This window comes from Ostrea edulis, chromosome 3, assembly GCF_947568905.1.
Source record: "Ostrea edulis chromosome 3, xbOstEdul1.1, whole genome shotgun sequence".
NCBI lineage: Eukaryota > Metazoa > Mollusca > Bivalvia > Ostreida > Ostreidae > Ostrea > Ostrea edulis.
The window spans coordinates 76,174,929-76,319,107 of NC_079166.1; the positions used below are offsets into that span (position 1 = coordinate 76,174,929).

General features: G+C 35.7%; 7 protein-coding genes and 3 long non-coding RNA genes across 12 annotated transcripts in view; 2 read left to right on the forward strand and 8 right to left on the reverse strand.

The window, feature by feature from the left end:
- Positions 1–622: 622 nt before the first annotated feature.
- LOC125675027 (uncharacterized) lies at positions 623–48,781 on the forward strand. Its single transcript, XM_056159034.1, has 13 exons — positions 623–863; positions 9,336–9,626; positions 12,011–12,139; positions 15,520–15,618; positions 23,932–24,036; positions 25,245–25,465; positions 36,428–36,677; positions 36,847–36,918; positions 37,482–37,649; positions 39,644–39,805; positions 47,454–47,612; positions 47,763–47,924; positions 48,127–48,781. Exons 1-13 carry the CDS (start codon positions 806–808, stop codon positions 48,381–48,383), a joined length of 2,133 nt encoding a protein of 710 aa, XP_056015009.1. The 5' UTR covers positions 623–805; the 3' UTR covers positions 48,384–48,781.
- A 905-nt stretch (positions 48,782–49,686) lies between these two features.
- On the reverse strand, positions 49,687–62,161 carry LOC125675030 (perlucin-like protein). Its single transcript, XM_048912499.2, has 5 exons — positions 62,057–62,161; positions 60,670–60,770; positions 54,769–54,859; positions 50,335–50,563; positions 49,687–49,792 (listed from the first exon to the last, which is right to left on the reverse strand). The coding sequence occupies exons 1-5, from the start codon at positions 62,091–62,093 to the stop codon at positions 49,738–49,740; spliced, it is 513 nt and encodes a 170-aa protein (XP_048768456.2). The 5' UTR covers positions 62,094–62,161; the 3' UTR covers positions 49,687–49,737.
- Positions 62,162–65,281: 3,120 nt separating this feature from the next.
- Positions 65,282–70,889, reverse strand: LOC125676225 (perlucin-like protein). The gene is made up of 5 exons (XM_048914118.2): positions 70,758–70,889; positions 69,725–69,825; positions 68,062–68,152; positions 67,073–67,304; positions 65,282–65,351 (listed from the first exon to the last, which is right to left on the reverse strand). Exons 1-5 carry the CDS (start codon positions 70,786–70,788, stop codon positions 65,339–65,341), a joined length of 468 nt encoding a protein of 155 aa, XP_048770075.2. The 5' UTR covers positions 70,789–70,889; the 3' UTR covers positions 65,282–65,338.
- A 2,908-nt stretch (positions 70,890–73,797) lies between these two features.
- On the reverse strand, positions 73,798–76,389 carry LOC130052882 (perlucin-like protein). 2 transcript variants are annotated; one of them, XM_056159038.1, is made up of 5 exons: positions 76,282–76,389; positions 76,010–76,110; positions 75,806–75,896; positions 73,969–74,221; positions 73,798–73,879 (listed from the first exon to the last, which is right to left on the reverse strand). In XM_056159038.1, exons 1-5 carry the CDS (start codon positions 76,319–76,321, stop codon positions 73,846–73,848), a joined length of 519 nt encoding a protein of 172 aa, XP_056015013.1. In that variant the 5' UTR covers positions 76,322–76,389; the 3' UTR covers positions 73,798–73,845. The 2 variants fall into 2 exon arrangements, with proteins under 2 accessions (XP_056015013.1, XP_056015012.1); XM_056159037.1 differs by having other exon boundaries at positions 73,798–74,221; positions 76,282–76,386.
- Positions 76,390–85,855: 9,466 nt separating this feature from the next.
- LOC125675652 (uncharacterized) lies at positions 85,856–87,089 on the reverse strand. The gene is made up of 2 exons (XR_007370591.2): positions 86,796–87,089; positions 85,856–86,213 (listed from the first exon to the last, which is right to left on the reverse strand). It is a non-coding gene; the product is annotated as an uncharacterized LOC125675652 (long non-coding RNA).
- Positions 87,090–97,479: 10,390 nt separating this feature from the next.
- On the reverse strand, positions 97,480–101,802 carry LOC125677089 (uncharacterized). Its single transcript, XM_048915062.2, has 3 exons — positions 101,503–101,802; positions 100,321–100,690; positions 97,480–97,948 (listed from the first exon to the last, which is right to left on the reverse strand). The coding sequence occupies exons 1-3, from the start codon at positions 101,582–101,584 to the stop codon at positions 97,498–97,500; spliced, it is 903 nt and encodes a 300-aa protein (XP_048771019.1). The 5' UTR covers positions 101,585–101,802; the 3' UTR covers positions 97,480–97,497.
- A 3,716-nt stretch (positions 101,803–105,518) lies between these two features.
- On the reverse strand, positions 105,519–106,746 carry LOC130052883 (uncharacterized). Its single transcript, XR_008801259.1, has 2 exons — positions 106,453–106,746; positions 105,519–105,876 (listed from the first exon to the last, which is right to left on the reverse strand). It is a non-coding gene; the product is annotated as an uncharacterized LOC130052883 (long non-coding RNA).
- A 10,319-nt stretch (positions 106,747–117,065) lies between these two features.
- Positions 117,066–121,185, reverse strand: LOC130052884 (uncharacterized). The gene is made up of 3 exons (XM_056159039.1): positions 120,886–121,185; positions 119,704–120,073; positions 117,066–117,534 (listed from the first exon to the last, which is right to left on the reverse strand). The coding sequence occupies exons 1-3, from the start codon at positions 120,965–120,967 to the stop codon at positions 117,084–117,086; spliced, it is 903 nt and encodes a 300-aa protein (XP_056015014.1). The 5' UTR covers positions 120,968–121,185; the 3' UTR covers positions 117,066–117,083.
- An 18,277-nt stretch (positions 121,186–139,462) lies between these two features.
- LOC125683391 (uncharacterized) lies at positions 139,463–141,287 on the reverse strand. The gene is made up of 3 exons (XR_008801260.1): positions 141,189–141,287; positions 140,318–140,458; positions 139,463–139,655 (listed from the first exon to the last, which is right to left on the reverse strand). It is a non-coding gene; the product is annotated as an uncharacterized LOC125683391 (long non-coding RNA).
- A 2,830-nt stretch (positions 141,288–144,117) lies between these two features.
- LOC125674023 (baculoviral IAP repeat-containing protein 7-A-like) overlaps positions 144,118–144,179 on the forward strand; it is a 9,901-nt gene continuing 9,839 nt past the window's right edge. The window contains exon 1 of one of the 2 annotated variants that reach the window (XM_048911000.2): positions 144,118–144,179. This exon is cut by the window's right edge and continues 74 nt beyond it. The gene's annotated coding sequence lies outside the window, so the exon portion shown is untranslated. The other variant, XM_048911001.2, reaches the window with a different exon arrangement.

Sequence of the window (144,179 nt, forward strand, 5' to 3'; positions counted from 1 at the left end):
TTGCATAATTTTTAATTTCTTTTTTCTTCTAAATAAGTTATACAAATGCTTGACCTCTGGTGACTGATTTCTTACACGCCGATTTGTTACACGTTTCCTCTGACCAAAATTAATTTAACCCTCATGATCTTGTAAACAAGCTATAAACAACATACTAATAATCTCATTCGCCTCACCTCACGGTGAAAAGTTCAGACATTTTTGTTCAGCATCTTACTGTTGTTTTTGTTTCCCATAATATTGCCAATGTCCATTCATTCATTATCCTTTTCCCATAATTCAGAATTCTATCATCTGTTTTCTACATTGCAAATTTCGTTATGATAGTACAATGCAGTTAAATGTTTTGTTTTGGAGTAAGAATGTAACTACCGCTAGTACACATTATTTAATTTAGTGTTTCATTGTTGTCATAATTAATGTGCAAAAGTATTTCTTCGATTAGAAATGTTCAACTTATTCTCCTGAGCTTGATTCTCAGCTGGACCAGTGCTTAACTTATACTTGAAATTCTAAGCAACATCGTGCACGCTGAATTTAAAATGAAAAACAAATAATATACCGTCCTCATAAAATATTTCGCGTTTTAGTCCCCGGTCGCAAGTAAAATATTGCTAATTACAAAGCCAATAGAAAGTAACTCAATATGAAATGTACATGTACTTAAAACAAATTAAAACTAAACAAAAATCAATGGTGGTCAACAGAATCCTGTATGACAGTTCTATGGGCTGATGAATCGTGAGCTGTTTTCTTCCATAGTCTTGTTTTGTCAGTAGAGTAGTAAAACACACTGCATGTAGTGATGTTCACGTCCACGATGAAAGCGATTTCTGTCCACGGATTACTCTTCTCTCTGATAGGTAAGCCAGATCCACGCATTGAAACTCTTAAATGTGATGTATCATTAAATATTAATCATCAGATGAACGAAACTTGCAATACATCTATCGCGTAATTATGTTTAGTTTTACTTTTTCAGTTCTTTCTTCATGTTTTATCAATTTATTTCTAGAAATGTTGTTTTAAATACTTTGATATTACAATTAGCAGTCAGTTTCAGCAACACGATGCTGGACGAAAAACAGTGTTTCCCCACAGTTATCAAATAAGGGTTACTAGCAGATTGATTTCCTAATGAGTTCAAAACTTGTATATTTATCGCATTACACTGTATGAAATAATACATGTTGCTATGCTAAATATAGAGTCTGTATGATCCCGAAATCGGAGACTTAAAGGCATACAGTTGATGACATGCCCGCCTCGCTGTTTGTCCGCAAAAACATAACTTGTGAGTGATAGGAACTTTATATTTCATCTGTGTATTCCTTGCAACAAGGCATTTCTTTCCGTACCATTTTTGAGCTGATGACCTGATGACATTGACCTTCAGTTTGACCATAACATATTGTTTCATAAACACATTTTGCTTCCATGCTCAAAATGACACGAATTGCATCCAATTTAATGAAAATCACGATCGAATAGTGTAAGTCGCGGATCCAAGAAGTCTGGTCGTTGGGGGTTGATTTTATCTACTCCTCTATGCAATAACTTGGCTCAGGGTAGTGGGGACCTTAGCACTTCTTTAAAAAAAAAAACAATCTCACAAGTTTGAAAATCAAACCACACGCAATAGAATTTCCGATATGTTTTAGCTCAGGTAAGCTGAAAGCTTAAATGAGCTTTTCTGATCGCCTGTTGTACGTCTTCTGTCCATCTCTAAAGTTTGGTGTTTTTTGTTTTTTTTTTACATTTGCGACTTCTTCTCCAGAACCACTGGACCAATCATAACCAAACTTGGAATCCTTGGCTGAGGGGCTTCCAAATTTGTTCAAATTAAGACTCATGCCCCTTCAAAGGGGAGATAATCACAAAAATGCAAAAATAGGGTGGGGTTATTTAAAGATCTTCTTCTCAAGAACCACTGGACCAGAAGAGCTGAAATTTACAGCTTCCTCAAATAGTGCAAATTCAATGTTATTAAATTCGTGGGCCCCGGGGGGTTCGATGGGGACACACTAGGGGATCAGAGTTTTACATACAAATATATAGGAAAATCTTTTAAAATCTTCTTCTCAAGAACCACTGGGCTAGAAGAGCTGAATCTTACATGAAATCTTTCTGACATAGTGCAGATTCACGTTTGTTAAAATTATTGCCCCGGGGTACGATGGGGGCCACAATAGGGGATCAGAGATTTGCATATAAATATATCGGGAAAATATTTTAAAAACTTCTCAAAAACTACTGGGCCAGGAAAGTGGAAATTTACATGAAAGCTTTCTAACGGTGCAGATTTAAGTTTATTACAATCGTGACCTCCGGAAGTAATAGGAGATGAAAGTTTTAGGTACAAATACATAGGGAAAATCTTGAAAAATCTTATTTGTTAAAGCCATGACCCCTGGGGTTATAATGAGGCCACAATAGAAAGTTTTACATAACTAATAAATAGAAAAAAAATATTTACAAATGTTCTCCTTTAAAACCATTGGGCTAAAGAAGTTTACATTTGCACAAAAGCTTCCTAACATAGTGCAGATTGAAGTTTGTAAAAATCATGGTCCCCGGGGGTAAGATGTGGTCACAGTAGGGGATCAAAAGTTTAAAATTTTACCTACAAATATATAGGAACAATCATTAAAAATCTTCTGAAAAATCACTGGCCAGAAAAGTTTACATTTACATGAAAGCTTCATGACATAGTGCAGATTCAATTTTGTAAAAACCATGCCCCCCCCCCCCCCCCCCCCCCCCCTTTGGAGTAGGTTGGGGCCACAATAGGGATCAAAGTTTTACGTACGAATATATAGGAAATATCTTTGAATATGAGCCAAGGTGACTCAGGTGATTGATGGGGTCCAGCAATACAAAACAGAGAGCTGGGGAAACATGGATCCATGGATATACCAGAGGTTGTATCAGGTGCTTAGGATGAGTAAGCATCCCATGTCGTCCGGTCACACCCGCCTGAGCCCTAAATCATGATCTTGCTCAATGAAAAAGACGGAATAAAATATGGATTTCTTGATATTCTGTTCATTATGTCCAGTTGAATGATGCTTTTTCATGTAAGGTGGAGATAACGAACTGTGATTAATCTCATAACTCCTATAAGCATTACAAAATAGAAAGTTGCATAAACACGGACCCCTGGACACATCCGAAGTGGGATCGGGTGCCTAGGAGGAGTAAGTATGAATATTTAATAGTTTGGTGAATGCATAGCATTTACCTGTCGTTTTGTCAAATGCTAAATGACATGTTTCATCAGTCCGTTCTTTATATACTGCTTATGACTACGGATTACTCCGTTTACCTCATCAAGATATAGGACTCACGGCAGGTGTGACCGGTCGATTTGTATTGCTTATAAGATTATAAGATTGACCACTGTTCGTTATCTTCACTTTTTATGCTGATTTATTATAAGGCCACATACTGGTTGACTAGAATATGTACTGGTTTCCAAACGTTTCAGATACACATTTCGTGACACAATTATCCACAATGTGATATTGACCATTATCTGAAACGAGAAATTGGCTATATGCACAACTCATTTATCGGTTTTTGTGGCTTTAAAATAGGTTTTGGTGAGTTCATTTTATCAACTCCTCTATGGAATCATTCCACTCAAAGTAATGCAGACTCTATCACATCTTACCATCTTTACAAACAGATTCAATAGTCAGCTCTAGTAGCAAATACTTTGCTGAACGTATTTTATTATATACGATTTTATGACATTATTTGTCGAAATGTGCATCTGGCGCATCAAAATTGGTACCGTATAGGTTTTATATTACAACCCCTGGGTCGAGGCCTCTGCTGATGGAATGTTAGTCCCTTAGGGTCTCTACAGCCCAGAAGTTAAGTACTTCGTTACTAGCTTCAAAATACGGATATAGATCTATATTAAATTGCTGTGATAAGATTTAGAAATTCATTTGAAAATTAAGGATTATCTCCCTCATACATAGCTCTGATACTCAGACGAATTTGGATCCAGTCTTTGGCATACTGGTTTTCCTTTCAGCTCCTACAAGATTATTTTTTTTCGGATTTCCAAAATATTGGCTTGAGCATCACTGAAGAGACATTATTTGTCGAAATACGCATCCGGTGCATCTAAATTGGTGCCGTATAAGTTTCATATATATGCAAAATGAAGCAAGTTCGTAAAACTCGCATGTACGAGTTCGTAACACGTGTACATATTCGACGTTTCAATGCAAAATTTCTGTAAAACTTACTTTTCTACTGTCAATCAAGTGAATATGTAAATAGAAAACAACCAGAATATCACTAGAAATACAATTTAATGTCAACAGTGATATTTCACAGAATTCTATTAAAAAATTCCTACATGCAGAAAAGGATTAGTAATAGTAATTTCAGCGACCATATTGCAGTATTGGTTAAAAACACGGAGTCCCGCTGACTGAAAGTCCACGCTTCAGCGGTACCTTTGAATTTACGGTTTCTACAACAACCTTCAATCTGAAAAAAAAAATGCATGTAACATGGTGTGTTCACAGAGCGTGAAGGTGATTGCTGGAATGCGATGATTTCATGATTCCAATTATCATTTTTGTTAATTGATCATTCGCAATTTGTGTAGTAAGTCTTATTGACATTATTGCAATAACGTCTTTGTTATGTGTTCGTTTATTTATTTGTTGGGTTAATTGAAGGCATCAATAATGAATTTTCTAAGAAGTACATCGGCTTCAAGACTATTTGTCATATTTTTATAACACATGTGTTTCCATGCATAGACTCATCTCCAAAAAAATATAGAGACCACTAGTCATATGTAAATTTTATATAACGATAACAGTTCTGTGGACCTTTCAATTCCAGAGATATGCATGTATGTACATACGTGACAACAATCTAGAAATCATTCCATCGGCAAAAATAGCGTCAACTGATTTCTGTTAGCGTGAAATTGAAGCAAACTGAAGATACTGTGCATAGCCACATTCAATGTTAGAGTTGGTGCATCCATTGTCCACTTTAACAATAAAACCAAGACATGCTCGGCAGTTAATTCTTTTATTTTAATGTGGAAACAACCAGTTTAAATTACAGATGTAAATTGAATAAAATATTGATAAAAGAAATTTTCTGTTTTCAAGAGAATTTCTTTGAATTTTCAAATTGAGCCATACGCCCTAGAATTCCATTTTAAATCTATATTTCTCGTGGGCTGCGACCAAGTTCTCATGCAACAAGTGTCAACTGATTTACAGATAGAACACGTGTACCTCGAGTGTAACAAATCGTTAGTGACTAATAAATTGAATAGTTTTATTGCCTTTTAAATTCATAATGGTGAAATAACTTTCCATAATATTTGATTGATTGATATTCCATTAGACTTTTGCAGCACTCATTGTGTAGAATTAATCACGCTCATATTACATATGTACTTTTCTGTTGATTCACGTAATCCTCATTATTTGTATACAAAACTGAAGCTATTATAATTTTGCCAAAAAAAAGGGTCAAAATTGCTCATTAAAAAGAAGGTAATGTAAAAACTGCGATTTTTTTATATTCTGTTCATCATGTTGAATTATGCCACAAAGCTTGACAGCTGTATTTACAATTGTACCATTTACTGAAACTTTAGTTTTACATAGTTGTCATTAAATCACATCTTAAACCAGAAATTGAATTATTTCTACCATTTGAATGAGAGGTGAAGATAACGAACAGTGATCAATCTCATAACTTCTACAAGCAATACAAAATAGATAGCTGGGAAAACACGGACCCCTGGACACACCAGAGGTGGGATCAGTTGCCTAGGAGGAGTTAGCATCCCCTGTCGATCGCTCACACCCGCCGTGAGCCGTATATCCTGATCAGTAGATAGAACCAGGCATAACCAACAAATTTTAGAACGAGAATATCTTCCATATATATGCAAAAACCATTAGCTATACGAAACGTCGAAAGAGTAAGTACTAAGAGAATACTGTTAATTATAAACATGGATACAAACCCAGTGAAGGCGTCGAACCCGGTCAGAGATGCCACACTTTCATTATAACTGGCCAAGCTGGTTGTGGAATGACTTACATATGCACGGATAAAAATAATAGAAACCTGTAGTATTTTGTAGATAAGTCTTCATGGATTCCGAAAAAAGACCATGAAAGCACAGTTGACAATGCTCCACGTGTTAACAATATGACCAGGTAAACGGAGTTACCCGTAGTCAAAACCAGTGTACCAAGAACGGCCTATCAATCGGTATGAAAGACATCAGACAGAATTTGACCCAATGATATGTTGTATTGGCAAACTAGATCATTATAACGACCATATAATTTACGCGATGTTGATTTTAAAATTAAGACCATATGGCTATTTTTGTAGATTGGATATATAAAACTTTCATCGCCAATTATTGATGCTTACGAAATTTTCATAAAAGGCCCAAATCAGTGCTGCGATGTTAATTTAGAGAGGAAAAAAATTGTTCCGGCAACTGATTGTCAAGAGAGTGTGTCCCCATACCAAACCAGGTTATACAAAAATAGCCTGCGTTCCTCAATTTGACTTCAATCAATCAGAGACTAGAATACAATAAGGATTAAGTTATTTAATAATATTCATATATTATTTTTATTTAGTCTCAGTGCACAGTAACAGTGGAATATTACGGGTAGGAGTTGACTATTGCAATGATTAACATAATACGCTATTTCTGAGTTGCCCAATAATTTTTCCCTTCGTGAACTCTTACGCACAGTGAGACGCAAAACATACTTTCGTCAATATGCGGTGGGTACAAATGGTTATCGCTGCCTTCATATATTGCTTAAAGGCCGTACATAAGACATTATGCATCCACCCAATCTACAAGGACACACGATATTAGTATATTTATAAGTATTCATAATAAAATATCTCAAACAAAAATCGATAATCACTACCATTCTTTGATTAAAGTATCGCTCATGCAGAAGAGGAAAAAAAAAAAAATTTCAAGCATTTCGCAATATCATAAATTCTAAAGAGAATACAAATCTAAGAGTAGGACAACACTGATTTCTGTACACACCACAAGTGGGACCAAGTGCCTAGCAAGAGTAAGCATTCCCTGTTCACCAGTCATACTCGCCGTGAGCCTTGATCAGTCATCTGTATTCAAAAGCAGTTCATGTAACTATGTAAAATCAAAACCATCAGACATCATTCGATTTGTTGACAGAGGGTATTAGCAAATTAGACCATCATAACGAACATAGAATTTTCGAAATGCTGGCTTCAAACATGACTGTTGTAATATCTGTAACATCAGCTTATTTGTCAGTAAACTACCTCAATTTAGAAAAAATTAATCATACGCAGAATATGTAGATGAATATCTTATGTAGATGACAGTGGAATGTTGTTACATAAATATGGAAGTTTTTTTTATTTCATTAGCATAAAACAACAATATGAAATAATATACATTTGATATACATGTATATGCTCAACATATTATCTGTCATATAAAAAATTAAATTCGAAGTACCATGCATATATTGTAAACTACACGACAGATTCTGAACAAAAATGCATACATGTGATGAATATGAAACATTTTATAAAATGAACTAAATAAATCTGGGAAGTTGAAATTGGAGAAGTCTAAGCCATCCGGATTTTGTTTTATAAAGTTGAGTTGTTAGTTTGCTGTTTAATATCTTTGTTCAATAAAAATTTTAAATATGACATAGATATGGAAGATTCTGTGGTGTCCTTTATTTCGAGGTCATTGTGATGAATCGAATCGACATATGGATGGAAATGGGTATTGTTAGAAATAAAACGTCGATGTAGCCAATATCTACTTGAAGGCAGGCAAACGGATCAGCTATTAAAGAAGCACAAGTTATGCCCATGGAAATCCCAAAAGATCGTTATTGATTTTCGTCTATAGGACATGTCGGTTCTCTTGCAGAGGAACAAGAGCAGTACACCACTGTTGATTGCGGAAATCAAACGCGGCTTAAAGATGTATAGGTACACGTAAAAATACTATAACAATCATCTATGACTAGGATTAAACTTGGGTCAGGCTAATGTGTAGTAAGAGCGCCGCACTCACTGTTCATTACGAGGATTTAAAGTGATATCACAATAATCACTCCTCATCAATTGGTAATGAGAGCACTTTCATTACTGCACTAACTGAACAGCCTGATTTAAGTTTGATGAGTAATGTCTCTAATGACAACATAATCATCGCTATGGGTGTTTCATGTAATCCTCGCTAGGGAAGAACATCTCAAACCTCGCTAGGGAAGGACCAGACAATTCTGGCTAGGAGAAATCAGAGAATCCTCGCTAGGGGGACCAGTCATTCCTCACTAGAGAGAATCCAGAAAATCCTCGGTCGGGAGAAATAATATGATCCTCGCTTGAGAGGGATCAGATAATGCTCTATAGATCGGGACTCTGTAACCCTTGCTAACGAGGTACCAGAGAATCCTCACTAGGGAGAATACAGAGAACCCCCGTGAAGTAGGTACCAGACAATCCTCGCTTGAAAGGGATAAGAACGTCCTCTCTAGGGAGAGCCTAGACAATCCTCGCTTGAAAGGGATAAGAACGTCCTCTCTAGGGAGAGCCTAGACAATCCTCGCTTGAAAGGGATAAGAACGTCCTCTCTAGGGAGAGCCTAGACAATCCTCGCTTGAAAGGGATAAGAACGTCCTCTCTAGGGAGAGCCTAGACAATCCTCGCTTGAAAGGGATAAGAACGTCCTCTCTAGGCAGAACCTAGACAATCCTCGGTAGGTAGGGACTAAACATCCTAACTAGGAAAGGCTTCCAAACTCCTATTTTATTGTTAAAATGTCTGAAATTTGGAAAATCTTTGAATTTCTTTCTGAATGACTTTCAATAGCATTATCATGGACAGGAAGTTGTCGACATAGTACACAGTATAAATATATAATGAATGTATCTCAAATCATTGCGAGCCAAAATAACGCTTCCAATCAAAGGGGGTACAACCAAGAGGGGCATTACTTCATAGCATTATTTCATATTTGATACCATCTTTAATTCAATGTCTTTTGAAATTGTATGTACACATTACATTATATATGCGAGTACACTGTATACTGTTAGTAGTCAGCATGTGTTGTGACCACGAGCTGAACATCTAAAAAAAAGTGTATCAATGACAAATCCGGCGGGAAAGTTTATAAAGGAAGAAAGAAATTATATAAGGGCAATTAAGGACAGTGTTTTATCTTATTTCCAGAATCTGCTGCATTTTTGACGATTTTGAATGCTGGTTATATTTTTTCACAGTACACGTGCAATCCATATATATCAGCAGTTGGTTCCCAATTGAAGCTCAGGTATCGAGTCCAGTTGTAATTCCACATCCTATAGGGCAGATCCCCGCGAAAGTTGAAGTGCAAGTGAAGGTTCAAGAGGGCGGAAATGATGTCATTTTCCCCGCATCAGGATCGGCACAAAGAGATGATGATAGTGACAATGTGTATGGTGGAGTGGTCTATTTGTATAACGAGCTTCATGTTAAAGTGTTTGTCCCTTATCGAGACGAGAACTCATATAAAGGGGTCATGATTTATACAGGTATGTTGAAATTGTAAATGTATATGTAATGTAGTTTGGAAACATGTTTTATGAATGTTTTGACTTGTGATTCCTTTAACATGTACAGTTTTCGTTTCTTTTGTCTAAGACGTTTCTTCCCAAGATAATTAGTATAACTCACATTTAGACCAGAATTTGTCAGTCGTCCACCATTTTTGTTATAGCTGTTCACATTCATACTGCCGACTTTTCCCCGAAGAACCACCGGTACAAGATTAATCAAATTTGGTATAAAAATATTTCGTTGAAGAACAATTTCGTTTATTGCAATTAATCCGGTCTTGTGGTGTACCGTTCTCATGATTAGCATTGTTTATTGTTACCAATTGTCGTGTTATCCCAAAGAAATGTTCATTTCATCTCAGATTAAAGCAGTTATCAGTGACATAATGCACATTAATGACCAACGACATGAATAAATTTTAAATTTGGGGACTTCTTCGGGACAAAGGAACATATTTTAAATAAGATGACTAAAGGTAGAAAAATCTTAATTAAACGAATAGCACAGAAACTAGACTAAAACTGCAACAAATTACAGGTAGTTATTTTTGACCTGCTATTCAATATGCCACATGTAACTCGGGAATGAATTAGAGCAAATCATATCCGTTCAATGAGCTGATCCACGATGTGCAATATAATAATTATTAGTTAATCAATCTAATGGAGGACAAGTTAATCATTGATGATGATCGATGCAAAAATCAATTCATACCCGGTGAAATTTCCTATCATGCAATGTATGTGAATGAATTTGAAAATTTGGCATAGAGTCCAAATACGGAGGAGCGTAGATGTGGACCAAATTAACGAACAGTGGATTAGCAGTCTAGAAATTCGGATAATCATCAAGACTTCTAGGTTTACCCTTATCGACCATATCTAAGACAGAAGGATGATGTACGAGACCAGTATAGAATCGCAAAGAACTGATGACAGGATTTTGATTTTACCTATAGTGGCCAAAGTCATCGGGTTGATCACTTTATCATAGAGGGCGCTTGCAAGATGTTCAAAATCTAGACTAGCACACATACCTGTAACTAGCATGTTATATAATAAGCTAACATGTAAAGCTAGAAAACGTGGTTTTAAGTTAGAATTAGAATGAGAAATACGGCTATAGTATTGTAGATATGATCAAACAATTAGCTGGAGTTCAGGGTGTGGTAAAGGTTTATATTCATCTTAGTGAGGTCAGTAGATTTGTTGATACTTTGAAGGTGGAATGCTGTCATTCTAAGGTTCCATGTTTCCCTTTGCATTCTGTCGATATGATGTTGATAAGCCTTGTTGAAGAAGTTGGATGAGTGATGAAGTTGGATGAGTGATGTGAAGAAGTTCGATGAGTGATGTGAAGAAGTTGGATGAGTGATGTGATGAAGTTGCATAAGTGATATGAAGAAGTTGGATGAGTGATGTGATGAAGTTGGATGAGTGATGTGATGAAGCATTGTCCGGCAGACCCAAAGAAGAGGTTTACTTAAGTAATCAGGAGTGTCTGGTATGAAGGTAAATCCTCTACATGCCGACAGAAATATCAATCAAGGAATTCGGAGATTTTCTTCGCAGGATGTCCGATGGCACTGACTATTGAACAGCCTGGTATGTCTTCTTTGTGGATTTTTGGCAGTAAATAGAATTGTCCTGGTCTACAGTTGTTAAGATAAATCTCTTTAATTACCGATCTTTCCCCTGTACATTTTCTGAGAGTTTTCGTGATCTTGATAGCAAACTCATCGGTGGTGTCAGATCGTAACTTTTCGCAAAAACTTGGTACCGTATACGTTTTACATTATGACCCCTGGGTCGAGGCCTCTGCTGGTGGACTGTTAGTCCCCGAGGGTATCTACAGCCTAGTAGCTAAGTACTTCGTTACTAGCTTGAAAATACGGATGTATATTTAATTGATGTTATAAAATTTAGAAACTCATTTCAAAATTAAGGATTATCTCCCTCATTCATAGCTCTTATCCTTAGACGAATTTGGCTCCAATTTTTTGGCATGCGGTTTTTGGCTATATTTAACTCTAAAACTTCATAGTTATTTTGGATTTCAAACATTTCGGTTGAGCATCACTGAAGAGACATTATTTGTCGAAATGCGCACCTGGTGCATCAAAATCGTACCGTACAAGTTTTACATCCAAGAACCGGTGAAGTTCTTTTCTTTTTTCATGACAACAATAATAGATATAGGGTTCGATTACATGAACGAACGGGATGAATTCTAACCTATTTCCTAGATGATATATTGAATTGGAAGCTAAACAATAAAAATACAATTTGTAAATCATGCAAATCATTTTCCTATTAATGTGGTCCTTATTTTCATTGTCAATTTAATACATGTATTTTAGGTGGTACTGCTTTTGCTGGTCCTTTTCAAGCCAACTATGTGCGAGGTTTCGTTAGGATTAAAGTTTGGGGGTTATGTGATTTACCACCGGCGAATTTTACCATATCCGGAAGTCATAGCATTTCAAGAGGTGAGTTCATTAACTCTGTAGAGTATCGCACATACATGTATTTAGTATGATTAATAACCGACATCAAACAATCCACTTAGTTTGATTAATTCCACTTCCTTCGTAAAATTCTCATTATTGATATAGTACATGAAGCCCGGAAGCCCATTTAGGACTTATCAAAAACGTATATAACGAATTCCTGAATTCGTTATTAAGAATTTCATCTGTTATTCAAAATTCTGAAATTTGTTTTGAAGAATTTGTAGAATTTATTGATCAAATTTAAAAGTCTTTTTACCCAAACAAATTCGAATTTAAAACACGAATTTTAGAATTTGTGATTTCAAATCATGAAATTCGGTAATACAGTTTCTAAAATATCTAATATCAAAATAGTACATAACATTAGGTTTATGATTGCTGTTTTTTAGGGAGTATGGTTAGAGTTTAGGTTGTGTCTAGGTTTATAGTTATTGTTTTGGGTTAGTTTTTTTTTTGGGGGGGGGGGGGGGGGGGTCTAGAGTTAGAATTATGGTTGTGTCTAGGTTTATAGTTGTTGGGTGTTTGTTTTTTTTTTTTGGGGGGGGGGGGGCGATCTAGTGTTAGAGTTAGGATTTTTGTCTAGGTTTATAGTCAATATTAGGACTAATGTTAGAGTTAGAATTGTGTTTAGGTTTATAGTCAATATTAGGGCTAGTGTTAGAATTAGGATTGTTTCTAGGTTTATAGTCATTATTAGGGCTAGGGGTTAAAGTTAGGATTGTGTCTAGGTTTATAGTCAATATTAGGACTAGTGTTAGAATTAGGGTTGTATCTAGGTTTATAGTCATTATTAGGACTAGTGTTAGAATTAGGAATGTGTCTAGGTTTATAGTCATTATTAGGACTAGTGTTAGAATTAGGAGTGTGTCTAGGTTTATAGTCATTATTAGGACTAGTGTTAGAATTAGGAGTGTGTCTAGGTTTATAGTCATTATTAGGACTAGTGTTAGAATTAGGAGTGTTTCTAGGTTTATAGTCATTATTAGGACTAGTGTTAGAATTAGGAGTGTGTCTAGGTTTATAGTCATTATTAGGACTAGTGTTAGAATTAGGGTTGTGTCTAGGTTTATAGTCATTATTAGGACTAGTGTTAGAATTAGGAGTGTGTCTAGGTTTATAGTCATTATTAGGACTAGTGTTAGAATTAGGAGTGTGTCTAGGTTTATAGTCATTATTAGGACTAGTGTTAGAATTAAGATTGTGTCTAGGTTTATAGTCATTATTAGGACTAGTGTTAGAATTAGGAGTGTGTCTAGGTTTATAGTCATTATTAGGACTAGTGTTAGAATAAGGATTGTGTCTAGGTTTATAGTCATTATTAGGACTAGTGTTAGAATTAAGATTGTGTCTAGGTTTATAGTCATTATTAGGACTAGTGTTAGAATTAAGATTGTGTCTAGGTTTATAGTCATTATTAGGACTAGTGTTAGAATTAGGAGTGTTTCTAGGTTTATAGTCATTATTAGGACTAGTGTTAGAATTAGGGTTGTGTCTAGGTTTATAGTCATTATTAGGACTAGTGTTAGAATTAGGAGTGTGTCTAGGTTTATAGTCATTATTAGGACTAGTGTTAGAATTAGGAGTGTGTCTAGGTTTATAGTCATTATTAGGACTAGTGTTAGAATTAAGATTGTGTCTAGGTTTATAGTCATTATTAGGACTAGTGTTAGAATTAGGAGTGTGTCTAGGTTTATAGTCATTATTAGGACTAGTGTTAGAATTAGGGTTGTGTTCATAGTCATTATTAGGACTAGTAGTAGAGTTAGGTTTGTATCTAGGTTTATTGTTATTATTCGGAATAGGTTTAGAGTTATGTTTGTGCCTAGGGGTTAATGGTGTTTTGTTAGGGGGTGGGGAGCTACAGCTGAGTTAATATGACAAGGACTATTGCTTTCTCTGGTCTAGAGATGTCCTCATTTCAGTGCTGTTGAAGTGAATTTAGAAAGCGTTCTATGGAATAAACAAATAATAGATTCGGTCACAGATGAACACGCCTCCTATTCCCTTAGATCTCACGTGATTTTGTAAAACGTTTGTTTGGAAAATCCGAAATACGTAATGCTGATGGCAGAATGACTTTAAGTTATAGTTCTTTGAAAAAATAGATCGTTCTTGTAAAATGAAATAAGAAACACATTCATATCATATTCATATCATGTCTTCCCGGTTCGTTAAGTGCTACTCCATAGGGGAAAAAAGCTAGAGTGTACCAAATCTTCAGATTAGACCGGACATTGTCCCAAAAAGTTAATTATTAAAAAAATAATTATGGATAGAGATCCAACGGAGTCTGTTCTTCTTGTTGATAGGAAACACATGGGTTTGATGTGGGTTTTTTTTTTTATACACACGGGAAATCATTCTTTCCCTTGTTTACTGTGATGATTAAGCAAAAATCGAGTCCATAACAGAAATTAAATATGCGTATTAGTACAAACAAAATTGGATAAGTTCAAAAACAAAATTTTACATTCATAGATTTAGATGAATGCAAACAGGCATGCAGGTCGATGATTAGATAAACAAAAACTTAAATCCATGCAGTTGTCATTATTCCAAAATAACACCAGTGACCTTCTCTGTATGATGCATTGATTTTTCTGAAGGAGAAAAAAACCATGGCATGAAGCTGGGAAATTATTCACTTGATGATGTATACGTATTTGTTTATCATCATACTAATGGACATCCGTCAAATACTTCAATTTTAATAATCAGAAATTTTAAATTCTAATAAAATCTCATAGCCCAAAGAATGTTTGTTGGTGGGTTTTTTTTTTTCAGTTCGATGTATTCAAATTGCAGTATTGTTGCAATGAAACACCATATCTTAAGAATTAGCGTTATTACCTTATCATACCACTACAGTACGGTGAACATAGATTCCAGATTGTCTTATCATTTCATAAGAAGTCCATAATAATAAAGACGTCGCTGTTTGGGACACACATTCGATGCGGCAGAATGCCAATAACCTCATGATAACACGAGTAATTTTATTTTCATCACCTGCACTTCCATTGTACATGTATATCAAATTTTCATTAAAAATTATCAATAAATTGATAGCGATGCGAATTACCGCTTGAAAGAAAATACACTCCTTATCTTGGAAAACTCAAGTTCATTACTACTATAAGGTGTTAAAACTAAAAGTCAGATTGCATTTATAGACCATTTAAAAACCATGCCATGCGTTAATTAAACGAATGCCTCCCCCTCCCTCACGAGGGTTTTTGTCCACTTATCGTATTGCCCGTGTAAATATTTTTGATTTATGAGTGTGAAATGTGTATTGAACGTTAGATGCAATGCGACAATTCGTGTTTTATTGAAATTATTTTCTTTTTATTTAGCGGACAATCACAAGTCTATTACACATGGACTCGGTAGATATCCAGATTTTGTAGTTGTCCAGCTAAAATTATCCAATGGCTATATTTCTGAGGCAGGAGGTAAGACTGAACAATTGTTTGCAATGATATCACGAATGTGTTTGTTTTTACTACTGCAATACGACCTTGAACAATGATATTACGAATGTGTTTGTTTTTACTACTGCAACACGACCTTGAACAATGGTATCACGAATGTGTTTATTTTTACTACTGCAATATGACCATGAACAATGATATTAAAATGACACCATATAATGCATATTGGAACTAAAACATCCCGATGATCACTTCATCGATCTGTGGACATTGGATACTAACCAGGGGCGGATCCTGGAATTTCAGTTACGAGAGGCGCCACTTTATGAAGCAGGGGGTTTGAGGGCCCCAGTGGATCCAGGGCGAAGCCCTGATGGGGACCAAGGGGGGAGCCCCCGGAAGCTCCTAGATTTTTCAAGTTTATAGGGCTTGAACTATGTATCCTATTCAGTCATTTGTACAATTTTCTATCATTTTTAATAAAGTGAAAGTAATAAAATGACGCGAATTTTAAGGGGTTTGGGAAAAAAATTAAGTTTTCCCAATAAAGAAATTTAATGAATAAAAAAAAATGTTGTCATTTATTTCTCCTGGAGTGGAAGAAATTGTTCCTTCTTTTATCGTTTAGTACATTTTTCTAAACAAGATACCACGATTTACCTTAACTTTGAACATTTTAGGGGTCGCAGCCGGTCCCCCCCCCCTTCCCCTTAAATCCGCCACTGCTTACTTTCAAATACTAGTAAACAACAATGTATTCAACATATAAAAGGAGGCTTTGTTTCACTGGACATCCCCAATCAAATCTAACTGATCATGTCATCAATCGGTGAATACCACAGATTGGCAACAATGTAAAACATGCATCAACAAAGGGTATGAAAGCGATTATAAGTGAGTTATGAAACGTAAAACCACGGTCTGTTTGGCAACCAAAACATCTCGGTGACAAACCGAGGGTTTACCTTTCATAAATGACATTATCTATTTCTTCTTGGTGATACAAAATAAATACCCCCCCCCCCCCCATTTATTGAACATCTGTATACAAAATGAATATCACCCCATTTAGAGAATATCTGTATACAAAATAAATCCCCCCCCCATTTAGTGAACATCTGTATGCAAAATAAATACCCCCCCCCCCCACCCCCCGTCATTTAGTGAACATCTGTATACAGAATGACTATCCCCCATTTAGTGAATATATGTATACAAAATAAATACCCCCCCCCCACCCCCATTTAGTGAATATCTGTATACAAAATAAATCCCCCCCCCCCATTTAGTGAACATCTGTATACGAAATAAATACCCCCCCCCCCCCCTTGTCATTTAGTGAACATCTGTATACATGCAGAATGACTATCCCCCCATTTAGTGAATATCTGTATACAAAATAAATATCCCCCATTTAGCGAATATCTGTATACAAAATAAATATCCCCTCATTTATTGAACATCTGTACACAAAATAAATATCCCCCCATTTAGTGAACATTTGTATACAAAATAAATAGCCCCCATTTAGTGAGCATCTGTATACAAAATAAATAGCCCCCATTTAGTGAACATCTGTATACAAAATAAATAGCCCCCATTTAGTGAACATCTGTATATAAAATAAATACCCCCTCCGCCATTTAGTGAACACAGAACAGGTGTGTATCTATGAAATATGTCCAAGATACATTGACTAGAATCGTATCCATTATATTTGGAACCTTCAACCAAATAAGACTAAACAGGAACTGTACAATTATAATCAACATTTTGTATCAATACTTGTATAAATTACTTTTAGATAATCCACCGAGCGGCCATGACACAATACCTTCGACTTTTGAGGTTACGGATACTTTGGTATTAGTCACGATTGCTAGATTGTATGGAGCAAAGGTCATTGTCCAAATGCGTGAATAAGTTGCTTCTCAAAACGTTCTCGGTTTTGAGTTTTGAGCTCTGGACATACAATAGAATTACCCCAACAGATGATGTGAGTTTGATAAAAATAACTTTATAGAGGACTCGGACTATTACGTAACAACACATGTCTAGATGCTTATTAATGCAAGACGTTTTGACCAAAAAACCCAAAGAATTCAAATCGTGAAAATTGTTAGTTTGGTCCAGGTTTTGAAAACGGCGAGTGATAAGTGTATATGCTAGTAAAACAACCAAAATTCGTGTTCAACGTTAGCAAATGAAATACAAGGTTATCCTCCATCTATAAGCAAAATTGCATATCGTTATCAAGGCAACCAAAGCCAAGTGACCCTCTAGCTCCCGAACGGATTGTGTGCATCACCGTATAAGCAGAATTTTAGCGATGGTTTAATTTCGGCATTATCGCTAACATTTTATTTGATATTGGATGCAATAAAGCTCTATCTCCCTTGAAAATTACGAAGTCGCTAAGATTAGCTCTCGCTAAATATATATATACTCATATTTATGGAAAAATTGCCAAATTTGTGTCTCGCCAAGAATACCACTTACACGGTATCGAATATAGCGGCGAGGTACACTGTATATTCTGCGCGTGCGGTGGTATCAATTAGATATATGGATTCATAAGAAATACTTGAATATGTAACATATTCTAACTTAACCCTTTCTCTACCGGCACATTTTAGAGGTTTTTAAAGACTAAATGACAGTATTTTTAAATCGATTTAAATCTGCATGGATCACGATTTGGGGTAGGCATATGACATGTAATTTTGTTAGGAATTGGACAGGGAACAATTTCTTATAAAATTTGTCAATGTATCCCATGACCTCAAATAGGTCTACGGGGTCAAAGGTCATATAAGTGCACATTTTTGCAATCTGTTTTCTCTGAAATATATATATTACGACCCCTCTCACTAGATTAGAATCAAAAATAGGAAATTCTAAATGTATGAGCTAATGTGCCTTTTAATATACTACAAAAAGAACAAAATCAAACTAATCAATTTTATTGACAAACAAAATATTTTTGGTTGCTAAGTAACAACACTCATAGTACAATTTTGACCATAATTTGCCTTTCTGCATCCATTCGACACAATTTAAACGTAATTACAATCCATGATGATTAGTAAATGTCACATTATTTTAAAAATATAATCTTTAAATAGATCTTAATCATTTTAAAAGGTTTTTAACAAAAAATATAATCAAGAGAATTAAGGTCAAAGGTCATCAAATGGAAACTTCGTACTTTATATACTTGTCCATCATTTTCTAATAATATGACGTTTTGCCATTATGTTCCATTAAATAGAATAAGTATTGCAACATTAAAACAAAGATCTTTCAATTATTGTTAATCTAAAATAATCTATTTTTTTTATTCAATTATATTTGGTTGCTAAGCAACAACACCTTATCAAATGTTATCAAAAAGTACTAACCATTTTTCCTCTCCAAGTTCAACATAAACGAATGTTCAAGTACTTACTTTCAATCACTAGATTTAAATGTACTTGCATCATATTTAACAAAAATGTTCTTATATTCAACCTCTTGAAACCTATTTCTAGACATAATTCTTGATAACGAGTTGTTCCGACAGGGGCATGCGTTGACCAATATCTGTCTATCGACTGGAACTTCACAGCAGGCGTGTATAAGATAATGCACAAAATTCTGGAAAAAAAGTATTTCTTAATACTTAGTCCTAAATACTAATGTATTGTCAAAGCTTTTGAATACTCAAATTGGCTCTGTAAATGTTTTCGATAATCAAGGTCCTCTGAAAAGTATGCATTTAATTACTTATGAAATTTTATCAGAGGTAATTGTAGTACACATTTAATAAATGAGTTACATGTACATTCACAGCCAGATTAATTTTGGTAAAGGTAATATTTTTACTATGCATTTTATTATTCTTTTGAAACTGGAAATCACTGCCACAATATCGGTTTTTAAAACTAGTAATACCTGTACAGTTCCTCTTCAGTGAGAGGCTGCAAACTTCCTTGGGAAGTTAACGGCAACCCTTCCCCCTAGATATGACTATCTCAGCATAATGGTTGGTGGCAACACAGATGGAGAAAACCAAATCTTCTGTAAAAGACAGCTTCAACAAAAAGCCCTACCCCGGGGGTAGGGATGAGGGGAGAAAATCGGACCCCCCCCCCTTCGAGTGCGGACGAAGGTCCTCTAATGATATATACCCATAACAATACCAACCCCCCTCCATAAAGGCCTCCCAGGGGCGATGTGGCAGATCTGCCACAAAAATGTGGCAGATCTGCCACATTTTTCCTAAAGACGGCCTCATATCATAAAATCTGCAGTTCTCCGAATAATAGAGTCCCATATCTGAAAGAAAATTGCAAATAAAATCAGTATTGGCCACCATACCTTAAAACGTGTCATACCTTATAATTAGAAACTAATTAGAAATTGTCTCATTTTGTATGTATACGATCCCTAGTTATGCAGCAAAAAAAAAAAAAAAAAAAAACCAACAAAAAAACCCCCCCAGTAAAATGGTACACACATATCAGTGTACCATAATGCCATGATTCCAATTGTGAATGTATTATCTGGATTTATTTGAATGTTAATCAAATTTATACTGATTAAACCCTATATTCAACCTCAAAGAGTCATACCAACTGAAAGCCAGGTTGTCACCCCGAATGAAATGCCACAGTTCTGGGATCAGGTGTTCCTGTGTCCTCCACATTAGCATCCTTCCAATGCATGTCTGGATTTGTCAGTAGACTGTCGCTAGCGGATGATACCTGGGAACTTCCCACTAAATATTGGGATGTTAATACCCTTTTTAAAGAAGAAAAGAAATTACAATTAAGAATTGTTGGTTTATGTTTAAAAAGCAAAATCTAAGTTTCACGGTAGCATGGAACAGTTTCGCACTTAAATTTATTTACTCAAATTTATTTAAAGATAAGGTAAGGGATTGCATACATGTGTTAGAAATGAATCGAATATTTTATTATACATTGCGAGAGTAGCAGAGTGGGTAATGGAAAAAAATATGTATCATGTAGGTATCTGCATTATGCCTAGCATATATTATACACGAGGGCAAATACTGAAGAAATTCAGGTTAAAACCTACAGAGTCCAGCGAAAATACTGAAACTCTGAGGGAAAGTGAATGACCCCAGATATAAAAGTTGAATTGAATTGCTTCTTAATGGTACCCAGTGTCTAAATTCCCTTCTATGGTACTCTGATGGGCTGTGGATTTAGTCGAAATTAGAGAAAATCTAGGCAAGAAGGGGATTGATTGATTGATGTTTTCTGCCAAACTCAACAATTTTTCAGTTATCTGGTGGCACCCAGTTTTTTTATTGGTGGAAGAGAGAACCCAGATACGTGGGGAGAGACCACCGATCTTTCGAAAGTAAACTGGGAAAACTTTCTCACTTACCGGCGCGAACGGGATTCGAACCCGCGCCGACAGAGGTGAGAGGCCGTGTGATTTTGAGCGCAATGCTCTAACCACTCAGCCACGGAGGAGGCCGGCAAGAAGGGGACACGTGCCCATCAGGTCATAGCATACAAGTACCAGCATGTATGGATCACATGTAATTTATGGTCATAAGCTACTAAGTGTATATAAAATACATGCATTTGGATAAAAGAGAAATCAATATGATTTTTCATTAGCCTGTCATAATCAGACTTTGATTTATGTTAACCCACCCCCATTTTGGCCCAAACACACATTTTGTTTTTATTTCTGTTACAGAATAAAGAAAATAATTCAAATTATGATAATAATTTCTATCATTACAATAATGCAAATTGTGTTTTCCTAACAGATTGTGTTTTCTTTTCATAGAAAGATAATTTCTTTTATAAACATGGAAAAAACTTGGAAAATAGCCTTCTCACCAGCGGTCGTGAATGCCCAGTCTGATTAAAACCACCCCATCCTATTATACACTAAATACAACCCCTTCTTACACTCGCGCGTCAGGTAAGGAGATAATTCTGGGGAAAGGGGGGGGGAGTGTTAATCAAACTGCCGGACCCGGACAGGGTGTTATTCACTTGTTTTAGATATCATAAAATATAAATATTTTCTTTCATGAAACGACAAAGCATGGCATCAAATCGCGGTTAATTAATCGTGAATTTTTCATAACAAAACCGCATTTTCCCCCCTTTTTAGTCGGCCTGTGTGGCTACATCAACTTACATGTACGTATTTATACTGAATGCATGATCATTTGGGTCATCCTGCAACAGAGGATCCAGGGCGTCTTCTTCTTCTGACATCAGGTCGTTTTAAAGATGTAAAATACAAACGTTCGCTGTGACAGTCACGGTGAAGCTGTGTTTGTTCGTTTTCGTTGATGTTCTCCGTGCACCCTTTCAGAAAACCCCGCGAGGCCCGGGATCCGGATCACGGAAAAATAAAAGTATACAGGCTATATATAGGCGAACTTCTTTTTTGTTTTCTTTCTTTGGCAGAGAAAAAAATTATTACTATTCCGAACAAATATAACGTTTATATCTGAATTTGAAGTACTTTATTAATCTTTTTAAAATTCAATCTGCCGATGTAACATTCTCAATAGGTGTTTTATGAAGTTACATGAAGGTTGTGTAACTGTTATAAACCAATATTGGTTTTATGCTTTTTAAAAAAAAAAAAAAAAAAAAGCAGAGATACCAGGCTGATTATTTCATACATATATGTATGTTGTTTTAGTGTATCAACAGGTACCGAATTTACTAAAAAAGGACAATACAAATAGTTTTCACCACTTTATTGTGCGACGCGCGTCGATTGCTGTTAGCGACGTCGATTTGTCGCTAATTTTTAAGAAAACCGCGCAGCATGTCCCAATTTCATTTTATCGTAATATAAAAACTACAGAGAATTATGATATGAATAAGGGTCCATTAAAAAGAACATTTCCTCTACTTTTACAGGATGTATTTACTTTTTCCTATTTCCATATATAAATATAGATAAAACGCCGATCTGTTTAAACATTGAGAAATAAAATCGTAAAACAACGTATATGTGCAAAAAATTGCTATTTTCTTATAACTTTGCCAGGCATTAAAAATAATTTTTATATGTACTGAAAGCAGGGAATATATGCTTCTCAAAAATATAAAAAATATTGCATCCATAGGGAAAATAAAAAAAATCATAGCGAGGGGGGAAATGGCCTTGCGACAAAGAGTTGCGTCATATTTAGACGAAGTCATCTTTCATTTTAAATGCTTTTTTTAATTTAATGGCTTTATTTATTCAATTGATTTTTGCATAGTTAAAACATATAGAAAATTTCCAAAAATATAATATATAAAACGTATATATTACGTTCGTAGTTTCAAAGATTTATAGACACCCCTTTTGCGTAGCCCTGTTTTTACGCGCTATCGGTCATATTGACCGATACGGTAGAGAGAGGGTTAAAGTTTTGGGCCATTGTTGCTGGGTTACCATCTCTAACAGATAAATCATCATCGGAGCATGAGACATCATTCATCACTTTGACTTCAATAGTTTGCCCACTGGGAACATAAACCATAATTTCAATGGACATATCATACACCAGCTAAAGGCAGTAACTGGTCACTTGTTCGGATGGACATGTACATGTATCACTATCTCTGTCACTGAATGTACAGTACAAGTCTAGATTACCCGGAGGACCCATTACAGACCAAACCTGGAACCGTTATTCGGACTAACCCACCCACTCCCACTTTTTCACAACGAACGTTCAATTTCCCTACCTTTTACATGTTAAGTTAGTTATTTCCCCTTTACTTTAGGGTACTCCTATCGTTTGTGTAGTACTGAAGGAATGTAAGCTTGCATTTCTTCAACAAAGTGAAGAACCCACCCCACACGATCGCCACCATAATCACGAATTAGGATTTTGTAATTTCGAGAAAATTAGTTTTCGTGTTATGAATTTTAGAAATTTATGAATTTATCTTCTCCTACGACCCCCCCCCCCCCCCCCCCAACACCACCACCAAACGTTGCAAAATGAAATTATATGTCCATGACCATCAGGATCGGCAGTGTTTGTATGTGAGGGAGTATTGTGATCCGGCACCCAGACATGTGGGTGTATGTGAGGGGGTATTGTGATCCGCCACCCAGACATGTGGGTCTCCTTAATTGTCGTAAAATATATAAAGTTCTTGTAAACATTCGATACCCGAAATAGAAATGCCTGATAGCCGGAAATCCAGATGATGCACCTTGATATTATTTTAGCAATATTTAGCTTCGATGACCAATATAACTTCAATAAATCAAATCCTATTAGAGAAAAAGATGAAATTTAGACCTGTTGATAATGATTTCTGTCATCATTTTGTGTTGAAGGTGTTACATTCAACTCAATCTCTGAGACCTACCAGTCTATTTGCGGAACCGTGTTCGCCTACAACGACCAGGAAATCCGTCTGTGGACACTGTCCGCACCAACAGGTATTGCCAGTCGTTTGTCTAAATCCTCAAGTTCTGGACATTTGTGATCAGATTTGACAAAATAAATAAATAACGAATATCCGATATCTTTAAAAAATGATCATGCATGAAGAAAATGGTAATTGGAAATGTTACAGATGCGTGCTAGATAGGATAAACGAACTATCTTAATTACTCGATGGGTGACTGATTGATTCACAAACTGTAATATAATGAGTTTGAAGAAAAACTGTGTACGTTGTATTGGTTACAACAAGAACGAAAAATCACGCACTTTTAAAAGAAAGCTTTTCCTTGGAACGTCTTTCTCTCATTTTAAGGCTTCCCGACAGCAGGTGAAAACCCGCAATGTTGACCTATGACCCACACTGCAGCCCGCTACTGTGGTTTTTTTTTTATCGTGTTACGCATACAGTGTAATACTCACTGTGACACAATACCTCGATTTTCACTGTCTCGTCCAAAAGACCTGTGACTGTCACCTCTTATGGCGGCTTTCTGAAGGCGAAAAAACAGACACTATCTATTCTTCAGAACATGTTCAGTGGGATGCATTTTTCACATCAGTTTTTGTCATGATAAGTGCGGTTTTTTGTTGTTGTTTTTTTCATGGACAAATTGTATGAAATTTGTTTATTGTTGGAAAATTAGTGGAAAAGAAAGCAGCATCGGAAATTATTTCATTTATTGCTTTTTTCCCCAGCAATTTAATACCAGTACCTGGGTTATTATTTAATGCTCATATGAAATGTTAGAAATGTATTTTAGCCCGTCTGTGCGCGCGCGTATATGTGTATGGCATTTGTACATGTAATTCTCTCTGCATTTTTTCCTTTTCAATATGATTGCAAGCTCTCTTTTCGTAAATGATATATAATGAGATATTTTATTACAAAGTCCATATATCGCTTGTGTATGAATCGCACTTACATTTCTTGACTATTAATGGTAACATAAACTTAGTCCACAATATAGTCGGGATTAAATTCTCCCACAATGTGTTTCAGATTATATTACACAGTTATCCCCCTTGACATTATATCATATACATTATGCATCTCAGCCTTGGAAAGGTATAACATCGTATTCTTATATCCCCCAATGACTTTGAATAGCGTCATCAACCACATGATAATATGGGTATGATCGTTTATTACATTTCTACAGTGAAGTTGGAAATGAAACTTAGTATAATTATGTCTTTTCAGACAACTACGTGGCTTGTGCCAGAGACGGATGGGGCACGGAGGAGTTGCAGAGCTCTTCTGCCACTCTCTACATTCAGGCCTGGATTCTAGACCCCTGCAATAAGTTTTTCTCGACTTCGTTCCTCGTGAACAAAAACAATGTAGATCCATCCTCTCCTACAATAGAGCGTGTAAAATTAGATTCAATCTATCCTTTGGATTCAACATTAATTTCTGTACAGGTAAGTTTAATCACGTGATTGCATCATGATAATATTCTGTCCGGGTAGGTTTAAGCACGTAATTGCATCATGATAATATTCTGTCCGGGTAGGTTTAAGCACGTAATTGCATCATAATAATTTCTGTCCGGGTAGGTTTAAGCACGTAATTGCATCATGATAATTTCTGTCAGGGTAGGTTTAAGCACGTAATTGCATCATGATAATTTTTGTACAGGTAAGTTTAATCATGTAATTACATCATGCGGACTCTCTTTTTGACAAGGTTGTTCTAATTTAATACGTACATTGTACAAGTATAGATACGAATTTGGCGCCAGACACTGAAACTGCATTACAACGTTGATGTGGCGTCTACACAAATTTCATTTTTTTTTTAATATCATGGAAACCCAAGTTTGAACCTCCGGAATTTTTTTAACAAAAGCATTTGATATCTTTATACTATACAAGAATTGCAGGCAGCTTCGTATAGCCTTGTATACATAATGGACCCAACCGACTACATGTGTTTAAGTTGTCCGATGAATTTTCATCAAATTGTGTCGGCCTTCACAGCATTTAATACAACACAATAAAACTCTATATTTAGAGGTGCGTGTATCTACATGTACATATATAATAGCGGGAAAAAGAAACTGTTCATTATTTGATATATGAAAAAATAATAAAAAATAACAATGAACAAATTTTATTTTTTGTAAAACTGTTAAAAAATGTATTCGTTACAACATTTCATAATCCATTAATGTTAACGTCGAATAACGTCAATTTCAGCACACTTGAAAGACACATGTATTCGAACTTGAATTAACAAATTTAATAACGCGTATGACCAGCATTTGCATTCAGGCATGTTTGATAACGGCGCCTCATTGATGCCACTAAAGTGTTCAGAAATGCTTGAGGGATGTTGTTCCAGATGTTTATTAAAGCCTGGCCTAAATCACCCAATGACACTGACTGGTTTGGTAAACGGCGTAGACGTCGTTCCATTTCATCCCAGACGTGCTCGATCTGCGCTAAATCGGGAGAAACAGCTGGCCAAGGCAAGACATCGACATTCTGTTGAACAAAACATTCCCTGACTACACGTGCAACATGTGATATTGCGTTGTCTTGCTGCGGAGTGATGTGATTTTGCTGTCTCTGTATAAAGGGTATCACATGACGCTCAATAATTTCATCTCGATAGCGTACGCCGGTGAGATGTCCATTGACAATTTGTAGAGGGGTCGTTCCACGTGCTGTTTTTCCACCCCACATCATAACGTTACCTCCACTGAATTGTCGACGTTGCACAACATAAGCGTCCTGGCACCGCTCCCCATGGAGACGATACACTCTACAACGGTTGTGACGATGCTATCCAAATGAAATCTGGATTCCTCAGTGAACATGATCATGAAAAAGTCCGTGCATCTGAGTCGGGTACTATCCGATATTGTTCAAAATCATCACCTTTATACATTGTTTAGATTTTATAAATATAAACAATAAATATAGAAAATTTATTAATGCTAAATTCTTTAATGTACAGTTTTTTTTCCCGCTAGTATATTTAAATGTACATGTTGATTCATTCGATATAGATTTGTTCAGTGATAATTGGACAATTCGATGCGATTTTTCATTCGCTACGTTCTAAATATGATTCGCTAATTAACTACACTGCAGCATTAAACTATTGATGTAGAGAAAGCTGTTTATTCAACATGAAAGAATAATAAATTATCCTAAGAAAATAATAAGGTCAAAGATTTTTTTCGAAAGTCCAGACTACTTAAACGTGCCGAGGATAAAAGAAGAAATAACAAAAGAAAACTGGTTTTCCTTCTTTGTCATTCACCTAACATGAAAAGACATATCGATGCAAATGCAGAATCAATGTTGTTTTAATGTACAATGTCAATTTCCCTTTAAATTTAAAGTTTAAAAAGTAAACATCTTAAAATATTTAGACCAAGAGCGATGCCTATTTCAACCAAGTTTTAATTTCTTCCCTACTTTTGTAATCTAAAAACCAATCTATGAAATAACAAACAATGCGTTTCGGTGCTTCAAAATAAATTTAATGCATAACGATGAATATCGTAAATTACCTTACATTGAAACTTACCGAGTTTTGTTTTTATTGAATCTTTTTTGTTTTTGTTGTATTGAAAGCGATGAAATGTAGACGATCGATTACAAAGCATGTCATAAATTTCTCCGACTTCGATCGATTTTCACATGCTATAGAATAACACAAATGGCATTGTATACAAATCAACCTGTTTTCTCTCAAAATCCATCTTTGTAATACGATGACTAATTAAGAAATTTGTTTTGATGAAATTAATGTTTATTCTGACTCTTATTCTACAGGTATGTATCGATTGCAATTAATTCAAATCATAACTATCCTTAATCCTAAATCAGTCATCCAAGAATGAAATTGGATTTTTCATTTCATTGATAGAAACTTTATGGGCTCCTGGCCTGCTCTCCAATCCTTTTCTATATTGAATGAGACATTTGTGAAACAAAACAATGAAAATTGACAAATAAAATTAATGACTAAAGTGCTCTAAAATATCCATTGCTTCCTGTGATACATCCTCTTCTTTCTCTATACACCCCCCCCCCCCAAAAAAAAAACCTCCAATTTAAATGCACGTGGATGAACACATAACTATAGACTAAATGTATATGTAACTATAAGATAGAAAACAAAAACATTAAATGTGAGTTTAACTATATAATAGAAAACAAAAACACTAAATGGTTGTGTAACTATAAGATAGAAAACAAAAACACTGAATATGTGTGTAACTATATGATAGAAAACAAAGCACTAAATGTGTGTAACTATGTAATGGAAAACCAAAACACTAAATGTGTGTGTAACTATAGGATAAAAAACAAAAACACTAGATGTGTGTGTGTAAAGGGCAGAAAACAAAGACATTAAATGTGAGTGTAACTATATAGTACAAAACAAAAACATTAAATGTGTGTGTAACTATAGGATAAAATACAAAAACACTAAATGTGTGTGTAACTAAAGGGCAGAAAACAAAAACATTAAATGTGTGTGTAGCTATATGATAGAAAACAAAGGACTAAATGTGTGTGTAACTATTGGACAGGATATAAAAACACTAAATGTGTGTGTAACTATAGGATACAAAACAAAAACACTACATATGTGTAAGACTAAGATTGGATTATCAAAACACTAAGTGCACGTGTAGACATTGAGCTGAATATGAAATCGCTAACCATGCATCTAATTAGTTCTCATTAACTATTTATGTATATAACTAATTCTCATTAGCTGTTTATGTATGTAACTAATTCTGAGTAACTGTTTATGTATATACATGTAACTAATTCTCAATAACTGTTTATGTATATAACTAATTTTCATGAACTGTTTATGTATATAGCAAATTCTCATTAACTGTTTATGTATATAGCAAATCCTCATTAACTGTTTATGTATATAACTAATTCTCATTACCTGTTTATGTATATAATTAATTCTCATTAACTGTTTATGTATATAACTAATTCTCATTAACTGTTTATGTATATAACTAATTCTCATTAACTGTTTATGTATTTAACTAATTCTCATTAACTGTTTATGTATATAACTAATTCTCATTAACTGTTTATGTATTTAACTAATTCTCATTAACTGTTTATGTATATAATTAATTCTCATTAACTGTTTATATAATTAATTCTCAATAACTGTTTATGTATATAACTAATTCTCATTAACTGTTTATGTATATAACTAATTCTCATTAACTGTTTATGTATATAACTAATTCTCATTAACTGTTTATATAATTAATTCTCATTAACTGTTTATGTATATAACTAATTCTCATTAGCTGTTTATGTATATAACTAATTCTCATTAACTTTTTATGTATATAACTAATTCTCATTAACTGTTTATATAACTAATTCTCATTAACTGTTTATGTATATAACTAATTCTCATTAACTGTTTATATAACTAATTCTCATTAACTGTTTATGTATATAACTAATTCTCATTAACTGTTTATATAACTAATTCTCATTAACTGTTTATGTATTTAATAATTCTCATTAACTGTTTATGTATCTAACTAATTCTCATTAACTGTTTATGTATATAACTAATTTTCAGTAACTGTTTATGTATTTAACTAATTCTCATTAACTGTTTATGTATTTAATAATTCTCATTAACTGTTTATGTATTTAACTAATTCTCATTAACTGTTTATGTATTTAACTAATTCTCATTAACTGTTTATGTATTTAACTAATTCTCATTAACTGTTTATGTATTTAACTAATTCTCATTAACTGTTTATGTATATAACTAATTCTCATTAACTGTTTATGTATATAACTAATTCTCATTAACTGTTTATATAATTAATTCTCATTAACTGTTTATGTATATAACTAATTCTCATTAACTGTTTATGTATTTAACTAATTCTCATTAACTGTTTATGTATTTAACTAATTCTCATTAACTGTTTATGTATTTAACTAATTCTCATTAACTGTTTATGTATTTAACTAATTCTCATTAACTGTTTATGTATATAACTAATTCTCATTAACTGTTTATGTATTTAACTAATTCTCATTAACTGTTTATGTATCTAACTAATTCTCATTAACTGTTTATGTATATAACTAATTCTCATTAACTGTTTATGTATATAACTAATTCTCATTAACTGTTTATGTATATAACTAATTCTCATTAACTGTTTATGTATTTAACTAATTCTCATTAACTGTTTATGTATATAACTAATTCTCATTAACTGTTTATGTATTTAACTAATTCTCATTAACTGTTTATGTATTTAACTAATTCTCATTAACTGTTTATGTATATAACTAATTCTCATTAACTGTTTATGTATATAACTAATTCTCATTAACTGTTTATGTATATAACTAATTTTCAGTAACTGTTTATGTATTTAACTAATTCTCATTAACTGTTTATGTATTTAATAATTCTCATTAACTGTTTATGTATATAACTAATTCTCATTAACTGTTTATGTATTTAACTAATTCTCATTAACTGTTTATGTATTTAACTAATTCTCATTAACTGTTTATGTATTTAACTAATTCTCATTAACTGTTTATGTATATAACTAATTCTCATTAACTGTTTATGTATATAACTAATTCTCATTAACTGTTTATATAATTAATTCTCATTAACTGTTTATGTATATAACTAATTCTCATTAACTGTTTATGTATTTAACTAATTCTCATTAACTGTTTATGTATATAACTAATTCTCATTAACTGTTTATGTATTTAACTAATTCTCATTAACTGTTTATGTATTTAACTAATTCTCATTAACTGTTTATGTATATAACTAATTCTCATTAACTGTTTATGTATATAACTAATTCTCATTAACTGTTTATGTATATAACTAATTCTCATTAACTGTTTATATATATAACTAATTCTCATTAACTGTTTATGTATTTAACTAATTCTCATTAACTGTTTATGTATATAACTAATTCTCATTAACTGTTTATGTATTTAACTAATTCTCATTAACTGTTTATGTATATAACTAATTCTCATTAACTGTTTATGTATATAACTAATTCTCATTAACTGTTTATGTATATAACTAATTCTCATTAACTGTTTATGTATATAACTAATTCTCATTAACTGTTTATGTATTTAACTAATTCTCATTAACTGTTTATGTATTTAACTAATTCTCATTAACTGTTTATGTATTTAACTAATTCTCATTAACTGTTTATATAACTAATTCTCATTAACTGTTTATGTATTTAACTAATTCTCATTAACTGTTTATGTATTTAACTAATTCTCATTAACTGTTTATGTATATAACTAATTCTCATTAACTGTTTATGTATATAACTAATTCTCATTAACTGTTTATGTATTTAACTAATTCTCATTAACTGTTTATGTATTTAACTAATTCTCATTAACTGTTTATGTATATAACTAATTCTCATTAACTGTTTATGTATATAACTAATTCTCATTAACTTTTTTATGTATATAACTAATTCTCATTAACTGTTTATATAACTAATTCTCATTAACTGTTTATGTATTTAACTAATTCTCATTAACTGTTTATGTATATAACTAATTCTCATTAACTGTTTATGTATATAACTAATTCTCATTAACTTTTTTATGTATATAACTAATTCTCATTAACTGTTTATGTATATAACTAATTCTCATTAACTGTTTATTTAACTAATTCTCATTAACTGTTTATGTATATAACTAATTCTCATTAACTGTTTATGTATATAACTAATTCTCATTAACTGTTTATGTATATAACTAATTCTCATTAACTGTTTATGTATATAACTAATTCTCATTAACTGTTTATATAATTAATTCTCATTAACTGTTTATGTATTTAACTAATTCTCATTAACTGTTTATGTATTTAACTAATTCTCATTAACTGTTTATGTATATAATTAATTCTCATTAACAGTTTATGTATTTAACTAATTCTCATTAACTGTTTATGTATATAATTAATTCTCATTAACTGTTTATGTATATAACTAATTCTCATTAACTATTTATGTATATAATTAATTCTCATTAACTGTTTATATAATTAATTCTCATTAACTGTTTATGTATATAACTAATTCTCATTAACTGTTTATGTATATAACTAATTCTCATTAACTGTTTATATAATTAATTCTCATTAACTGTTTATGTATATAACTAATTCTCATTAACTGTTTATGTATTTAACTAATTCTCATTAACTGTTTATGTATATAACTAATTCTCATTAACTGTTTATGTATTTAACTAATTCTCATTAACTGTTTATGTATATAATTAATTCTCATTAACTGTTTATATAATTAATTCTCAATAACTGTTTATGTATATAACTAATTCTCATTAACTGTTTATGTATATAACTAATTCTCATTAACTGTTTATGTATATAATTAATTCTCATTAACTGTTTATATAATTAATTCTCAATAACTGTTTATGTATATAACTAATTCTCATTAACTGTTTATGTATATAACTAATTCTCATTAACTTTTTATGTATATAACTAATTCTCATTAACTGTTTATATAACTAATTCTCATTAACTGTTTATGTATATAACTAATTCTCATTAACTGTTTATATAACTAATTCTCATTAACTGTTTATGTATATAACTAATTCTCATTAACTGTTTATATAACTAATTCTCATTAACTGTTTATGTATTTAATAATTCTCATTAACTGTTTATGTATATAACTAATTCTCATTAACTGTTTATGTATATAACTAATTTTCAGTAACTGTTTATGTATTTAACTAATTCTCATTAACTGTTTATGTATTTAATAATTCTCATTAACTGTTTATGTATTTAACTAATTCTCATTAACTGTTTATGTATTTAACTAATTCTCATTAACTGTTTATGTATATAACTAATTCTCATTAACTGTTTATATAACTAATTCTCATTAACTGTTTATGTATATAACTAATTCTCATTAACTGTTTATATAACTAATTCTCATTAACTGTTTATGTATTTAATAATTCTCATTAACTGTTTATGTATATAACTAATTCTCATTAACTGTTTATGTATATAACTAATTTTCAGTAACTGTTTATGTATTTAACTAATTCTCATTAACTGTTTATGTATTTAATAATTCTCATTAACTGTTTATGTATTTAACTAATTCTCATTAACTGTTTATGTATTTAACTAATTCTCATTAACTGTTTATGTATTTAACTAATTCTCATTAACTGTTTATGTATATAACTAATTCTCATTAACTGTTTATGTATATAACTAATTCTCATTAACTGTTTATATAATTAATTCTCATTAACTGTTTATGTATATAACTAATTCTCATTAACTGTTTATGTATTTAACTAATTCTCATTAACTGTTTATGTATATAACTAATTCTCATTAACTGTTTATGTATTTAACTAATTCTCATTAACTGTTTATGTATTTAACTAATTCTCATTAACTGTTTATGTATATAACTAATTCTCATTAACTGTTTATGTATATAACTAATTCTCATTAACTGTTTATGTATATAACTAATTCTCATTAACTGTTTATGTATATAATTAATTCTCATTAACTGTTTATGTATATAACTAATTCTCATTAACTATTTATGTATATAATTAATTCTCATTAACTGTTTATATAATTAATTCTCATTAACTGTTTATGTATATAACTAATTCTCATTAACTGTTTATGTATATAACTAATTCTCATTAACTGTTTATATAATTAATTCTCATTAACTGTTTATGTATATAACTAATTCTCATTAACTGTTTATGTATATAATTAATTCTCATTAACTGTTTATTTATATAACTAATTCTCATTAACTATTTATATAATTAATTCTCATTAACTGTTTATGTATATAATTAATTCTCATTAACTGTTTATGTATATAACTAATTCTCATTAACTGTTTATATAATTAATTCTCATTAACTGTTTATGTATATAATTAATTCTCATTAACTGTTTATGTATATAACTAATTCTCATTAACTGTTTATGTATATAATTAATTCTCATTAACTGTTTATGTATATAACTAATTCTCATTAACTGTTTATGTATATAATTAATTCTCATTAACTGTTTATGTATATAATTAATTCTCATTAACTGTTTATTTATATAACTAATTCTCATTAACTGTTTATGTATATAATTAATTCTCATTAACTGTTTATGTATATAACTAATTCTCATTAACTGTTTATGTATATAATTAATTCTCATTAACTGTTTATGAAATCAATACACAGTACTTGAGAAGACATTGGCTTCCATGCATATACTACGTGTATCTCATATGGCTTTTGTTGTCTGCCATAGCAAAAACAGCCAATACATCCATCTTCATCAACAATTCCACATGGAGGTGATCCTCTCTGTCCGTGTGTTTATCTGTATATTGCTATCATCTCTGTTACCTGTGTGTGTTATCGGAAATGCAAATGGGTGGTAGATCAATGAAACATGAATTAAATAATCACGAAGAAACTGCTGTCATCAATGGTTTTAAATTCAAAGGATTTACATCACGGGTAGAGAGATTTATATCACTGGCGACAGATCCAACAGAATTCAAGCCTAAAGGAACTTCACACGGAAATAGACGTGACTTCAATTTGAACATCGTTATTTGAACTTTTAGTAAAGAGAATTTAGATGAAAAGTATGCACGACTGTTTGATTACTATTATTATTTCATTAGCAGAAATGAAGATAAAGAATTGAAAACCGTAATCAATCTCACATGTCTTATAAAGAATACAGAAAATGACGATCGCGAACAGTGGTCAATCTCACATGTCTTATAAAGAATACAGAAAATGACGATCGCGAACAGTGGTCAATCTCACAGGTCTTATAAAGAATACAGAAAATGACGATCGCGAACAGTGATCAATCTCACAGGTCTTATAAAGAATACAGAAAATGACGATCGCGAACAGTGGTCAATCTCACAAATCTTATAAAGAATACAGAAAATGACGATCGCGAACAGTGATCAATCTCACAGGTCTTATAAAGAATACAGAAAATGACGATCGCGAACAGTGGTCAATCTCACAAATCTTATAAAGAATACAGAAAATGACGATCGCGAACAGTGGTCAATCTCACAAATCTTATAAAGAATACAGAAAATGACGATCGCGAACAGTGATCAATCTCACAAATCTTATAAATACAGAAAATGACGATCGCGAACAGTGATCAATCTCACAGGTCTTATAAAGAATGAAAAAAATGAAGAGCATGGTGAACATAGCAGGGTACAAGCAGCAAATGATTTTTGGATTTACAACTGTTCAAGAATACAATCTATGTGTTTCTCTTTTAAAGGAATGTGGAACCAATCTAATGAATATGGCCTTGTACAAAGACGCATGCGTTTCTTTTAAATTCTCTGTTTAGCAGGTGATTGATTTGCGTCAGCAAGGAAAAAACAATGGTTCCCGATAGCCCATGGTATATAGGATTACTTAGCAGTACATTGCTTCATAGAATATATCCGAAATCGTGTTTAATTAAATCTGAATGGTCCGATGTTGATTTGTTTTTTGTTTTATTTTTCAAGTGTACATAAATACTTTAATGCAGCTGAATTAGATTATGAAATTATTAACTTTCTCTTAATTGCATGCTTGAAAACATTCATATTTTCATGCTAAAGAAAACAGTGAGAAGATTATTCGAACAGTAATTATAGTGGGAACCCATAAATGCATTTGCCGCTCGTGGAGTGAACTCCTGCGCATGCGTAGAGCATATTCGATTCAAATAGTGAAGCAAGGAGTCCAGCATATATGTGAATTACATCAAGTTAATTCTGCTTTCTCAACTTTTTTCGTCCTTCGTTGTTCAAACACATGATCTGTTCAATTAAGACTGGTGTCATTTTTCGACGATTCAAAGCCAAGTCTGGCTATGTGTCTCTTAATACCCCATGCGTATGTGGGGAATCTCAACATGACGTACATACATGTACCTCTGACGCAACTGTCTATATTTAGGTTTGAAAGAGCGTAAAGCAACAAATCTATTTATCAATTACTAAGAGATATTCCATATTCTTATTTCTCTTAAGGGAATGTGATGCTGAATTGAAAGCAATTGCATTCTTTTAAAAATAATTTTATGATAGAAAAGGTCTTTCCTGTTTTGAAAAATGACAATTTTTATATATGTTAATGAGTTCGTTTTACATGGTGGAAAATCTAGACCATAGAGATTTAAGATACATTGTCATTATAATAATCCTTTTGAAAACAAGAATGACAGTTTTATCTTTGAATATTATGCAGATGAAAGTGTTAACATCAAACAATGATGGGTTTATATTCTATGCTGGAGGAAGCGCTATGATAGACAACTCAGCAGACTCATATGGTGCAATAATATACGGGTACACTGAAACGGAAGTGCTTTTATGGAGACCGGATCCAACGACGACCAATGGCTACTTGGTTTACGTGGATGGACAATGGGGTGCTGGGAATAACAATCAGCAGAGCACTCTGGTGGAGGTTACAGTACAAGTTATATCATTGTCTGGTGTGTTCTGATGTTCACCCCCTCCCTCCTGGTGAAAGTAGAAATTTATAGGTTTAAGCAAGAAAAAAGTTAAAATCTACTTAAAGAAATGACCGTGTATCAATATATATCCGAGCACTACAGTCTCGTATAACCGCTATATCAGTTTATATTACTATTTATATTGCAGGGTCACCATGCACAGGAACAAACGATTGTTCTCCTCAGTGGACGTCATTAACAACCACGTGTACACCTACCGGTAACAAACTCAATCTAAACTTATATTTCATGAATTACATATCAATTCTCTCTCTTTCTTTCTTTCTTTCTCTCTTTCTCCCTCTGTCTTTCTCTGACCTGTTAGTTACAGCGTTCATTTCTTGATACTACAAAATGTAGGTCTTAAAGCACACATTCTAGCTCCAGTCTTGTGATAGGTCTAAGAGGTAGACATAGGCAGCTATTGCATAAATGAAGTATTTAGAAGTGTCAGTCACAGGTCTTTCAGATATGATCTTTAAAACCGTGGTTCTGTCTCGCGACAGACGATGGTACATTAAAGTACTACGATCTTGATCTCTAAGCAACTACAATTCTAAATTTGTAATATATCATCTGCGGTTAGTGATCATACCTCAATGTGAGCGAACAATTTTGGAAGGGATGTAAAATCTATCTCTCTCTCTCTCTCTCTCTCTCTCTCTCTCTCTCTCTCTCTCTCTCTCTCTCACATTCTCCATTTTGTCTGCATTTGTTTATGTTATAATAGATGTACTTCGAGTGATCGTTGTACGTTTATCGATATTTTTTTTCTCCTCGTAGACTGTCCCATCCCGGGAGATATCGCCAACGCCTACAAAGTTTACGATGGAGTAACTAATGGAAGCACCACAGTGTATGCCTGCATGCCTGGATACACCGAGAGCTCTTATGACGTGGTGATAAGCTGTGTACAAGGAACATGGTCAATAACTACAATGTTCTGCAAAGGTACATCACACTGGCACCTCCGTGGTCATCACTCGTAGATAGAATGTTAAAATTCCTTTGCAAAATGTACAATAGTCAGACATACACTGTAGTTATATAATGAAGAAAGTGGAATTGTAATCTTACCCCAACGCACAACATGCAGAGGATATTTAACTCATTTGGGAAGTTGCATGTCAAGGAAACTCTAATGAAAACATTCTTCTCAAGAACTAGTGACTAAATGTGTTCAAACTGCATTTAACATGTAAACATCTTTGTGTTGTGTAAATTTGATTTGTGGAGCTATAAAATTCAACGGGATTGGAAGCCATGCCGCAATCATAGAGTTAAAGGGGCGCGGGCATGATTTGAACGGAAATTTTTCAAATTGTATTTTTCCATTTTTATAGTTTACAATGCTTCACTAAAGTATTTCTAATGATCAACCAAAATTGGGATATAAATATTTTGAGTTATAAGTGAGATATAGCACTCGGAATTATTTGTTATGTAAACAAGGCTAGTGCCTTGTTTTTGTTTACTTTAGACTGTTTAATAGAAAATATCGTGTTTAAAACAAAATCAGATGTGCCAAACGCGAGCACATATTTAATTGTGTTAGGAATTATCTTATTAATTGAAAAAAATCTGCTTTTAATGAAACTTTTACTAGTTTATTTAACCTACCTTATGCAAACAAAAACATCACAGGGCCTTGTTTACATAACAAGGACTTGTTACCTCTGTATCGCTCTAGTACCTTGACTACTGGCATTCAAAGTTTTGCTAATTATTAGTAAGACATTAGTTAAGCATTTCAAACATTAAAAATAAAAAAAAATTAAGATTTGTTTTGCTCAAATCGTGTACATGTCCCTCTAAAGGGATTCTCATATGTTACGTCACTTCTTAGATTTGACCCAATGCACCAGCTTCTGTAATCAGATTTCGTGCACCTCCAGAAACTTTGATATTACATGTAATATCAGAGCTTTGTTCTGGCCTTACCATTCCAAGAATTTTGTCTCCATGTTTCTAGGTAACTGTCAGCCCAGAACGAGGAGGTGTAGCAAAATCATCCTGAAAAATTCGTCTGGACACAACTGACCAAACATATTCATCTACAATATTTCAATATGTGTGAATTAAAGCATTTCATAATTTATATAATACACACCTCTATAATAACATTATTCTGCATACAGTTATCGTAATTTCAATTCCTCGATCGATTGATTGATTGAGATTTTACGCCGTTTTAGGCAATAGTTCAGCCATTTTACGGCAGACGATTCATGGTAGTGATAACATGACTCAACTGGCATATATGGTAACTTATTATACCTACGCTGTTTACAATTAGATAGATTTGAAAAGAGCTCTTTTAAGTCCAGATTGTACAACTTTATTGATAATTCCAAGTTTATGATATTTTCTTGAAAAAGAATTGGTATATTATTGGTATACTATTTTTTTTTTTTTTTTGTTATTGTTCAACATTGTGCACTCTTTTCTTTCATGTTATGACATCACATTTTGCTGTTCCATGGCTGCTCTGTTAATCGTTACGTACTTTAGGCGGGAAATTTGAAATATAAATAAAAATTGCACATATTAAAATATTTTTACAATGTGAATATAAGCAGAGAATTTTTATGTTTTGAAAGATCTACAATTGTAGTCTCATAACTGCAACGGGATACCTGTGTGCAAACGCACGTTATTCAGTTTTTATGCACACATCGTTGCAGTTACGACACTTCACCTTTCAAAACATGATAATTCATTGCTTGAATAACATCCCTTCAACAGTGCAATGTACATCTCTATAACATTTTCTCTGCAATACAATATACACTTGTGTAATATTTCTTCAACAATGCAACACACCCACCATTGTTCTTTTACAGTGTAATTCACGTCTTTATATTACATTCCTTTTACGGTAAAACATGTCTCCGTAAGATTAGTTTTATAATACAATGTACACATATTCACCTATTTTTTCACAGTTGTATGTCATCAACCTCCCGCCATTGCCAACGCCGACGTGTCTGTCCAGAATAATGTCGCCAAATACTACTGTTTAGCAGGGTTCTTCGCCAAGGAGAACACAAACGATATCATTACCTGCATCAGCAATGTGTGGCCAGCCACTGACTTTGAATGCATTCGTAAGTATGAAGGACTGGATATAACGAACAGTGTGTTCTTTAACAGTATGGGTGATCTTTGTTCCGATAACATCATTATCTTGTGTTTTATTCAGCATATTGTACGTGGTCCCGTCACATATATTCATCACTATCTTGAAATATCTGTACATGTATAACATTTTTTCTTTGTGCTAAACAATCTACCAAACAATGTCTTTAATTATGAATCTAATTGAATTGCCAATTATCTTACTGATGGTAGATCTTAATCTGGGCCCTGTCAGTACCTGTCCGAAACACTTTCGGGTGTCTCCTGCACTACTGTGCAATCATGTTAACAACGTTATGATAGAAAGCTTGTCTATTATGTTAACATAATTATAATAGATAGCTCGCATATTATGTTAACAGAATTATAATAGATAGCTCGCATATTATGTTAACAGAATTATAATAGATAGCTTGTCTATCATATTAACAGAATTATAATAGATAGCTCGCATATTATGTTAACAGAATTATAATAGATAGCTTGTCTATCATATTAACAGAATTATAATAGATAGCTTGCCTTTCAGTTTTGGAGACCTGCAGTTAGCTGCAGAACTGTAGCTCTCTGAAAATATATTGTGACGAAACAGGAGCTACAGATCTATCCCTTCTAAAAACCCTTCTCGTGTATATCATTATGTGGACTTTACCTTGCACCTTAAAGGAGAAGGCTTATATACTAAACAAAATTTCTAACTCCCCACCTAAGTTTTGTCGTCCACTGGTTTTATTTTCTATTATTTTGACATAGGTTTTGATTGGTATGAAATAATAACATCTTCAAAAGAAGTCAATTTTTTTTTCAATGTTCATTTATTGAAATATTCAATTAAAAACATGAAAACTTAACAGTACCCTAAATTTTGAAATTCTCAACAAGCAATACCGGATGTGTCCCCCATTCGCTCGAATAACTGCCTTGCACCTGTTTCGCATTGAGGTCACGTAATTGTGTAAAAACCTTTGTGGAATGTTATTCCAAGTGTTAGTAAGGTTTCTCTCAAGCTCTGCCAGATTCTGCGGCTGGGGAAGCTGTCTTACTCGCCTGTCTACTGCCTGGCACCTGTTTCGCATTGAGGTCACGTAAATGTGTAAAAACCTTTGTGGAATGTTATTCCAAGTGTTAGTAAGGTTACTCGCCTGTCTACCTCGTCCCATGCATGTTCAATGGGATTGAGGTCTGGACTGCAAGGGGGCCAGTCAATTACGCGGATATTGTGACCCTGCAGCATCTGTTGGGTGGTTCTTGCCGTGTGTGGGGTCGCATTATCCTGCATAAGGACCATTCCGCGATTTACTTGGATGTGCGGGATTTTCACTGGCTGTAGGACAAGGTTTTGGTACCTTGCTGCATTCAGGTTCTGATGGATTGGGATCATTGGTGTTTTTGTGTGAAACGATATTCCCGCCCACACCATGACAGAACCACCTCCAAACTGTCCTCGCTCCCTTACACATGCGTCGATATATCGTTCGCCAATTCTGCGGTAGACGCGGGACCGTTCATCTGATCGCCTTAAAATCTGGACTCATCTGTGAAAAGAACTTGTCCCAAGTCCGCGCGCGTATACCTCAGATGGCGTCTTGCCCACGCTAATCGAAGTTGCCTATGTCTTGCAGACAATACCAACTCTACATAAGACCTTCTTACCCGCAATCCCCCTTCCCTAAGTCTGTTTCTCACAGTTTGATCACTGAGGGGTCTTCCATGTGTTCTCAATGTGCGCCTTGCTGTTGCTCGAGCTGTCAAATGCCTGTCACGTAAATGGGTCACTCTTATGTAGCGATCCTGTTGAGGGGTTGTTACACGCCTTTTGGGCCGTCGGCGTAGATCCGCTACACTTCCGGTTCCATTGAATTTTCGGATTAGGTTTGCGATGGTCTTGTGGTCTCTAATGAAATTTCTAGCAACCTGTGAAAATGATCAATGCAATTGAATTTTTAAATTGTTTCCTACACTGTGTATCTGAAAGTTTTTCGCAAAAGATCGAAAGTAATGGAAGAAAGCAAACCTCTCGTAAACTGCAGCCAGCATGGACCATGCCAACTGCTCTTGTGCGTTCCTCTGTCGACATGCACCGCATTTGACTTCAGTAATTTTGTGTTTTTCAAATACAAATGAGTGTATTGAGAACAAGAAAACAAAGAATTTTGAAAAACAAGCCAGAAGAACCAATCGAGCACGAGATTTTCAATTTCAACAAAACCCGCTACGGTCCAGTGGCTACGAACGCGTTCTTGAAATTTTTGTGCTAAAAAGGTCAGCATTTTAGTTAGCTGACGATATTATAAATTACAAATTGCATAACTGCAAAGGTTTGTAAAATTTAGAAATTATTAACTTGGGGAGTTAGAAATTTGGTCCAGTATATATACATTGCCTACTGATTAATCCCCTTTATGTTATACATGATACAATGCTGTTTAGAAAATAATAATAATAGTAGTAGAAATGATCTCTCTAGGAAGTCAAAATTAGATAATGATTTCATGAATGCAATTGTAATCCGTCATGCCGAATAGTCGGCCAAAGACAAAATGAAAGATCGTTCATAATTTCAAAATTTAAAACTCAGAATTGCGAATATGTTTATAATGTTGGTTTTTGTCAAGTTGACAAGTTAATGGCAAAATTATGAATGCTTGTAGTTTCTTCTCGTGAAATGCAATAATCGAAAACATAATGCACTACATTAATGACAAACAGAAAAACTGCTAAATTGTAAACAGTGGCCTGATTTTTTGGACATTGTCAAGTAGTGTATATAACCTAATTTCGATAAAATGTATTTAACTTTACAGTTGTAAGGCACGAACTTCCCAGAACTGTCCCGTGCCATTTCATATCTGACATATTGGACAGTTTTCGACTTACTTTCAAGATCCATGTCTCGTGCAAAACATGTTCAACCAAAATAAAAACTTTTTCGGTATTTATCCATGTATTTGTACAAATCAGTATCTGTTAATGAATTATTGCAAAAATCCGTAACAGTGACTTATAATCATGGGGAAAACTTAAGATTATCGAAAATATAAGATGCATATCGTAATAAAGAAAATCATCAATATATCAGATCGTTGGCCTTGGGAAGGGGTGTCCTTTGTTGAATGAGATGTATATAAGTAATACAATTATAAAACTATAAGATAATAAATAGTGGCCTAGTCAAAACTATTATAAATATAACTAACACTGAGCACCTACACAATGTTGTAAACCAATCGCACCTTCTAGGCTTGTCGGGAAGACCCGAGAATGTGCGATTGGTGGCATGGTTGAAATGTTCTGGGCGTTTCGTTTTGGAAACTTCCATTAGGCGGATTCAACAATAAAATCACGTAATGAAGAAACGGACAGGCATTTTTTTAAATTATTTATTCAACAATTATTAAAAATCATTTATTCTGTAAGATCAGAATCAAGCATTGATAAACAACGGATTTACTTCTTATGATTTCATATGAAGCAGAATTTTTTCGAATTAAACGTCTACGTGAGAAGAAAAAATATCTCGCTGTGGCCTTCAATTCAACATTTAGATATATCGTCGACGTTTAATCTATTAACAATAATAACTTTCATTCATATGTCGATTCGATATATCCCTGCGAGCTCGAAATAAAATATATCACAGAGTCGTCCATTTCTGCTTCATATTGAGATACTTCAATGAAAGTAGATTTTAACGGCAAACTAACAACTCAACTTTATTACAAACGGGGTGATTTCAGCTTCTCTGTCGTCAACTTTCCATATTTATGTAGCAATATTCCATAATCATTTGCATATGGTGTTTATATCTCTCAACTGATTCGATACGCAAGAGCTTGTTCTGCGTATGGTCAGTTTTTAAATCGAGGCAATCTACTGACAAACAAGTTGATGGTACAGGGGTTTCAACAGTCTCGTTTAAATTCAGCATATCGCGAATTCTATGGTCGTTATAACGATCTAGTTTGTTAATACAACCTACATGTATCATTGGGTCAAATGCTCTCTGGCGTGTTTCATACTGATTATTAGAGCGTTCGTGGTACACGGATTTCGACTACGAATAACTCCGTTTATCTGATCAAAATATAGGGCTCACGGCGGGTGTGACCGGTCGACAGGGGATGCTTGCTCCTCTTAGGCACCTGATCCCACCTCTGGTGTGTCCAGGGGTCCGTGTTTGCCCAACTCTTTATTTTGTATTGCTTGTGGGATTTATGAGATGGATCAATGTTCGTTATCTTCGCCTTCCATATCGTATCATCTTAAGGGTGTACTCTCCTGGTACTTTTACCGCGAGTGAGTCTCCATACTTTTTAAAGTTGTAACTATGGGGATGCGTGTGTTTTATTTTGTATGCACAAAGAAGAACATTAATATCTGTTTTTATTTGTAAGTAATGTTAATTAACTTACAAAAATTAATTAAAACATGGCCATTTTTTATTTATTTTCTCATTTTACGACATTCATGATGACGTTACGATTGTAAACAAACTCGAACTCGAAGACACACACTGTACGATGTCGCATTTAGTCTATTCTAAAGCAGTCCAGAAACATACATGAAGTAAAACGGCGGTTATAGATCAGTCTGCATCCGATATTCTCACAAGTGAGTGGCAGACAAAGAAAATTACAGACAAGCTGGCACAACCACGCACATGGTGACACACTACAGTACTGTACATAGTGTCAGATGAGAGGGGGGGATGGAAGGATGTTAGCGATGTAGTACCCGAATCAAAGGCTGCTGATATAGTATTGAATGAATTCGTAAGTTTTTCAATATACAAGAATTTTTTTTATGAAAATAAAATCTACAAACTATGTAGATCTGTACCTAAATTGATATGCAATCTTTCCGATCCCGCCTAGTCGGTCATGAACGAATCTCGCTCCTAACGTTCAATGTATCATTATTGAAGCATAATTTTGATTAAAAAGTGTAATCTAGATCATTGTTTTAAAAAATCGCCAAAGTATACAGCGAATTTAATTCATTAAAGGGAGTTCAAAGGGAAAAGGAGGGTTTCTCCAATCTACAGAATTATTCGTGTACAAATTAGTTAAAACAAAAGATAATTTCGTTGACTACATATACATGTATAGATATGTTTCTTTTGGGCAACTAGATTGATAATTTGTTTCTAATCAGTTCTGGAAAATTAAATTATTTTATCGAAATTTTATTTTAATTATTCCTTCAAAGTGTAATTGTCAAAAAGTTTTAATAATGTAAAAATGTGTTTATAGGGTATTGAAAATGCACATTTAAAAAAAAAAATCCTGATTAGAATTTCAGCATATATGTATATTTCATAAACAGTTATTTATGCACTAACAGATTCATATATAACATTTTGCATGAGAAATTCTTTTAGAGTAACAATTTGTTGAGCAAGGCATTAAAACATAATCCCTGGCTAGACAAAAATTGGAGTTAGTTGAAGTTGGTGTATTAGCAGTCTGGTGGTAAACCTAATAGTATATTCTGTTCTATTGTTAAGAATTTACAGTATTGATAGAAATTGAGTTCCAATGTTTGCTTTTTAGCTACATCCATTTGGTAACCACAGTGAGAGGGATGAGTCGTGCTATCATCATATGAAGAACCATACCAGGAAGTGCAGATTTCTTCCTCATGGCCACATGGAAGTTGACTGTTAAAACTAGTTTCTGGATAATAACTCAAGTACTTTGCATTCTATTCCAACCAAATTTGGACATAAGGATACATACCAAGAAAGGAAGATGTCTATTAATTTTGGGGTCAGAAGGTCAAAGATCAAGGTCACAGTGCATGGAAATTAGAAAATGCTGATGCGGGGGCATATGTTTTACACATTCTGTAGTTGTAAATGAATTAGTATTGTATATATGCATATATTGTTTATGTTTTCTGATTATTTATCATATAATGAAATAAATATATAGAATTTGAAAATATGAATTGAAAAATACACATTTTATAACAAATCGTATATTGTTATTGTTTAGAATGTATGTCAGTGTAAGAAGGGGTGGGGACACAAAATGGTTCAAATCTTTGTTCCAATGCACACTACCCCACACATTTTTTTCATTTAAATTAAGCAAAAATATGATTCAAATCTACATTAGTAATTTCAGAAAAAGTTTGATACAGATATTCTCCCTAGGTTGAATTTTTTGATGAAATAGGTCTTCAAATTTGTGTGATATTTTATACAATTATGTTAATTAATACTTCATTTTTTGTAGAATTGGTGATATATTTTATGTAAAAGTTATTGAATTAATCAATTATGCTTAATTTTCATAAAATACAAGAAAGCCAAGATTATTCTGTCCTTAATATTTATTTATAGTGTGTTTCTTGTGAAAATTGGTGATTTTCATGAAAAATTAAGTTTCAGCAAAGGGGCAACTTTGAGGGGCTGTAATTCTTTAAAGTCCACACTAACATACTCTTTTTTATGTTTTAAATGTCTTTCGGATAAAGATGTATCAATTAAAATGGTTTATCAAAAAAGTTTGATACTTCTGAAAAAACTCAAACCAGGAGAGAACATCCTTAAGTTATCATTTGAAAACCTGGCTTAGATCCGCCACTTTACTCTCATTTTTTATATTTCCGAGTAGTTATCGAAAAGGAAAGTAGGTGGGGTGTTTTTTTTTTTTATTAATTTTACGATATTTACTAATCAAGTTAGATTTTGTTATAGCTTACTGCATTCACCTAACATATGGCGAAATATAAAAGGTACAAGGAGTAAATAAGAAGCATGCTTTTCGGAGATTATTGGCAAAAATTGTTAATTCATAAGTATATATACATGTAGATGTCCATGTTTCTTTTGGATTAAATAAACTATCTAACTTTTTACCCTGTTTTACCATTATTGAATTATGATTACAAAGTTAATTATCATTAATGATTGCTCATTCAGGCAGTTAGAATATCGGTACTGTTTTATATGGTGTCCGGATAGGGCCATTTGCGAAAGCGTGACTGCGCGTTAGTCACAACACGCCGTCACGCCAACAAGCAACGCGCCTTCGCGCTCTCACGACAACAAGCAACGCGCCTTCGCGCTCTCACGCTAACAAGCAACGCGCCTTCGCGCAGACAAGCAACGCGACTTCGCACTCTCACGACAACAAGCAACGCGCCTTCGCGCAGACAAGCAACGCTGCGCGAAGGCGTAATGCTTGTTGGCGTGAGAGCGCGAAGGCGCGTTGATTGTTGTCGTGAGAGCGCGAAGGCGTGTTGCTTGTCTGCGCGAAGGCGCGTTGCTTGTTGGCGTGAGAGCGCGAAGGCGTGTTGCTTGTCTGCGCGAAGGCGCGTTGCTTGTTGGCGTGAGAGCGCGAAGGCGCGTTGCTTGTTGGCGTGACGGCGTGTTGTGACTAACGCGCAGTCACGCTTTTGCAAATGGCCCTATCCGGACACCATAGTTTTAAGCTCAACTTAGATAAGTTTTTCCCAATCCACTCCACCGTCTACCAGTACTATTAGTACTTTGATTTCTTTACTCACCACGCCATGCTCTGTGAATCATTCACATTCCGATTCCTATGCAACATTAACTATATCAAAATGCCAACATTATATTCAGGATTTGCATATGATATATTGTAGAGATTTGTCCTGCCCCACCCACCATTCCAAATGCGGATGTGATGGCGTTCAACAACATCGCCTTATACTCATGTAATGCGGGGTTCCTTCCAACATCCAGTAGAAACTCAATTAACTGCACAATGTCTGTCTGGCAGATAATGGATTTTTCTTGTCAAGGTAAGAAAATTATGGGAAATTCAATTTAAACAAGTCGCGCAGCTCAGTCTATTAGAAAATGATTACAAATTATCTTAATATGAAGAATATTGTGTTAGGTTTAGAACATTATATGTATCTACATTTATATAAATCTATGTCCATCTGCAGCATCAACATGTGGTCCGGCTCCCAATATAAGTAATGCTGATGTCTTGGAAGCTAACGATAAGGCTATGTATGCGTGTCACTACGGTTACAGTCCAACAAGTGCGGACAATGTCATCTTATGTGGGTCAGGGATGTGGTCCTTTACTGGCCTCCAATGTCTAGGTAGAGAGAGAGAGAGAGAGAGAGAGAGAGAGAGAGAGAGAGAGAGAGAGAGACGTGAATGGGTAGGTAGAGGGAGAGAGGGGGAAGAGGGAATTTGTTTGATTTTGTAAATATTGATATTGTACATATACATGCAGTTTTTGGAGAACGTGTTAATTTAGCTGACAAGGTCACGTGATGCTCTATCTAATTGTTTTTATAGATTCATCCAATTATAACAGCAGTTTCATCGCTAACTACACGCTTCAAGAATGGATCCAAGAAATCAAAGGGAAATTACTCATAGACAAAAAGAAGACAAACGCGTATAATAGGAGCTTGTCCAGCGCCTATGATCCGCGCCCGAGCTCTATAGCGATCGGGAGTTCTGGTTTAGTTCTTGTCATTATTGCCATTTTATTCTTTGTATTACTGGATCTTATTAACTTTATCAAATTTGTACATAACAAAAAGTTATAACCAGCAGCTTATCTAGTGAAATTGCCATCTGTTTAATTTGTCGTTTTACATTTTGCGTCTCTGTCAGCAAATTTCCCCTTTCGTCTAACGACTCTTGGTGTAATGGTGTGGGTTGAAACAATATTGATATAACAAACTTTAGAAACGTTTATGTATGTCACTGACATATATGCATGTACATACAGTCTCTTTCGTCGGATAAATATGATTTGAAAATAATTTTAAAAACTCTTTTTAAAAGCTCACTACACTTATACTCTTTATGACACTATGTAAATATTTAAATGTTTTGTAATTATAGTATTTATATCGATCGATTTATTTGTCTATCGGTAGTTAAAGCATTAGGCTGGTGAACCGCAGATCTCGAGTTCAAATAAAAGTCTTTTGTGCATGTGTGAAATTTATTTTTTTTTAATCAAGTTTTTATCCAAATTTGCATATTTTGTGCTTTCCTGTCATTATATAAATATTGTATGTAGTTGAGGGTAACATTGAAAATTTCAAAGTTACCCTCAACTACATGCAATATTTGTTTTATCATACTGAATGTTATGTAAACTGGAAATCAGAAAAACGTACGTCTGTTGACATTTGATCAATCACTGTCATGCGATATTTCGTATTTCGATGCGGGTACTCGCGTTTATTACAAACGCTCAAACGAAGTCGTCTAGCAATCTACGGCGAACCGTACGCGCATAAATTTGACGCATGTGATAATTTTTTTATAATATCACCCGTTGTCAAGTACTGTTACCCGTTGCTAGATACTATCACCCTGGAGCGCGTGTTTTTTGTTCTCAGAGGGTAACAATATGTTTTTCAAATGCTTCTCGACCAATCAGGTTCGAGTATTTTACATGAAAGTATAATAAATATACTTATTATAAATGAATACCATCATATCTTTTATGATTAAATGAATTTCTACTGATTTGAGAATAGTGAGTCACCTTGACAAACACGACTGAAGAAGATCGGTGATACGGTCGACATAATTCAGGAAAGTGTGTAAAGTATATATACATAGGCCTTTATATGTTCACGACAAAATACTGTAAGTGGTTTTAATTTCGCGGTGCTAAAAGTTCGCTGTTTTTCATATTGGTCTAATTGCGGCGGTTTTATTTTCGCGGAATTCAAATTTTATGACGGACACAAAACGTGTTGTATCACACTTGCAAAATGATTGCGGTTGTTTTCATTTCGCGGAAAATTCCCCAACACGAACATAGCGAAATTAAAACCACCGCAATCATTTCCTCATTTACAGTATCGGATAAGGTTCATGTTATACATGTATAAGTCATATTCGATTTATTTCACCATTGATAAGCACAAAGTGTACATTTCATTTTCCGATGACGAGAGCACTCTCCGTTGTTGCGGAGGCACTTCCCGGAGCTCTGAGAAAAGGAAAATATAGCAATACATCATATAATCACCTATACAGCTTATTCTCACCACATTTTCATACTAACTAATGAAATTAGCTAATGAAATTCGTGAATTGAGTAAGTGGCATTTGTTAATGGTGATTTGAACTTGAAATGAATACATATACCGTGCATAGACTTCATCTCTCTGTATGGAAAAAGTAGTAACATGTACCACGATGATTATTTTCTCCAATATAATATTATATTATGTGAAATGTTAACAACGAATATATGATTTTGTAAAACAGTCTCTCAAAAGCGTAATCTTGCAAATTAAATGAACAGATTTAAGCAAAATCAATGTTCAATATCTAAATCATCTTTCAAAAATCATATGGTGTTGCAAATGAAATTGTGTTCCTATATCAAAAACGTCATCTGTCATAAAAATAGGAATTGTAGAAATTCGGGTATGCTTATTTAATCCATCACATAACGTATTGCAAACAAAATATTATTTCTATATGAACAAAATTTGAATTTAATGTTATGATCAGTATACTACTAACGGACGCTCGCAAATGAAGTAGGTAGTCCGATCGTTGCAGTTGATATCTTCCCACTTGAATTGATCGCCATTGTAAAACAGGCGGACGCAGTTGTTGGTATCGTTTCTGGTCGGTTTTCCGGCCCCCCAGGCGGAGAAATTCCCTATCGGGTACCCCGTCTCCAACCAACGGAACGAACCCTCAATTGTGTAATCGCTGGCGCCGATCCAAAAGGCAGTTTGGCGTATTGCTTTAAGAAATGTAAAAATCAATGTTGAATTTATGTATTAAGAAATACTTGGTTTATTGCAGCTATAAGATAGGGGGAAAACTATTTTTTATTATCTGTCATTCAAAGAAAAAAAATATACTTTGTATAATACCTCATTGTGCTTCTTGTTTTGATTGCAATAATTATGAAAAAACACAATTAGAGAGGATCTGTTTGTTTCATAATAAATATACTGGTATTTTCGCGGATTATAGAAAAGCGTATATTAATCCAAATCAGATCATACTCGTATATTATGTCCAAAAATTAAAGGCATCCTTTACAATTTCAATCTAATTAAAATCAGACTTCAGACTTCTTAGATCCGCGCCGTATACTTTGCAATTGTGAGCGTATCCTAGGATCTGATTTTAATTAGATTGTTGTAATTTAATGCAGGGAGACAAAAATACTGAAAAATACAAATCACTTGAGCCGCGCAATAATTCACTTAGCAACCACAATGACGCGTCTAGTTGTGAAGACAGTTGTCTTAGAATAGGCAAACATCCAAAAAGGTACCACAAAGAGAATGCATTTAAAATAGGATATCTTTCAAGATATATAGGGTATAAAGGAAAACTTTTCAAAGTTATTTCATATTAAAAGTACGATGGATATATACATGTATATTGTATATATGCTAATGTCAAGATTACCTATGGATATTTCTAAAAGGAGGCAATTTATCAAAATTATAAATGTAGATATTGATGGTGAAGTTGGATACGAACTTCATCATATAAAATTTGTGTAGGCTATACATGAAATGTATATTTTGCTGTCCTTTAAAGATCGACTTTGAAATCGCTCGGCTCGATCCGACAGATTGAGAAAATACTGGGAATCAGAAAATACAATAATTTGCAATGTTCTGCATAAAAACTTACCCTTGCATGCAACATTGTCGCTAAAATTAAATATGACACAGGAACATATATAAGCAAATGACAAATCGCGATATATATACCAAAGTTAGAAGTCATCTGATAATACTAAGACAAGTTAGAATTAATTTGGATTAATCGTGGCATTATGCATGCCGTTATCTTATCATTGTAGCTGCAAAAATTGAGTTAATGACGAATGGAATATACATGTGCATGTACAACATCACCCTTGTTGAAATTGATATAACAAATGTGTATTCTGTCAAGAGTTTAAGAGAGAAAAGGTTAATCACAAATCGTAGGTGTCACTGTTTTTAAAAATAAGCACAGCAAATCATTAGTTAGCTATTGAGGTTGAAAAGTCGGGAAGCGCAGCATCATGAGACAAGGGTCTGAGGACCACCCTAAGACCCTCAATGGGTTCAGGACAATGCCATGGTGGGACCCGGCGGCGAAGCACCCGGAAAGTCCTGGATTTGATATATTTTAGAGGTTTGACATATGTCTCCTACGTAGTCATTTTGTTCTTTATTTGGTCAATTTAATGAAGTGAAATTACATGTAATAAAATGACACAAATTCTAAGGATTTTTGGAATGAAATATAAGTTCTTCTAACAAGTGGACATGGGCCACATCGCTCACCTGAGTCACCTTGGCCAATATCTGAAGACTTCCCATATATATTTGCGTGTAAAACCTTAGTTCCTATTGTGGCGCCAACCTACCCCTGGAGGCCATGATTTTTACAAACTTGAATCTGCATTATATCAGGAAGTTTTCATGTAAATTTCAGCTTTTCTGGCTCAGTGGTTCTTAAGAAGAAGATTTTTAAAGAGCTTTCCTATATATTTGTATGTAAAACTTTAATCCCCTATTGTGGCCCCATCCGACCCCGGGGGCCATGATTTGAACAAATTTTAATCTGCTCTATATCAGGAAGCTTTCATGTAAATTTCAGCTTTTCTGGCTCAGTGGTTCTTGAGAAGAAGATTTTTAAGGAGTTTTCCTATATAGTTGTATGTAAAACTTTGATCCCCTATTGTGGCCCCATCCGACCCCTGGGGGCCATGATTTTAACGAACTTGAATTTACACATTGTCAGGAAGCTTTCCTGTAAATTTCAGCTTTTCTGGCTCTGTGGTTCTTGAGAAGAAAATTTATAAATGACCCCACCCTATTTTTGCATTTTTGCTATTATCTCCCCTTTGAAAGGAACATGGCCCTTCATTTGAACAAATGTGAAAGTCCTTCACCTAAGGATGCTTTTGGCCACGTTTGGTTGAAATTGTCCCAGTGATTCTGGAGAAGAAGTCAAAAATGTAAAAAGTTTACAGACGGACAGACCGACAGATAGACAAACAAACGGACAGACAACGGACAACAGGCGATCAGAAAAGCTCACTTGAGCTTTCAGCTCAGGTGAGTTAATAAAAGTAACAATAAATCAAAGAGCTTGTCATTTATTTCGCTAATAGTGAAAACAAAAATGATTGCTTCTTTTATTGTTAACGTCATTTTGAATTTTTAAAAAACCACGATTTACCATAGGTTTGAACATTTAACGGGGAAGGGGGTGCCAAGTGGGTCTTCCTACGCCCCTTAAATCCGTCACTGGAAGTGGTGTATCATTTGTTCGGCAAAAGCACAATTGGTTTTATCCTTAGATGACGATTATTTATTATACGAATTTTTCGATTGTGTTTCGTAAATAATGGCATCATTTTGTCAATATTTGTTTGCCACGCCTCTCTTCGAGTAGAGGGTCTTTGAGTCGACTCGCATAGCAAGCTTCTCGTTGGCATCACGTTCGTCCGGATTAACCGCTTCATTACCACCCTTGCTAATACGCAAATGAATATAGTTTGACTGACGGTGCATGTTTTGTGAAATAAAATCATTGCTGTGCACTTAAAATTCTTAATAATGTCAATGGAACGCACATATTGTTCACACAGGCACCTGAAGTATGGATATTACTAACTCACCCACACACACCCTTTTTGATAATTTTTTTGTGGCAAGAAGTTCTCTGAAATGTGTGAATTCCCTGTCTGACCCATCCCCCTTTCGATTTAATATGTAATCATTTCACGCTTTTTGTAAAATTTAGAGATTGGCCTTCTACCAGTATAATACAATACACAGCGGTAGAAGGCCAATCTCTAAAGGTTATAAAATGCGTGAAACGAGGGATGAGATAGACAGGGAATTCACACATTTCAGAGAACTTGCCACAAAAAAATTATCAAAAAGGGAGGGGGGGGGGTAGTGATATTCATACTTCAGATGCCTGTGATTGTTCGTGAAAGAATGTGAAAATATCTGAGAATCAGGCATCGACATCGACCTAGCCTAGCAGGGCTGCAACTGAAATTTGAAAACAGTTGGGAGAAGATGAGACTGCGGATATGAAAGCAGACATTGCATGTCTTTCACTGAGTTTCAGATTTGTTGACATTGTTAATAAAGTTGTGTATGATATAATCAAAATTTAATCAAACAATAATGACGAAAGGCTTATGAAGTCTATACAAATATTTTCAATGGCGCATGAATACAAGGAGGAGAGGGGATAAAACTCGGATTAGATGAATAGGGACTTCGATGTGTTGCATTTAACTTTCCGTAAAAATAAATGATATAGCGATCCTTGAACTAATATTCAAACAAAATTCTGACGAAAATATATCTGAAATGAATTAACGAATTCTATATTTGATTTGTTAAAGTAGATTAACAACGAACGAGTTAACATCATTTACAAACACACGTGGTATATTTTGCGGGAACTCTTCATGTAAACAGAACGAAGGGATAGGCAATTAATATACCTGAAGACTTCAGGAGAACAATTCGTATCGATACCTGCTATAAACTATGTCCGGACTGTTTCTGTTTTGTCTTTTGCGGTAGGCTTTTGATAATTGACATACATATACCGATCGATGATCATCTAATGTAGATGTGCTGGGTACCATTTATAATGACCTTTGATCTTGAACTATGATGTTCACACTTGTAATATTTGAAATTTTCCTCAAACCAATGTGTCGTGTTCCCAGTTTGTGACCTTGACATTCCATAGATATGTAGTTAAGCATAATACGTACGTTTTACCATACTTTAAAGATTCAGAGTTAAAGCCTAAGACGGTGCTGTATATACCCCCACCCCTTATAGGAAATCGCGAACGAGTCGAATCTGAGGCCCTTGATTTTTCGACATTGGGCGGTGATTGCATCATTGCCTCATTTATAGAACTTACAAGACCTTTTATATTGTTTCGACTTACAGTGAAGAACGCTCGCAACTTTGGAAAGGAAGCTGTGTTTATCGGGATTGTCATCCGTCACCAGATATGCCTGTAATTTCCGACAGTGATTCTGAAATAAAGAATATTTACAAATTCGATAATAGTACTATCCTTTCTCATCAACCTTTGAATTTCATCTCGCTATAAATCTGCTAGCTCAACGCTTGTTTTACCATATTTTACCATGGTTACCATTTCCACATACCAAAATCTCAACTACATATGAGAAACTCATCCCACCCCCCTCCCCAAACCCTGCATCTTCCTCGTCAAAGTGAAGACTTGTCGAAGAAAACCCCGTGGTAAAATCATATCTGTAGTTCATAGTTGCGATCTAAGATCAACATCGGATTCTACTAATTTGAAATTAACCATGTTGTGTAATACATGTATATTGTATTTGATTGACACACGTGTTCTGTGCACGCCTCTCGGTGTTTTATTTTTAGAAGGATGGTTGTCAGGGTCAATAGAATGTGTTCACCTGCATTACCGTTCCTGACGTAAAATTTTCTAGAAGGTTGTTTTAGTATACACTGTAAATTGTGTGTTGATAAACACTCTACTGAATTACATTGATTTGGGATTTGGGGGCTGGACTGCACTTACGTCTGATTTATAACTTATTCTCGTGTGTGAAAACATTGTGACTAAACACCGTTATGTGAACTGATGTTAGACTTCCTGTAAGCTATCAATTTTTATTGTTATATTTTTTCTATAAATAATTATAAAATATTGCAAATCCTTTGAATTATTTGTGATTGATTTCTGTTGGTTATTCTGACTTGTAACAATTAACATCAAGACGTAGTCTATTTGTATTAAAGCCAAGAACCCTACGATATCCCGACAGGGCAATGATCAGAAAGTGCAAATATGCCGCTAGCTCTGTCATGAGCATGCCATCATGACGGAGCGTTGGGTAAAGTTGTTTTAACACGACGTCGATACCATGCAAATGCGTTTTCAATGACGACACTATCGGGACAGTATAATTTACATGCAGTATTCGGTGTTGTTGTTCACACCTAGCTTACATACCGTTTAAAGATAAACGAATTTTCGCTGTTGTGTACGATTTGAAACATCCATTCCAAATGAACGTTTTCACGGGCTAATTTCTTGCTGAAATGATATTCCTAAAATTGGTTCAGCTAGTTAATTTGGATCGGTTTTGTACACAACATTTAAAAAAAGGGGTATCATTTTAAAATAGCTATCAGGATATATAGATACAGGTTAATTCCATGAAGTCGGGATATGAATACGGGTTGGTCACGTGATCAAATTCCATAAAGCCATTTATGGAAAAGCTGATCACGTACCAACCCGTATTTATATCCCGATCGATATTTCAAATTATTATATTTTCATGTAAAATACTCGAATCTGATTGATCGAGAAGCATTTGAAAATACATATCATTACCCTCTGAGAACAGAAAGCACGCGCCCCAGGGTGATAATATATAGCAACGGGTAACGGTACTTGACAACGGGTAATATTATAAAAAAAAATATCACATGCGTCAAATTCATGCGCGTAAGGTTCGCCGTAAATTGTTAGACGACGTCATTTGACCGTTTGTAATAAACAGGAATACCCGCATCGATATACGAACTGTCGCATGACAGTGATTGATCAAATGTCAACAGACGTAGGTTTTTCTACTTTCCTGTTTACATAACATTCAGCATAATACAACAAATATTGCATGTAGTTGAGGGTAACTTTGAAATTTTCAATGTTACCCTCAACTACATACAATATTTATATAATGATACCTTGCATGTGTATTCCTTATATTGACATTTTTGATCGATAACCATTCCTGAATTGTGAAAGAACATGTTTCCATACATTTCACATTGTTGACTAACACAACGCTTCGTTCAAAATGAAGAAAACACAAAACAAAGTTCCATCAAATGAAGAACTGTTAATGGTACCTTCACAGTCGCGGATTTTTCTTACGGGTCAGTACGTATTCTACAAATCCGTAAAGGTACACGGATTGTTACGATTTAGACACGGATACCGACGAGTGATTTACGAATGCTTGCGATTGACTACGAGTCGGAGATCCATAAGGACTCATAAGAAAAATCCGTGAGTGTGAAGGTGGTATTAATCGTAAAGTTTACGTATGTAACCGTGTCTATACGTAAAGCGCTCGAATGACTCTGAACAATCCGTAAAGCGATTGTAACCGGACGTGAATGGAATCGTAAATATCACTTAGGCATTCGTAATAATCCATAAACAACTCGTAAACTATCCGTAACATATCGTAAACTAACCGCAAAGAGTCGTAAAAAAAAAACCTTTTTACGAGGGTTTTACGAATTCTTACGAGCAATTTAAGTGTTCTTGTGACCAGTTTACGATACTTACGGATTGTTGCAAGTTATTTACGGAAAACCGCGGACAATCGTGAATTTTTAATTTTTTTTGACATGTCAAAAAATTTGCCCCTACTTTGACGGATCCTTAGGAGTGTGTGCGAGTTGTGACGAGTTATTAACGGATACCGACGAGTGATTTACGATGTCGAATACTTGCGATTGACTACGAATAGGAGATCCGCAAGGACTCGTAAGAAAAATCCGTGAGTGTGAGATATTCTGTGAACATTACGTAGTTAACAGAAGACTGAGGTCGAGGAACATGAAGAACAGAGCGGCAGTCGTCAGGTGTACGCAAATCATTTATAGACAGGACAGAGGCCGTAGATGAATCTACATAATATCGCAGAGGATGTGGAAGTACACGAAGGTAAGGGACGGTTTGGATTTGGATTCGTAATTGTTGACAAACATGAGCTCACTTATTGCTTCTGTTGAATCGATACATTTTTTTTGGTTCCATCGTCTAGCAGTAGGTATATTTCCGCATCATCAGTATCAAAGTTGCCAAATTCAGCCATTGTTTACATAAGGGTGACCAGGGTGTAGCAGACGAAATTTTAGACATACACTGTTTTACAGAAATGGTTTTCTCATTGATGAAAGTCCACTGATTGGAATACAAATAAAATCAGAAATACATTTTGTGATGTTGGTTTCATCTATTGACAGGCCTAGACTTCTGTTGTAAGCGAGAACGATGGCTAGCCTTGATGTTTATTACCTTAGTAAAAGTAGTACATGTAACCTACTTTTAACAAATGTTCATGCGCACAGCCGTGACCTCTATTGACCCCGTATAGGTATCCATACACTGATAGATACGTATTGCACGTAATAGTGTTATATAAGAGAAAACAGTTGAAAATGTAAATATATACATTACATGACATAGATTAATTGTAAATCTATACATTATATGACATAGATTAGTTGTAAATATATACATTATATGACATATATTAGTTGTAAATATATACATTATATGATATAGATTAGTTGCCTAGTTTAATTTTGATCACTGGTATATCTGTTGATCATAAAACTTGTTACGTTCATTCCAATGTATGATAGAAGTGAACGGTACTCCAAGTATAAACACTGCATCAAAAAACGGCTTTACAAAGCAAGTAAAGGTAATGTAAATTTAGTATTTGCATTGGCTTTGAATGACTTTACTGATTTAAGGCAAAGTTGGTAAACATTAACTTTAATTTGACGTAAAGGTAATGTAAAGTCCCACATTGGTTTAACTTTACCTCTACATGTATGTAAATATGAAATTTCAGGGACTTTGAGGTTCATTAAAATTAGTATTTAATCAAGTAAAGCAGATAGATGATGTCCTGAAATTTCACCTTTACTTGTCATAAAGTTAACTTCTACTGACTTTACTGGACAGTAAATTCCATCATTACACATCTTTAATATTCCTAACTGGCTTTACTTGGAAGTAAATTTCATCTTTAAGAATCTTTATTTATTCATAATTCCAATGTTATTTATTACAAGTGTTTTGATTGGACAAAAATAAAGCTGAACAAGAGTTTATACATCAATAAATCCGAAAACGCGATGTATTCATACACGCCTGAAAACAAATAACATAGTGCGGGGAAACTATTCAAATTTTTGCAATTGTTAATGAAGTGAATGATTGAAATTATAAGAATCAAACATTCTTTTTGAAGAATTTACCGATGTGTAAACTCCGGACATTTTACTCACAAACTTAACACAAAAGTGCTTCGCACTTTTATTCAGTTTGTGAGTAAAATGTCTGGAGTTTACACATCGATAAATTCTTCAAAAAGAATGTTTAATCCTATATTAAACTTGAAAGTAAATTCAATTATTTCTCTTCTTTCATTCAACATATCAAATTAAGATTAAACAAAATTAAAAACAAAATGAGATTTCATTGACCTTTTTCATTGAAAGTATTATTAACAAAGATATTTTCTAGTACATATAAAAGTATTTATTCAACTATTATTAAGTACAATATACATATACTTGCAATATCTGATTAAAAGTATATGTTACATCCGCTCGCATACTCGTATACATAACATTATGCGTGTATGCGAGCGGATTCTAACATCTAATTTCAATTAGATTACATGTATATCATATTTCATATCTAGTAAATAGATGGTGGAATTTCCGTAATCGTGGTGTCATTTTGAAGGGTTCGTCAAATAAAAAATAATCTGCCATAGGCATTTTTCAAACTTTTGATCACTGCTTGATTTATTTCACCTTGAATTTTACATTTAAGACTAAGGGAGAGTATGTTTGATTAAAATATTTTTAAAAGAAATTATATTTCCATACATACCTCTTCGTAAAAAGTTACATACAATTTCTCTTCATGAAAATATGAACTAAATCTAATCATTTATTCTTAGAAACAAGGGTGGATAACTCTTCAAAAAAGTATCTAGTGCAAAAACATCAGTTTTTAATTTACCAGTCATGTAGATTTGATCTACTTCACTTTCATCATTAAACAATAAACATCTATTTTGATTTAAATCATTCAAAATTGTTCATTATCGTTTCTTTATACATTTAATACCTTAAATCAACACCAATTTAACAAACCAATAGATAAAAATTAAGAATTTATAAGTGGGACCGTCACATATTTCAAGTGTTAAACATACTGTTGAAGGAGTCGCTAATCTCTGTTATTTATGTCTCTGTACACAATTAGATAGTCATGACATTCAATACCCTATTAGTACAAACAATGAAATTAAGCGTGAAAGTGGGTTTTCACTCGAATACAGTTGTGGTAGTGAGAGCAAGAAAGACAACTGTAGAGAAAGACTAGCATTCAAGGTTCAAGAGGACTTGTGTTCTATCATCAATTTTTTCGGAAGTGTAGTTTTTTTATATATTTTTTTTAGTTTACCCGAGAATTATAAACACGGGAAAAAAAGTTATGGGTCGCAGTGTTTGTTACTGAGTTATATTTACATAGCGAGTTTAACGGAACCACTTTATACAGGTAGTACGGACGAACTGGTTACACCAATTAGGCAGTCAGAATAACAAAGAATCAATTATTTACAAGTATGGCAAAATATTCGATACAGTTTGTGAACAAAATATGCAACGAGTGAACAAATGTTCAACTTGATGTGTATCAATGGTATCTCTCGTCACTACCTATAAGCCATATATGTGTACGAGGTGGTGATTCAGGTGAGTGTTGCGGCCCATGGGCCTCTTAGGAACTCTCTATAAAAGTACACAGTGCAATGTTTAAGGCTGCTCATATCATATCCATAATTCAGTGCGTGTCGTCGGCATATGAAAACGCAGTGGGAGGGTATAATAACTATAGACCATCAGTTTTACCAAAACGAAAAGGACGGATAATGATTGGCATCAAGTGTACATATAGTATTTACGTTTCATCCGTGGTAATCGTAATTTGTCCAATTTGAAAATCGTCCTTTACCTCTGCGTCTAGCCAGGATCTTCTGTCATGACCAAAGTACATGCATTCTCCTTTATACTCCGCCCAGTCCACGGGACAAACCGAATATACAGCTATAATACCTAAAATTACCAATTAATCGCAACATTTATCAAAACGAATTTATGATTAAATGCAATTAATAATTTACATATCAGTTGATAATAGACCGTCTGATAGACAGATAATTCAGCAAATATTACTGACATACATTTTTGTAAAAATTGTGTTGTATTTCCTTCAATATCTGCAAGTGCTCCCACCCCCATCCCTCGCCCCCTTTATTTTTTTTTTTAAAGAGTTCATGTTTCCGTAAAGATTAAAATGAACTGAAAAATATCTCGATTATTTAGCAATGTTTTCAAACCAATGGATTGTTACAGATGCATGCTTTGTATACTTATATTGATCAAATCAAAGTCGTTATGCATTTTGTCGCACCATCTCCATTATGCTTACATCATCGCGTGTCCCATTGTCATTAATCCCCTCACGCGCTCACGAGCTAGACAGTGATTCTTTGAACCACTTAGTTGCAGTTGTAACGTTACACCTTTATAGTATATACGTGTACAATGTATTCAGTTCTCGCCGACTGATGTCTGATATACATTTGTACAGGCAATCACATCACTTGGGTGTGAATGTACTGTTAAAGAGCAAAGATATGAAACTATAAATATAAGGTACCCAACCAAGTTCGCCGGTCAAAAATATGATGATGATAATAATAATAGCAAATTAAATGGTATAAAATTCTACTTTATATACTGATATCATACTTACTGTACATTACTACCCAAGTTCATACCGAACTCCCATGTACATGTACTTCCCGGGATGTGTAGAAATTAGTTCAGTAAAATGCTGATTACTTTTTACTCGAATTTAACTGTACCATTAACACCGTATCACTAACAAGAATGTTTGTGAATTGAAACAAGCAATGGCATGCAATATAAGATATGATTTTTAAATTGAATTTCTTACTCCAATTCATAAATTGAAGTCCGTAATAGCTCCAAACATTTTTGTTCTGTTCATTATGGAAATATTCCCGAGATCTTTTCATTATTATGATCCACTTGAACAGTATTTCAACACAGCAACCCTGTCATCAACATTATAAGAAATAAAATTCCCTCCAACTTTTATCAAAACACGCATTACAAAAACATGCATTAATCCAATTTTCAAAATGTTGACAATAAGATCCCCGTTTTACAGAGAATGGTCTAACATATATTAAAACAAGTGACACATACATATACTTTGCGAAAATACCTAGCAATATGATTGCACAATGAACCTTAACTACGTCGAATATTACGTAGATAAAACTAAAAACCATATATGTAAATCTTAAAACCTGTAACAGCGAAGACAGCAACACAGAGGGAGTTCATCGTGATGGTTCTGTTATCAATAAGTTGACCTATTTGTTGGAAAATTCAGATTTGTCGGACCTATTACGTGAAAGTGTGTTAGGTCTATAAGGGGGTCGGTACACTGCCTTATTTTGATAAGACTATCGAAATTATGGAAGATAGAAAAGTTAACACAGCTCCAAATTGTCATTCAATCACGATATTAAATCGAAAACGGCACGTTTCTGTAACTACGGCCTCTCTTTCATTTCTCCCTTCACAGTAGCTTGTTATGTTTAACGAACTTTTTCAAATACAAGAATTATCTATTATTGATGCAAGGATTTTACTTTGGGGCAGTGACAATTTGGGTTATGAAACTAACAGCAAAATTTTTAATGCTGTTCACAAATTTATACTTAATTCAGGCAGATTCTCATAATAGTAATTCACTTTATGCTAAATGTACATGTATTTATTTTATCTATACATATGTTTATGACAATTGTTATCACTTAATCTAAGGTGAGAACCTCGTAAGTTGTAAGAACTTGTGTTCAAACCTGTTGTATATTATATATGCAATAAAATATGTTCAAACCAAACCAAACCACAGTAGCTTATTAAGGCATGCCTCACACCCATTGCAGAAGTTCCATGTTCTATTTCCCGGCGAGACGTAATTAAGTAGCCATTACTTCTGTTTAGGCCGAGCTCGATTCTTTCAAATGAGATGCTTTATTAGAACAAGAGGCCCTTCATCACAACAAGGGTTGCTAAATGATTTTATTGAATATTATGGAAATATACCAGCAATAAACTACAAATTGGTATCACTTACAAATCAATACACGCTAATCATTCACAACTCTGCATCACATGATCGGAGTGTTCACCTCCTGTACAATGTATGATGGGCATTAGCATACATTGTATACCACCTGCTGAGTATTTCCACTCTGTGTATAACCCTGTGGTGATCCGACATAGGCGTAGCTTGGGTTCGAATATTACCGAGGCAGGGGGTCTGGGGGGCTGCGCCCCCCAGAAGCTATCGACATTTTAACAACGTAAAAGGTGGGGTTTTTTTTACCGAGGCAGCTGCCTCGGTTGCCTCAATGGAAGCTACGCCACTGTCCGGGTTAGAGTAGGTCCTCAGTACCCCTTGCTTGTCGTAAGAGGCGACTAAATGGGGCGATCCTTCGGATGAGACCGCAAAAACCGAGGTCCCGTGTCACAGCAGATCCCTACCTGGTCAATGGCCATAAGCGCCAAGCATAGGCCTAAATTTTGCAGCCCTTCACAGGCAGTGGTGACGTCTCCATATGAGTGAAATATTCACGAGAGGGACGTTAAACAATATTCAATCAATCAATCAATCCCATCTGTGTGACATAACCATGCTGAATTATCCTACATAATTTATGGTGTATTGCATGCTGAACATTTTCGTTTCATATAATGCGTTCTAAGCATTTTGAACGACATATCAAAGTAGTTATATGTCCAATGATTTTATCATTACTAATTGCAATGATAGCTATCTTCTGGTGATTTTTTTTTACTAATTGCAATGATAGCTATTTTATAGTTTATCTTTACTAATTGCAATGCTAGCTATTTTATAGTGAATACGAAGTACCTGTGAAGAATGTGCGTATTAATCTTTTTAAATACATAACGTCTTTTTAACGGTTGGGAGTTCGAACAGAAATATGAGACTTCCCCCGGAAGCCTGGCTCTAAAATGAGCCTTCCCCCTGGGGGAAAAGCTCACTCTAGAGCAGGAGAACCCCCGGGGAAGTCTCACTCTAGAGCCAGACTTCCCCGTGGGAAGACCTACTCTATCACTAGTTGTAAAGTCAGACTCCCCCATGGCAGGACTTCCCCCTTCACTTATTCCTGGTAAACTACTATTACTTTTTGAAGATTGTTTAGATACCAAGACCTTTTTCAGCAGGGCATTAAATGACTTTGCTTAAGGAAGTACTCTACATCGTTATACTGGCTGATTTCCTTTTAAAACATGGATGAAAATATGAATATCAGCAATATTTGTTTAATCATTTAAAGAATTCTCACCTAGCTGAGTAGGTTAGCACGTCGACTGCAATAAAAGAGAAGAAGAAAAAAGCACATCAACTGCTGAACTGTAGATCGTGTGTTCGAGTCCAGCATGGGTTTTTAATTTTTTTTTTTCATTGCTTTCTACTAAAACTGCATTTTTTGACTAAATAAAATAAATTTGAAAGTTTACAATTTCAAAATATTGTTATACATATCCTCCACTTTTCATCCATATCAAATTTCTCTGGCGTTGCACAAAACACATTGGAATTAATAAGTCATTTTGTTTGACCCATAGACCTTGAACTTTGACCCACATAATACATATGCCTTGGTTAGTTTTAGAAGTTTGAAAAATGAAATGAAGAAATTTCGAATTTATGTTTCTTCTCATCTGCGTACAAATATCGGTTATGCTTTTAAACTTGTACAACTTCAGGTAGGTAAGTAGATATGTAGGTAGGTAGAGAGGTTAGTTAGGTAGGTAATTCCCTGTTCGATAAACTAAAATTTATTTCATAGTTTGCGCAGGAGGGTATGAAAGCGTGGGTGTCCCTGTAGAGGAAGACTTTAAGAGGGTGTTATGGCTATAGAGTGAGTCTTCATCCTGGGAGTAAGGTTTATTCTAGATCATTCTGCTGGGGGAAGGCTCACTCTAGAGCGAGACTACCGTGGGAAGGCTCACTCTAGAGCCAAACTTCCGTTGGGGAGGTTCACTGTAGAGCCAGACTTCCGCAGGGGGGGGGGGGGGAGTCTGGCTCTAGAGTGAGCCTTCCCCCTGGGGGGGAGTTCACTATAGAGCCATACTTCCGGGGGAAGTTTCACTATGGGGTGGGGGGTCTGGCTCTATAATACCGGCATGCTTTTTATGAAATGCTGGCTCGAACATTTCATAAACAGATGCGGTATTTATACCCTTAATTCTAGAAATGCTTTTTTTAAAAACACAGAACGCAAAGCAGGAGATTTTTTCCAAGGTTTTTCAATGACGTTAAATGACTTATCATAGTACTATAGGTATAACTGTATAGATACTAAATACTTACTAACATGAAACTTTATGACATAATTAATTGAGATGAATAATTAATGAGGTATTTGGATGTGCCGGAGAATATTCTGTGAAACTAAAGATATATGAAATTAAAGAAAACAAGAGAACACTTTTTTAATTTTATTCTAATTTTCACGTAGCCATACAGAATCATGTTCTGGGAACTAACTGGACATTCTGAAATGAAAAACCAAATATTTTAACATAATTACGTTTTCAAATTCCTTTTTGTTGAAAAAGGTAGTAATATTCAATGCAATCAAATATTATATGTATCCTGGAAATCAACAAAAATTTATAGCGATCTATTGCTTTCAACTTATGTTCAGTCATTTTGTTTTAGATTTAAAAGGGTATGTACACGATTTGAGCTGAAATTTTTCTAATTCTACTTTTCCATTTTTAATTTTTAGATTGCTGAACTAAGGTATTTCTAATTAATGATCAGCAAAAATTTGAATGTCGGTTGTCGAGGCATATAGGAGATACAGAGCTCACAATTCTTTGTTTTGTAAACAAAGCTCATGTCATGTTTTTGTTTACATAAGTTAAATATACCAGAAAAAGTTTCGTTTAAAGCAGGTTTTGTCATTTTACAAGTTTTAATCTGAACACAATTAAATTGTTGCTAGTGTTTGACACATCTCATTTTGTTTTAAACATTTTGTTTTATTATCTATAAAGCAATCTATATATAAACAAAATATAGCACGACCAGTGCTGAGGACGAGTAAATTATATTCATTATGTAAACCTAATTCGTTAGGACATAGTAATGTTTTAAAACATCAGGGAATGAAAAGCACTTCGCTGTAAGCGTGAATTCATTATAAGTGTGTTCACTGTAATCCTGTTTTATTGTAAACGCGAATTCAATTTAAGCGTGTGTGCTGTAATCATGTTTTACTGTAAGTGTAAATGCATTATAAGTGTCTTCGCTGTAACCGTGTTTTGCTGTAAGCGAGAATTCAGTTTAAGCGTATTTGCTGTAACCATGTTTTACTGTAAGCATGGGTGCATTATAAATGTATTCGCTGTAAACGTGTTTTACTGTAAGCATTAATGCATTATAAGTGTATTCCCTGTAACAGGGTTTTACTGCAAGCGTGAATTCAATTTTAGCGTGATTTACTGTAAGCGTGAATGCACTATAAGTGAATTCGCTGTAACCGTGTTTTGCTGTAAGCGTGAATTCAATTTAAACGTATTTGCCGTAACCATGTTTTACTGTAAGCGTTAATGCACTAAAAGTGTATTCGCTGTAACAGTGTTTAACTGTAACCATGAATTCAATTTAAGTGTGTTTGCTGTAAGCATGTTTTACTGTAAGCATGGATGCATTATAAATGTATTCGCTGTAACAGTGTTTTACTGTAAGCGTGAAGTCAATTTAAGCGTGTTCGCTGTAAGCATGTTTTACTGTAAGCATGAATGCATTATAGGTATATTCGTTTTAACTGTGTTTTACTGTAAGCGTGAATTAAATCTAAAAGTGAACTCAATCTGAGCGTGCTCGCTGTAACCCTGTTTTACTGTAAACGTGAATTCAATTCGAGCGTGCTTGCTGTAACCGTGTTTCGCTGTACTACCAACCGACAGTGTACATCAATTTTAAACACCCCCGATTTTATGCAAAAATTTGAAATCGGTACTTTCCCGTTACAAAGTGAACGCCTAACTACTAAGCTCCAGCGACCAGTATATCAAGTGGGAAATAATTAGGTCAAATGTATAGATCCCAACCCATGTTACGTTCGTATAAAATAGAACATATGCATGTATATCTACGAATGTAGCACATATCAGCTAAATATATCTGTCTCTCAATCTTTCTCATAGCATGTTCTTGTGTTCTCGGTTAATAAAAAATTACGATTGAAAAAAAAAAAGCATCATACTGCTTCTCGCATATGTAGGTCACGTCCCTATGGTTACATTCGACATCGACCCATTTCAGATCGTCGCCCACCCATTCCATCATCATACAGTTGAACGTTGCATTGCTGGTGGGGCGGCCATCAGCCCAGTTCGTGTAGGTAGAGCCTATCGGTAAACCGGTCTCTATCCATCGCCATGAGCCCTCTACAGCAAAGTCAGAACCTCCAATCCAGTACCGGTAGTACCGATTACCTATGATACGTAATTCATTATTATTATCTATAGTAGAAGTTAGTAGTATTAGTGATTAAAGTACCACAGTAGTAGTAGTAGTAGTTTATTCCTTGTGATTTATCGTCAGATACCGCATATATGCACTAGTTAAATTTCACAGTACTATGTAAATGAAAGTTGTTTGTTTCATTGACTAAGACAGATAAGCGTGGGTAGGTGTAAGTGTATGAGAACGTATTCGTGTATACACGTATACATACATGTGTGTGTATACATGTGAACGTGTGTTTGTGTACGTGTTGCTGAATGTGGGTACTTGTATTTCTGTATGTGTGTGTGCACCTTTGAGCGTACATAGTGTATGAAAAGGGTGCTATATAAATATGGTATAATTATTATTACTGTGTTTTGTTGTTAGAGAATATTCACTATAGCCCAGATTTTACTGAGTTTAAGTTAATACTCACTGTGCATGACACTCAGAAATTGCTGTATTAAGTTAAATACTCACTGGGAATTACGCTCAGAAATTGTTATATTAAGTTAAATACTCACTGTGCATGACACTCAGAAATTGCTGTATTAAGTTAAATACTCACTGTGCATTACACTCAGAAATTGTTGTATTAAGTTAAATACTCACTGTGCATGACACTCAGAAATTGTTGTATTAAGTTAAATACTCACTGTGCATGACACTCAGAAATTGTTGTATTAAGTTAAATACTCACTGTGCATGACACTCATAAATTGTTGTATTAAGTTAAATACTCACTGTGCATGACACTCAGAAATTGCCGTATAAAGTTCGCTTTCGCAGCGTTGTCCACCGTCGCTAGATATGCTTGTTCATTTTTACAATAGGTCTGCAAAACATTTCAAATTATTCCATTGTGGATTTATATTATAGAAATACAATATTGCAAACAATAACGATATATTTATAATCCGTAGATTTTATCCAATGACGCATTGAAATTATGAAGAAGAAAAAGCCAATATAATTCATACCAAATTGTAAATTCATTTCAAAAAATGACAGAATTGTTAGCCTAACTAAACTATGGGGTCATGAAATGAACGTTTCCACTTCATATTCGTCCGTCATTTGTTTGATTGTACCGCTACGTGACACTTCGTAACAATTAGTAAAGTTTAAATAAAGGCCCGCAATTCTTCCCAATAGTGGATAAGAGGCAAATCGCGAATTTGAAGTTTATAATTTTCTCACCAGAAATACATTAATGTACATATAGTGAAAACGACCCACTCCGACACCTGCACAATCCGTTTCACTGGGCAATATGATCCTTACTTTCATTCTGAATTTGATATTTTCCCTACATAACAGTGGTCGCCAGTGCCTATCTGATGAAACAGGTTACACTGTACAGTGAATGGTTCCGAGGCACCAATAAGTCCACAATTAGAGATAGAAAAGTAACAGAATGCATCTCAGATTTCATATTATAGTCCTAAATGTCTGAAGATTTCATATTATAGTCCTGAATGTCTGAATAGGTTTACAAGTTACAGTACAAAATAACATTTAAGGACTATTCTTCTCGTGTAAACATACCATTTGTCAACGTAGTCAATGCAATATTGGTGTATAATCAATCAATTTGATTAAACTCGGGGTGAGCAGGAGCATATTTATTTGTTAGGTTTTACGTAATATTATAATTCTAAAAAAAAACAAACTCGTCTTCAATAGATTAACAAGGCATTGACAAAATACTGCCAGTCCAAAATGAATGTTACTTTTTGCTCGTTTGCGGTTGCTAATTACAGGTAAATGTAGTGTGAAACTATTGAAACTGATAACGTTAACTAGGGATGAATGTGTCGACTTCAATCACACTAAGGACGAGAAAGACAGGCGATATTGAAAGCTGCGTGCATTGGTTTGATCAGCAGTAACGCTCAATTAGGACGGACAGTAAACCAATCGTATTGCATACACTTCGGGTTTAATTTTGCCCACTCCATAACATCTTTTCAATACCATCAAAGTAAAAATGATATTTTCGTGTAATTTAGTCTATTTCATCAACTTATATGAAATGTGATAATGCAGGATTATACAAAGCAAACTATATGTAACCAACCCCTCCCCTCTGCCCCCCCCCCCCTCCCAGGAATCAACAATAAATCATTTTCCTTAAAAGGGTGCATGTAAATGTACTTAAATATGTGGATTCTAGGAGAATAGACACCAACAGTCTTGATTGTGATTATTTATTATTTTACCAATTTTCACAGCTTTAAATTTATTTCGAAATTGACGTGAAAATGAGGCCACAAAAGACTCTTACACTGGGTGTGCCTTGTCTTTAAATTTACTATTACATGTGGAAGCCATACAACTTGTATCAGTTTGATGAAAAATCTTCAAAATGATGTCAAACCAAGAAGAACGCAAAGAACCGGTCTACCTCACAGCCGATGAAATCCCTTTTGTTGTGACCAAAATAGAGACACTCTCCGTTGAATTCTGCCCAATCCAGGGGACATCCGCACAAAGTGCAGGCGATAGCTGCAAAACAACAATTCTTAGTGCAGAGAGAATACATGTAAGTCAATTCTTATTCAGACGATCCTTGAATTCGAAAATTATATGTTTACTTGCAATATTAATGGGGGGTTGGGAGAGGTATGGGTATATCTATTTTCTGGGAATGTTCTAAAATGTTATTCATTTTCAGATCAATGATGTGATGTGACCAAATGAAAAGAGACCTCCTAATGGTATCCTGTGCAGCACATTGTTTTGTTATACAGAGCATGATGAAATTTAAACAAACAAAACAATAATTTAAAAACAAAAACAAAGTATTTCATGATCATGCATGAATTCATTATATTACACTGTACATGTATTTCATTTAAACAATAAAATGCTTTCTTTGTTGCTTCATCGGGTGATAAAGGTAGCAAGCATTGCAGGGGGGGGGGGGGGGGGGGGGAGTCATAACCGAAGTAAGCGAGTTATATAATTTTTCTGCAATGATTGCTACCTTCATCACCCAATGAAACAACAAAGAAAGAAATTTGATTGTTTATATTTATATCTTTATGTATTTTTCTTAAATACAAACCAAATCTAAGCATTAAAATATCGTATGATTGACCCATAAAACGTAAAACGGGATAGCCAATGTACCCTTTAACCTTGATGACGCTCCATATTTTGATAATGATTACACAGACAGGTGGTACTAAAAACCGGATCAAACTAGTTTGCACCAACATGCATTCACTGTAAGATGAAAGCAATATCAATTTCAAAAGAAATATAAGAGAATAGATTGAGTGAATGTAAATATAATCACTTAAACAGCTGAGATAATCGCTTAGCTATCGTCCAGAAGACAGTCTTGATCGAACATTATTTGCAAAACAATTTCTGTAATCCTGGCTTAAACAAAAAACAAAAACAAAAACAAAAAAACCACAAAGTCAAAATACCTGCTGAAATGAGAACGAGATGTCTAATCATGTTTCTCTTCAACTGTCCAAAATGTTATCACCTAAAAGATCTGTGTCATGTCTGAGAATCTCGAACGAGATAGTACAGGCGACCTTGTTCACAAACTAGAACTGTGAAGGTTCAGTCGAGCATCGTGACTGGTACTACATGCAGTTCCAGTTTGTGACTTTCCAAAATGTTTTACGGGACTACCATGAACAAAATATTTATTTTCTTCTTTTTTTTTAAATATAATTCCCATCCCATGCAAAAAAGAAACCATGGATTAAATGTACATGTATAGTAATAAGATTAGCAATGATGGATTAAATGTACATATGTACATGTATATTAATAAGATTGTTGATCAAATGTACATGTATATTAATAAGATTATTGAGCTTTCTGCCGATTTAGCAAGCAAGCATTGCCCATGGAAATTATAATGCAAGACCTTTGAAATGGTGGCATCTCCGTGGCGGCTCTTATTCGGGTTAATCTATGTGACGAGCTCTAATTAGCCTGCTCTTTATGGTTAATCTATGTGACGAGCTCTAATTAGCCTGCTCTTTATGGTTAATCTATGTGACGAGCTCTAATTAGCCTGCTCTTTATGGTTAATCTATGTGACGAGCTCTGATTAGCCTGCTCTTTATGGTTAATCTATGTGACGAGCTCTAATTAGCCTGTTCTTTATGGTTAATCTATGTGACGAGCTCTAATTAGCCTGCTCTGTATGGTTAATCTATGTGACGAACTTTAATTTGCCTGCTCTTTATGGTTAATCTATGTGACGAACTCTAATTAGCCTGCTCTTTATGGTTAATCTATGTGACGAGCTCTGATTAGCCTGCTCTTTATGGTTAATCTATGTGACGAGCTCTAATTAGCCTGCTCTTTATGGTGGCCTCTAATTATCTTACTTTATGGTGGCTTCTAACTCGTCTACTCTTTTTAGACATTGGTCGTAAATCTAGACCCGCCATACTCACCCCCTTTTTTGTCTGAACATTTTAAAACATAAGTAGTCAGTTAGTGATAGACGTTTTAGCTCGAATTAGATTCGAGTAGGGTATGCAGAGACATATATATATATATATATATATATATATATATATATATATATATATAGTTTTTAAATTTTTGTATTCACCTGAGGATGGATGTTGGATGTTAAAATCCAGAAAGCGCTAGTGATTTAAATATATTTTGGAACTGCATATTTTCCTACTTTTTTATTGAATTATTTTGACTGTGTGATATAAACTCTTTCTATTTGGATTATATATATATATATATATATATATATATATATATATATATATATATATATATAGGGAGCAACCACTTGTAGTTGTTGTTGATAGAAATTGAGGGTACTCTAGTTCGAGTACACTTCTAAATATGTAGAATACTATATCAGATTGAAACTGATTATCTTTTCCAGTATCAATGTAATTGACATTGTGGTTTATTAAACTCTGAGCTGTCAACAGTGATCATATGCAGCTGGCATAGTGAAGCAAGTAGCTATAGGCAGGTGGGCTACTGACAAATTGTATTTGTAAGTGACAAGCAGAAGAATTTACAGATACAACTGGCAAATACAAGTGACTATATAAGCAGATGACGTATGCAAATGGCAAGCATAAGTTGTTACCGGCAGATGTTGGCAGATACAAGATACAGAGGCCAGTGGCTACAAACAGGCATAGGTCTGACAAGTGGCAAGTGTCAGTGGCTATAAACAGGCATAGGTCTGACAAGTGGCAAATGTCAGTGGCTACAAACAGGCATAGCAAGTGTCAGTGGCTACAAACAGCCATAGGTCTGACAAGTGGCAAGTGTCAGTGGCTACAAACAGGCATAGATCTGACAAGTGGCAAGTGTCAGTGGTTACAAACAGGCATAGGTCTGACAAGTAGCAAGTGTCAGTGGCTACAAACAGGCATAGATCTGACAAGTGGCAAGTGTCAGTGGCTACAAACAGGCATAGGTCTGACAAGTAGCAAGTGTCAGTGGCTACAAACAAGCATAGATCTGACAAGTGGCAAGTGTCAGTGGCTACAAACAGGCATAGATCTGACAAGTGGCAAGTGTCAGTGGCTACAAACAGGCATAGATCTGACAAGTGGCAAGTGTCAGTGGCTACAAACAGGCATAGATCTGACAAGTGGCAAGTGTCAGTGGCTACAAACAGGCATAGGTTTGACAAGTGGCAAGTGTCAGTGGCTACAAACAGGCATAAGTCTGACAAGTAGCAAGTGTCAGTGGCTACAAACAGGCATAGGTCTGACAAGTGGCAAGTGTCAGTGGCTACAAACAGGCATAGGTCTGACAAGTGGCAAGTGCCAGTGGCTACAAACAGGCATAGGTCTGACAAGTGGCAAGTGTCAGTGGCTACAAACAGGCATAGATCTGACAAGTGGCAAGTGTCAGTGGCTACAAACAGGCATAGGTCTGAGAAGTGGCAAGTGTCAGTGGCTACAAACAGGCATAGATCTGACAAGTGGCAAGTGCCAGTTGAGCATAGGGGTTAAAAATTAAACACTAGGCAGGTGTAAAGAATATTTGTATAATTGCAACTTGTTGTACCTCTTGTATTTAAATAGACACCAGATAGGTAACATTAATGATACTCATCATTGCTCATGAGAACTCAGGGACACCGCAGGCACGAGCCTAGATACTCTGTATTTACCCGGCACGTTACAATTCGCTTTTGGGTAGTGTCGACGCTATATGAATTCTGTATGCTATAGTCTTCAATAGATAGATAGATCAATAGATAGATAGATAGATAGATAGATAGATAGATAGATAGATAGATAGATTGATTGATTGATTTTTTTTTTTAAATTCCCATCATTCGTTTATGACGTCGTTATATACGTGAAATGTCAGGACGCCTTTATGACGTCAGGCCATTTCAAAACTATTTTAGAATATGTATATCTATTAGAAATGTATGTTTTCTATCGAAAAGGAAGTCCCCATACTGAACTGACGTAAGATTGAAAATATAATAACAAATAAAGACTAATTTTTCACTTTATTCTTATCCTATATACAATCATGAACTCTTCATCAACCAATCATTCCTGAGGCATCAGCGCTTGAGCTGGAAATACAACCGTACGATGCATAAGGATAAATTGTTTTGTCTAACTGAATTAAATACCAGAAGAAATCATTGACCAAGATACATACGGCTTTTCACAAATAAAGTAATGGTTTCCTCCTCTTTCTTTGCCGTGTGTCCAGGGGTTGCATTGGTCATCTGTCCAATACAGATCGGTTCCTTCGAACTTCATAACGAGGCAGTTCATTGTGGTGTTCTTTGAGGGGTAACCTGCGGCCCATTTTGAGAAAGGCCCTACACTGCCTCCAGTCTCTATCCAGCGCCATTGTCCCTCAAAAATGTAGTCATCAGCTCCGATCCAGAACCCCGTTTCCCGAAATTCTACAATTAGAATAAAAAATGCTAAACTATTCTTTCTTTGATGCCATACCATTCATTTCATTTTGTTTTGTTCACACTGCAATAATCCATTTCATTCAGAAGAGATTCCATTGATGGTGTGAACTGTGACGCAGCACATATTTCCTGAAGCGTGTCGTGCCATTCCAGGGCCGTAAGTAGGGTTCTAAATCAGGGGAGGCAGGGGATTGGGGGCCGCCGATTGACTTTACGACTGAAAATGACACTTTTTAAATCCCAATTTATCATGTTTGTGTTTCATTTGTACTATGTAAAGAATCGTAATATGGTGTCAAAGACAAAGGTGCTTGTCTTCATTTTAAACATATATCCTATAATATAACATTTATATAATTTTATTTTCTTTTTTGCCAAAAAATCAGACGAGGCAGTTGCCTCGTCTGCCTCATCGGCAGTTACGGCCCTGCATTCACTCATTGTTCACAGCTGCGGTGGATCCAAAAGGTAATGTTTTTTGCATCAATTTGTAGGTATCAAAGAAAAAGAGAAAAAAACCATTGGGCATGAAAAATATTTATATCCAAATCTTCATTTATCAGGAAGTTGTAGGTACAACAGAACGCACTGGTTCACAGCCAAGGGTTACGGGGCGAGATCAAAAGTTCAATGTCTGATAAAAACTTAAAATTCAAATAGTTTTCTTCAAGACTCCTCACCCCTTTAAGACCATATATGATGAATGTTGAAACTAATTGATTAGCAAGTAAAACACGATTATGAATAACATTCTGTATACCTTTTCTACTGTTTATTTACAGATGAAAGTGTACATTAAAACTATCAAATGTTCATTAGAATGTAATATTATCATGTGGTTTTAAACAGTCGCTTTTTTTCTTCTTTTTCCACTGAAGTGCAATCAATGTCGGATGACAAAAACTTAAGGGATATTTTATCCCCTCCTTCCGTTAACTATTTGATTTAAAGTTTTATCCGACATCGATCTTTTGATCTCACCCCTCACATTGTAGGAATATCAAAAGAAAGAAGAAAAAATAAAAATAAAAAATAAAAATAAAAACGTAAACCAACAAGAGGTACTGTGAGCACTGCTCACTAAGAATACCCCCGCTTACCCCAATCTCCCGAAGGGTGTTGTTAATAGGTATAAATTACCTCTTTCCTAAGTGTAAAAAAGGGCATGACAAAACCTTGGGTAGTCTCTTTTCTAGGAGTGTATAAAAACACAACATTGATATTTTTGACCGTTGAGCGAGATATGACGTCATAAACTTCATCCCATTGTGGTTTGGTATTTGGAAATTATAGTATCTCTTAAAGAATTTTGTGAGTAACGGGTCTTTTAGGCTTAAAACTTGTCACCTAATAAGATTATTTTTGTAGTGCTCACAAAAACACGTTTTTTATGGGGGAAAATAGTATGAAAGAAAATTTTGACCTAACAAATTCAAACTGACTACATGCATTTTGGAACACGTGTCTTTATCATATGAAAATGTGCATCAAATTACTAGAGTGAACATATTTGTATTAACTGTCCTATTCTATGATATTTATGATTGTTCAGACTCTTTATGTACATACCATGTAGAACGGTGAGGACCTGGGTAACGAAATTATGTTTCTCCTCGTTGTCATCCGTCATTAGATATGCTCCGTACTTTCTGCATTCTCTCTACAAAAAATAAGCAAATTTAACACCGACCAAGTCATGTACGAGTGCTGCAACGTTCTTTAAAATGACACGTGAAATTCGTGAAGTGACGACGAAGTGAAGCAACCCCTTACCGCGGCGTCCACCCAGCCTCTTGGATGGTTACTGAAGTGTAAACACTCCCCTTGATATTCAGACCACTCCAAGGGGCATCCTCCGAGAACGAGCAACACGCCTGGAAATCCATATAATCTACATTATCAACTTTGTTATAACAATTTCAATAATTTCTAGTCTTTTCTCACAGGGCTAATACTATGTATTGCAGGGAAGAGTTGTCAAACTTTTTTCGCAAAGTAAATAATAGAAAATCTATTATTAAAACATGCATATTATATCTACTCACAACAAGTGAAAACGACGGCTGTTCCTAAACCATTCGCCATACCTATCACAGTTCTGTTATCAGATTGAAGTAATGTCGGTCAGTACATATAATCGAATTATGCAAAATGAAATGAAATTGAGATGTGAGTAGATAACAATGAATAAATGGTTTTGTGTATGCATATTCATTTTTACACATATCTGATGCCATCATTATTTAGAATTTGTTAAACTGTGAATCGTTTACATATGTAGAAATGGATATATGTAAACACCATTAAATCGCTAATATCAGATGTACTACACTGTACTTGCTTAATTCTACGTTTGGGCGAAGGCAGCAGAAGACAGTTTTGCACTATAGGCCCGGTCAACGTTCTTAAGAATGGAAATACCCCTTATCTGAAGCGACATTACTTGTATAAAATGTGTAAAATAATTTTAGGATACATGTCAAGTGTAGCCGAATGCTTGATGAAAAAGTTGATATATATACAATAAGTAAGTGTCACCATGAATCCTAGCATATAGATGAGTGCAAATACGAAACTAAGACACGTTGTCGGTTAATGAAAAAAAAAAAAAATTAAAAAAAACAGGTGAAAACCTACATGTATATGGTCCAGTAAAAGGTCTGTAGCTGAGAGGGAAGGTGGATTTTGGATGAAATTGAAATCCCTGCAACAATTTTTAAGAAGGGCAGATAAAGTTCCTGATTTTTCTTAGTGTCTAAACCCCCTCGTGTGGTACTCTGATGAGGTGTGGGCAGTGAGGATGAGAGAAAATCAAAGAGAGAAAGGGGCACCTACTCGGAGCATGCTTTATGCACCAGAACCACTATGTATGGATTACATGGAATGTAGAGTGATGCATTACAAGCTATACAAATGTGAAATATAAGTATTGACATAAAGAGAAGATATGAGTTTTCATTATTCTATCATAATCTGACTTTGATGTACACCCCTTACCTACATGTATCAGAACAAAAAAGAATGTCCCCTGCCATCGAAATCCCTGCAACATTTTGGGACACCTCTCAATTCTAGAGGAGTGTTATAATCGGTCACAGGAGCAGGCGATCTATTTGCGATTGTGTTACATTGTAGAAAGTGTGCATGGGGAAATGAGAAATATTTTTTTTATTCTTTTGTAAGAATGATTCATTATCGATAACATGCGTAAAAGTTTTGAGTAAAAGGTTTCAAAAAATATCATACATACGTCTTGATTACTGAAATCAATACGTTTCGTTTTAATCATTATTAAATAGATATGTGATCAGCAATGATATTTGGTTTCAAATGAGGAATTGTTCTTTAAAAAATCGATTTTTGCTTTGAAATGTAACACATGTATGCCTAATTGCGCATTGAAAATTTTATGGTTTCTTCATGGTTCCGGGGATATGACTTCATGAACATGACGTATCATGGTGTCGAATTTCGTTCATTTCTAAATTTTGAAGCTCATTGATGCCCACAATTTGAAGTCAATTCTGAACAATGTTATGGTATTTGTTATTAAGAACAAGCATGTTTTGTCAACATTTTCTCTAAGTAATATATCGTAAAGACATTTACCAACGGAAAATTCCCAATTAGAATATTGTCACCATAGCAACCATTCCAATTATATAATTAAATAAATTAAAGAAAAAATGTCGCTTTTGAATTTCTTGGCGAGTTTTTTTATAGGTAGAAAATATACTAATTACATGTAGTGTTACTATGCAAAATATCTCACCTCATTATATAATAACTACCGAAATCCACGCAGTCACTCTATATCACACTATCACACGGTCACACTCTATATCACACTATCACATAGTCACACTCTATATCACACTATCACACAGTCACACTCTATATCACACTATCACATAGTCACACTCTATATCACACTATCACACAGTCACACTCTATATCACACTATCACACAGTCACACTCTATATCACACAGTCACACTCTATATCACACTATCATACAGTCACACTCTATATCACACTATCACACAGTCAAACTCTATATCACACAGTCACACTCTATATCACACTATCACACAGTCAAACTCTATATCACACAGTCAAACTCTATATCACATAGTCACACTCTATATCACACCATCACACAGTCAAACTCTATATCATACTATCACACAGTCAAACTCTATATCACACAGTCACACTCTATATCACACTATCACACAGTCACACTCTATATCACACTATCACACAGTCAAACTCTATATCACACTATCACACAGTCAAACTCTATATCACACTATCATACAGTCACACTCTATATCCCACTATCACACAGTCAAACTCTATATTACACAGTCACACTCTATATCACATAGTCACACTCTATATCACACCATCACACAGTCAAACTCTATATCACACTATCACACAGTCAAACTCTATATCACACAGTCACACTCTATATCACACTATCACACAGTCAAACTCTATATCACACTATCACACAGTCACACTCTATATCACACAGTCACACTCTATATCACACTATCACACAGTCAAACTCTATATCACACAGTCACACTCTATATCACATAGTCACACTCTATATCACACCATCACACAGTCAAACTCTATATCATACTATCACACAGTCAAACTCTATATCACACAGTCACACTCTATATCACACTATCACACAGTCACACTCTATATCACACTATCACACAGTCAAACTCTATATCACACTATCACACAGTCAAACTCTATATCACACTATCATACAGTCACACTCTATATCACACAGTCAAACTCTATATCACACTATCACACAGTCAAACACTATATCACGCTATTACACAGTCACACTCTAAATGGGGCAGTCCTTCGGATGAGACCGCAAAAGCTGAGGTCCCGTGTCAAAGCAGTTGTGGGACGATAAAGATCCCTCCCTGCTCAAAAGGCCATAAGCGCCGAGTACAGGCCTAAATTTTGCAGATCTTTACCGACAATGGTGACGTCTTCATATGAGACAAATATTCTCGAGAAAGACGTTAAACAATATATATCATCACAGATACAAACTCTACATCACACTAACACACAGTCAAACTCTATATAACACTATTACATAATCAAACTATATATCACATAATCACACAGTCACACTCTATATCACACTATCACACAGTCACACTCTATATCACACTATCACACAGTCAAACTCTATATCACACAGTCACACTCTATATCACACTATCACACAGTCAAACTCTATATCACACTATCACACAGTCACACTCTATATCACACAGTCACACTCTATATCACACTATCACACAGTCACACTCTATATCACACAGTCACACTCTATATCACACTATCACACAGTCAAACTCTATATCACACAGTCAAACTCTATATCACACTATCACACAGTCACACTCTATATCACACAGTCACACTCTATATCACACTATCACACAGTCAAACTCTATATCACACAGTCACACTCTATATCACATAGTCACACTCTATATTACACCATCACACAGTCAAACTCTATATCACACTATCACACAGTCAAACTCTATATCACACAGTCACACTCTATATCACACTATCACACAGTCAAACTCTATATCACACTATCACACAGTCACACTCTATATCACACAGTCACACTCTATATCACACTATCACACAGTCAAACTCTATATCACACAGTCACACTCTATATCACACTATCACACAGTCACACTCTATATCACACTATCACACAGTCACACTCTATATCACACAGTCACACTCTATATCACACTATCACACAGTCAAACTCTATATCATACTATCACACAGTCACACTCTATATCACACTATCACACAATCAAACTCTATATCACACAGTCAAACTCTATATCACACTATCACACAGTCACACTCTATATCACACTATCACACAGTCAAACTCTGTATCACACTATCACACAGTCAAATTCTGTATCACACTATCACACAGTCACACTCTATATCACACCATCACACAGTCACACTATATATCACACTATCACACAGTCACACTCTATATCACACTATCACACAGTCACATTGTATATAATATAGTTACACTCTATATCACACTCTCACACACTCACACTGTAAATAACACAGTCACACTCTATATCACACTATCACACAGTCAAACTCTATATTACACAGTCACACTCTATATCACACCATCACGCAGTCAAACTCTATATGAAATTATTACAAGGTCAAACTCTATACCACACCATCGCACAGTCAAACTCTATATCACACCATCACACAGTCAAACTCCATATCACACCATCACACAGTCAAACTCTATATCACACAATCACACAGTCAAACTCTATATTTCACTATCACACAGTCAAACTCTATATCACACCATCACACAGTCAAACTCTGTATCACACTATCACACAGTCACACTCTATATCACACCATCACACAGTCAAATTCTATATCACACTATCACACAGTCAAACTCTGTATCACACTATCACACAGTCACACTCTATATCACACCATCACACAGTCACACTCTATATCACACTATCACACAGTCAAACTCTATATCACACTATCACACAGTCAAACTCTATATCACACTATCATACAGTCACACTCTATATCACACTATCATACAGTCACACTCTATATCACACCATCACACAGTCAAACTCTATATCACACTATCACACAGTCAAACTCTATATCACACTATCACACAGTCAAACTCTATATCACACAGTCAAACTCTATATCACACTATCACACAGTCAAACTCTGTATCACAGTCACACTCTATATCACACCATCACACAGTCACACTCTATATCACACCATCACACAAACTGTATGTCACACTACCAAGGCTATACAATATAATACATTTAATACGGCCAAACATGGCGGTCTAGTATCATGTCATATAGAAAGAACTATTTTTAAATAACTTTCTATGATAGTTTTGAAAGCAAGTAAGAATCATGAAATACAAAAGTTTGAAAATTGTTGCACTATTACTGTGAGGATATATCCATGATTAATATTATAATGTACAAGAACAAGTTAATTTTGAGCAACGTTAGAAGTTTGGGTGAATCGAGGGTAAAAAAATCACTATGCTGAAGGTAACAGCCACTAACCAGCAGCGAATAAGGCCCCAGAAGCTAACAGCCAATAAGAAAGTTCATCAAAGTACTGCGAGTACTCTGACGAAATACTAAAAAGTAAAATATAATAAATTAAAATTGATAAGATTAGTGGCTGCTAGCTTCAGCCTAGTCAACTTTTGACACTGTTTTCGGCATAGTCTATTTGAATTACTAGTATATGATGTATATAACATTGAAAGGAAAGGGGGGTTACCATTTAATCTCAAGTAAAATTTTGACTAAAAAATCAGTACCGTGAATTTTTTTTACGAATTAGAAATTAAAGGTATGATCAATGACCCTTTCGCTTAAATACTAGACGACGTAACCGAGCCGACGAGAAGCATTAAGAAGATGTAGAAAATGTTTGTTAATTGTTCTAAAAAAAACTAGAATCAAAGGTATGGTTTATAGTCTATGTTATTAAATGATTGATCGATACCAGAAGTGATTAAAATGACAATTTTTACTGATTTTGACTACGATTATTTCGATTACTTGAAGACCAGGCTCACGGTGGTTATGGCTAGGATTATCCACTGAAGACCAGGCTCACGGTGGTTGTGGCTAGGATTAGCTGATGAAGATCAGGCTTTCATAGGTTATGGTTAGGATTACCTGATGAACACTAGACTCACGGAGGTTGAAGCTAGGATTACCTGATGAAGACCAGGCTCACGACGGTTGTGGCTAGAATTAGCTGATGAAGACCAGGCTCACGGAGGTTGTGGTTAGGATTAGCTGATGAAGATCAGGCTCACGGAGGTTGTGGTTAGGATTAGCTGATGAAGATCAGGCTCACGGAGGTTGTGGTTAGGATTAGCTGATGAAGACCAGGCTCACGGAGGTTGTGGCTAGAATTAGCTGATGAAGACCAGGCTCACTGAGGCTGTGGCTAGGATTAGCTGATGAAGACCAGGCTCACGGAGGTTGTGGTTAGGATTTCCTGATGAAGACCAGGCTCTCGGTGGTTGTGGTTAGGATTAGCTGATGAAGACCAAGCTCACGGAGGTTGTGGTTAGGATTTCCTGATGAAGACCAGGCTCACAGAGGTTGTGGTTAGGATTAGCTGATGAAGGCCAGGCTCACGGAGGTTGTGGTCCGTTAACAGGACATGCTTACTCTCTCTGATCCCACATGTTTCCATGTTTGCCTTACATGTACTCTCAATTTCCCTTTTTTGAGATTGTCTTGTTCCCGATTCCCATCTAAAACTTCCCCACCCGTTCTCACTCAGATTTGAAAATGGCGAATTGCCCGGATCTAAAGCTTTATTTGAACCTGTATTTCTTTGTCTAGTTCATTTATTCACTGCTCCTGCAAAGTCGTGAACAGCATAACTACTTCAATGGCTCCTGCAAACTTTCTGCAAAGTCATACGTGTAAGGTTTCAATTGATGTTTTCTTTCACTCTACATACAAGGTCTTCTTATTTCACAGCGAACTTAAAGCACGAAATTATAATAGTGTTTGCTGCAAGGTTGCAGGTAGCGACAAAAGTCTGTAAGCATTTCATTTATTATCTTACTTTTGCGCGCAATGTTTCTGCTGTAAACTTAGCCGAGACTTACTACAAAGCTACAGAAAGCAAACCAGTTTGATAGGGACAGTGAAATACTTGATGTTGTGTGTTGTAGTGCAATAAAGAAGAGTGACAAAGGGTCAAATCAGGGTAACAAAAGAGGAGACCCATAGGAGAGAACACAGAAAAGTCACGTGGCTATTATATCAAGATTCTTTACTTCTTTTTTGTCGCACATATACATGTGTATGATTTTCCGTATTTTCATTTCGAACCTATAATTTATTATCTACAATGTTGAAATTAGCTTTCACAGCATTTTCCCCATTTAAACAAAGATTTTGACATGTAGTTTTGCTTAGTAGTCCTTCAAGACAGGCCTGCAAATATGTGATAGGTTAAAATCTTAAGAACAATTTATAGTGTTGTCCCTGCCTTGGGGTCGAAGTTCACGAAAGCCCGACTAAAAATTAGGGGTACTGTTGTTGTTGTTGTTTTCAAACTTGGTTCATATTTACACGGGCATTATTTGTGCTTAGAATAGCTCAGTCAACTGTACCGCTAGCAGTATATGTTGTGATTATTTTTGCCATGGTTTAAATCCACCTCCGTTCAGAAAGTCTTTCGAAAAGAATTCTGATGTTGGTGAAGTACTGAAGATTCGGTGCATTTCATCGCTAGGGAAAGATATACTTGAAAGGTGAAGATAACGAACAGTGATCAATCTCATAACTCCTATAAGCAAAAGCAATATAGAGAGTTGGGCAAACACGGACCCCTGGATATACCAGAGGTGGGATCAGGTGCCTAGGAAGAGTAAACACCCCCTGTCGACCGGTCACATCAGCATGTGAGATGTCGCAAATATCAATTGATAATTCATCGTGCACGTAATAATGACAACCCTGTGGCAAGTATCAACGTTGAGCAAGAATGTGAAATAGTCTATAGGGAAATAAACCAACATCTCCATACCATTTGTAATTGTCATATACATACCTTTCTCATCATATACTAATAGCCTATTGATTACCCATAGGAAAAGAAATTCAGAAAGTGTGTACATACATGTAACTGCTTTATGCTTATTGTTTCTCGGGTCGGTTTGATTATTTAACCTGTGGCACCTACTGCAACAAGTTACCTCTATTTTGGAGGTCGTATTCGAATTAAAGACCCTTGAATTCCACATTTAATGCCGGCCGTCTGCTGATGGAACAGTTACTACCTGTTTGAACGACATACATGCAGTACAACATATGCATGTACTCCCTTCAGAATTACCCCCTTTTCATTTCAAATGCATGCATCTGTGACATATTATATTGTTGCCAGAAATAAATGTACAATAAATGTATATATCAAGTAGGGAGTTAGTCCGAAAGTAATCAAGACGTTCTGTACACCACTGAAAGTATGAAATAGCATTACAGAGCTCGAAATGCGTCAACAATACATGCGTCATACTAATACATTGTTGTAATAGGTCTAAAAGGATATCTACGTTCACAAAATACTTGTTTGCAAATGTCAATGACATCTATACATCGGATCTGAAGAGTTTGTCCAGTTTTCGGCTATTACTTCCACAAATATGCTCTTTGCCCCAAAACTCGTAAACGCCCCCACGTAGAAATGTCAAACAACCTGATTTGTAATCAATAGAGTATGTACTTAATTTCAAAAAATACTTGTTTGCAAAAATCCTTAGGGTGGTCCCGAATTACCTTTACTAGCCCATGGTCGATTACATTTACTCAGCCTTAGGTGACAACCTACAACGATTATGGCTCAGGGTTTTGCAAAGACTAAATTTATAGATATTTTTTTTTTGGTTACGTCTGATGACTTAACCGATTTAATATCCTGATTCCTGAAGACTTCAAGTACAAAGTCATCATGAAAGTCAAAAATCATTCGTTGTCCTCCTCCTTAACCCTGCTATGTAGTGTTTTTATTCGTACATACAACTGTACCGGTAAAACCGAAGGGTGTCATAGGTTTTCTCATCATCTGCTTCATGTCTCTGTACGTCAGCCAGCCTCATTTGGTTTTCAGCACGTTTTTTAATGTTTTAATTTAGGAAGATAAAATCGATGTGTACCACTGTTTGTTTACAGAACAAGTTTTAAGTTTCATCACAGTTGGATGATATTTACGAGATGTATGGCAGGTTGTACCCAACATAGTTTTCCAAACTTTTTTTTACTGAGCATCAACTTAAGAATCTGAAATTTGATATTTAGTTTTCCTAATTAGTAGACACAGTTTACGTTTCACTTTGTAAAGAGTTAGTCTCATGGTTGAATGAAGTCTTAATTTTGTCCTAAAAAATATTTTTGTTTTCCGGACTTTTTTCACCATGCTTTGATTCATGGAAGATTGAATTGATTATGCAATTTTCTAATATATGTTTGAAGATCAAGTTTAAATCTCATAAAAATCAGTCCACTGCCTGCGCAAATCTTTGAAGCACGATGTAATGTGGCATGTTTTGAAGTGTGCAGATGTCGCTTCAAGTCTGACCAAGGACATAATGTGTTTCATCATGCATATTACAATGCACATTGATTTTGACTACGAATAACTCCGTTTACCTGATCAAGATATACATGTAGTACTTACGGTGGTGTGACCGGTCGATTGGGAATGCTTACTCCTCCTAGGTATTATCAGGAGTTCGTGTTTGTCCAACTCTTTATTTTGTATTCAGTGTGGGAGTTATGAGATAACCACTCTTCATTATCTACGTCTTTCATCAATGGGATATCGCAAAACATTCCAATTTGTAATGAGGACGTAGGGAATGATATTCTAATAGATTGAGAGAAAGCGAAGAGACACACAGAAACATAGAAAGAGAGAAATTTAAGAAAAAGCTTTTGTTCATCAGCATTTAATTCAATGATTGAAGGGCGATAAACATCCTTTTTTATGGAGACTTAGAATGGTGAGAAGCCGTGGGCTTGTGGAACGTTGCAGTTGTTGATGCCCCGCCGGTGGAATTATTCTGGCATGTACCATACACGGAAACAAAAGTTGGCAGGTCAATGTTCGGTATACATGTCAGGTTCTCAGCACATGCGCACTCTGATTCCGACTCCAATGTGATGCAGTGGTGGGTGTCTGTTGGAATGCGTTTGCAGTAGAGATATGTTGCTAGGAATTGGTCTCTCACGCAACAAAACCCGGGGTCGCACGACGAATAACGGTTATTCATATCACAACGGATATTGTCCTAAATCAGAAAAAAAAAACATGGCACATATACTACATGTATCCAACTCCCCCAACGTACACGCTTATTTTCTAATAAGAAATTCTACAGGATTCTTTTTAGAGAATTTATCGATGTGTAAACTCTGGGCATTTTACTCTCAACCTAACTTATATTAAGTTAGTGAGTGAAATGTCTAGACTTTGCACATCGGTGAATTCTTCAAAAGGAATGACTGATTATTATACATGTAACTCCAATTCGTTCAATGCATTGATATTTTCAAAAAATTGAATCCCCCCCCCCCCCCCGAGTCTCCGTACATTGCCTTGTGTGTTTTCAGTCGTGTATGAATGCATCGGGTTTTTGGGATTGTTTGTCCAATCAAAACAATTATGATAAATAACATAGGAATTATAAGAACATGATTGGATGAATTTGCGAATAAACAGGAACAATTCAATACCTGTACATGTATATGATATTTCACAAGTCTTTCTGGGCATACACGTATGGAGTTTGGTTTATAATATGTAAGTGTGCATGGAAGGGTATGTTTTTCTGTGTATACAAGAACTTGAATTACTTGTGATAATGTCTTACCTGTGTATCAGCAAGGAAAATTAGTAAAGAAATAACGATCGGAATTATTATTTTGGCGGCCATTGTTCACACACGAGAGTCGACAGGGAGTGCCACCTGCTATTTCCCATGCTGTTGTCCAAGCCCATATCTTTATCTTTTGAGGGCGGCATTGTAGCGCGTTTTTGAACCCATTGTAATGCATACGAGTCATTTTCTATTATCGTACACTAGTGAATGAATAATCATTGTTACATGTAGATAAAAACTTTCAGTAAAATTTGCAGTTATGCTATTTTTCTTTTCCTTTTTGCTTTGCTGACTATGCAATAATTCAATCTTATAACACACACACACACACACACACACACACACACACACACACACATATATATATATATATATATATATATATATATATATAATGATGATGAACATGATACCGCTGCCTATATCCTTCCTTGTATGTATGGATTTTCGTGGTGCATACATGTATAATGTTTCCGTGAAAGAAGATAATATTCGTGATTTCTATTGAAGAGTTTTGGCGTCATTAAGTTAGGTTTCTTGTGACTAAATTAAAAACAGTCATCCAAACGTCGACAATTTGTCAGAGCAGGGAACGACAAATCTATGTGTAAGTGAGAACAAGGTGCTGCAATCTCATACAGAGTTATCGATCATTGCAAGATCGACAACTCTGTATGAGAGATAGACTGATTTCGAGTGCAAGCGCCCGATCTAATCAACGAAGACAATATATGGCTCCCATCAGCCACGTACCTCAACAACCACTTGACTCATATTGAATTTTAGCCGCATGCAAATCCGCCTCATCAGGAGTCTATTTGCCCTTTACAATTATCATACAGTTTAATTATTTTAAAATTGAGGATTTTAGCGTATTCCCTTTAAAAAATTGTGCTGCGTTTATATGACACGGTAGGTAGAACGGAGAGCACGTCTTTATCTCTCTGGGGGATGTATCAGTATTTTAAAAGTTTTTTTTTGTTTTTTGTTTTTGTTTTTGTTTTTTAATTCCAGAGTTGTATATGGTGACAAAAAACCAAAGGGTATACCCTGCTTTGTAGTTATTTAAATCTAAAAACAGAGTGGCTCGCTTTTAGTTATCGAGTGCATTAGAAATTCAAAAAATCTAATACGAAATTTTAATGAATTTGCTATAGAAAATTCACATGTAAATTCTTATTTTCAAATACTGCTGAAGACAATAACATTCATCCATTCTACACAAATAGCGGTTTTCTGACAATGGAGTTATGTCAAGTCGTTGTAGAGGTGATCAGAGCTTATATATGATTAGAGAAAGGAACCCGTCAAGCCCAGTGTGGCACATTGTAACCGGGAGACCTTGATTTGATCTCCCAAGATGCTTAGCATATAGTTAGTAACTGTTCCTTCGCAATAGTCTGACATAAGAAGTCGCGGGGCTTTCGCACATAGGTTGAGCCCGTTTTGGGCTCGAAATCTGTGATACCATAGATATAGATATTCATGGTATCACAGAGTTCATGCCCAAAACGGACTTAGCCCCCTGTGGTCTTCCGTAAACAGAGATTTTGTGTCACAGTAGACGCTGTCAAGATAGATACCCCTCACTGTTGAGGCCCCGAGAACTATATGCATAAAAAACCCACAAGCAGCTGCGTACTCGTAAAAAAAATGTACATATGTATACACGAATTTTAGTTCAATACTCTTTGTGACATAATTGTAATTGCATAATATAGGAAAGAGAAAGTTTCCATTTTTAGCATGTTATAACACAACACATTATATCCTAGTCAAAAATATAGTAATTAGAATAACTAGATGTTACCATGCCCTATCATCGGGGGAAAAAGTCAATATCTGATGCTTAAAATATTGTAACTAAACATCAACAACTGAAATATATGTGGAAACCCTTTCCTTTTTACTTAGTGAAGTTAAAAAGTCATTTCTATATCCACGACAATAAAGAGTCCGTGTTGCGTCAGAGCTAGGCATTTAGAGACCCTTCTGTACAACACTCTTTTAATAACTTTAAAAAATAAATGTCCTTTATTCACTCAGACATCTTTAATTTTGCTGATACTGTTCAAAAACTAAATGCTTATTTAGGAAAAACCAGAACGGGGTGCCCCGATATTGTGAATTTCGCTACACCTGGGTCTTGACGTTAGAGGGCATACTTTCTGGTTTTTCCTATGGGGGTTAAACCTCGAAATAAATTCAATATCAGAATAATAATCTTGGGGTTTTGTTTACAAGGTTGATAAATAAATGATGATAGGCTTTAAAATAATTATTCATGTCCGACGTGGCGAATTGCTTCTCTTAACCATCAATAACTATACAAAAAGAAATCAACAATTAAAAAAAACGGTTATGTAGTTCGTCAATCATTGATTCTATGCGCTACATAATACATGCGACGGTGTATTCCTGAAACAATAAAAAATAAACATCATCTAAAGACAGAGATTGAACAAAACATACTTTTCTATTTATACGTATGACAACATATATTGTTTTACAGATTATCGGGGAGGCGGTTACATTTATACAGAGATAATATAGCAGCCTGTTAACGAGAATCTATCAACTTGTGCAATCCAAACATAGATTAAATAGATAAATGAATAAATTCGATAGATAAATAAATGAGATATATAAAAATAAAATGACTCTATACATGTACTTAATCATGACAAACCAATCAACAAATTCCTAGTTTTTCTATCCGAGATGTCATTTAAAATTACAACTGCACTCTGATATGAAAGGTAAAGATACCGAACACGTGATCAATCTCATAACTCCTATAAGCAGTACAAATTAGAGAGTTGGCCAAACACAGACCGACCCCTTGGACACATCATAAAAAGAATAAATTGTTGTTTGTTTGTATTTTTGGAGGATTATCATTGAAAATGATTTGTTTAGAACATATTTCTGGCAAAACGTCGCCCGTATATAGTATTTTGAGGCCGATATCATAAGTTTCAAAATAACGTTATTCCTCATATGAATAATTATTGAATCCGCAACAAAAATTATTCTGTATGTATCCATGCCTTTCTATATGTGGTTTTTAACAATTACAAATGGATGCAAGCATTGGCAAATTTCCATCTGGAATTCTTGAAATACAATCGTTTAGCGACTCTTCAGTATGATGAACACTGTCAATATAAATCGCCGACTGGGCGGACACCAACTGGTATCCTGTTGATAAGTTTCTGTACTAAACTATTTTCATTCTGTACACCAAAATAGCGTATTTCCTTGTGTAAACGACATTCACCCACTAACATCGGTTCCGGTTTTCGGCAGTGCAACGGAATATACTGTACAGCTATTTTTATCTTTAGATTTTACGCGTTGGATAGCTATTCATCTCATCGATATCGTTTGCTTTGTCCTCCGCTATATCAGTTTGATGTTTCATTACAAGTTACAAGTATAGAACCCAGATACAATGTACCTGGGAAGAGACCACCGACCCTCCAATTTACTTTCAGAAGGTCGGTGGTCTCTTCTCAGGTACACTGTATCAGGGTTCTCTCTTCCACCAACCAAAAACTGTCCGCCACCATATAAATGAAAAATTGTTGAATGTGGCGAAAAACATCAAAACAATCAATCAATCAACAAGTATAACTTTTTAACAAAGCTTGTCGTCTCTAAGAACAACCCTACACAGTGAACTGATTTGAATGAATCATTATGCTTTGAGCATTTATATCTTCTTCAAATTATCAAACTTTTGTATAATGGTGAATCTCAAATAAGATGAAGTTTTTAGCTCACCTGAACCGAAGGTTCAAGTGAGCTTTTCTGGTCACATTTTGTCCGTCGTCCGTCCGCCTGTCTGTCTGTCCGTCTGTACACTTTTTACATTTTCGACTTCTGCTCCAGAACCACTGGGCCAATTTCAACCAAACTTGCCCAAAAGCATCCTTAGGTGAAGGGCGTTCAAGTTTGTTCAAATCAAGGGTCATGTCCCTTTCAAAGGGGAGATAATCACAAAAATGCAAAAATAGGGTGGGGTCATTTAAAAATCTTCTTGTCAAGAACCACTGGGACAGAAGAGCTGAAATTTACCTGAAAGCTTCCTGACACATTGCAGATTCAAGATTGTTCAAATCATGGCCACCGGTGGTAGGATGGGGCCACAAGAGGGGATCAAAGTTTTACATACAAATATATAGGGAAAAACTTTAAAAATCTTCTTCTCAAGAACCACTAAGCCAGAAAAGCTGATTTTTACATGACAACTTTCTGACATAGTGCAGATTCAAGTTTGTTCAAATCATGGCCCCCGGGGGTAGGATGTGGCCACAAGGGGGGATCAAAGTTTTACATACAAATATATAGGGAAAAACTTTAAAAATCTTCTTCTCAAGAACCACTAAGCCAGAAAAGCTGAGATTTACCTGAAAGCTTCCTGACATAATGCAGATTCAAGTTTGTTCAAATCATGGCCCCCGGGGGTTGGATGGGGTCACAATAGGGGATCAAAATTTTACATACAAATATATAGGAAAAATCTTTAAAAATCTTCTTCTCAAGAACCACTGCGCCAGAAAAGCTGATTTTTACATGGAAACTTTCTGACATAGTGCAAATTCAAGTTTGTTCAAATCATGGCCCCTGGGAGTAGGATGGGGCGACAAGGGGGATCAAAGTTTTACATACAAATATTTAGGAAAAATCTTCTTCTCAAGAACCACTGAGCCAGAAAAGCTGATTTTTACATGAAAACTTTCTGATATAGTGCAGATTCAAGTTTGTTCAAATCATGGCCTCTGGGGGTAGGATGGGGCGACAAGGGGGGGGGGGTCAAAGTTTTACATACAAATATATAGGGAAAAACTTTAAAAATCTTCTTCTCAAGAACCACTAAGCCAGAAAAGCTGAGATTTACACGAAAGTTTCCTGACATAATGCAGATACAAGTTTGTTCAAATCATGGGCCCCGAGGGTTGGATGGGACCACAATAGGGATCAAAGTTTTACATACAAATATATAGGAAAAATCTTTAAAAATCATCTTCTCAAGAACCACCGAGCCAGAAAAGCTGATTTTTACATGAAAACTTTCTGACATAGTGCAGATTCAAGTTTGTTCAAATCATGGCCCCCGGGGGGTAGGATGGGGCCACAAGTGGGGGGTCAAAATCTTACATACAAATATAGGGAAAATCTTTAAAAATCTTCTTCTCAAGAACCATTTGGCCAAAGAAGTTGATATTTACATGAAAGCTTTCTGACGTAGGCTAGATTCAAGTTTGCAAAAATCGTGGCCTGCAGGGGTAGTTGGAGCCATAATAGGGACTGAGGTTTTACATGCAAATATATATGGAAAGTCTTCAGATATAGGCCAAGGTGACTCAGGTGAGCGATGTGGCCCATGGACCTCTTGTTTTTAATGCCTGCTAGAAACAACTGTATAATACTTTATGTAGTATGGCATTGAAGTAGACATGGTATTTGTTATAAAAACAGAAAGTATAGTTTCTTCTGAATCAGAAGAAAAAAGTGAAAAGAAGATGTTCAGCATGTTTGATAAATTCACGCAGTAAGAAACAAAATATACTAAATAGCTTAGAATTGCCGACTTTTTCTTGAGAAGACTTTTGCAGTTTGCGTGCAAAAATACCACTTCTTTTATCTATTGAATTTTGGAAACGTTTCTGATAGTTTCTATGTTTCTGATAGTTTCTATGTTTCTGATAGTTTCTATGTTTCTGATAGTTTCTATGTTTCTGATAGTTTCTATGTTTCTGATAGTTTCTATGTTTCTGATAGTTTCTATGTTTCTGATAGTTTCTATGTTTCTGATAGTTTCTATGTACATTGCAATTTTCCTCTCTTCGTTTTAAGGTGGCTCACTTCACCATGAAATAGTTTCTCAAATCAGTACGAATTGATTTAATGATAAAAGATATGATGATATATAATAAGTATATATGCCAAATAGGCAGAAAATATGCAAATTTGGATAAAAACATGATTTTCAAAAAAGTTATTTTAACACATATACGAACAAAAGACTGGCGGATTTGAACTCGAAATCTGCGGTTCACCAGCCCAATGCTTTATCTGTTGAACTATGATGATAGACAAACGAATAGATCGATACAAATAATTTCACAAAACAGTTAAATCGCCATCTTGTGACGTAGTGTCATAAAGAGTATTTATCAAGCTTTAGTGTAGTGAGCCACCTTAAGATTGAAAATCTTGTTAAGTCATACGTTAATTAGATCACCAGCAATTATCTTCCTTGCGTTGGACAGAATTTCAACCAATGAAATAAATTAGAACTTTCGTATCATGCAATGTACTACCAATCAGGAAGGAGAGGAGGTGTGTTGTCCGAAGACTGTAAAATTATTCAACTATATATACCATCTTCCAAGGTAGACGGTATACCTAGTTTCGAAAATGTTCCAAGTTGATCTACGGTCATGCATTCAATACAATTTAGTCGTAATGCAGATTTCGTGTTTGTAGAAAACGGTACCGTTTTCTATTGGATAAATTTGATGAATTCTGATACTTTACACAAAGATGTTCCATTGGTAAGGCTTTACATTTCATACATGATCTTTGACATTGTGATTTTCAACAAAACTTTAACTTTACTTTTAACTTTCAAGTAGTGAACGGGCTCTCATATATCATATATACAATATCATATATAAGTTCATTGTATGCATTCTTTTTGCCAAACTTTTTTTTGTATCAAAGTTTCTAATCTTCTGACCATGACCTTGAAGTTTGATCTACTTATAAGAGAATATAACCTATGAAAAATATCCGCGAGAATTTAAGGTAGAGCTGTAATATTTTGTACAAATTCTTCATGGCAAGACATTTCCCTCTCATGTCATACCATGGTTTTTGACTTTGTGACCTTGACCTTGATTCTAGCCTACTTTGAAAATATCTGACCTATTCAATATCTACTGAACTATTTAAGGGAGAACTTTCCTATTTTGCATAATTTATATATTCCTCATTGCAAGTCCTTTCATTTCACACCATGACCCTCTACCTTATTACTTTTGAGTCTGACCTACCTATAAGAAAAATGTCTCCTGAACTATCTAAAGAGGGACTTTAAATTTTGTATATAGATTCTTTATGACAAGACCGTCTGATACCTCGATGTTTGACCTTGTGACAAGGACCCTGGAGTATGAAATACTTTTAAAAGGTCTCACCTATTCAATATCCTCTGAACTATTTAAGGTAGAACTTTTATATTTTGTATATAGAGTTCTTAGGGCAAGACCTTTTATTTCATATTCAATATCCAATACTTCCTGAACTATTTAAAGTAGAACTTTTATATTTTGTATATAGATTTCTTAGGGCAAGACCTTTTATTTCATATTCAATATCCAATACTTCCTGAACTATTTAAGGTAGAACTTTTATATTTTGTGTACAAGTTTCTTAGAGCAAGACCTTTCATTCATACCATGATTTATGTCACCAGAACAGCAAGGCCATGTTACGTCATATTATTATTAAGGCATCTGGTTTATCAGCTGTGTGACTCCTCCTTAACGGAAATTGTTAACATCCCTTACTATTTTTGATATCCCAGTGTGGTTTACTTGCAAAGTTTGAAAATGAGAATTTCACGTTTCAAACATTAACCATTTAAAAGATCTACTGTAATACTAACGTACAGTTAATGTATCGTAAAGTGCGATACTTTACTGTTACTTTGCCACAGTAACAAAACAAGTAGACGATTTGTAAGAAATGTGTGTCATCATGTACACATAAGTTATTTATCACCTGATTTTCTGTATAAAAATGTTAAATGATAGAAAACCCTTCAAAACATTACACTTCCCCGTCTTTTCCCCCGGTTTTTTTTTTATTATTCTATTTATTCATATTCTATTTTGAAATCCAGGATATCTTACATATTTTTTCCCGTTTTTAAGGACTTGTTTTCCGCATAATTTTTTTTTTTTTTTTTTGATTTTATTTTGTACGATATTACAAAACGACCTCATCGACATTATGCACAAATTGCCGGAAAATTTGTATTGATGTACATGTACATGGACCTGAGAAAAAACCCACAATACTGTGCGCAACATTTAATTTAAAAATACTTTTTGACATTGCTACCATTTGTCTCAATAATTACGTATTTCTTTATGGAATGACATTTATCTATTTATATCACATCTCATTATGGTGTCTCTAATGCCTAGCTGGCCGATATTTACAATTTATTTCAGAATTTAAAAGCTGTTGTTAATATCAAACACCCGGATTAGCATTAAATCTATCTAATTGCACGTGTTAAAATAAAACTTAGAATTTGCATAGAACCTATTTACAAGTTATGGACAATGAATAGCATTATCCAGATAGTTCCTATAACCAATTTGATAAAATATTCTTCATTGAAGAACGAAACGTACGTGTAATCAAGCAATTCTAACAATTATTCCTATATGCATGTTTTGTGGGAAAAAAGATGAAATCTACCAAGGCTGGTCTTCTAGGACTACTAATGTATCGGATTTTGGTCTGTCTGGTGGTTTTAACAGTGGTGGATTTAGGGAGGAGGGGGCAATCGGAACTGAACCCCCCCCCCCCCACGCTCACTCTTCTTTTTCCCCCACACTTGAACGGCAAATGGTCCAACCGTCTAAATTTTGTGTTTTATAGTTGGAGGCGGAAGTTGAATGTTGTCTTGAAAAAGTGTGCCTGTCTAAAAAGACGATGCATGCATAGTATTGACAGATTTTAAATGTATTTATTGAGTGTATGACAAAGCAAAATGTGATATATATATATATTTTTAATTAGTTAGGGTTTTTATTTGCTAAGATTGACTTCTAAGATCAATGCAAGTTATTTATTAAAAGTTTTTTATGCTGAAATATGAATAAGTAATAGTGCAGAAAATACTTTCAGCTTATTATATATCAATTGAAGTCAGCATTTCGCAAATTCTATGGTCGTTATAACGATCTAGTTCGTCAATACAACCTCGCATTGGGTCAAATGCTGTCTGGCGTGTTTCATACCGATTGTTGAGCCGTTCTTGGCACACTGATTTTGACTGTGGATGACTCCATTTACCTGATCAGGATGTGGGGCTCACAGCGGGTGTGACCGGTTAACAGGGGATGCTTACTCCTCCTAGGCACCTCTGGTGTGTCCAGGGGTCCGTGTTTGCCCAACTTTCTATTTTTGTATTGCTTATAGGAGTTATGAGATTGATCACTGTTCGTTATCTTCACCTTGAGGTTTGTTTTTGTATATTTATGTAGCTGTACACTGGGCTTCATTTCAATGTTAACTTGTTTGAGTATTACATGTATGTGTACATCATAACATGTCTGATAAATATTTGTTTTATCTTTTATTAAATGTTTGAAAAAATAGTATTAAACAGGTGAAACATTTGCCTATAGTGTGTTTGTATTTTGTTTGGATGTTCATGTTTGAGAAATGAATGCATGCTATTTATTTATTGAATGCATGGAATTGGATGAATGTTAAGTGGTTTTCTTTCTTTTTTTTTTTTTTTCTTTTTTTTTATAAGTCTCCTACAGCAATGTATAATTTGTTTTGAAATATTTATAAGAAAAATTGAATTTATTTTCAAATTTTTGAGATTTCAAATAGTATTCATTAAAGTTTTATAAAGATAGTGATAACTATGCAACAAACGAAGAAAAAAAATTCAGTCTGAAATACATAATTTCTAAATCAGCGTGATATTACAGTTTCTGTTTCATCTAATATATTTTCTATTTCTACACTCCTATACGTGTATTTTAGTTTCATAATCTATGATACAAGTAGTTGAGACTTGGAACTATATCAAATGTAATTTATTAATTTGGTTGATATATTTTTTCCAAATAAAACACTGATTCTTCAAAAAGTTAAAATTAATTTACTCAAATTTTGCATAAAAATTCAATATTCTTTCCAATAATTTCAAAATTTGACATCCAACCCCCACTTTTATTATTTCCATTCTAAATTTTAAGACAAGACTTTGAAAATTATGTGGAATTTTAGAAATTGACATTACTCCTAAATTTGATAGCATGAATTTTTTTCGTATATCAAGTGCAAAAAGGTCATTATCTATTTTCGTTACTTGTATTAAACTTTATTTAATCTATACTGTTATAAGACATGATTATACATCTATTTTATGTAATGATTGATTTCTGGTGTTTATATTGTGTTGACACCAACAGACAAATCAAGTTTAATTGAATAAATTTTAAGTGCAAAAAGGTCATGTTTATAACACTGTAGCTCGATACCAAACACTGCGACTTCAGTATTTCTTTCCAATTTTTTAACTCTTCTTCAACGTAGAAATTAAAAATACACTTCGCAAAAAAAAATGACATTACTCTAAATGTCAAGTGCGAACCTCTTTAATATCATTATTTTGTTTTGATTATTTAAAGGATATTCAATATTGAAAGTCAAATTTATTCTTGCATGGAACGGTTTGCGCAGAACGATGAACAATTATATGTAGCACGGAACGTTGGACGGTTTAATATGGAACGGTGAACTTTTTGCACGGAAAGAAGGGCGGTTTGCGTGGAACGAAGCGGAACGCTTTGGAGGTTTGTCTATATGAGGCTGAAAAGAGATGGACATTCCAAATGGAATACTGAAGAACACGTAAACAAATATTTTATTTTCCAACTACACCTGCACCACCATTATGCATCCTAGAATACAGATAGAGCGGCGGATTGTGTCCCTCCGGTAGAGTATAGTAATTCTGGCCGTCAGCGCTCCAGCAGACAGCCTCACTCAAACCTACGTTATGATAGGGAACTTCCACCGGCTGCTTAGTAAGTGACGCCAACACGTCATTGTTATCGATCTTCCAGAAGAAAATGTTGGATTTAGACTTAATGAGTAATTTGCTCCCATCCGCGGAGATGTCGCCTGACACGGGGTCGTGGTGGTGGGTGTGGATGGGTAGGAATTGGGAGGTATCGATGTTGACTGGGTTAGGGTTTCCCCAGGCGCTGGTTGGAAGGTGGGAGACCATTCCACGCCCGCTATAGATATTACCAATCAGGTATACTTCTCCCTGGATGTCAACCATCAGTGTCTGGGATTCATCCTCTGCCCACCTGAAACAGAACACAGTGGATACAGTCAACCTCTGTCCACCTAAAACAGAACACAGTAGAATACAGCCAACCTCTGTCCACCTAAAACAGAACACAGTAGAATACAGCCAACCTCTCTCCACCTAAAACAGAACACAGAGGATAGAGTCAACCTCTGTCCACCTAAAACAGAACACAGAGGATACAGTCAACCTCTGTCCACCTAAAACAGAACACAGTGGAATACAGTCAACCTCTGTCCACCTAAAACAGAACACAGTAGAATACAGCCAACCTCTGTCCACCTAAAACAGAACACAGTAGAATACAGCCAACCTCTCTCCACCTAAAACAGAACACAGAGGATAGAGTCAACCTCTGTCCACCTAAAACAGAACACAGAGGATACAGTCAACCTCTGTCCACCTAAAACAGAACACAGTGGAATACAGTCAACCTCTGTCCACCTAAAACAGAACACAGTAGAATACAGCCAACCTCTGTCCACCTAAAACAGAACACAGTAGAATACAGCCAACCTCTCTCCACCTAAAACAGAACACAGAGGATAGAGTCAACCTCTGTCCACCTAAAACAGAACACAGAGGATACAGTCAACCTCTGTCCACCTAAAACAGAACACAGTGGAATACAGTCAACCTCTGTCCACCTAAAACAGAACACAGTAGAATACAGCCAACCTCTGTCCACCTAAAACAGAACACAGAGGATACAGTCAACCTCTGTCCACCTAAAACAGAACACAGAGGATACAGTCAACCTCTGTCCACCTAAAACAGAACACAGTGGAATACAGTCAACCTCTGTCCACCTAAAACAGAACACAGTAGAATACAGCCAACCTCTGTCCACCTAAAACAGAACACAGTCGAATACAGTCAACCTCTGTCCACCTAAAACAGAACACAGAGGATACAGTCAACCTCTGTCCACCTAAAACAGAACACAGTAGAATACAGTCAACCTCTGTCCACCTAAAACAGAACACAGAGGATACAGTCAACCTCTGTCCACCTAAAACAGAACACAGTGGATACAGTCAACCTCTGTCCACCTAAAACAGAACACAGTAAAATACAGTCAACCTCTGTCCACCTAAAACAGAACACAGAGGATACAGTCAACCTCTGTCCACCTAAAACAGAACACAGTGGAATACAGTCAACCTCTGTCCACCTAAAACAGAACACAGTGGAATACAGTCAACCTCTGTCCACCTAAAACAGAACACAGTAGAATACAGCCAACCTCTGTCCACCTAAAACATAACACAGAGGATACAGTCAACATATGTCCATCTAAAACAGAACACAGTGGAATACAATCAACCTCTGTCCACCTAAAATAGAACACAGTGGATATACTTAACCTCTGTCCACCTGAAACAGAACATAGTGGAATACAGTCAACCTCTGTCCACCTAAAACAGAACATAGTGGAATACAGACAACCTCTGTCCACCTAAAACAGAACACAGGGGATACAGTCAACCTCTGTCCACCTAAAACAGAACACAGAGGATACAGTCAACATATGTCCATCTAAAACAGAACACAGTGGAATACAGTCAACCTCTGTCCACCTAAAATAGAACACAGTGAATATACTTAACCTCTGTCCACCTGAAACAGAACATAGTGGAATACAGTCAACCTCTGTCCACCTAAAATAGAACACAGTGGATATACTTAACCTCTGTCCACCTGAAACAGAACATAGTAGAATACAGCCAACCTCTGTCCACCTAAAACAGAACACAGAGGATACAGTCAACCTCTGTCCATCTAAAACAGAACACAGTGGAATACAGTCAACCTCTGTCCACCTAAAATAGAACACAGTGTATATACTTAACCTCTGTCCACCTGAAACAGAACATAGTGGAATACAGTCAACCTCTGTCCACCTAAAACAGAACATAGTGGAATACAGACATTCTCTGTCCATCTAAAACAGAACACAGGGGATACAGTCAACCTTTGTCCACCTGAAACAGAACATAGTGGAATACAGTCAACCTCTGTCCACCTAAAACAAAGCACAGTGGATACAGTGAACCTCTGTTGGGGCTTATTATAGATAATGTACTGTGGAACAGGCTGGGTAAAATGAAGAACAAGGGAGAGAGGGGAAGGAAGGCGGTAAGGAAAAAATCAGGAAGGAAAGAAAAGTAGTAGGGCAATGGAAGAATGAGGAAAGGACGGGCAAAAAGAAACCACTCAATCCAGCGCCGATTACTTGCTTTCTCTTACTCGTCATTGTCCCAATATACATGTAGCTATTTTGTATACATACAGTTCAAAACTAATACTGTATAGATTACTATACTATCTACAAAACTTCAATCGTAATGACGAATACATTGTAATTACGTGTATCGAGCTGTTGAATCTATGGGTAAAACTTGATCCACACTGATGACGTCAGGCTCTATCACGCGGTAGATGGTGTTGGCGGACGAGGAGTGTCTGTAACCAGAGTCAGCGATGTAGATACAGCTAGCGTCTCCACAAGGACCAACGGCGATGTCCTCCCAATCGTGGTTAGTGGCATTTCGGATCTTCAGAGTGGAAATCAGCGCTCCGGTCGTTGCGTTTATAGCGAAGATCTCGGGCCCGCCCGCGCCATCGTTATGGGTGTAAAGGACGTTTTTAAACTTCTGGCTGGCCGCAAGGCCGGACGCGTCGGTAATATTCCGCGCGATGACATGGGCGACCAGTCTCCCAGCAGAGAATGAGGGGACTACAAAAAAAAAATAGTTCTTTCATTCGTATCAGCTATCGTATTCGTATGTTCCATACAATACATAATGTTCTTATGTTCCTTTAACGGGACTGATTCACGATTTTCCCCACAACTTTCTTTTTCACTTTTAATGATATATTGTTTAATGTGTTTAAAAGAGTTCACATAAAAAATAAGGTTATACATTATCACAGAAGCTCATTTTAGAGAGTTTATTATTTGTTTTGTAAACAGAGATAGTGGTATGTTATTGTTAACGAAATTTTCAAAAGAAATGGATATCGATCTGAATTTATTATATCTTTCACATTTCAAGCATTTTTGGGGTACATGTGTCATTTAAATGTTAAAATTTGTGACAATGCAAAATTAAGATGCTTTATATTACAAAATCAATATTTCACCTGTTTGCTTGTATGCATTAAAAGACTCGAGACTTTGTTTACATAACACAGATTTAAGGCTAAAATATTGCTTTTATTCTTGCATTCAGAAGGTCAAAATTTTGGCTGTCCTTATTAAATGAGTTATATTTTTAATGTTTACCATCAGAAATGAAAAATATTTTTTATCAACAATCGTGAACCAGTCCATTTAAACACATATATGGGACAGATTGATGCATCACATTATCGTACTCTCATTCGTTTAATTGAAATTAATTAAGGTGAAATGTAAAAGGGAATGGATATCAATACCGTCGTATTGTCCACTCTGTCAGCGACAGTTCCCGGCGTCCACGCCGTCACTTAACTACAAATAATATAAGATTAACAGTATTACCAAAGTCTTTTTCTTTCATTATTTACCTTCTAGATTATCGACTGATTGACGCCTCACTGCCAGAGTCGTCGAGAACGTAAGCAGGAGACCAAAAAACATTCCAGCCATGTTTCTTCTAATATTGTCCCTCCGATAAAGAAATCCTTGATCTCTGGTAGACACTTGAAATTACGTGACCTGTTAGTGTCTCCCCCAGGTTAATTTCGCATGCGTACTATGATAAAGGATAATAGTAGTCGCATTGGTAATGACAGACTAGCGCAGGCTTAACAGAATAGGAAAGTTTAACAATATTATATGTTGTTGCTTCTGACTGATTTCTTTGCAGTGTAATTTGAAATCAATTTTAGAAAATAAATATGCTTGGAACATGCTTTCAAATTGGCTACTTCACAAGTTTATGTCACCTACATATATTGAGTAGACGGAACATATGGTATCACTCCACAATTTACATCGATTTTCCTGTTATTTCGTAATGACTAATATTCAAAGTTTCCTGAACTCTTTCACACTCTGTTTTGAGAGAGTGACAAATCTAAGGAGAATGCTAGTCTGGTTTCGGCCTACCCACAATGCTCCGCACAGTGAGCCTGGCATCCATGCTTGCTTAATGGAAACGCTGTGTGGAACAATCCAAGATGGCCGCCGCCATGATAAATGAATGGGAATAGGATTTGTGTGACTTTTTTATCCAATCTCTGTCACTTTGCATATTTTTGCGATTTTCCATTCATTAGCATTGGGTCTACCTGGGATTATACTTAATTTTTACCTGACATGGCCTGTCCATTCATCAGTTCAGTCGCTGAATTGACAACTGATTACGCAACATGTCAGTTGAATGTGTACTTTAATTTCGTATTTATGAATGAAACTTTGTCGGATATTTGTGCTAATCAATTAAATGAATAAAAGGATCGTTTACAGTTAACGATCTTTTCGTTACACTTCTAATATTGTGTACTGCAGATGGAATGCACTATGCAAATCTGTTTAGCACAATATAGTGCGGCATGCTTTGAAGTGTGCAGATTTCATTTCAAGTCTGACCAGGAATAAAATGTGTATTTTGTCATGCATATCACATATAAATACACATTAATTTTGACTACGGATAACTTCATCTACCTGATCAAGATACAGGGCTCATTGCGGGTGTGATTGGTCGACAGAGGATGCCTACTCCTCCTAGGCACCTGATCTCACCTCCAGGGGTCCATGTTTGCCCAACTCTCTATTTTGTATTGATTATAGGAGTTATGAGATTCGTCACTGCTCCTTGTCTTCGCTGGTCGTATAGTTGCTCAAATCCGGTATGACTTACTGGTCTGGAGTAATGGTAGCTGCAATGATGTAGCCCTATCCGAAATTTTTTTTATTCTGACGTTTTCGAGATAGGGCTACAATTCCATAGGATCTCCGTAATTTTTCAAAAAATATGAATAACCGATAATGAACTCTGTGTATTTGTACCAAATGTTGTTTACACCAAAAAGGAGTACCAAATTTGTGTTTGGGCATGTCTAATAAAGGTTTTTTTCATTAAACATCATGTACAGCATGCACAATTCTTCGTCTGTTCCGCCATGCTTGTTATCGCGAGATCTCGTAGGTGGATCTACTGGAAAACCTAAACAATCAGCGCGAAAATGTTTTACTCGAGCCATTCTGACAAAGAAAGGAAAATCATATGGCTGCAGAAAGAATATACACTCTGCTGTTCATTTTATGACTTGATATTAAATTTAAACCTTTTCAATACCGACGAAATAGCTTTCTCCTCCGTACTGGTCCACGGAATCCATGTAAATACTATATTATATATGGCATATGCAAATAACTTGACAATCGGAAGTTGAAACTTCAGTACATCATACATGGCGCACAAATATGAATCGAGAAATTAGAATATATCGAAATAGTTGAAATTCATATTGAAATTGGATATACCAGAGGTGGGATCAGGTGCCTAGGAAGAGTAAACACCCCCTGTCGACCGGTCACATCAGCATGTGAGATGTCGCAAATATCAATTGATAATTCATCGTGCACGTAATAATGACAACCCTGTGGCAAGTATCAGCGTTGAGCAAGAATGTGAAATAGTCTATAGGGAAATAAACCAACATCTCCATACCATTTGTAATTGTCATATACATACCTTTCTCATCATATACTAATAGCCTATTGATTACCCATAGGAAAAGAAATTCAGAAAATGTGTACATACATGTAACTGCTTTATGCTTATTGTTTCTCGGGTCGGTTTGATTATTTAACCTGTGGCACCTACTGCAACAAGTTACCTCTATTTTGAAGGTCGTATTCGAATTAAAGACCCGTGAATTCCACATTTAATGCCGGCCGTCTGCTGATGGAACAGTTACTACCTGTTTGAACGACATACATGCAGTACAACATATGCATGTACTCCCTTCAGAATTACCCCCTTTTCATTTCAAATGCATGCATCTGTGACATATTATATTGTTGCCAGAAATAAATGTACAATAAATGTATATATCAAGTAGGGAGTTAGTCCGAAAGTAATCAAGACGTTCTGTACACCACTGAAAGTATGAAATAGCATTACAGAGCTCGAAATGCGTCAACAATACATGCGTCATACTAATACATTGTTGTAATAGGTCTAAAGGGATATCTACGTTCACAAAATACTTGTTTGCAAATGTCAATGACATCTATACATCGGATCTGAAGAGTTTGTCCAGTTTTCGGCTATTACTTCCACAAATATGCTCTTTGCCCCAAAACTCGTAAACGCCCCCATGTAGAAATGTCAAACAACCTGATTTGTAATCAATAGAGTATGTACTTAATTTCAAAAAATACTTGTTTGCAAAAATCCTTAGGGTGGTCCCGAATTACCTTTACTAGCCCATGGTCGATTACATTTACTCAGCCTTAGGTGACAACCTACAACGATTATGGCTCAGGGTTTTGCAAAGACTAAATTTATAGATTTTTTTTTTTTGGTTACGTCTGATGACTTAACCGATTTAATATCCTGATTCCTGAAGACTTCAAGTACAAAGTCATCATGAAAGTCAATCATTCGTTGTCCTCCTCCTTAACCCTGCTATGTAGTGTTTTTATTCGTACATACAACTGTACCGGTAAAACCGAAGGGTGTCATAGGTTTTCTCATCATCTGCTTCATGTCTCTGTACGTCAGCCAGCCTCATTTGGTTTTCAGCACGTTTTTTAATGTTTTAATTTAGGAAGATAAAATCGATGTGTACCACTGTTTGTTTACAGAACAAGTTTTAAGTTTCATCACAGTTGGATGATATTTACGAGATGTATGGCAGGTTGTACCCAATATAGTTTTCCAAACTTTTTTTTACTGAGCATCAACTTAAGAATCTGAAATTTGATATTTAGTTTTCCTAATTAGTAGACACAGTTTACGTTTCACTTTGTAAAGAGTTAGTCTCATGGTTGAATGAAGTCTTAATTTTGTCCTAAAAAATATTTTTGTTTTCCGGACTTTTTTCACCATGCTTTGATTCATGGAAGATTGAATTGATTATGCAATTTTCTAATATATGTTTGAAGATCAAGTTTAAATCTCATAAAAATCAGTCCACTGCCTGCGCAAATCTTTGAAGCACGATGTAATGTGGCATGTTTTGAAGTGTGCAGATGTCGCTTCAAGTCTGACCAAGGACATAATGTGTTTCATCATGCATATTACAATGCACATTGATTTTGACTACGAATAACTCCGTTTACCTGATCAAGATATACATGTAGTACTTACGGTGGTGTGACCGGTCGATTGGGAATGCTTACTCCTCCTAGGTATTATCAGGAGTTCGTGTTTGTCCAACTCTTTATTTTGTATTCAGTGTGGGAGTTATGAGATAACCACTCTTCATTATCTACGCCTTTCATCAATGGGATATCGCAAAACATTCCAATTTGTAATGAGGACGTAGGGAATGATATTCTAATAGATTGAGAGAAAGCGAAGAGACACACAGAAACATAGAAAGAGAGAAATTTAAGAAAAAGGGTTTGTTCATCAGCATTTAATTCAATGATTGAAGGGCGATAAACATCCTTTTTTATGGAGACTTAGAATGGTGAGAAGCCGTGGGCTTGTGGAACGTTGCAGTTGTTGATGCCCCGCCGGTGGAATTATTCTGGCATGTACCATACACGGAAACAAAAGTTGGCAGGTCAATGTTCGGTATACATGTCAGGTTCTCAGCACATGCGCACTCTGATTCCGACTCCAATGTGATGCAGTGGTGGGTGTCTGTTGGAATGCGTTTGCAGTAGAGATATGTTGCTAGGAATTGGTCTCTCACGCAACAAAACCCGGGGTCGCACGACGAATAACGGTTATTCATATCACAACGGATATTGTCCTAAATCAGAAAAAAAAACATGGCACATATACTACATGTATCCAACTCCCCCAACGTACACGCTTATTTTCTAATAAGAAATTCTACAGGATTCTTTTTAGAGAATTTATCGATGTGTAAACTCTGGGCATTTTACTCTCAACCTAACTTATATTAAGTTAGTGAGTGAAATGTCTAGACTTTGCACATCGGTGAATTCTTCAAAAGGAATGACTGATTATTATACATGTAACTCCAATTCGTTCAATGCATTGATATTTTCAAAAAATTGAATCCCCCCCCCCGAGTCTCCGTACATTGCCTTGTGTGTTTTCAGTCGTGTATGAATGCATCGGGTGTTTGGGATTGTTTGTCCAATCAAAACAATTATGATAAATAACATAGGAATTATAAGAACATGATTGGATGAATTTGCGAATAAACAGGAACAATTCAATACCTGTACATGTATATGATATTTCACAAGTCTTTCTGGGCATACACGTATGGAGTTTGGTTTATAATATGTAAGTGTGCATGGAAGGGTATGTTTTTCTGTGTATACAAGAACTTGAATTACTTGTGATAATGTCTTACCTGTGTATCAGCAAGGAAAATTAGTAAAGAAATAACGATCGGAATTATTATTTTGGCGGCCATTGTTCACACACGAGAGTCGACAGGGAGTGCCACCTGCTATTTCCCATGCTGTTGTCCAAGCCCATATCTTTATCTTTTGAGGGCGGCATTGTAGCGCGTTTTTGAACCCATTGTAATGCATACGAGTCATTTTCTATTATCGTACACTAGTGAATGAATAATCATTGTTACATGTAGATAAAAACTTTCAGTAAAATTTGCAGTTATGCTATTTTTCTTTTCCTTTTTGCTTTGCTGACTATGCAATAATTCAATCTTATAACACACACACACACACTCACACACACACACACACACACACACACACACACACACACACACACACACACACACACACACACACATATATATATATATATATATATATATATATATATAATGATGATGAACATGATACCGCTGCCTATATCCTTCCTTGTATGTATGGATTTTCGTGGTGCATACATGTATAATGTTTCCGTGAAAGAAGATAATATTCGTGATTTCTATTGAAGAGTTTTGGCGTCATTAAGTTAGGTTTCTCGTGACTAAATTAAAAACAGTCATCCAAACGTCGACAATTTGTCAGAGCAGGGAACGACAAATCTATGTGTAAGTGAGAACAAGGTGCTGCAATCTCATACAGAGTTATCGATCATTGCAAGATCGACAACTCTGTATGAGAGATAGACTGATTTCGAGTGCAAGCGCCCGATCTAATCAACGAAGACAATATATGGCTCCCATCAGCCACGTACCTCAACAACCACTTGACTCATATTGAATTTTAGCCGCATGCAAATCCGCCTCATCAGGAGTCTATTTGCCCTTTACAATTATCATACAGTTTAATTATTTTAAAATTGAGGATTTTAGCGTATTCCCTTTAAAAAATTGTGCTGCGTTTATATGACACGGTAGGTAGAACGGAGAGCACGTCTTTATCTCTCTGGGGGATGTATCAGTATTTTAAAAGTTTTTTTTTTTGTTTTTTGTTTTTGTTTTTGTTTTTTAATTCCAGAGTTGTATATGGTGACAAAAAACCAAAGGGTATACCCTGCTTTGTAGTTATTTAAATCTAAAAACAGAGTGGCTCGCTTTTAGTTATCGAGTGCATTAGAAATTCAAAAAATCTAATACGAGATTTTAATGAATTTGCTATAGAAAATTCACATGTAAATTCTTATTTTCAAATACTGCTGAAGACAATAACATTCATCCATTCTACACAAATAGCGGTTTTCTGACAATGGAGTTATGTCAAGTCGTTGTAGAGGTGATCAGAGCTTATATATGATTAGAGAAAGGAACCCGTCAAGCCCAGTGTGGCACATTGTAACCGGGAGACCTTGATTTGATCTCCCAAGATGCTTAGCATATAGTTAGTAACTGTTCCTTCGCAATAGTCTGACATAAGAAGTCGCGGGGCTTTCGCACATAGGTTGAGCCCGTTTTGGGCTCGAAATCTGTGATACCATAGATATAGATATTCATGGTATCACAGAGTTCATGCCCAAAACGGACTTAGCCCCCTGTGGTCTTCCGTAAACAGAGATCTTGTGTCACAGTAGACGCTGTCAAGATAGATACCCCTCACTGTTGAGGCCCCGAGAACTATATGCATAAAAAACCCACAAGCAGCTGCGTACTCGTAAAAAAAAATGTACATATGTATACACGAATTTTAGTTCAATACTCTTTGTGACATAATTGTAATTGCATAATATAGGAAAGAGAAAGTTTCCATTTTTAGCATGTTATAACACAACACATTATATCCTAGTCAAAAATATAGTAATTAGAATAACTAGATGTTACCATGCCCTATCATCGGGGGAAAAAGTCAATATCTGATGCTTAAAATATTGTAACTAAACATCAACAACTGAAATATATGTGGAAACCCTTTCCTTTTTACTTAGTGAAGTTAAAAAGTCATTTCTATATCCACGACAATAAAGAGTCCGTGTTGCGTCAGAGCTAGGCATTTAGAGACCCTTCTGTACAACACTCTTTTTATAACTTTAAAAAATAAATGTCCTTTATTCACTCAGACATCTTTAATTTTGCTGATACTGTTCAAAAACTAAATGCTTATTTAGGAAAAACCAGAACGGGGTGCCCCGATATTGTGAATTTCGCTACACCTGGGTCTTGACGTTAGAGGGCATACTTTCTGGTTTTTCCTATGGGGGTTAAACCTCGAAATAAATTCAATATCAGAATAATAATCTTGGGGTTTTGTTTACAAGGTTGATAAATAAATGATGATAGGCTTTAAAATAATTATTCATGTCCGACGTGGCGAATTGCTTCTCTTAACCATCAATAACTATACAAAAAGAAATCAACAATTAAAAAAAACGGTTATGTAGTTCGTCAATCATTGATTCTATGCGCTACATAATACATGCGACGGTGTATTCCTGAAACAATAAAAAATAAACATCATCTAAAGACAGAGATTGAACAAAACATACTTTTCTATTTATACGTATGACAACATATATTGTTTTACAGATTATCGGGGAGGCGGTTACATTTATACAGAGATAATATAGCAGCCTGTTAACGAGAATCTATCAACTTGTGCAATCCAAACATAGATTAAATAGATAAATGAATAAATTCGATAGGTAAATAAATGAGATATATAAAAATAAAATGACTCTATACATGTACTTAATCATGACAAACCAATCAACAAATTCCTAGTTTTTCTATCCGAGATGTCATTTAAAATTACAACTGCACTCTGATATGAAAGGTAAAGATACCGAACACGTGATCAATCTCATAACTCCTATAAGCAGTACAAATTAGAGAGTTGGCCAAACACAGACCGACCCCTTGGACACATCATAAAAAGAATAAATTGTTGTTTGTTTGTATTTTTGGAGGATTATCATTGAAAATGATTTGTTTAGAACATATTTCTGGCAAAATGTCGCCCGTATATAGTATTTTGAGGCCGATATCATAAGTTTCAAAATAACGTTATTCCTCATATGAATAATTATTGAATCCGCAACAAAAATTATTCTGTATGTATCCATGCCTTTCTATATGTGGTTTTTAACAATTACAAATGGATGCAAGCATTGGCAAATTTCCATCTGGAATTCTTGAAATACAATCGTTTAGCGACTCTTCAGTATGATGAACACTGTCAATATAAATCGCCGACTGGGCGGACACCAACTGGTATCCTGTTGATAAGTTTCTGTACTAAACTATTTTCATTCTGTACACCAAAATAGCGTATTTCCTTGTGTAAACGACATTCACCCACTAACATCGGTTCCGGTTTTCGGCAGTGCAACGGAATATACTGTACAGCTATTTTTATCTTTAGATTTTACGCGTTGGATAGCTATTCATCTCATCGATATCGTTTGCTTTGTCCTCCGCTATATCAGTTTGATGTTTCATTACAAGTTACAAGTATAGAACCCAGATACAATGTACCTGGGAAGAGACCACCGACCCTCCAATTTACTTTCAGAAGGTCGGTGGTCTCTTCTCAGGTACACTGTATCAGGGTTCTCTCTTCCACCAACCAAAAACTGTCCGCCACCATATAAATGAAAAATTGTTGAATGTGGCGAAAAACATCAAAACAATCAATCAATCAACAAGTATAACTTTTTAACAAAGCTTGTCGTCTCTAAGAACAACCCTACACAGTGAACTGATTTGAATGAATCATTATGCTTTGAGCATTTATATCTTCTTCAAATTATCAAACTTTTGTATAATGGTGAATCTCAAATAAGATGAAGTTTTTAGCTCACCTGAACCGAAGGTTCAAGTGAGTTTTTCTGGTCACATTTTGTCCGTCGTCCGTCCGCCTGTCTGTCTGTCCGTCTGTACACTTTTTACATTTTCGACTTCTGCTCCAGAACCACTGGGCCAATTTCAACCAAACTTGCCCAAAAGCATCCTTAGGTGAAGGGCGTTCAAGTTTGTTCACATAAAGGGTCATGTCCCTTTCAAAGGGGAGATAATCACAAAAATGCAAAAATAGGGTGGGGTCATTTAAAAATCTTCTTGTCAAGAACCACTGGGACAGAAGAGCTGAAATTTACCTGAAAGCTTCCTGACACATTGCAGATTCAAGATTGTTCAAATCATGGCCACCGGTGGTAGGATGGGGCCACAAGAGGGGATCAAAGTTTTACATACAAATATATAGGGAAAAACTTTAAAAATCTTCTTCTCAAGAACCACTAAGCCAGAAAAGCTGATTTTTACATGACAACTTTCTGACATAATGCAGATTCAAGTTTGTTCAAATCATGGCCCCCGGGGGTAGGATGTGGCCACAAGGGGGGATCAAAGTTTTACATACAAATATATAGGGAAAAACTTTAAAAATCTTCTTCTCAAGAACCACTAAGCCAGAAAAGCTGAGATTTACCTGAAAGCTTCCTGACATAATGCAGATTCAAGTTTGTTCAAATCATGGCCCCCGGGGGTTGGATGGGGTCACAATAGGGGATCAAAATTTTACATACAAATATATAGGAAAAATCTTTAAAAATCTTCTTCTCAAGAACCACTGCGCCAGAAAAGCTGATTTTTACATGGAAACTTTCTGACATAGTGCAAATTCAAGTTTGTTCAAATCATGGCCCCTGGGAGTAGGATGGGGCGACAAGGGGGATCAAAGTTTTACATACAAATATTTAGGAAAAATCTTCTTCTCAAGAACCACTGAGCCAGAAAAGCTGATTTTTACATGAAAACTTTCTGATATAGTGCAGATTCAAGTTTGTTCAAATCATGGCCTCTGGGGGTAGGATGGGGCGACAAGGGGGGGGGGGTCAAAGTTTTACATACAAATATATAGGGAAAAACTTTAAAAATCTTCTTCTCAAGAACCACTAAGCCAGAAAAGCTGAGATTTACACGAAAGCTTCCTGACATAATGCAGATACAAGTTTGTTCAAATCATGGGCCCCGAGGGTTGGATGGGACCACAATAGGGATCAAAGTTTTACATACAAATATATAGGAAAAATCTTTAAAAATCATCTTCTCAAGAACCACCGAGCCAGAAAAGCTGATTTTTACATGAAAACTTTCTGACATAGTGCAGATTCAAGTTTGTTCAAATCATGGCCCCCGGGGGGTAGGATGGGGCCACAAGTGGGGGGTCAAAATCTTACATACAAATATAGGGAAAATCTTTAAAAATCTTCTTCTCAAGAACCATTTGGCCAAAGAAGTTGATATTTACATGAAAGCTTTCTGACGTAGGCTAGATTCAAGTTTGCAAAAATCGTGGCCTCCAGGGGTAGTTGGAGCCATAATAGGGACTGAGGTTTTACATGCAAATATATATGGAAAGTCTTCAGATATAGGCCAAGGTGACTCAGGTGAGCGATGTGGCCCATGGACCTCTTGTTTTTAATGCCTGCTAGAAACAACTGTATAATACTTTATGTAGTATGGCATTGAAGTAGACATGGTATTTGTTATAAAAACAGAAAGTATAGTTTCTTCTGAATCAGAAGAAAAAAGTGAAAAGAAGATGTTCAGCATGTTTGATAAATTCACGCAGTAAGAAACAAAATATACTAAATAGCTTAGAATTGCCGACTTTTTCTTGAGAAGACTTTTGCAGTTTGCGTGCAAAAATACCACTTCTTTTATCTATTGAATTTTGGAAACGTTTCTGATAGTTTCTATGTTTCTGATAGTTTCTATGTTTCTGATAGTTTCTATGTACATTGCAATTTTCCTCTCTTCGTTTTAAGGTGGCTCACTTCACCATGAAATAGTTTTTCAAATCAGTACGAATTGATTTAATGATAAAAGATATGATGATATATAATAAGTATATATGCCAAATAGGCAGAAAATATGCAAATTTGGATAAAAACATGATTTTCAAAAAAGTTATTTTAACACATATACGAACAAAAGACTGGCGGATTTGAACTCGAAATCTGCGGTTCACCAGCCCAATGCTTTATCTGTTGAACTATGATGATAGACAAACGAATAGATCGATACAAATAATTTCACAAAACAGTTAAATCGCCATCTTGTGACGTAGTGTCATAAAGAGTATTTATCAAGCTTTAGTGTAGTGAGCCACCTTAAGATTGAAAATCTTGTTAAGTCATACGTTAATTAGATCACCAGCAATTATCTTCCTTGCGTTGGACAGAATTTCAACCAATGAAATAAATTAGAACTTTCGTATCATGCAATGTACTACCAATCAGGAAGGAGAGGTGTGTTGTCCGAAGACTGTAAAATTATTCAACTATATATACCATCTTCCAAGGTAGACGGTATACCTAGTTTCGAAAATGTTCCAAGTTGATCTACGGTCATGCATTCAATACAATTTAGTCGTAATGCAGATTTCGTGTTTGTAGAAAACGGTACCGTTTTCTATTGGATAAATTTGATGAATTCTGATACTTTACACAAAGATGTTCCATTGGTAAGGCTTTACATTTCATACATGATCTTTGACATTGTGATTTTCAACAAAACTTTAACTTTACTTTTAACTTTCAAGTAGTGAACGGGCTCTCATATATCATATATACAATATCATATATAAGTTCATTGTATGCATTCTTTTTGCCAAACTTTTTTTTGTATCAAAGTTTCTAATCTTCTGACCATGACCTTGAAGTTTGATCTACTTATAAGAGAATATAACCTATGAAAAATATCCGCGAGAATTTAAGGTAGAGCTGTAATATTTTGTACAAATTCTTCATGGCAAGACATTTCCCTCTCATGTCATACCATGGTTTTTGACTTTGTGACCTTGACCTTGATTCTAGCCTACTTTGAAAATATCTGACCTATTCAATATCTACTGAACTATTTAAGGGAGAACTTTCCTATTTTGCATAATTTATATATTCCTCATTGCAAGTCCTTTCATTTCACACCATGACCCTCTACCTTATTACTTTTGAGTCTGACCTACCTATAAGAAAAATGTCTCCTGAACTATCTAAAGAGGGACTTTAAATTTTGTATATAGATTCTTTATGACAAGACCGTCTGATACCTCGATGTTTGACCTTGTGACAAGGACCCTGGAGTATGAAATACTTTTAAAAGGTCTCACCTATTCAATATCCTCTGAACTATTTAAGGTAGAACTTTTATATTTTGTATATAGAGTTCTTAGGGCAAGACCTTTTATTTCATATTCAATATCCAATACTTCCTGAACTATTTAAAGTAGAACTTTTATATTTTGTATATAGATTTCTTAGGGCAAGACCTTTTATTTCATATTCAATATCCAATACTTCCTGAACTATTTAAGGTAGAACTTTTATATTTTGTGTACAAGTTTCTTAGAGCAAGACCTTTCATTCATACCATGATTTATGTCACCAGAACAGCAAGGCCATGTTACGTCATATTATTATTAAGGCATCTGGTTTATCAGCTGTGTGACTCCTCCTTAACGGAAATTGTTAACATCCCTTACTATTTTTGATATCCCAGTGTGGTTTACTTGCAAAGTTTGAAAATGAGAATTTCACGTTTCAAACATTAACCATTTAAAAGATCTACTGTAATACTAACGTACAGTTAATGTATCGTAAAGTGCGATACTTTACTGTTACTTTGCCACAGTAACAAAACAAGTAGACGATTTGTAAGAAATGTGTGTCATCATGTACACATAAGTTATTTATCACCTGATTTTCTGTATAAAAATGTTAAATGATAGAAAACCCTTCAAAACATTACACTTCCCCGTCTTTTCCCCCGGTTTTTTTTTTATTATTCTATTTATTCATATTCTATTTTGAAATCCAGGATATCTTACATATTTTTTCCCGTTTTTAAGGACTTGTTTTCCGCATAATTTTTTTTTTTTTTTTTTGATTTTATTTTGTACGATATTACAAAACGACCTCATCGACATTATGCACAAATTGCCGGAAAATTTGTATTGATGTACATGTACATGGACCTGAGAAAAAACCCACAATACTGTGCGCAACATTTAATTTAAAAATACTTTTTGACATTGCTACCATTTGTCTCAATAATTACGTATTTCTTTATGGAATGACATTTATCTATTTATATCACATCTCATTATGGTGTCTCTAATGCCTAGCTGGCCGATATTTACAATTTATTTCAGAATTTAAAAGCTGTTGTTAATATCAAACACCCGGATTAGCATTAAATCTATCTAATTGCACGTGTTAAAATAAAACTTAGAATTTGCATAGAACCTATTTACAAGTTATGGACAATGAATAGCATTATCCAGATAGTTCCTATAACCAATTTGATAAAATATTCTTCATTGAAGAACGAAACGTACGTGTAATCAAGCAATTCTAACAATTATTCCTATATGCATGTTTTGTGGGAAAAAAGATGAAATCTACCAAGGCTGGTCTTCTAGGACTACTAATGTATCGGATTTTGGTCTGTCTGGTGGTTTTAACAGTGGTGGATTTAGGGAGGAGGGGGCAATCGGAACTGAACCCCCCCCCCCCACGCTCACTCTTCTTTTTCCCCCACACTTGAACGGCAAATGGTCCAACCGTCTAAATTTTGTGTTTTATAGTTGGAGGCGGAAGTTGAATGTTGTCTTGAAAAAGTGTGCCTGTCTAAAAAGACGATGCATGCATAGTATTGACAGATTTTAAATGTATTTATTGAGTGTATGACAAAGCAAAATGTGATATATATATATATTTTTAATTAGTTAGGGTTTTTATTTGCTAAGATTGACTTCTAAGATCAATGCAAGTTATTTATTAAAAGTTTTTTATGCTGAAATATGAATAAGTAATAGTGCAGAAAATACTTTCAGCTTATTATATATCAATTGAAGTCAGCATTTCGCAAATTCTATGGTCGTTATAACGATCTAGTTCGTCAATACAACCTCGCATTGGGTCAAATGCTGTCTGGCGTGTTTCATACCGATTGTTGAGCCGTTCTTGGCACACTGATTTTGACTGTGGATGACTCCATTTACCTGATCAGGATGTGGGGCTCACAGCGGGTGTGACCGGTTAACAGGGGATGCTTACTCCTCCTAGGCACCTCTGGTGTGTCCAGGGGTCCGTGTTTGCCCAACTTTCTATTTTTGTATTGCTTATAGGAGTTATGAGATTGATCACTGTTCGTTATCTTCACCTTGAGGTTTGTTTTTGTATATTTATGTAGCTGTACACTGGGCTTCATTTCAATGTTAACTTGTTTGAGTATTACATGTATGTGTACATCATAACATGTCTGATAAATATTTGTTTTATCTTTTATTAAATGTTTGAAAAAATAGTATTAAACAGGTGAAACATTTGCCTATAGTGTGTTTGTATTTTGTTTGGATGTTCATGTTTGAGAAATGAATGCATGCTATTTATTTATTGAATGCATGGAATTGGATGAATGTTAAGTGGTTTTCTTTCTTTTTTTTTTTTTTTCTTTTTTTTTATAAGTCTCCTACAGCAATGTATAATTTGTTTTGAAATATTTATAAGAAAAATTGAATTTATTTTCAAATTTTTGAGATTTCAAATAGTATTCATTAAAGTTTTATAAAGATAGTGATAACTATGCAACAAACGAAGAAAAAAAATTCAGTCTGAAATACATAATTTCTAAATCAGCGTGATATTACAGTTTCTGTTTCATCTAATATATTTTCTATTTCTACACTCCTATACGTGTATTTTAGTTTCATAATCTATGATACAAGTAGTTGAGACTTGGAACTATATCAAATGTAATTTATTAATTTGGTTGATATATTTTTTCCAAATAAAACACTGATTCTTCAAAAAGTTAAAATTAATTTACTCAAATTTTGCATAAAAATTCAATATTCTTTCCAATAATTTCAAAATTTGACATCCAACCCCCACTTTTATTATTTCCATTCTAAATTTTAAGACAAGACTTTGAAAATTATGTGGAATTTTAGAAATTGACATTACTCCTAAATTTGATAGCATGAATTTTTTTCGTATATCAAGTGCAAAAAGGTCATTATCTATTTTCGTTACTTGTATTAAACTTTATTTAATCTATACTGTTATAAGACATGATTATACATCTATTTTATGTAATGATTGATTTCTGGTGTTTATATTGTGTTGACACCAACAGACAAATCAAGTTTAATTGAATAAATTTTAAGTGCAAAAAGGTCATGTTTATAACACTGTAGCTCGATACCAAACACTGCGACTTCAGTATTTCTTTCCAATTTTTTAACTCTTCTTCAACGTAGAAATTAAAAATACACTTCGCAAAAAAAAATGACATTACTCTAAATGTCAAGTGCGAACCTCTTTAATATCATTATTTTGTTTTGATTATTTAAAGGATATTCAATATTGAAAGTCAAATTTATTCTTGCATGGAACGGTTTGCGCAGAACGATGAACAATTATATGTAGCACGGAACGTTGGACGGTTTAATATGGAACGGTGAACTTTTTGCACGGAAAGAAGGGCGGTTTGCGTGGAACGAAGCGGAACGCTTTGGAGGTTTGTCTATATGAGGCTGAAAAGAGATGGACATTCCAAATGGAATACTGAAGAACACGTAAACAAATATTTTATTTTCCAACTACACCTGCACCACCATTATGCATCCTAGAATACAGATAGAGCGGCGGATTGTGTCCCTCCGGTAGAGTATAGTAATTCTGGCCGTCAGCGCTCCAGCAGACAGCCTCACTCAAACCTACGTTATGATAGGGAACTTCCACCGGCTGCTTAGTAAGTGACGCCAACACGTCATTGTTATCGATCTTCCAGAAGAAAATGTTGGATTTAGACTTAATGAGTAATTTGCTCCCATCCGCGGAGATGTCGCCTGACACGGGGTCGTGGTGGTGGGTGTGGATGGGTAGGAATTGGGAGGTATCGATGTTGACTGGGTTAGGGTTTCCCCAGGCGCTGGTTGGAAGGTGGGAGACCATTCCACGCCCGCTATAGATATTACCAATCAGGTATACTTCTCCCTGGATGTCAACCATCAGTGTCTGGGATTCATCCTCTGCCCACCTGAAACAGAACACAGTGGATACAGTCAACCTCTGTCCACCTAAAACAGAACACAGTAGAATACAGCCAACCTCTGTCCACCTAAAACAGAACACAGTAGAATACAGCCAACCTCTCTCCACCTAAAACAGAACACAGAGGATAGAGTCAACCTCTGTCCACCTAAAACAGAACACAGAGGATACAGTCAACCTCTGTCCACCTAAAACAGAACACAGTGGAATACAGTCAACCTCTGTCCACCTAAAACAGAACACAGTAGAATACAGCCAACCTCTGTCCACCTAAAACAGAACACAGTAGAATACAGCCAACCTCTCTCCACCTAAAACAGAACACAGAGGATAGAGTCAACCTCTGTCCACCTAAAACAGAACACAGAGGATACAGTCAACCTCTGTCCACCTAAAACAGAACACAGTGGAATACAGTCAACCTCTGTCCACCTAAAACAGAACACAGTAGAATACAGCCAACCTCTGTCCACCTAAAACAGAACACAGAGGATACAGTCAACCTCTGTCCACCTAAAACAGAACACAGAGGATACAGTCAACCTCTGTCCACCTAAAACAGAACACAGTGGAATACAGTCAACCTCTGTCCACCTAAAACAGAACACAGTAGAATACAGCCAACCTCTGTCCACCTAAAACAGAACACAGTCGAATACAGTCAACCTCTGTCCACCTAAAACAGAACACAGAGGATACAGTCAACCTCTGTCCACCTAAAACAGAACACAGTAGAATACAGTCAACCTCTGTCCACCTAAAACAGAACACAGAGGATACAGTCAACCTCTGTCCACCTAAAACAGAACACAGTGGATACAGTCAACCTCTGTCCACCTAAAACAGAACACAGTAAAATACAGTCAACCTCTGTCCACCTAAAACAGAACACAGAGGATACAGTCAACCTCTGTCCACCTAAAACAGAACACAGTGGAATACAGTCAACCTCTGTCCACCTAAAACAGAACACAGTGGAATACAGTCAACCTCTGTCCACCTAAAACAGAACACAGTAGAATACAGCCAACCTCTGTCCACCTAAAACATAACACAGAGGATACAGTCAACATATGTCCATCTAAAACAGAACACAGTGGAATACAATCAACCTCTGTCCACCTAAAATAGAACACAGTGGATATACTTAACCTCTGTCCACCTGAAACAGAACATAGTGGAATACAGTCAACCTCTGTCCACCTAAAACAGAACATAGTGGAATACAGACAACCTCTGTCCACCTAAAACAGAACACAGGGGATACAGTCAACCTCTGTCCACCTAAAACAGAACACAGAGGATACAGTCAACATATGTCCATCTAAAACAGAACACAGTGGAATACAGTCAACCTCTGTCCACCTAAAATAGAACACAGTGAATATACTTAACCTCTGTCCACCTGAAACAGAACATAGTGGAATACAGTCAACCTCTGTCCACCTAAAATAGAACACAGTGGATATACTTAACCTCTGTCCACCTGAAACAGAACATAGTAGAATACAGCCAACCTCTGTCCACCTAAAACAGAACACAGAGGATACAGTCAACCTCTGTCCATCTAAAACAGAACACAGTGGAATACAGTCAACCTCTGTCCACCTAAAATAGAACACAGTGTATATACTTAACCTCTGTCCACCTGAAACAGAACATAGTGGAATACAGTCAACCTCTGTCCACCTAAAACAGAACATAGTGGAATACAGACATTCTCTGTCCATCTAAAACAGAACACAGGGGATACAGTCAACCTTTGTCCACCTGAAACAGAACATAGTGGAATACAGTCAACCTCTGTCCACCTAAAACAAAGCACAGTGGATACAGTGAACCTCTGTTGGGGCTTATTATAGATAATGTACTGTGGAACAGGCTGGGTAAAATGAAGAACAAGGGAGAGAGGGGAAGGAAGGCGGTAAGGAAAAAATCAGGAAGGAAAGAAAAGTAGTAGGGCAATGGAAGAATGAGGAAAGGACGGGCAAAAAGAAACCACTCAATCCAGCGCCGATTACTTGCTTTCTCTTACTCGTCATTGTCCCAATATACATGTAGCTATTTTGTATACATACAGTTCAAAACTAATACTGTATAGATTACTATACTATCTACAAAACTTCAATCGTAATGACGAATACATTGTAATTACGTGTATCGAGCTGTTGAATCTATGGGTAAAACTTGATCCACACTGATGACGTCAGGCTCTATCACGCGGTAGATGGTGTTGGCGGACGAGGAGTGTCTGTAACCAGAGTCAGCGATGTAGATACAGCTAGCGTCTCCACAAGGACCAACGGCGATGTCCTCCCAATCGTGGTTAGTGGCATTTCGGATCTTCAGAGTGGAAATCAGCGCTCCGGTCGTTGCGTTTATAGCGAAGATCTCGGGCCCGCCCGCGCCATCGTTATGGGTGTAAAGGACGTTTTTAAACTTCTGGCTGGCCGCAAGGCCGGACGCGTCGGTAATATTCCGCGCGATGACATGGGCGACCAGTCTCCCAGCAGAGAATGAGGGGACTACAAAAAAAAAATAGTTCTTTCATTCGTATCAGCTATCGTATTCGTATGTTCCATACAATACATAATGTTCTTATGTTCCTTTAACGGGACTGATTCACGATTTTCCCCACAACTTTCTTTTTCACTTTTAATGATATATTGTTTAATGTGTTTAAAAGAGTTCACATAAAAAATAAGGTTATACATTATCACAGAAGCTCATTTTAGAGAGTTTATTATTTGTTTTGTAAACAGAGATAGTGGTATGTTATTGTTAACGAAATTTTCAAAAGAAATGGATATCGATCTGAATTTATTATATCTTTCACATTTCAAGCATTTTTGGGGTACATGTGTCATTTAAATGTTAAAATTTGTGACAATGCAAAATTAAGATGCTTTATATTACAAAATCAATATTTCACCTGTTTGCTTGTATGCATTAAAAGACTCGAGACTTTGTTTACATAACACAGATTTAAGGCTAAAATATTGCTTTTATTCTTGCATTCAGAAGGTCAAAATTTTGGCTGTCCTTATTAAATGAGTTATATTTTTAATGTTTACCATCAGAAATGAAAAATATTTTTTATCAACAATCGTGAACCAGTCCATTTAAACACATATATGGGACAGATTGATGCATCACATTATCGTACTCTCATTCGTTTAATTGAAATTAATTAAGGTGAAATGTAAAAGGGAATGGATATCAATACCGTCGTATTGTCCACTCTGTCAGCGACAGTTCCCGGCGTCCACGCCGTCACTTAACTACAAATAATATAAGATTAACAGTATTACCAAAGTCTTTTTCTTTCATTATTTACCTTCTAGATTATCGACTGATTGACGCCTCACTGCCAGAGTCGTCGAGAACGTAAGCAGGAGACCAAAAAACATTCCAGCCATGTTTCTTCTAATATTGTCCCTCCGATAAAGAAATCCTTGATCTCTGGTAGACACTTGAAATTACGTGACCTGTTAGTGTCTCCCCCAGGTTAATTTCGCATGCGTACTATGATAAAGGATAATAGTAGTCGCATTGGTAATGACAGACTAGCGCAGGCTTAACAGAATAGGAAAGTTTAACAATATTATATGTTGTTGCTTCTGACTGATTTCTTTGCAGTGTAATTTGAAATCAATTTTAGAAAATAAATATGCTTGGAACATGCTTTCAAATTGGCTACTTCACAAGTTTATGTCACCTACATATATTGAGTAGACGGAACATATGGTATCACTCCACAATTTACATCGATTTTCCTGTTATTTCGTAATGACTAATATTCAAAGTTTCCTGAACTCTTTCACACTCTGTTTTGAGAGAGTGACAAATCTAAGGAGAATGCTAGTCTGGTTTCGGCCTACCCACAATGCTCCGCACAGTGAGCCTGGCATCCATGCTTGCTTAATGGAAACGCTGTGTGGAACAATCCAAGATGGCCGCCGCCATGATAAATGAATGGGAATAGGATTTGTGTGACTTTTTTATCCAATCTCTGTCACTTTGCATATTTTTGCGATTTTCCATTCATTAGCATTGGGTCTACCTGGGATTATACTTAATTTTTACCTGACATGGCCTGTCCATTCATCAGTTCAGTCGCTGAATTGACAACTGATTACGCAACATGTCAGTTGAATGTGTACTTTAATTTCGTATTTATGAATGAAACTTTGTCGGATATTTGTGCTAATCAATTAAATGAATAAAAGGATCGTTTACAGTTAACGATCTTTTCGTTACACTTCTAATATTGTGTACTGCAGATGGAATGCACTATGCAAATCTGTTTAGCACAATATAGTGCGGCATGCTTTGAAGTGTGCAGATTTCATTTCAAGTCTGACCAGGAATAAAATGTGTATTTTGTCATGCATATCACATATAAATACACATTAATTTTGACTACGGATAACTTCATCTACCTGATCAAGATACAGGGCTCATTGCGGGTGTGATTGGTCGACAGAGGATGCCTACTCCTCCTAGGCACCTGATCTCACCTCCAGGGGTCCATGTTTGCCCAACTCTCTATTTTGTATTGATTATAGGAGTTATGAGATTCGTCACTGCTCCTTGTCTTCGCTGGTCGTATAGTTGCTCAAATCCGGTATGACTTACTGGTCTGGAGTAATGGTAGCTGCAATGATGTAGCCCTATCCGAAATTTTTTTTATTCTGACGTTTTCGAGATAGGGCTACAATTCCATAGGATCTCCGTAATTTTTCAAAAAATATGAATAACCGATAATGAACTCTGTGTATTTGTACCAAATGTTGTTTACACCAAAAAGGAGTACCAAATTTGTGTTTGGGCATGTCTAATAAAGGTTTTTTTCATTAAACATCATGTACAGCATGCACAATTCTTCGTCTGTTCCGCCATGCTTGTTATCGCGAGATCTCGTAGGTGGATATACTGAAAAACCTAAACAATCAGCGCGAAAATGTTTTACTCGAGCCATTCTGACAAAGAAAGGAAAATCATATGGCTGCAGAAAGAATATACACTCTGCTGTTCATTTTATGACTTGATATTAAATTTAAACCTTTTCAATACCGAAGAAATAGCTTTCTCCTCCGTACTCGTCCACGGAATCCATGTAAATACTATATTATATATGGCATATGCAAATAACTTGACAATCGGAAGTTGAAACTTCAGTACATCATACATGGCGCACAAATATGAATCGAGAAATTAGAATATATCGAAATAGTTGAAAAACGTAGCATAGAGCCTCACAGATTGTAAGGTGCAGGTTGTAAATCTAAATATTGACTACGAAACAGGGAGTATCATTTATTTGCGTAAAGAAAGCCAGCAAATTTCTAGAATGATCGAAAATGTTGCGGGAATGAATCACTCCCGCATACGGAGATCCTAATAGCCCTCTCCCTAAAAACAAAAAACAAGAGGTCCATGGGCCACATCGCTCACCTTAGTCACCTTGGTCCATATCAGAAGACTTTCTATATATATTTGCATGTAAAACCGTAGTCCTTATTATGGCCCCAACCTACCCCTGGAGGCCATAGTTTTTGCAAACTTGAATCTACACTATGTCAGAAAACTTTCATGTAAATGTGAACTTCTTTGGCCCAATGGTTCACGAGAAGAAGATATTTGAAGATTTTTCCTATATATTTGTATGTAAAACTTTGATCCCCCTTGTGGCCCCATCCTACCCCCCAGGGGCCATGATTTGAACAAACTTGAATCTGCACTATGTCAGAAAGCTTTCATGTAAATCTCAGCTTTTCTGGTTCAGTGGTTCTTGAGAAGAAGATTTTTTTTTAAAAACTTCCTATATATTTTTGTATGTAAAACTTTGATCCCCTATTGTGGCCCCATCCTACAACAGGGGGCCATGATTTGAACAAACTTAACTCTGCTCTATGTTAGGAAGCTGTTCATGTGAATATCAGCTTTTCTGGCTCAGTGGTTCTTGAGAAGAAGATTCTTAAAGAATGTCCCTATATATTTGTATGTAAAACTTTGATCCCCCCTTGTAGCCCCATCCAACCCCCTGGGGCCATGATTTGAACAAACTTGAATTTGCACTATGTCGGAAAGCTTTCATGTAAATATCAGCTTTTCTGGCTTAGTGGTTCTTGAGAAGAAGATTTTTAAAGAGTTTTCCTATATATTTGTATGTAAAACTTTGATCCCCTATTGTGGCCCCATCCGACCCCAGGGGCCAGGATTTCAACAATTTAGAATCTGCACTATATCAGGAAGCTTTCATATAAATCTCAGCTTTTCTGGCACAGTGGTTCTTGAGAAGAAGATTTTTAAAGATTTTTCCTATATATTTGTATGTAAAACTTTGATTCCCTATTGTGGCCCCATCCGACCTCCGGGGGCCATGCTTTTAACAATTTAGAATCTGTACTACCTAATAAAGCTTATCTATAAATTTCAACCTTTCTAGCCCAGTGGTTCTTGAGAAGAAGGTTTTTTAATTACCCTACCCTATTTTTACCTTTTCTTGATTATCTCCCCTTGGAAGGTGGCCTGGCCCTTTATTTTAACAATTTAGAATTCCCTTTACCTAAGGATGCTTTGTGTCAACTTTGGTTGAAATTGGCTCAGTGGTTTTTGAGAAGAATTTAAAAATGTTAAAAGTTAACAGACGGACGGACAGACGGACGGACGCCGGAATATGGGTGATCAGAAAAGCTCACTTGAGCTTTTAGCTCATGTGAGCTAAAAAAAAAAAAAACGAATGGAGAGGGTTATAATATTGCAGCTAGGGTAATTTCAGTGTAATGGAGGTGTAATGTGTAATGAACTATTTTTGCATTACAAGTAATGGTAATGTAATGCATTACTTGTAGAAAATATACTGTACTGCACATTACATTTACATTACTTCAAATATTTCATCATATTTTGGAGGTTTATATTAATTCATTAAATTAGTGATTGACTTTTAGACTTTATGAACAAAAAGATCAACTTCATGTATATTGCCTTTAAGAGTTGACAATATCTAATGAACAACTTAGTTCTAATACCTAGGGTCTAGTAAGTCAACACTTCTGAAGTTCAATGCGTTTCCTAACATTGATGACTTTTTGTGTGTGCTTATGTTTACTGCATATTTAAAATGCATAAGTCATTATAAAGAAATAATTTTTCTACCATTTCTGTAATATCAATATGTCATGCAATGTGTAATGTAATGTAAGGCTGTTCAAAATTAATTCTACGTTTAACGTCACCTCAAAACTTCAAAACCTACGAGGGAGGGAGGAAAAAAATAAACAAACAAAAATTTTAAACAAATGTGTATTTATTGAAAATCACCTATTCAGTGACCCAAAAATCAACAATTTCAAATAGACATCACCCAATTTAGTGACCAAAAACGTAATATGTCAAATTAAACACATTGTGGGATTTGATTTTCAAGTCCAAGTCAATTTTTGCGTTTTCCCAGCAAAGACTTTTTCCTTAATCTGGGTTTGTATCCCTTCTGCGAACACACCATGCAGATTGGGTGAGCAGAGTAGTGGCTTGCGATAATATCAGGTGGTACATCCAATGGATTTTCATCACCACAAACATAGCAAACTAAAGGAAAACTTCCTTTTGTGGAAATAGTTGCTAGACACATGTGACTCAGTTACAATTAAAATTATGATGACAATATTTCATACATTTTTATAATGACACATCTTAAAGTTTAAAATATGCTTTACTTTGTTTTGTGTTGATTTTTTAAAATACAATTTTGAAAGAAAGATGCTAATCTGGTGTACCACAACTAAAAGATCAGGATTGTACCTTCACATCTACAAATACAAGGCAGGATTCCGATAGTTTAGGACGCCCTCAAATAAATTGATTAAATAATTACAGTTTTCTTTTTAGTGCTTTTAATTTTTATGATTAAATGTTTTGTACAAAGTAATAATCAATCAGCAAGTTCTGTATTTCCAATCGTAGTACAAACTGTCATGAAATAGTACATCGGAACTCTTCACTGTTGAGAAGGTAAATATGAAATGTGATAGGGAGTTAATAAGATGTCTAAGACGAAAAGTTGAAGCGATCAAGGAATTGCCTAACCCATTTTAATCGCAAAAAGCGGCTGAATTTCAGGCAAGATTTCCCGAATCACTTTGTGTGACACTGGTCTGACATTCGGAAGAGGCGTTAGTCCAAATATCCAGCCTCGACGAATCTCGCTGAGATTAGTTCGGTTCAAACCATCTTTGTACGTTTTCTTTACTTTAATAGTGGCATATACTTCCATTTTCTTCATTTAAAGGACACATCGCATGTTTTTAAACTTTTTAATTTTTTCAGCAAAATTAATTCATTTCATGCCTAAAACTACTTTACATGTGTTTTAAAGGAAACAGTTTGCGTAGTTTTCGAGTTTGAAAGCGATGAAATTCAAACCTTGCGATATGCATATTTTCTTCGATATTTTACGCGCCATTATCTGTGACGTCATATGCGACCTCGAGCGAGAAGATTTGAAAACAGTTGTTAGCCATTTCATTAACAGATTAGATTTAACTGACAAACAAACAATTATCACATTAACGGCTTGTAAATAACACTGCATTAGGGTGTTTTGTGCCGTTTAAGGGTGTACTTGCTTTCAGTAGAGAGGCTTTGGACTGTGTTTTTTTCAATTTTCGAAGGAAGGTATGAGGGACAAGACGTGAATATTTTTTGTCGGCACAACGACTTTGCCATAAAAAACCCAGAAGAATTTGTCCCTGTACTTTTTTAAACAAGCACTTGGACAAAGACGTAGATAAACTGCGAGAAAATGGTTCTATCGAAGGTTCGCACTGTTACATATAGGCCTACCACTTATGCTTTCCGTTCTGCTCTCAAATTCAATACACACTCGCACCAACTGACCTTCACCTTGTAACACCATATAGGCAGAACTTCGCTAGCAGTGTCTACCAACTGGTAGTTTTAAAAAAGAAATTTGAAGATAAAAGATAATTGAACTTTCAATTATAAATAATAAAATATGATATTTCCCAACTTTGAATTGAATTGAATTATAATGCTTTCATTTTTTTTTTTAAGGAACACGTACGTGTTTACAACAACGTACAGCACGCCGCGCTCCCACTTCTTAAGTAACAACGTGTAGATAACAAAAAAATAATGATTAATAAAATTGCTTGAATAAAATAATCTAAAAGTATTGGGATTTTCACCATAAGTTTGATAATTTTTATTATTTTTTTTTTCTCGAATTATGATACGATTGTTGTATCACTCATTTACTGTCCTGAGTGTTTATGCATATAGTCTACATTGCGATCACTTATCACAAAGTCAAAACACATGCTACTCAACGTCTGTCATTTTTTATTAACACTCAAACCCCAACCCGGTCTTTTCCGGAATACATTGTAATAGTAAAACCAACAACGATATACAATCCGGATTGCCCTCTCAGTGACCCAGTATACTCAGATACACAACATCCGGGGGCCAAATTTAAAATTTGGAAATATACAAATTTTATCACTGGGCACTGAGAAGGGAATCGGAGTATCCGTCATAATGTATACCAAGATGAAATGACGTGGAACAGATTACAGTACTACCACTACTGTCTAAATCTAACCATGGAGGTGTGCCGCCTCTGATGCTACATTCATATGATTAAATCAGTGATACACATATGCAACAGTATCCCTTGACAACATCTGTCAATAAATCATAATGCACGATTAATGGCCACTTAAAACACCGGTATCAAAAGACTGAGTATCAAGCTAGTTGTCCATCATCATCACAATGTATCAACAAAAATGAAAATGAACAAAATAGAAAAGTACAAAGTGAATACAACTACATATACATGGTAGATTGAAAGATGCAATGAATACAACAAGCATGTCAATTAGTGTTCAAACCAACTGGAATATAGACAATCTTTTTGAAAACTTGACAAGTAAAGCACTTAAATGAATATTCAATTCGTTCATTCGTCAAATGCATATAGAAATGATATGTACCGCAAGTTGTAAATAAACAAATGCAATTATTCTAATCCCAATATCATATGCATTACAATATAGTAGCAATCTGCAGGTAGCACATGTACACAAATTGCTGAAATTTAAGGAACGCAGTATATAAAAATGTGCAATGGGATGGGGGAAAAAAATGTCTGAATGCACATGATAAAAATCGAAAGAAATGCACACATGGATTTAAAAAAAAAAAGGTTCTATCATGACAAAAAGCAAAACACATCATGAATATACATGTTTTGCAAGATTGCAAGTCAGAAAAACATACAAAAGTAATCAACTCTCATGGTCTAAGCAAAGCAATCAAGTCAACTAAGTACACATGCAATTAAATTTCATAAAGATTTAGAAACATAAAGATTGTCTCTGTCAACATGATCAACCCTAAATTCTTGGATTGTGAACTATTCACATTAAATCAAAGGTGGTGGTCTCAACCTTATAGCATTTTGCGCTTTAGCATTAAGAGATGATAAAGGCACCCATATTGCATTTTGAGCAGGTTCACCAATAATTTGCACAAGAAATTCTGGACCGGTATTTGTATTTCGTTGAGCAAGTACTCGCTTAATCTTGTGAAGTCCGTCAGAGTCTGAAGAAATGGAGGAATGAGTGTCTGCTAACGGATCAACATGATTGTTGTCACGAAATCGGATTGGTTTCTGGAGAGTTCTGCTTGGCCTTTGGAATACTGGAAGAGGAATGTCTTTAGTTTTCTTCACCATCACTGTTTCAGATGAAAAAGTGGAGTCACTGCCGTCAGACAATAATCGAGAGGGCTCTGGAATATGATCTGTCTGTGTTGCTGTGCTTTCCACTCCCTGAGACTTATTAGAGGTAACGACTCTGAAAAAGGAAGATGGTGTCGGTTGACGGACATACGCCAATTTCAAACGATCCACATGAATGGGGGTAGATAGGATTTTCCCTGTGGCTTCATCCTTCAGTGTAACCATATGTGGGGAATCCACATTGTGAACAACATACACTCCAACATACATATTTTGCAATTTCCGAGCTGCTCCAGTAGGTTCCTTATGCAGAAACACAAAATCACCCACTGTTAAGTTCAAAGGTCTCGTGTGTTCACTTGCATGTCGCAACATTTGCATTTTGTAATTTTCGGTATTGGTCACTACATGATCTCGAATCACATTTAGGCGGGCATGCAAATTGTTGACATAAGTATGCATAGACTTTGGAATGCCTTGAAGATCCGCGGGAGGTATATGGGTAGAAAGCGGGAATGTAGGTCTGTCACCAAACAAGATTTCATATGCAGAATATCCTGTAGAATTTACAGAAATGTTCATAGCAAATGTGATGGAAGGTAGGACTTTATCACAGTTGTTTCGTTTGGAATTCAAATAGGGAGTGAGTTTGGCAGCTATAGTAGCATGAGTGCGTTCACATGCGCCTAGACAGTGGTGCATAAAACTAGGGGTGAATTCCTGTTTGATTTGAAATACATCACAAAGTGTCTGTGTCACTTTTGCTGTAAATTCTGTTCCTCTATCTGATATAAGCGTGTCACAAGTTCCAAATGTAGTGAACAGTAGGTAGAGGCCCTCTGAGACGGTACAAGCATCATCCGCAGCTAACGGTACCGTAAAAAGGAACTTGCTGAACATATCAACCGCAGTCAAAACGTAAGTATGTCCAGACACGGTCAGAGGTAATGGTCCATAGCTATCCACCTGCCATACTCTGAAAGGTTTACACGGTGTTGGGTAGGCGACAATTGCGGATTTGGTATGATTTTGTGTCAGTTTTCGCTGTTGACAAGGAATACATGAACGAACATAATCTGTGATAACTGCAGACATGCGTAAAAAATAGTAGTGTTCCTTCACTCTATCGATACAGTCCTGAATGCCACAATGTCCTCCAAGTGGGCTATCATGATACATTTGTAATATATCCATAATTTTACACTGCGGTAAAACTAACTGCCATTGATTCATGTCCTTGGTACGTTTAGCTTTCGCAACACGAGAATGAAACAGCAAATTGTCAATGAGAAGAAAGTCAGAGCTCAGCAGTATTATCTTGCGCGCATCCTTCTGCATATCGGGTATAGTACCATCATTGAGATACAAATAAATGTCTTTAAAATCGTCATCATTCAGTTGTAAATGAGCCATATCAGCAGAAGATATCCCCAACACTGTTAAAGTGTCCTTTTGGGCTGCAGGGTGCGCCTTCTGTGCTGCTGAGGTGTGATCCTGACCCTTTTGAGCAAGTGGTGTATCAACTTCAGATGAAGACCCAAGCGGATCAGTAGACACACTCGAGTCCATATATTTCTGATCTGGTAACAGTGTATGGGTGGTGTCAATGTCTGTGTCACCAGTAAAACGGTTTGCATTCACGTCATTATCACTGTTGGAGAGAAATCCGTCACTATGCTGATGAGATGTATTTTCTTCAGTTGCAACACCAAATTGATCCTGTGAAACACCCTCATCAGTCTCTGCTTGGAACAGCGAGTGTGCAGGACCATTAGTTTCGGTCTCCAGTTGAGACGGGTCATTTCGCTCCAGTGAAATAGGCGAGTGTGACTGAAACGTACCGTCACAAGGGATGTCGGACACCAGCTGATTAGGAACCGACGGTGGACGCGTTCTTGATTTTGCGCGCAGAAATTTACGAGTTCCTCGGAGTCTATCCAATTGCTTGGAATGAGTGAGACTACAAATATCCGAGTTACTTTCGGTGTCAGCGTCGTATTCCAACGCAGGATGAAGATCCGGAGGTCGGAAAGGTATCACTATGTTGTTGACTGCAAAATCATTCATTCCAGAATGTCTGTCTTGTATCAAGTCACGTAGACATTCTCCTGAGGGTAATTTAACGTCACATGTAGGCTCATCAACAGAATCGAAGTATGGGTCATGCTCATCTGGGCTGGCCTCCAGAGTAGGCATGTCCGGATTAGGATGGCAACGTGACAATGCATCCGCCACGACCATCTGCGCTGCTGGTTTATACTGAATTTCAAGGTCATACTGTTGAAGGATAGTCAGCCAGCGATCGAAGATAGCTCCACGTAGTTTGTTCATGAACAGCGGTTTTAGAGCTTGATGATCACACTCAACAATTACATGGTTTCCTCGAATATACGATGCACAGTCTGTGACTGCAGTGGTCACTCCTAATAGTTCTAATTTCGTTGGGCCATAAGATCGCTGCCATTTATTGAGACCTTTCGAACCGAAACGAATAACATGCGGAGTGTCATCGTCATAAAGTTGATATAACATGTATCCTATACCTTTGCTCGAAGTATCCACAGCAATATGAAAGGGAATATCAAATCTTGGGAATGATAACACATTCGAATTCACAAGGGCACCCTTCAATGTCTGAAATGCGACTGTATGTGACTGTGTCCAAATAAATTTCACATTTTTCTTTAACAGGGCATGAAGGGGTGAAGCTATTATGCTGTAGTTTGGTATATATTTCCGAAACCATTTGAGCATGCCAAGAGCACAACGCAGCTCCTTTGCTGTCGTTGGAAGGGGAAAGTTTCTAATACTGTCAACGCGATCTGAGGGAGGGCGAATGCCATCCTTGGAAATTTCATGTCCAAGAAAAATTGCTTTGTCAGTAGCAAAGGTGCACTTCCTAGGATTCAGTTTCAAACCCGACGATTCAAACCTACTCATCACTTCACTAATGTCTTTTAAATGTTGATCAAAACTATCTGACATAATAACAACATCATCCATATAACACAATACAGATCTAAAAGTCAAACCCTTCAAAACTTTGTCCATAAGTAATTGAAAGCTATTAGGGGCCGTCTTGAGACCCATAGGCAATCTGGTAAATTTGTACGTACCAAAACAGGTGTTAAATGCAGTTAAATTGGCAGATTCTTTTGAAATGCCCATTTGAAAAAAACCTGAGCTCATATCAATGGTAGAAATAAAATTGGGTGTGGTTTGACTAAAAGACTCTGTGAGCTCCTGTACATCAGGTATATTGTAAGCAAAATCAAGTGTTTGCGAGTTCAAATACCGAAAATCACAACAAAACCTGTATGAGGTAAGATGAGCCTCTTTACCCTGGGCAGCATGAGATCCATTGTTTTTGCGTTTAGCAACCAAAAGGATGGGGCTAGTAATGGGCAAACTATCTGTTTCACTAACAGGGGCAATAACTCCTTGGGAGAGGAGTTCGTCTAACTGTGTGCGCAAAATCTCTCTCTTATCTGGAGGTAAACGATAAGGCCTCTGATACTTGGGAACAAAATTTGGCTTCATATGTATCTCATGCTGTACAAAGTTCGTAAAACCAAGCTGTGGATTTTCTTTAGTCACAAATACATTCTTGTGTGCATATAAACATTTCTCAAGTTTCTCAATCTGCTTGTCTGTAAGTACATGTGTACCAGAAAAATCAAAATTTGCACAAAAAGCAGAAAAATCATCTGATTTCTGACACTCTGTCTTGCACTGAGTTACACTCTTAACATTAGTACACATTGGAAATGGCACAATGTTGTAAGAGGAATCCAACACAGCAAAATCGGCCAACACCATACCTTTAGGTATAAAAACAGGGTCATTTCCAGAATTCATGACTTTGAAAGGGATGGTTTTATTTGCAGGTATAGTATTAACCGATCTAGCCAGCAGCAAACCTCTTTTCAGAACATTCACATGAGCAGAAAGTAAACCCTGCACACCATATAATGACTTTCTTGGAACTTTGCCATATACAATAAGCTCTTTGTTAGGTTCTACAGTAACAGGTTTCATAGATCTAACCTTCACCTTGGATTGCATATATCCATTCAACAAATCATTGCATGCACTAAAATCTAGCACAACACCTTTCTCTTTCATGTAATCTGTTCCAATGATAAAAGGGTGCGAGGTACATTGAAAAATATACACAGTAAACCAATGTGTACCATGAGGTGTTTGACCCTTAACCTTTGTAACACCTAAAACCTTGACACTCTGATTATCAGCTACTAATACTGAAATATCACAGGCATGCAAAGGTTGCTTAACAGAGATGGGTAACATATCATACAACGACAATGACATAACAGATATACATGAACCAGAATCTAATAGTGCTGCCACATTGACAGTTTTGAATTTCACTGGCATATACATAAATTTAGTGGTGTTGGAGTCCTGTATGTCTGAAAAAATATCAGACGAGCTCATAACGTCACTGAAAGCAGGCACATCTGTCGCTATATTCTGATAGTCACACAAATGAAAACTGTCACTGCTCACAGGCGCGGTTGTGGCTACGCAAGAGTCACACAACGGATTGCCACTAAAAGTTGTTGCGTCATTCTGTGTCGCACATCTCTGTTGGTAGAGTCTTTCTCTCCACGGTGTAGGCGAAGGGCTGCGATGGCGCGATTTTACCGTCTTCCCGAGGGAGCGCCCTGTTGATCTCTCCTCGGGGCTCTGGAGTTTTCCGACTTCGTGAACATACATGACGCAGCATTATGCCCGAACTGGGAACAAAACGGACACTGAGAGTTGGGGTCAGACACACCACCATCCTTCAATGCACAGGCACGCTGTACGTGACCCACACCTCTACATCGGAAACAACACTTGGAATTCGCAGATTGTTGCGGTGCAGGATCCAAACGTTGTGGGGGCTGTCCACCATATTCCGAGGTTGCTAACTGCTGTACAGCTGTAGACAGGCGAGATAATTCCTTCACGATGAAGTTCATGCTGACATCGGATGCTGACTGTGTCCGTATTGCAGCTGTGGAAGCTGGGGTTTGCCTGTAACCAAATGCTTCCCCAGTCTTGGCGGCTGTAAGAGTGTCGGCGAAACTGGTACAACGTCCAGCACGGACATAAAACGCCAATTGCTGTGGTAACCCTTCAACAAATTTGTTCATCAAGTCACGTTCGGGTTTACCTAGCTTTCGACCTTTCTCCAGAATAATACTGTAGAAATCCTCCAACGGCTGAGTAGGGGACAAACACAATGAATTGAACATCGCTGACTCCATAATCAGAGTTGGGTCCAATGGTGATTTGCTGGTGTATGTTCTTTGGAACTCACTCGAGACGATCCTCCACGACGTCCGTATAAACTCCGAAAGTTGTCCAAACCATACAAGGGCAGGGCCTTGTAGATGAAGATGGAAGGCCGCAATTTTCCGTGCTTCATTTGCATCGAGGTCGTGAAATACACAGTACGAGTTAAATTCGGCCATAAATTTGGCGGCATCTTCATGTGAATATCCGCTAAACTTACGGAGTGAAAGTTTGTCCCCACATGTAGGTACATTAATGACTTGCTTATTAGGCCTACTCACTACCGGAGTCGATGTGTTCGCTGGTGTTCTAACTGACCATGGTGGGCTCTCGTCACATAGGTTCTTAACGAAGGTTTGCTCATTTTCCCGCGAATACGGGGTCAACATAGGCATCGGTCTCTCATCAAATTGAAACGTTTCCATCCCATTAAGCAACACATTATCGGGATCGGGGAATTTTGGATTCTCCGCCATGTTGTATCACTCATTTACTGTCCTGAGTGTTTATGCATATAGTCTACATTGCGATCACTTATCACAAAGTCAAAACACATGCTACTCAACGTCTGTCATTTTTTATTAACACTCAAACCCCAACCCGGTCTTTTCCGGAATACATTGTAATAGTAAAACCAACAACGATATACAATCCGGATTGCCCTCTCAGTGACCCAGTATACTCAGATACACAACACGATTATGTATCATTGACAACTAGGCCTACTGTCACAGTAGGCCTAGTTGTCAATGATACATAATCGTATCATAGAGGGCGAAGCCCTCTCACGGCCCGAAGGGCCGTAAGAGCGGAGCTCTCCCTATAGGTAACACGTATATACATGTTTAAAACGAAAATATAGGAAAATAATGAAAAATTAAACCATACCTATGGAACTTGAAAAGTTTGGTACTAATGGCGTCGATTCGAATATTAGCGCGTGGACATGTATTCCTCCATTTTGAATCTCGTCTACCCTAGTTCACGTCGTTCTGAGATGTTACACATAAAATCCGTAAAAGCATGTAAATCTTATTTTCTTAATCATATATAATCACTCCACGATTAACGCCATGTTTTTTGTTGTGGTTCAAACACTTTGTTTGTAAATTTGGTAAATAACGACGTTGAATATGACGTCACAATGTACTGTTTACATCAATTGCGTTATATTTCCCGCGTTCAATATATAGGCGGATCAAATGTCCAAAATTAGGATGCTTTGATACAGCTCCGTCCGCGTGCTAACTTCGAGTTGTTTTTGTCCTGTTTTGGATATAGATACTAGAGTCAAAACTTTTTTGCTTCGCCCTCAAACACGGTCACGCCGTAAAACATATTAATTTAGATCTAACTTCTCCAAAATAAATTTAATAATAATTGCACTGTTTATTTTCAAAAAGCAACAACGCTAATTACAGTTCTTTACAGAAATGACATTACCATATTGTGTTTAGACAGTGATCCCATGTAAACATTATTTACTCGCAGATTTCATACTCGCTTTCCTCGCTACATTTGGGCCGCTATTTGTATGCACTGGTGGCTTAAAGATATAAGACTCGGGAAATTGGTTAACATCGAAATAAATGTTATCCATGGTAAATTTATTAGGCCCCTAAAACCCGAGTTTTTAAAAATATCTAACACTACTTTTACAACAAGTTGATCGACGAAGGTCGCATATGACGTCACTGTACCACGTGACTACCTATCTAATTAACTAGGCTTTTTGAAATCGGGGCTTAGATTTAAGTCCGTATTGTGGCTAATTATCGCAATACTTCAGCGAACGAACTATTACAATTAATTTCTATAAGCATAAGGAAGACAAAATGCATATAATTTTGTATACTTTGAAAACACGAGATGTGTCCTTTAAGGGCCTCTGATTAAGCGTTTTCCTCTTACACTGGATGTAGAATTAAGTCGCTAAATGAAAAACCAAACCTGAACGACTACTTCAAATCCGGATTTGTTTGTTTTTTCAAAACGGCAATTTCGCCGAAACCTACGTGCGCGGGTGACGTTAAACGTAGAATTAACTTTAGACAGCCTAATGCACTACCAAGTAGTGTGCGATATAATGCATTACATTTTAAAACAGGAATAATGGTAATGGTAATGTCAAATTTTCTACGTAACGGTGATGTAATGTATTACATTGTTATATATTTCCATTTTTAACTGTATTCCCCTACATAACACTATTACGGGCAATACGTATTTATTTAAGAAATAAGATATTATTCTAAAATATTTATCGGGATATAAATACGGGTTGGTCACGTGATCAAATACCATAAAGCCCGAAGGGCTTTATGGAAATTTTGATCACGTACCAACCCGTATTTATATCCCGATAAATATGATACCTTATTACTTATATTTACATTTTTGATCGGTAACATTGCTGAATTGTGTTAACAACACGTTTCCATACATTCTACATTGTTGAGCGTCATATATGTTCAAAATGACGAAAACACAAAACAAAGTTCCATCAAATGAAGAACTGTGTTTTAATTAAAAGGCGCTAAAAAGCAAGTATATCAGCATATACATTAACTCGGGAGTAAATAATGGAAAACTCTTCCATATGTCTAATTTTAGAACTTGTAGAAAATATACTGTAATGCATGACATTGTTATGTAATTGACCCCAAGTCTGAATTGATGAATAAGAACATTCCGCAATTGGATTAGAATCTTGACACACAACAAATAGAGATGCAGTTACTGTATTATGACGTACATGGTTTCTTATTTCCCTGACTTTTGAGACATTTGCCTTGCCTGTTACATTCACAGATCGGGCAGAATTTGCTTAATCTTTGACGGACTCTTTGCCAGTCAAAAATTTCTTTCTCCACCTACGAGCTGTCTCATAAGATATCTTAAACTTCCCCCAATTCAGTAAAAATCTGCATTACCTAATGACCGAGTTTTATGCGAACTTTTATATAAGCTCTCATTTGTCCAATATTCTCAACCCGTTTCCCAACCATTTTTACAACAGTGGTCAACGACTGGATTTATTAAAATGAACATAAGTTTAAAACTATGTGGAGCTGTTGTACAATACACACTGCATATCGAACTGCGCTCGTAAATGAATGAAATACACAATACATTTAAAAATCTGTTTGTATTCTGAAATGTAGGACCAAGTGGAAAAAGAGAGTCATTGTCTACAAAAATATGCACATAAATCACCCTTCCCATCCAATACGCCAGTTTCGAGATACGAACTCTTCTGTATAGGAGGTGCATTTAGTGGAACTTTGAATGCTTAAGTGGGACAGAGTGGATATACAGCCAACGAGGAAGACGATGAAATGTATTAAAAGTGGCTTCTCTTTAAATATGTAAATGTGGGAAATACTATCGAAAGAAATGTTTTACCGAAGTGGAAACATACAAACAATGTCATATTTGTAAGAAATATCTTGGATATGGTACTTATGACCAGCGAGAGTACGTGATATGAAAAGAATTTTATGTATTTAATTACTCCCTAAATACTAATCACTTACTTGTTTGTGTGTCAGTCGAATTCGGGTTATCAAACAGCGTATAAGAAACTTACTGAATACACTCACTTATGCTGTGATGAATATCTGCCCCACTCCCGCTTGTAAACACACGGCTACCCATGTCCTAAATCATAATGTATCGGTTATGCAAGAAAATTCGTTTGGGGTGTTTCCGGTTATGAGTTAAAAGAGAACAACACGCCGCTTCGACAGGTAGGTAGATCTGAGTTTTTCTTGTTTATGATAATTTAACCACTGTTGATGAAAATCGGGGAATGTAGTCAGCTGTAGAAATTATTAAAGTATACGAAATAACCACAATTACCCATATCTAAAGCGGCAAGACGACATGAGATGATTTTCCGAGAGGAAAAGGGGGTTGAATTTTGAATATTTCTCACGATTCTCGATTGTCAGGGTCAATATCGGCTCAATCAACTAACCAGTCGAAATAAGTTGACCACTCTAGGGACGATTTGTGCAAGTTGAAATGAAAATATTCTACTTTTTTGATGTTGGTAGTTGTATTTTGCCAAAATTTCTATCCAAACGGGTCAGGTAATGCTTTAGGGGATAAGTTATGATTTAATGAATTGGATATGATTTAGAGAAAAAGTTGGTTAATACACACTCGCTGCATCTTTTGTTATTACAAAAGGGAAGCAGCGTGTAGTGTCCAATTTTTTTGCTATTTTCAATGATCTGGTTTATCAAGAAACCAACCGTCATGCGACTAGGATCAAGTTTATATTACTCGGTACCGGAAACATTTGAAAACCAAGTAGTAATTCATGTAACACTGCGTCTGTGTTTATTAAGCAAACTTTTTGTGTGCGGAGAACACTGTTTGTCAATTACTTCTTAGACCCAATTTCTACAAAAAACACAGGCACTTGAAGTATGGATATTACTAAACCCCCCCCCTCCTTTTATGATAATTTTTTGTGTGGCAATAATTTCTCCTTTTATACCACACACGAGTCCCCCTCCTTAATAATACCACATGCACTTGTTTCATACATGAGTCCCCCCTCCTTAATAATACCACAGGCACTTGTTTCATACATGAGTCCCCCCCCCTCCTTAATAATACCACAGGCACTTGTTTCATACATGAGTCCCCCCCCCCCTCCTTAATAATACCACAGGCACTTGTTTCATACACGAGTCCCCCTCCTTAATAAGGAGGGAGACTCATGATGTATGAAACAAGTGCCTGTGGTATTATTAAATTATTGAGGAGGGGGGGGGGGGGGGGGACTCATGTATGAAACAAGTGCCTGTGTTTTATACGTATTTTATTATACCGATAGAAGGCCAATCTCTAAAGCTTACAAAAAGCGTGAAACGATTACATGAATCGAGAGAGGGATGATATAGACATGGAATTCACACATTTCAGAAAAATTATTGGAACACCCCCCCCCCCCCAAATTATTAAAGGGGGGGGGGGGGTAGTAATATCCATACTTCAGGTGCCTGTGGAACAAATACATGCAAAAATACAAGTACTGATACTATACTAAAGTTTCTTTTTACCGCTAACTTCAGCTGTTCCTATGCAAAGATTCATCGAGTGTTTTCATTTCCATCCCAATACAACATACACTATTTATTCTATCATTTTGTATTTTACAGATGGAAAGAACTCAGCACAGGTGTGAATATAAAGGATGCGACAAAGTTTACCATCAATTAAAAGGGGAAACGGACTTTGCATATGAAAATTCAACATAGCTTTATTGACATCGGTCACTTACTTGCTTTGCTTTTGTTGTTTTTGTTTGGTATTTAACATTAAAGAGAGATTACTTGAGTATGGTCTCTGGTTGTACCTACTTCCGTTCAGATTTATAGCAACGTTACAGTAGGTAAGAGACTTCGCTTTGTATACACGGATGTTTCGAGTGATGCTTGTGTCAACATAATGTTTTACGGCTGTTATTTCTTTGCATAGAAAAACCGGTATCAAACTGCAGGTACCTTTCTTAATAGCAGTTTAGAGAGAAAACGTTTGCTTTGTTTTTTAGCAATGTTGTATAATTTTTCACAAAGAAGTAGGTTTTGTAGGGCATCTGCTCTCACAGTTATCTTAACGAATCTGATTTAGAGAAACAGCAATTCTGGAAGAACTCTGCCACGTTTGATTATTTTTCATTCAGTGGTTCTCATGTGGAATTTAGTTAGCGGACAAAAGACGCCAAATGGTGACAACAATTAATTTGATATTATTGGTCAGATGAGGAGTATTCCGAATGTCCATTTTTGTTAGTTTAGTAATTATTCTACAACGCTCAAAATTAACTAGTATTTTTATTACACATTAGATTCTGACATGTAATCAAAGTTTAGTCCAAGTCTCTGCGGCTGCAACAGCTTATAGAGTCATTTATTCTGTAACCATCATGTTGCCTGATGGGTTGTTCTCTGGCATGTCCATTTGGTGCATTCGGTAAATATATTTTTTTGGAGGCGATCTCTGTCTAAATGTCCCTGTGAAGTAGAGAAAACGTTATCATAACCACCAGACCATATCATGATAGCTTCCATGCTTATAAATTCATCCTAAAGAGTAAATTGACACAGGATCGACACCTACATTGTATATAGTGTATCATCCCCCCCCCCTCTCGGTAATCTGACTATGGCCCCTTAACCATTTTACTAGGAAATCAATATATTTCTATATCCTAATATGAAGTAATTCCTTATAGACTTTAACATTTGGTGTTCTGAATTTGAAGTAAAGTACTAGACCAGAAAATGCAAAGTAACAACATATTCTGTGCAACATCATGTAGCGATTGTTGGACCGTTCTTGGCACACTGATTTTGGCTGCGGATAACTCCGTTTGCCTGATCGGGATGTGGGGCTTACGGCGGGTGTAGCCGATTGACGGGGGATCACGGATGCTTACTCCTCCTAGGCACCTGATCCCACCTCTGGTGTGTCTAGGGTCCGTGTTTGCCCAACTCTCTATTTTGTATTGCTTATAGCCGTTATGAGATTGGTCACTGTTCGTTATCTTCACCTTTCATCAAGAAAGCATAAGCGTTACCTAAGTATTTGACAATTAAACGTCATGCATAAGTATTCGACATTTACATAATCCGTTAATTTTCTACATAGTCATAAATAAGTTGCTTATACACACCTTAGAATAATACATTCTATCTTCTTCAAGTCTATGCATCTACTATGCATACAGTTGACATACTATCTGGGTCTAGCCTTGATTGCCACGTCTTTGGTTCCGGAAGAACAGCATCTTTATTTAGTTTTGGTGAATACGTTCCTGAATAAATATACATATACGAGTACAATGCATGTACATTGAAGAAAAATATCTAAAGCTTATACATTTTTTTTTACATGGGAAAGAGTAGAGGTGAATTCGCAAATCGAAAACGGTATCAATCTTTTTTTCCCTAACACGACAAATATTTTTCAAATACCTTCGTTACAAATAAAAAAAAAATTAATTTCAATAAATCTTAAGTCATGCATTAATGGTTATTGCAGATCCAGAATCGTACATACTAATCTAAATTACGTCACGTAATACAAACTCATTCACGTGCGTAATACTACTGTATCGATCAGCGGGGTGTGTATTAACCAAATTTTCCTCTAAATCTTAACCAATCAATTAAATCATAACTTATCCCCTAAAGCATTACCTGACCCGTTTGGATAGAAATTTTGGCAAAATACAAACACCAATATCAAAAATGTAGAATATTTTCATTTTAATTTGCACAAATTGTCCCTCGAGTGGTCAACTTATTTCGACTGGTTAGTTGATTGAGCCGATATTGACCCTGACAATCGAGAATCGTGAGAAATATTCAAAATTCAACCCCCTTTTCCTCTCGGAAAATCATCTCATGTCGTCTTGCCGCTTTAGATATGGGTAATTGTGGTTATTTCGTATACTTTAATAATTTCTACAGCTGACTACATTCCCCGATTATCATCAACAGTGGTTAAATTATCATAAACAAGAAAAACTCAGACCTACCTACCTGTCGAAGCGGCGTGTTGTTCTCTTTTAACTCATAACCGGAAACACTCCAAACGAATTTTCTTGCATAACCGATACATTATGATTTAGGACATGGGTAGCCGTGGATATATAAAAGTATTATGGTGAGCGTGTATGTATACGTGTAATATTTAAATCTATTCATGAAATAAATCTAAAGTATATGCAGTCTTACAATCAAATTAGTATTTAAATGTTGTAACTGCGACACAGTACATTTGTGCATGGATGGATATGTAAATGTTATAGGGGCATCGTGCCGACATTTTTTAACACCGGTGTTTTACTTTTATCAGACCTCCAAAATTAAAGTGCATTCCTATTCATTCCTTCTCCTCTCAGAACATTGAATGATAAAGCTAGTACCCAATGCATGTCAAAATGATTCAGTTACATACCACTCATAAGAAAAAGGTTCGCAATCTAATTAGATCGAACAGGTCTCTTTAAATAAATACAAAATTGTCCCTCTGTGTACAGGACAACCCCCCCCCCTCCCCCATCATCCTGCCTATGTGTACATAAATACCCAGACCATAATCAAGGAAACCATATACATACAGGGTTAATTATGTATCTGTATTCATCATTTTAGATATTATGTTTAACAGTTTTCTTGATAATTATGGACAGAATCTGATGTCTGCATGTTTTAAAAGGACAATCGGTAATAGATCAAAATATGCCCTGAAGATTCTAAGGCTTTTCTGTCACCAGATATCCCAAATAAACAAATTACATTGGGGTTATTTTAGAACTTTTTGTTCATACGTATGAAAAATGTGAGGTGTGGCAGCTAGATTACAGTTCGAATTTACCCAGTGTTTGTTATTCACCTGTAATGTTCGTATAGATTGTTTCTTCTATAAATGTACAACAAATGGAAGCCCTCATAAAGAGTACCCCCCCCCCCCCGGTAACTGAAATTCCTGGATCCGCCCCTGGTCTCTTCGATAAATATACAACAAATGAAAGATTTGTTATGCAGCTGATATTTATTTTGTAAAAAGATTTTTTTTTCAAGTCAAGAATAGCTCACGAAGGGTACCCAGTTTGATTGCTTTGACCTGTTCACAACTGAAATTTTCTGGTAATTCAAAATTTTAAAAAGACCCTTGAACAATGCAATTTTAATAGAATTGTACCCCCACTCCCCTCTAGATATATACATGTATTATTGTACCCCCACTCCCCTCTAGATATATACATGTATTATGAATTACACATTCAGAAATCGAACAATAATTTGTACATTAATTTCTAACATTTGTCAATTAGTGAAACAATTTATATTATCAATTTATGGTACCTCTATATTTATAAAAGAGATCATTCATTGAGTCAATGACTGAGAGTAAGCGAGAGAGAAAGAGGGGGTGGGTGGGTGTAGACTGTGTGTCAGCTTTAGGAATACAACCATTTATTATACAATCACTTTGACCACAGAAATTCGACAGACAGCCCTGAGACATGTCTGGTGTATATCAAAACTATACACAATACCCTCTCTTGGTCTTGATGTCTTGGTCAGGTATAAGTACATGTAACAATGACCATAGATGAGTTCCACCCATGTCCATTGATCCGTGAAGAAACCCTACATTGCTACAAAAAAATTCGGAGGGGGGGTGCTTTAAAGACCTACGCCATAAAGGTTTGCGAGAGCATACATGTAATTCGGTGTTTTTTATATGCTTACATATATACATAATATCGGTGTTTTCGGGGGAGGGGGGGGGGTACATGATCCTGAGTTTCACCTGATTTAAAATACAAGTATTGCACCCTTTCATTCTTTTTAGATACGTATGTAGCGGTCGATCAGCTGGGTTCGAACCCCAGTGGAGAGATAGCTCAATTGGAAGACCACCTGACTAAAGATTCACGGGACCAGGGTTCAAATCTCGGTCTGGTCTGTTGCGTTTTCTCCCTTCTTGTTACATATGGTGCCGTAGAACTGACCACAGGTGCTTGGGTTCAGGACACACACACACCCCTCCGAATAAGCTACATGAGTTGATTTAATTATTTTTTGGGGTTGAAAAATTAATATTTCTAATTAATACATATCAACAACGTCGTGCATATCCCTAAAGTCCAAAATAATTCAAAATAAGCCCTTTAAGAAAAATACCCTCACTGGTTTTTTAATATAACAGAACAAGGTTTGTTCTGTTATTCGGAGGGGAGGGGAGGGGGGGGGGGGGGGTCCTGAACCCAAGCACCTGTGGGACTGACAGGTGAAAATGCCTGCCAGGGGATAAAGATCCTGGGCTGATGTCTTTAAGTGAGAAGGCATTTAAGGAGGGAGGAATGTAGATGATAAACCTTTTATTGTTGATGATAAACTTTTTATTTTGCAAAATGCTAAAAGTAAAGTAAATTTTATTTAAAGTTCCGTTGGACAAACACCACCAAATGTTTTCCCATAGACTTCCATACAAATTCCAATCACTGTCAATTATTTATTAAGCCAATTTTCAAAAAATCAATCACCATTCAGCAAAGTTCATCATCTCCCCTTCAAAATTCCACCAAAAAATATATGGCTTGCCGTTGCGTTTTTCCTTCAAATTTTGGCCTGTTTACAACTAGTGTAGATCCGCACTGAATGAAATTGTCCATCCAAATATCACCTCTCCACTCAGATCTTCCCTTATAACTTCTGTATCTTTCTACATATTCTGTTATGTCACCTGTCATTTTTATCACTTATATTTCACTATTAAATTCCATCACAAAGATTTTCTGTTAATGACCAATCAGATCTCCTGTCAACTTTTCTTTTTTTCCCGTTCCGTCTTCCGTTTCGTTTCTAGTCTCGCTTTCCCCAGACTCTCGCCCTCGAGACTTTGCACGTGCAAAGTCTCGAGGGCGAGAGTCTGGGGAAAGCGAGACTATTTCGTTTCCTTTTCGCATTTTAGCAACACTCGTTCTATATTTATCCATTGGATTTACCTAATCTAAAAAT

What these genes read in the sequence shown, in the direction of transcription:
- LOC125676225 (XM_048914118.2), bottom strand. Translation starts at nt 70,788, where the DNA reads ATGATTAGACATCTCGTTCTCATTTCAGCAG. An exon ending in TCTCGTTCTCATTTCAGCAG is followed by an intron (nt 69,826 to 70,757) that starts GTATTTTGACTT and finishes GTTGTTTTGCAG; the next exon opens with CTATCGCCTGCACTTTGTGC. An exon ending in ATTTCTGAGTGTCATGCACA is followed by an intron (nt 67,305 to 68,061) that starts GTGAGTATTTAA and finishes TACGTATCATAG; the next exon opens with GTAATCGGTACTACCGGTAC.
- LOC130052882 (XM_056159037.1), bottom strand. Translation starts at nt 76,321, where the DNA reads ATGGCGAATGGTTTAGGAACAGCCGTCGTTTTCACTTGTT. An exon ending in AGCCGTCGTTTTCACTTGTT is followed by an intron (nt 76,111 to 76,281) that starts GTGAGTAGATAT and finishes ATGGATTTCCAG; the next exon opens with GCGTGTTGCTCGTTCTCGGA. An exon ending in GAGGCTGGGTGGACGCCGCG is followed by an intron (nt 75,897 to 76,009) that starts GTAAGGGGTTGC and finishes TATTTTTTGTAG; the next exon opens with AGAGAATGCAGAAAGTACGG.
- LOC125675030 (XM_048912499.2), bottom strand. Translation starts at nt 62,093, where the DNA reads ATGAACTCCCTCTGTGTTGCTGTCTTCGCTGTTACAG. An exon ending in TGCTGTCTTCGCTGTTACAG is followed by an intron (nt 60,771 to 62,056) that starts GTTTTAAGATTT and finishes TGGTAATTTTAG; the next exon opens with GTATTATAGCTGTATATTCG. An exon ending in TACTTCATTTGCGAGCGTCC is followed by an intron (nt 49,793 to 50,334) that starts GTTAGTAGTATA and finishes TCCTTTTCTCAG; the next exon opens with AGCTCCGGGAAGTGCCTCCG.
- LOC130052884 (XM_056159039.1), bottom strand. Translation starts at nt 120,967, where the DNA reads ATGGCTGGAATGTTTTTTGGTCTCCTGCTTACGTTCTCGACGACTCTG. An exon ending in ATCAGTCGATAATCTAGAAG is followed by an intron (nt 120,074 to 120,885) that starts GTAAATAATGAA and finishes TTTTTTTTGTAG; the next exon opens with TCCCCTCATTCTCTGCTGGG. An exon ending in GATTCAACAGCTCGATACAC is followed by an intron (nt 117,535 to 119,703) that starts GTAATTACAATG and finishes GTTCTGTTTCAG; the next exon opens with GTGGGCAGAGGATGAATCCC.
- LOC125677089 (XM_048915062.2), bottom strand. Translation starts at nt 101,584, where the DNA reads ATGGCTGGAATGTTTTTTGGTCTCCTGCTTACGTTCTCGACGACTCTG. An exon ending in ATCAGTCGATAATCTAGAAG is followed by an intron (nt 100,691 to 101,502) that starts GTAAATAATGAA and finishes TTTTTTTTGTAG; the next exon opens with TCCCCTCATTCTCTGCTGGG. An exon ending in GATTCAACAGCTCGATACAC is followed by an intron (nt 97,949 to 100,320) that starts GTAATTACAATG and finishes GTTCTGTTTCAG; the next exon opens with GTGGGCAGAGGATGAATCCC.
- LOC125675027 (XM_056159034.1), top strand. Translation starts at nt 806, where the DNA reads ATGTTCACGTCCACGATGAAAGCGATTTCTGTCCACGGATTACTCTTC. An exon ending in AACCACGTGTACACCTACCG is followed by an intron (nt 36,919 to 37,481) that starts GTAACAAACTCA and finishes TTCTCCTCGTAG; the next exon opens with ACTGTCCCATCCCGGGAGAT. An exon ending in AATGGATTTTTCTTGTCAAG is followed by an intron (nt 47,613 to 47,762) that starts GTAAGAAAATTA and finishes GTCCATCTGCAG; the next exon opens with CATCAACATGTGGTCCGGCT.